This window comes from Oncorhynchus kisutch, linkage group LG5 (assembly GCF_002021735.2).
Source record: "Oncorhynchus kisutch isolate 150728-3 linkage group LG5, Okis_V2, whole genome shotgun sequence".
NCBI lineage: Eukaryota > Metazoa > Chordata > Actinopteri > Salmoniformes > Salmonidae > Oncorhynchus > Oncorhynchus kisutch.
The window spans coordinates 12,481,417-12,625,595 of NC_034178.2; the positions used below are offsets into that span (position 1 = coordinate 12,481,417).

General features: G+C 43.3%; 3 protein-coding genes across 8 annotated transcripts in view; all 3 read right to left on the reverse strand.

The window, feature by feature from the left end:
* The window catches only part of LOC109890657 (aryl hydrocarbon receptor), an 85,027-nt gene extending 58,642 nt beyond the window's left edge, over window positions 1-26,385 (reverse strand). The window contains exons 1-2 of the mRNA XM_031824500.1: window positions 25,961-26,385; window positions 16,873-17,060 (exon numbers count right to left, since the gene is read on the reverse strand). Coding sequence (XP_031680360.1) covers window positions 16,873-17,060; window positions 25,961-26,019 — 247 coding nt within the window. The 5' untranslated portion in view covers window positions 26,020-26,385. The remainder of the gene's footprint in view (window positions 1-16,872; window positions 17,061-25,960) is intronic.
* Window positions 26,386-54,916: 28,531 nt separating this feature from the next.
* Window positions 54,917-84,773, reverse strand: LOC109890658 (cell adhesion molecule 2). Of its 5 annotated transcripts, none has more exons than XM_031824505.1 (12): window positions 84,587-84,762; window positions 84,149-84,196; window positions 69,052-69,108; window positions 68,858-68,911; window positions 68,664-68,717; window positions 68,107-68,160; window positions 65,117-65,173; window positions 64,923-64,976; window positions 64,155-64,211; window positions 63,958-64,014; window positions 56,627-56,674; window positions 54,917-55,979 (listed from the first exon to the last, which is right to left on the reverse strand). In XM_031824505.1, the coding sequence occupies exons 4-12, from the start codon at window positions 68,886-68,888 to the stop codon at window positions 55,807-55,809; spliced, it is 585 nt and encodes a 194-aa protein (XP_031680365.1). In that variant the 5' UTR covers window positions 68,889-68,911; window positions 69,052-69,108; window positions 84,149-84,196; window positions 84,587-84,762; the 3' UTR covers window positions 54,917-55,806. The 5 variants fall into 5 exon arrangements, with proteins under 5 accessions (XP_031680365.1, XP_031680362.1, XP_031680361.1 ...); XM_031824502.1 differs by having other exon boundaries at window positions 68,858-68,869; window positions 84,106-84,196; XM_031824501.1 differs by having other exon boundaries at window positions 84,106-84,196.
* Window positions 84,774-92,968: 8,195 nt separating this feature from the next.
* On the reverse strand, window positions 92,969-117,100 carry LOC109890434 (contactin-associated protein-like 5). Of its 2 annotated transcripts, none has more exons than XM_020482376.2 (23): window positions 116,728-117,100; window positions 116,166-116,276; window positions 115,407-115,600; window positions 114,188-114,335; window positions 109,705-109,908; window positions 109,347-109,531; window positions 109,030-109,173; window positions 104,763-105,036; window positions 104,453-104,596; window positions 104,109-104,274; window positions 102,440-102,546; window positions 100,626-100,745; window positions 99,967-100,167; window positions 99,240-99,396; window positions 98,946-99,073; window positions 98,582-98,752; window positions 98,091-98,309; window positions 97,697-97,936; window positions 96,707-96,997; window positions 96,470-96,603; window positions 96,041-96,344; window positions 94,027-94,086; window positions 92,969-93,821 (listed from the first exon to the last, which is right to left on the reverse strand). In XM_020482376.2, the coding sequence occupies exons 1-23, from the start codon at window positions 116,849-116,851 to the stop codon at window positions 93,571-93,573; spliced, it is 4,077 nt and encodes a 1,358-aa protein (XP_020337965.2). In that variant the 5' UTR covers window positions 116,852-117,100; the 3' UTR covers window positions 92,969-93,570. The 2 variants fall into 2 exon arrangements, with proteins under 2 accessions (XP_020337965.2, XP_031680366.1); XM_031824506.1 differs by having other exon boundaries at window positions 114,188-114,338.
* Window positions 117,101-144,179: the final 27,079 nt, after the last annotated feature.

Below are 144,179 nucleotides of genomic sequence, written 5' to 3' on the forward strand. Positions count from 1 at the left end.
GGCATGATAATGGTCCATTCTAAATCAAAACAAATGCCACACATATTATTTAGTATATGTAAAGACAACATTAAATCAAGAACAGTCTGATGGGTAACAAAATTAGAATGTTACTTGTGAATGATATATTATCACTTGTGTATGATGCCCAGCCTTTTTTTGTGTGACTTTTTCTAATCATAGTCGCACATCTCATGTAGCCTAGCCCATAGGCCTATAGGTTTTGATAAGGTTTGCAATCACAACTAAAGTGGCCAAATAACTTCTTAAAATGAATCACATTATTCCACTCATATAAACATATTTTTCCTCCCAGAAACACTAGATCATTGCTGCTCTTATGAATCATCATGGCAGGTACGTACCCCGATGCACATTCTTATTCAACAGTCTTCTGCACAGGAACACACTCGGCTGTTTGTACAAGCTCAGGGAAGTGGACTGTTGGAAATGAATGAGTCTTGTTATCACCTGAGGGATTCAATTAGAACTGCAGCTAGCCGAACATCATAGCCCAGTCCTATCCAGACTTGTCCAGCCCAGCCCTGAACAACGATGACCATCCAACATCCTGTGTCTAATCCCCAGCAGCCGGAGGAGCAGGCAAAGAGCCAGCAGCTAGATCAGAGCCAGGGGTGAAGGGCTGGAGGTTAGCAGGCACCTTGCTGCTCTGAGACACCAAGCATCAGGCTACAGTGAGGCATTTCTTATTCAGCCTGACTTCCTATGATCCACTCAGTCTGAACAAAGAGAGCTTCCTGTTTACATAAAGGAGATCACTCAACATGCTCACCGGATTTCCCCTGAAATACATGTTTTAAAAAAACTAACTTTTACCCCTTTTTCTCCCCAACTGGTAGTTACGGCCTTTTCCCATCTCTGCAACTCCCCTACGGACTTGGGAGAGGTGAAGGTTGAGAGCCATGCATCCTCCAAAACACGAGCCTGCCAAGCCGCACTGCTCGCTTAACCCGGAAGCCAGCCGCACCGACGTGTCAGAGGAAACACTGTCCAACTGGTGACCGAAGTCAGCTTGCAGGCACCCGGCCCTCCACAAAGAGTTGCTAGAGCGCAATGGGACAAGGAAATCCCGGCCAGCCAAACCCTACCCTAACACGGACGATGCTGAGCCAATTGTGTGCCGCCTCATGGGTCTCCCGAGCACCGCCGGCAGTGACACAGCCTGGGATCAAACCCCGGGCTGTAGTGACACCTCAAGCACTGTAATGCAGTGCGTTAGACCACTGCGCCACTCGGGAGGCCCCATTATACTAATTCTAACCCTAAACCTAACCCCTGAGCTTAAAATGCTATAGTGTTCTTTGAAATAATACTTTTCCCGTATTCTAATGTTACCCAAGACATTCATAAACACAACCAAAGGAGCATTCTTCCGATAACATATAAGAAATGTATTTATTAGACTGTTAGACTTTTGAGTCAAAATGACTAGTTTTGGCATGAAGTAGGGGTCCCTCAAGATGTTTTGTAGTGTTAAGTCACACCGTTCTCATGACACAGTGTAGAAGGAGAACTCTATTATACATCCTGTATGTATTCTCTAGAAGACTCTAGAAGTTTCATTCAATGAAAATAAAGGAATCGTTCCCCCCCCTCCTTGACTATCTCTTTTGTTGTGGGGTTGTTAGTATCGGCGTGTGTGACTCAGTGGCAGCTGAACAACACTGGAGGTTTATAAAAAAGAGCGAAAACATAACAGCTGTCCTTCAGAGAGATGAAGTTTCTCTCCGTTTCCTCTCCTCTTGCCAAAAGTTGAACTCATGCATCAGAAATGAGAAGCAATGATTCCCCAAGCCCCTCCTCCCCCCTTATAAAACCCCACAACCCCTAAGTATCTCTGTTCCCATCAATCTCGATCTGATCTCTCAATAAGGAACTACAGAAAGAAACAGGAGAAGGCCTACAGAAAGAAACATGAGTAGGACTACAGAAAGAGGAGTAGGACCTACAGAAAGAAACATGAGTAGGACTACAGAAACATGAGTAGGACTACAGAAAGAGGAGTGGACCTACAGAAAGAAACAGGAGTAGGTCTACAGAAAGAAACAAGAGTAGGACTACAGAAAGAGGAGTAGGACCTACAGAAAGAAACATGAGTAGGACTACAGAAAGAAACATGAGTAGGGCTACAGAAAGAAGAGTAGGCCTACAGAAAGAAATATGAGTAGGTCTACAGAAAGAAACAGGAGTAGGTCTACAGAAAGAAACAGGAGTAGGTCTACAGAAAGAAACAGGAGTAGGTCTACAGAAAGAAACAAGAGTAGGACTACAGAAAGAAACAGGAGTAGGTCTACAGAAAGAAACAGGAGTAGGTCTACAGAAAGAAACAGGAGTAGGTCTACAGAAAGAAACAAGAGTAGGACTACAGAAAGAAACAAGAGTAGGACTACAGAAAGAAACAGGAGTAGGTCTACAGAAAGAAACAGGAGTAGGTCTACAGAAAGAAACAGGAGTAGGTCTACAGAAAGAAACAAGAGTAGGACTACAGAAAGAAACAGGAGTAGGTCTACAGAAAGAAACAGGAGTAGGTCTACAGAAAGAAACAGGAGTAGGTCTACAGAAAGTAACAAGAGTAGGACTACAGAAACAGGAGTAGGTCTACAGAAAGAAACAAGAGTAGGACTACAGAAAGAGGAGTAAGCCTACAGAAATAAACAGTAGTAGGTCTACAGAAAGAGGAGTAGGCCTACAGAAAGAAACAGGAGTAGGCCTACAGAAGGAAACATGAGTAGGACCTACAGAAAGAAACAGGAGTAGGACTACAGAAAGAAAAATTAGTAGGGCTACAGAAACATGAGTAGGACTACAGAAAGAAAAATTTGTAGGGCTACAGAAACATGAGTAGGCCTACAGAAAGAAACATGAGTAGGACTACAGGAAGAAACAGGAGTAGGACCTACAGAAAGAGGAGTAGGCCTACAGAAAGAAACAGGAGTAGGCCTACATTAAGAAACAGGAGTAGGTCTACAGAAAGAGGAGTAGGCCTACAGAAAGAAACATGAGTAGGTCTACAGAAAGAAACAGGAGTAGGCCTACAGAAAGAAAGAGGAGTAGGTCTACAGAAAGAAACAGAAGTAGGCCTACAGAAAGAAACAGGAGTAGGTCTACAGAAAGAAAGAGGAGTAGGTCTACAGAAAGAAACAGAAGTAGGCCTACAGAAAGAAACAGGAGTAGGTCTACAGAAAGAAACAAGAGTAGGACTACAGAAAGAGGAGTAGGACCTACAGAAAGAAACATGAGTAGGACTACAGAAAGAAACATGAGTAGGGCTACAGAAAGAAGAGTAGGCCTACAGAAAGAAATATGAGTAGGTCTACAGAAAGAAACAGGAGTAGGTCTACAGAAAGAAACAGGAGTAGGTCTACAGAAAGAAACAGGAGTAGGTCTACAGAAAGAAACAAGAGTAGGACTACAGAAAGAAACAGGAGTAGGTCTACAGAAAGAAACAGGAGTAGGTCTACAGAAAGAAACAGGAGTAGGTCTACAGAAAGAAACAAGAGTAGGACTACAGAAAGAAACAAGAGTAGGACTACAGAAAGAAACAGGAGTAGGACTACAGAAAGAGACAGGAGTAGAACCAACAGAAAGAAATAGGAGTAGGCCAACAGAAACAGGAGTAGGCCTACAGAAAGAAACAGGAGTAGGTCTACAGAAAGAAACAGGAGTAGGTCTACAGAAAGAAACAGGAGTAGGTCTACAGAAAGAAACAAGAGTAGGACTACAGAAAGAAACAGGAGTAGGTCTACAGAAAGAAACAGGAGTAGGTCTACAGAAAGAAACAGGAGTAGGTCTACAGAAAGTAACAAGAGTAGGACTACAGAAACAGGAGTAGGTCTACAGAAAGAAACAAGAGTAGGACTACAGAAAGAGGAGTAAGCCTACAGAAATAAACAGTAGTAGGTCTACAGAAAGAGGAGTAGGCCTACAGAAAGAAACAGGAGTAGGCCTACAGAAGGAAACATGAGTAGGACCTACAGAAAGAAACAGGAGTAGGACTACAGAAAGAAAAATTAGTAGGGCTACAGAAACATGAGTAGGACTACAGAAAGAAAAATTTGTAGGGCTACAGAAACATGAGTAGGCCTACAGAAAGAAACATGAGTAGGACTACAGGAAGAAACAGGAGTAGGACCTACAGAAAGAGGAGTAGGCCTAAAGAAACAAAAGTAGGCCTACAGAAAGAAAGAGGAGTAGGTCTACAGAAAGAAACAGGAGTAGGTCTACAGAAAGAGGAGTAGGCCTACAGAAAGAAACATGAGTAGGTCTACAGAAAGAAACAGGAGTAGGCCTACAGAAAGAAAGAGGAGTAGGCCTACAGAAAGAAACAGAAGTAGGCCTACAGAAAGAAACAGGAGTAGGTCTACAGAAAGAAAGAGGAGTAGGCCTACAGAAAGAAACAGAAGTAGGCCTACAGAAAGAAACAGGAGTAGGTCTACAGAAAGAAACAGGAGTAGGTCTACAGAAAGAGGAGTAGGCCTACAGAAAGAAACATGAGTAGGTCTACAGAAAGAAACAGGAGTAGAACCAACAGAAAGAAATAGGAGTAGGCCAACAGAAACAGGAGTAGGCCTACAGAAAGAAACCGGAGTAGGAACTACAGAAAGAAACAGGAACAGGCCTACAGAAAGAAACAGGAGTAGGACCAACAGAAATAAATAGGAGTAGGCCTACAGAAACAGGAGTAGGCCTACAGAAACATGAGTAGGTCTACAGAAAGAAACAGGAGTAGAACCAACAGAAATAAATAGGAGTAGGCCTACAGAAACAGGAGTAGGCCTACAGAAACATGAGTAGGTCTACAGAAAGAAACAGGAGTAGCCCAACAGAAACTTGAGTAGGTCGACAGAAATAAACAGGAGTAGACCTACAGAAAGAAACAGGAGTAGGCTTACAAAAAGAAACATGAGTAGGACTACAGAAACATGAGTATGTCTACAGAAAGAAACAGGAGTAGGCCTACAGAAAGAAACAGGAGTAGGTCTACAGAAAGAAACAGGAGTAGGTCTACAGAAAGAAACAGGAGTAGGCCTACAGAAAGAAACAGGAGTAGGCCTACAGAAAGAAACAGGAGTAGGCCTACAGAAAGAAACAGGAGTAGGTCTACAGAAAGAAACAGGAGTAGGCCTACAGAAAGAAACAGGAGTAGGCCTACAGAAAGAAACAGGAGTAGGACCTACCGAAAAAAACATGAGTAGGCCTACAGAAAGAAATAGAGTAGGTCTACAGAAAGAAACAGGAGTAGGTCTACAGAAAGAAATAGGAGTAGGCATACAGAAAGAAACATGAGTAGGTCTTCAGAAAAAAACAGGAGTAGTTCTACAGAAAGAAACAGGAGTAGGTCTACACAAAGAAACAGGAGTAGATCTACAGAAACATGAGTAGGACCTACAGAAAGAAACATGAGTAGGACCTACAGAAAGAAACAGGAGTAGGACCAAGAGAGAGATAACAGGAGTAGGACCAACAGAAAGAAACAGGAGTAGGACCAACAGAAAGAAACAGGAGTAGGCCTACAGAAAGAAACAGGAGTAGGTCTACAGAAAGAAACAGGAGTAGGTCTACAGAAAGTAACAAGAGTAGGACTACAGAAACAGGAGTAGGTCTACAGAAAGAAACAAGAGTAGGACTACAGAAAGAGGAGTAAGCCTACAGAAATAAACAGTAGTAGGTCTACAGAAAGAGGAGTAGGCCTACAGAAAGAAACAGGAGTAGGCCTACAGAAGGAAACATGAGTAGGACCTACAGAAAGAAACAGGAGTAGGACTACAGAAAGAAAAATTAGTAGGGCTACAGAAACATGAGTAGGACTACAGAAAGAAAAATTTGTAGGGCTACAGAAACATGAGTAGGCCTACAGAAAGAAACATGAGTAGGACTACAGGAAGAAACAGGAGTAGGACCTACAGAAAGAGGAGTAGGCCTAAAGAAACAAAAGTAGGCCTACAGAAAGAAAGAGGAGTAGGTCTACAGAAAGAAACAGGAGTAGGTCTACAGAAAGAAACAGGAGTAGGCCTACAGAAAGAAAGAGGAGTAGGCCTACAGAAAGAAACAGAAGTAGGCCTACAGAAAGAAACAGGAGTAGGTCTACAGAAAGAAAGAGGAGTAGGCCTACAGAAAGAAACAGAAGTAGGCCTACAGAAAGAAACAGGAGTAGGTCTACAGAAAGAAACAGGAGTAGGTCTACAGAAAGAGGAGTAGGCCTACAGAAAGAAACATGAGTAGGTCTACAGAAAGAAACAGGAGTAGAACCAACAGAAAGAAATAGGAGTAGGCCAACAGAAACAGGAGTAGGCCTACAGAAAGAAACCGGAGTAGGAACTACAGAAAGAAACAGGAACAGGCCTACAGAAAGAAACAGGAGTAGGACCAACAGAAATAAATAGGAGTAGGCCTACAGAAACAGGAGTAGGCCTACAGAAACATGAGTAGGTCTACAGAAAGAAACAGGAGTAGAACCAACAGAAATAAATAGGAGTAGGCCTACAGAAACAGGAGTAGGCCTACAGAAACATGAGTAGGTCTACAGAAAGAAACAGGAGTAGCCCAACAGAAACATGAGTATGGTCGACAGAAATAAACAGGAGTAGACCTACAGAAAGAGGAGTAGGCCTAAAGAAACAAAAGTAGGCCTACAGAAAGAAAGAGGAGTAGGTCTACAGAAAGAAACAGGAGTAGGTCTACAGAAAGAAACAGGAGTAGGCCTACAGAAAGAAAGAGGAGTAGGCCTACAGAAAGAAACAGAAGTAGGCCTACAGAAAGAAACAGGAGTAGGTCTACAGAAAGAAAGAGGAGTAGGCCTACAGAAAGAAACAGAAGTAGGCCTACAGAAAGAAACAGGAGTAGGTCTACAGAAAGAAACAGGAGTAGGTCTACAGAAAGAGGAGTAGGCCTACAGAAAGAAACATGAGTAGGTCTACAGAAAGAAACAGGAGTAGAACCAACAGAAAGAAATAGGAGTAGGCCAACAGAAACAGGAGTAGGCCTACAGAAAGAAACCGGAGTAGGAACTACAGAAAGAAACAGGAACAGGCCTACAGAAAGAAACAGGAGTAGGACCAACAGAAATAAATAGGAGTAGGCCTACAGAAACAGGAGTAGGCCTACAGAAACATGAGTAGGTCTACAGAAAGAAACAGGAGTAGAACCAACAGAAATAAATAGGAGTAGGCCTACAGAAACAGGAGTAGGCCTACAGAAACATGAGTAGGTCTACAGAAAGAAACAGGAGTAGCCCAACAGAAACATGAGTATGGTCGACAGAAATAAACAGGAGTAGACCTACAGAAAGAAACAGGAGTAGGCTTACAAAAGAAACATGAGTAGGACTACAGAAACAGGAGTAGGCCTACAGAAAGAAACAGGAGTAGGTCTACAGAAAGAAACAGAAGTAGGCCTACAGAAAGAAACAGGAGTAGGTCTACAGAAAGAAAGAGGAGTAGGCCTACAGAAAGAAACAGAAGTAGGCCTACAGAAAGAAACAGGAGTAGGCCTACAGAAAGAAACAGGAGTAGGTCTACAGAAAGAGGAGTAGGCCTACAGAAAGAAACATGAGTAGGTCTACAGAAAGAAACAGGAGTAGAACCAACAGAAAGAAATAGGAGTAGACCAACAGAAACAGGAGTAGGCCTACAGAAAGAAACCGGAGTAGGAACTACAGAAAGAAACAGGAACAGGCCTACAGAAAGAAACAGGAGTAGGACCAACAGAAATAAATAGGAGTAGGCCTACAGAAACAGGAGTAGGCCTACAGAAACATGAGTAGGTCTACAGAAAGAAACAGGAGTAGAACCAACAGAAATAAATAGGAGTAGGCCTACAGAAACAGGAGTAGGCCTACAGAAACATGAGTAGGTCTACAGAAAGAAACAGGAGTAGCCCAACAGAAACTTGAGTAGGTCGACAGAAATAAACAGGAGTAGACCTACAGAAAGAAACAGGAGTAGGCTTACAAAAAGAAACATGAGTAGGACTACAGAAACATGAGTATGTCTACAGAAAGAAACAGGAGTAGGCCTACAGAAAGAAACAGGAGTAGGTCTACAGAAAGAAACAGGAGTAGGTCTACAGAAAGAAACAGGAGTAGGCCTACAGAAAGAAACAGGAGTAGGCCTACAGAAAGAAACAGGAGTAGGCCTACAGAAAGAAACAGGAGTAGGTCTACAGAAAGAGGAGTAGGCCTACAGAAAGAAACATGAGTAGGTCTACAGAAAGAAACAGGAGTAGAACCAACAGAAAGAAATAGGAGTAGACCAACAGAAACAGGAGTAGGCCTACAGAAAGAAACCGGAGTAGGAACTACAGAAAGAAACAGGAACAGGCCTACAGAAAGAAAACAGGAGTAGGACCAACAGAAATAAATAGGAGTAGGCCTACAGAAACAGGAGTAGGCCTACAGAAACATGAGTAGGTCTACAGAAAGAAACAGGAGTAGAACCAACAGAAATAAATAGGAGTAGGCCTACAGAAACAGGAGTAGGCCTACAGAAACATGAGTAGGTCTACAGAAAGAAACAGGAGTAGCCCAACAGAAACTTGAGTAGGTCGACAGAAATAAACAGGAGTAGACCTACAGAAAGAAACAGGAGTAGGCTTACAAAAAGAAACATGAGTAGGACTACAGAAACATGAGTATGTCTACAGAAAGAAACAGGAGTAGGCCTACAGAAAGAAACAGGAGTAGGTCTACAGAAAGAAACAGGAGTAGGTCTACAGAAAGAAACAGGAGTAGGCCTACAGAAAGAAACAGGAGTAGGCCTACAGAAAGAAACAGGAGTAGGCCTACAGAAAGAAACAGGAGTAGGACTACAGAAAGAAACAGGAGTAGGTCTACAGAAAGAAACAGGAGTAGGCCTACAGAAAGAAACAGGAGTAGGACCTACCGAAAAAAACATGAGTAGGCCTACAGAAAGAAATAGAGTAGGTCTACAGAAAGAAACAGGAGTAGGTCTACAGAAAGAAATAGGAGTAGGCATACAGAAAGAAACATGAGTAGGTCTTCAGAAAAAAACAGGAGTAGTTCTACAGAAAGAAACAGGAGTAGGTCTACACAAAGAAACAGGAGTAGATCTACAGAAACATGAGTAGGACCTACAGAAAGAAACATGAGTAGGACCTACAGAAAGAAACAGGAGTAGGACCAAGAGAGAGATAACAGGAGTAGGACCAACAGAAAGAAACAGGAGTAGGACCAACAGAAAGAAACAGGAGTAGGACCAAGAGAGAGATAACAGGAGTAGGACCAACAGAAAGAAACAGGAGTAGGACCAACAGAAAGAAACAGGAGTAGGACCAACAGAAATGATAAGGAGTAGGTCTACAGAAAGAAATAGGAGTAGGTCTACAGAACGAAACAGGAGTAGATCTACAAGTCTCTTTGGGGACATTCATTCGTCTCTGTCGTCTCATCATGGCTCGCTCCATGAGAACCCCTTTCGACTTTCACTCTCAACTGACGACTGTTTTTCAACTAGTGTGGGAGCTATTACGAAAGACCCTTCTTCTTTTACTTACTTTTGAAATTACAATAGCAACTTGGACATTGTCTTCTCCAAGCATTGATTTTCCTGGTCCTATTTGTTTTCTATCCATTGTATTCTTCCATAGAGAGATATTTATACGGCTTCTCCATTGTTGATAGGAAAAAAAGAAGCAGTTTGTTTCAGAGGGAGGCAGAACATCAATATTTGTTTTGGCTGGAGTCATTCATTCTAACGTGTCCACAATGGCACCCTATTCCCTACACAGTGCACTACTTTTGATCAGAGCTGGTTCTAACAGTCATTTCTTAAGTGGAAAAAAAGGAAATTCCACTCTCTCACACACGCACACACACGCACGCACGCACACACACACACACACACACACACACACACACACACACACACACACACACACACACACACACACACACACACACACACACACACACACACACACACACACACACACACACACACACGAAAAGGGCTTGAGCTCTACGAGGAACATGAGATTGGAAGCTGTAGGTCATTAGGGCCCGTCTCAATCTGTCCTGCATGGTGACCATTAACCTGGCCTGATTGAGACAGCCTTACTCGACTGCTGCTGACCCCTGTCTGACCTTATGACCCCTGTGGTCATCCTGTGATTGGTTGTACGAACCACTCAACCTCTATGATTGGTTCAATGCACACCTTAACCCTAACAGTATCTCTTCCCTTACTTAAATCTGACCACCTTTTACTCCAAAAAATAATATGTGGAGATTGTAGCAATCAATGCCCCAGAGTGCATAACTCTTTTTTGGGGGCATTTTAAGATAGACATTTCTTGTCAAATCCAATCCCAAATATGGGTAGAGACCCCAGTGATATTTTAGTTCAAATACAGTGCAGGGCTAGTGTTTCAGTGCTAGCTAGCAGTTGGTATAACTGGAGGAATCTGCTGGGCTTGTGATACGGTTTAGTAGGCATGTGGCAGATTCCTCAGTCTTAGCACTTTGCCTGCAATGTAACATGATCATAACTCAAACACAGGACCTTGAAACCATCTGGAAAGTAGAGGAGCTCACGCTAACCAGACACAGATATTGTACATGTACCAACTGTTTGGCCTTGTGTTTGATAGCCATTACAGAGAGGGCGCTGCTCAATAAGTTGGAACTTAAAATTGTTTAAAAAAAGCTCGATTTTTCCAGGTCCACCCAACCCACCCAACGCAGGACTCCGTCTTAGCCCTCTCAGCTAGCACAGGGCCACGACTATTGGCTTGCCCTCTGAAGCACAACCCCAGTCAAAACACAGCAGCAAGCGGCTAGCCGCTCAAGTAGGAACACGCCCGAGCACCCGCTTAAAGACCCACCGAGCCCCAAGAAAACGGAAGTGAAGAAAACGGAGAAAAGAAAACGGCTATAGTAGAGAAAAATAGAAGGAAAGGAGCACGTCGTTAAAGTTGGGCTTTTATGTCTTGTTTTGTTTGGTTTCCTCAGTGTGCACTGATCTGTAAATCACAAGCCGGTCTTGACGTCGTTGTGTTAAGTGGGTGGAAGTCGGTAATATCACTGTGGTTAAATAATCACCATTGTTGTTATTCTTATTGCAGTGCCCCCGGTGTCATTTCTACGCTACTATAACTATGTGTCATAGTGAAAGGACTAATGTTGACTAGTCTGGTCCTTTAAAAAAATAAAAAAATAAAACGACTTCAACTGTGACAGAGTGACTGTTTTAGTCAGGTTGTGACATTAGAGGCTCAGAAACCACTATGCTAGTGTGATTCACACAACAGCTTTGATATTTGCTCACCTGAAAAAGAATGGTGCATCTTACTGTTGCCTGAATCGGTTAAATAAATCCCACTATAATGCTTCACGTATTGGTCTGCTTCTCATACTTTGCTCAGTAAAGAACGGGTCACGGGGGTGAGTGGAAGGAAAAAGGGTGAGAAAATGAATGAGAAAGAGAGAGGTAGGAGGGAGTGACAGAGACAGTACTAGTCATCTAAGGTAAAACTCAGCACAAAGACTCACCAAAACACACTGTCAGTCCTAAGACTGGGGTCTCATTCGGTAATATAGTTAGACTAGCAGTGACTGTTATCCCTCTCAAACAGGTTATCCCTCTCAAACAGGCACCCCCCATGGGAGCATGTTTTGGGCCCAGGACTGAGTTTGGGAAACCCTGGTGTCTAGGTAGTCAACAACAACATGTCAAAACCTTGAGCCTGCCAGAGCATGTGAGATTGTTCTGGGAGGACAGGGGTTAGAGGTCACTGCTAATGGTGACAGGGGACATTCCTCTCTGTCTCTGTGACTTCTTCTCCCTCCATTTTATCATGTTATGTCCTGGAGCAGTGTTTGTATTTGTGTGTGTGTGTGTGTGTGTCAATGTGTCTACAATGTCAAACATTACCCAGCTGAACATGTCCAGACACCATCCCGTTCACTAACCCCACTTACTCACTGTAGTTACAATGGTGTCACATAGACAGACTATAAGAATGGTAACAACAATGCAAATTGATCTGGTGTGTGATCATGCACTTTACAAATTGCATCCACCCTTCAGGCAGCTATTTATGACTGGATGACTTCAAAATCAACAAAGGGATTGACCTTAGAGAGCCTTTTTTATGTCACTTTTGGTTTGGTCAGGGTGTGATTTGGGTGGGCATTCTATGTCCTTTATTTCTATGATTTGTGTTTCTATGTGTTGGCCGGGTGTGTTTCTCAATCAGGGACAGCTGTCTATCGTTGTCTCTGATTGGGAATCATACTCAGGTAGCCCCTAAGTATGATAGTGATCTTTGCTAGTGGCACTATAGCCCTGTAAGCTTCACGGTTGTGGTTCGTTTCTTGTTTTGTTGGGAGACATTTGAAGTAAAAAGAGAAATGTACGCTCACCACACTTTGGTCGCCTTCCAATGACCGCCGTGACAGGGATACAAGGTCAATGTTGAGACGACACGTGCATTACGGTCATTTGAGTGTATGAACATGTAAACACATATTTCTCTAACCTGGGTCTGTGACGTAACTATGTGAATACTGAATCTGTGCCATGATTTCTCTCTGTACTGATTAATAAAAGCTGTATTATCCAAACATTGGTCAATGATGTTCTGTTTGGTTTTAGGATTAAGCGTTTAGTGCGTGTTTCGTCTCAGCGGAAGCATTTGGTTTCTCAGCAAAATGGCAGCCCTGTCACTCTACGTTTTGTTTGACCTGCACATGCACTAATGTTGAATCCAACCCTGTGTTGTATCTATGTCACCAACAGTAACACCCACAACACTCAAGTCTCACTCTGTCAACACTTCGTAACAAACAAGAGCAACTGAAAGAGATCCATTCAAAGAAGATTTCTGTTCGGAATAATAACAAATAAGACCAAATATATGTCACACAGGAAGTGAAATGAAGCACAGTTGCCATAGTCCAACCTTATTACAACCTCAGTATAACCTTACCATGACCCCAGGAGAATGTGAGATTGGTTAGCATGGAAGGGGTCAAAGGTGACTGTCTCAGTAGCTTGTTTATCATGTTTTACAGCCTGCGTCTGTTGGGGCATGCTAGCAACCCGACCTGCACTCCTCCCTATTCCCCAAAGAAAAATCCCAACGCTGGAAAAACATCTGGGAAAGCCATGGAAGGGGGTGGGGGGGGGGGGGGTAACGGCATCACTAGTGGAGATAAAGTTGGGAGGTGTACATAATGGAGGAGTGTTCTTCAATCCTGTTTCCTTGGAAACCCCCAAGGTGTGCAGGCTTTTGTTCAAGCCCAGCACCAACACAAATTCAACTGAAATACAAAATGATCAGGCTCTTCATTATGAGTTGAATCTGACATGTCAGTAGTGTTAGTACTATGCTCCACAGGAACATGAAGACGACACGACAGGTATATTTCAGTTCTAATGGGACACGGCCTATTCATCGTTTCTTTGAACACTGCTCTGATATGTAGAGCTAGAACGTGACAGGGGTTAGGCCTACCAATAATCTAGACGTCGGATCCGTCACTAGGCAAACACAGCGGACTCCGACAGCAGTCCCTCGTGTTGTGGTTGTGCAGCCAGCCAGCAATGTTCCAGAGCTCCCCTCCCCAGACCTGCCCCTCCAGCCCTCCGCGCCCAGCAGGCAGGCAGCCTCAGATCCCAGAGGCGATAAACAGGCTTCACAGAGACAAAGACCAGTGCTAAGCAGAGACAGGGAGGAGGTGGAAAGATGGATGTGTGCGTTGTGTGCGTGGGTGTTGTGGGGTGGTTGACCGATGGAGCTTCACACAAGCCTATCGTGACTGATGAAGGTAAAGCGGTGCTTCAGTATATTTTTTAGTCGACAATCAGGACGGTCTCTGAGTTATTTTCTGGATGAAATGTTGATCTTCATCAATGCAGACGACTGTTAGGAACCAAAGATCCGACTAGATATTTGGATGCCTTCTCCCTGTCTGCTGACAGTAACACAAGGACACGGACACGCACACAAACACGCGCACGCACACACACACACACACACACACACACACACACACACACACACACACACACACACACACACACACACACACACACACACACACACACACACACACACACACACACAGTGTTTATCTCCCTCGGGTTTCTGCACTCCGCATGGGTCCCACTGCTACAGAGTCTGTCTGTTGTCTCACCGCAGAGTCACATGGATTCAGGGTGGTGATCTTTCAACTTCACTGACCCCAGTTCAGAGTCGTACAGTGTCAAACCTCCGTTCCCACACTACCACTGACACTCGCTGACACTCACTTACTTCACAGTGTCGGCCAAGTCCAACACAGAGATAGGAACCACGTGGTACGAAGAAGGCCTTGAAAGACCACTGTTCATATTGCAGTAGTGAATGCATGGTGAGCTCAGCCACACAAATCTATTAACCTTCACTGCCATTCCCCATGTGTAGACTTTGTTCATACGGGAATAATATTGCAACTATTAGTGAGGTTTAGTGAGGTCATGCACCTTCTGATTCGTTCCCAATCAGAAGATACTTGAGAGATATCAAGTGTGGAAATGGTTGATTGACACTTCCACTCTGAACTGAGGTCACACACTAAAGATAACCAAATTGGTCAGACGACAGATATATTATGTAGCAGTGGGGCAGAGAGCCGACACCCAGGGGGGATTAAAACACAGTACTTTCAGCAGACAGGGAGAGAAAGCAAACTGGGGTCTGGTGGGCCAGTAGGTTGACGATCATGGGGAAGGCACAATGTGCTCCTTATGTGGAGCACCGCGTGGGAGGCGTGGGACCCAACCCTAGGGTTTTTCTCATCAACCGCCACGCCTTACGGCCCGAGGCCGGGCCTCCTTCCCGTCGTCCTTTAGTGGTCTATGATTGAGGCGAGGGGCAAGCAAGCTTGGAACCTCAGAGTACAGAGGTCTCTTTCTCCTGAGCCAAGCATCCAGCCACGTCAACCCACTCTGAGCTCTCCATACATCTACATAGCTCAGGCGTGACCAAAGCGTTTTATGGTCCGAAATTAAAAGCGGGCAAGAGGAGTTGACCGCCACAGCATGTTTGAGGTTAACCAAAATTACATAATTGAGAAAATGTGTGTATAAAATATATAAAGCCCACTTTAAGTAGAGTTGAACTAGTCCTAGTATCTTTAATAGCAACTAATAATGTAAAAATGCTAATATACTGTATATGACAATCAATTTCCGGACCATGCCGTGCAAGCACAGTACACCATTCTACTTGGATCCTGTTGCATTTGTTTGAGGAGGGGGAGTTTGTGAACTTCACACAGGCCGATGAGGAAGGAGTACAGGAGGGAACAGAAGAAGGAAAGAAGGGTAAGGGGTTGCACAGGAAGTAGAGTGTGGGTGGAGTTCAAGGCCTGACTTCCAACTCCCTCCACACACCCTCTATGTCCTTCTGACCCTCTCTGTTGCTCCATAAGAGAAAGAGAGAGGGGGGATAGAGAGAGAGGGGGGGAGAGAGAGAGAGAGAGAGAGAGAGAGAGAGGAGGGGGGAGTGAGAGAGAGAGAGAGAGAGAGAGAGAGAGAGAGAGAGAGAGAGAGAGAGAGAGAGAGAGAGGGAGGGAGAGAGAGAGAGAGAGAGAGAGAGAGAGAGAGAGAGAGGGAGGGAGAGAGGGAGAGAGAGAGAGAGAGGGGCAGAGAGAGAGAGGGGGGGGTGAGAGGGGGGACAGAGAGAGAGGGGCAGAGAGAGAGAGAGAGAGAGAGAGAGAGAGAGAGAGAGAGAGAGAGAGAGGGGGTGAGAGGGGGGGACAGAGAGAGAGGGGCAGAGAGAGAGAGAGAGAGGGGGGGGGAGTGAGTGAGAGAGAGAGAGAGAGAGAGAGAGAGAGGGAGGGAGGCTCTGCTGCTGCTCTTGCTGTTGTGTGTGTTGTTGTGGTGTCAAAAAAAGGATGGAAACAAAACGGGATCTCCTAACCGCTTTGGGGCTTGCAGCTCATGACTACTCACACTATGTATGGCCATCGCCCTGGCAACGTTTACTTAGTGACTCAATAAACGCATGTCTCCATTCATTACAATTAACACCTTTGGTTGCCAAGGAAGTTATGTCCAAAACATACAATATGCAAAGGACCTTGTCTGACTTGTCTTTGTTGTTGTTGCAGAGTGTTTATAGCTAACAACTATGTCGGTGGATGCCCCAGACTAAAAATAAAAGTGGTCTGTTCTTTCGGAGTGTCTGTTAGCTCCCGTCATGGCCTGGCTTGCGACGAAGCTGCAGTCTGCTTCAAATTGGTGCTATTTTGGACAGAGCGGGAACAATGTGAGGAAACGTTGTGTGGGGCAGAAACATTAGCAGGACAGTCAATCCTGCCTGGTGTGTGTATGTGTGTGCGTGGGCGTGTGTGTGCAATGCTAGCTAACATCTCTGCTGTTTTGAGAGTTAAGAGGGGCCGGAAAGTTAAGAGGGGCCAGGCGGTGGGGGACGGGGGTGTGTGATGATATTTACAACATGTGTTGCCGCTCGACAGGAAAAGGAAGCTTGCGTCTGGCCATGTGACACTCTGCGGTACCATATTTCTGTCTGTCCTCTACTCAACACTCGGCCTCAGACTCAAAGTGCAATTACCACGGCAACACAGATATGGACCGTTTTCTGAGAGAAATAGAGGAGAGAGAGAGAGAGAGAGAGAGAGAGAGATGCAGAAAGAGACAGCGAGTGGAAGACAAGTAGTCAGAGTTGAGAAGCGAGGCGAATAGAAGGGAGAAAAAGAAGCCTCAAACCAAAAACTACATCTCAATCTAACAGTCTTCACCTCTGCCGTAAGAGCTAGCCACGATGTGACCTATGAGGCGGCCAACGTTGTTGGTTTATCTATGAGTCAGAGTGTGGGACACTCACCGTTGAAGAAGCTCTTGACCTTGAGGTATCCCACACTGAGCCGGAGCACAGACAGCTTGTCCAGCCTCGCACGCACGTCCTCTGAGAACGGCAACAGCCCGGTCAACTTGTCCAGCTCTCCGTTCAGCCGGTCCCTGTGGCGCTTTGACGGGTTCGACTTGATGCCATCTGTAGGAGGGGGTTTAGGACTGAAAAAAAGAGAGGAAAATAAGTTAACGTTCGATGATGGTGGGGGGGGGGGGGGGTTGAAATTGATGCAGGGTTTTTTATGGTCCCCGTTTCAACCCAAAACCTTTGTCTTTCTATTATTGTTGAAAAGAGTCTGCTAAGACAGACTGGTGCTGAGAATTACACACGACAAGTGTGACAAGCAGCCCCGGTCTCTGCTACACAGCCTGGTTTCTCTGGTGATGATGAAACCACCTTGTAAGAAATATTTTGGTCAAGAAGAGAATGGAATAGTAGTGCATGTCTTACATGGAATCCAATTTCATTTGATTGTAATGTGAAAATGCCTGATCAATTTAGTCCTTAATGAGGTTGGATCTACTCTATGATTTTAGCTGTGTGCTAATCGGGTTAGGGTATTCCCCGGTCCACTGTTGGGTTGGTGTTGAAGTGAATTCTGGCGCTAAAGAAGATTCTCAGGCTGTTAAAAATCATACGTAGGGAAATTAAATGTGATCCACACCCAAAAACCTCCAAGAACAATTGTCTTTTAGAGTTGTCAAGTCTGCAAACGTGCAAAATGGCCCCCTTTTCCCTATAGCACGTGTCAAACTCAAGGCCAAAGGGCATTTTGAGTAAAGAAATATACTGTTGAAGTTGGAAGTTTACATACACTTAGGCTGGAGTCAGTCAAACTCATTTTCAGCAACTCCAATTGTATTGTCAACAAACATAGTTTGGCAAGTCGGTTAGGACGTCTACTTTGTGCATGACACAAGTAATTTTTCCAACAATTGTTAACAGACAGATTATTTCGCATTTAATTCACTGTATCACAATTCAAGTGGGTCAGAAGTTGACTGTGTCTTTAAACAGCTTGGAAAATTCCAGAAAATGATGTCATGGCTTTAGAAGCTTCTGATAGGCTAATTGACATAATTTGAGTCAATTAGAGGTGTACCTGTGGATGTATTTCAAGGCCTACCTTCAAACTCAGTGCCTCTATGCTTGACATTATGGAAAAATCTAAAGAAATAAGCCAAGACCTCAGAAAAGAAATTGTAGACCTCTTCAAGTCTGGTTCATCCTTGGGAGAAATTTCCAAATGCCTGAAGGTACCACGTTCATCTGTACAAACAATAGTACGCAAGTATAAACACTAGGACCACGCAGCCATCATACAAGGAGACGTGTTCTGTCTCCTAGAGATGAACATACTTCGGTGCAAAATGTGCAAATCAATCCCAGAACAACAGCAAAGGACCCTGTGAAGATGCTGGAGGAAACAGGTACAAAAGTATCTATATCCACAGTAAAACAAGTCCAATATCGACATAACCTGAAAGGCCGCTTAGCAAGGAAGAAGCCACTGTTCCAAAACCACCCTATAAAAGTCAGGCTTCGGTTTGCAACTGGTCTGATGAAACAAAAATAGAACTGTTTGGCCATAATTACCATCGTTATGTTTGGAGAAAAAAAGGGGGAGGCTTGCAAGCCGGAGAACACCATCCAAACCGTGAAGCATGGGGGTGGCAACATCATGTTGTGGGGGTGATTTACTGCAGGAGGGATTGGTGCACTTCACAAAATACATGGCAGCATGAGGAAGGAAAATCATTCTGGATATGTTGAAGCAAAATCTCAAGACATCAGTTAAAGCTTGGTCGCAAATGGGTCATCCAAATGGACAATGACCCCAAGCATACTTCCAAAGTTGTGGCAAGATGGCTTAAGGACAACAAAGCCAAGGTATTGGAGTGGCCATCACAAAGCCCTACCCCCAATCCTAGAGAAAATTTGTGGGAAGAACTGAAAAAACGTGTGTGAGCAAGGAAGCCTACAAACCTGACTCAGTTACACCAGCTCTGTCAGGAGGAATGGGACAAAATTCACCCAACTAATTGTGGGAAGCTTGTGGAAGGTTTCCCAGAACGTTTGACCCAAGTTAAACAATTTAAAGGCAGTGCTACCAAATACCAATTGAGTGTTTGTAAACGTCTGACCCACTGGGAATGTGATGAAAGAAATAAAAGCTGAAATAAATCATTCTCTCTACTATTATTCTGACACTTCACATTCTTAAAATAAAGTGCTGATCCTAACTGACCTAAGACAGGGAATTTGTACTGGGATTAAATGTCAGGAATTGTGAAAAACTGAGTTTAAATGTATTTGGCTAAGGTGTATGTAAACTTCCGACTTCAACTCTATATACTGAACAAAAATATAAATGCAACATGCAACAACTTTGACGATTTTACTGAGCTACAGTTCAGAAAAGGAAATCAGTCAATTTAAATAAATAAATTAGGCCCTAATCTATGGATTTCACATGACTGGACAGGAGCGCAGCCAATCATATTTTTTTTTTCCCACAAAAGGGCTTTATTACAGACATAAATACTCCTCAGTTTCATCAGCTGTCCTGGTGTCTGGTCTCAGACGATCCTGCAGGTGAAGAAGCCGGATATGGAGGTTCGGCGTTGGCGTGATTACATGTGGTCTGCGGTTGTAAGGCCATTTGGATATACTGCCAAATTTAAAAAAACGTTGGAGGCGACTTATGTTCGAGAAATTAACATTAAATGATCTGTTAACAGCTTTGGTGAACATTCCTGTAGTCAGCATGCCAACTGCACGCTCCCTCAAAACTTGAGACATTTGTGGCATTGTGGTGTTGTGTGACAAAACTGCACATTTAAGTGGCCTTTTATTGTCCCCTGCAACAAGGTGCACCTGTGTAATGATCATGTTGTTGAATCAGCTTCTTGATATGCCACACTTGTCAGGTGGATGGATTATCTTGGCAAAGGAGAAATCCTCACCAACAGGGATATAAACAAATTTGTGCTTTTTGTGCATATGGACAATTTCTGGGATCATTAATTTCAGCTCATGAAACATGGGACCAACACATTATATGTTGCGTTTATGTTTTTGCTCAGTATATACAGTATAGTCTCTTCACTCTGCCCAGCTAGCTAACAGTCATCGAAATGAAGCTTGACAGTCAATAAGCATCGAACATTCCAGAAAGCGATAGATAGAGGGACAAGTTAAAAATTTTAATGAAAAGTTACATTTGAACTGCGGCCCTCCGGACCTCGGTGAAGATCGAATGCGCCCCCGCGTGGTACATTTGTTTGACATCCCAGCCCTATAGCATCAAAAGTAGTGAACTATAAGGAATACGGTGTCATTTCAGATACAAACAGAGATAGTTGAAGAGTAGCTTAAACAGATGTGATTCTCAACTTCAAGTAAAGAACCAGGTCATTGGTGCAGTATGACATCATCCTGACTCCTCACAAATACAGGCCACTGTGTCCCAGGTGTTTGTCTTAGAGTAAGTCTCACCAAGCACCTTTGGGTCACAGCTACTATACTCTCTGGCATGTTCCTAGAAACGTACTTAACTCTCTTTGTAAACTGTCAAATAGCATAATTAATCCATTATAATGTTCAACTAACTACAAAATGTCACGCCTTGGTCTTAGTATTTTGTGTTTTCTTTAATTATTTGTTCAGGCCAGGGTGTGACATGGGTTTGTGTGTTGTGTTTCGTATTGGGGTTTGTAGTATTTGGGATCGCGGCTGATTAGGGGTGTTGTATAGGCTTGGCTGCCTGAGGCGGTTCTCAATCAGCAGTCAGGTGCTTCTCGTTGCCTCTGATTGGGAACCGTATTTAGGTAGCCTGAGTTCGCTTTGTCTTTCGTGGGTGATTGTTCCTGTCTCTGTGTAGTTTCACCAGATAGGCTGTAATTAGGTTTCACGTTCCGTTTGTTGTTTTTGTATTTATAAGTTATTTCATGTATCGTCATTCGTTTCATTAAAGACATGAGTAACCACCACGCTGCATTTCGGTCCTCTCTTTCAACAAATGAAGAACGCCGTTACACAAAAGGCCTTAAGTCCAAGAGATTATCAGAGTTGTTTTAGGCATTTGATAAGCAAGGCAATATTAGCGTTGTGTGTCAAGTATACTGTACATCATAATCATCTATTCCAAGAAAAACTAAGTGAAATATTTTCTTGAAAATGAACTGTCATAGACATATAAGAAAAAATGAAAAATGTATTATAAATGAATAGTCATAGACATAGATGATGATAATGTTGTTAACACAGTGTGTCATTGTCCACTCTTACCAATCCTTAAAACCAACAACCTCTCCCACTTCAGAATTTCCTGGTTCAATGTTCGGGAGAACCTTGTCTTGAGAAACCAAGCCATTGTTGTCAAATGGAGGTCTGTTGTAACCCGACGCTGTATTTTCACCACCAAGGGCTTACCCGAAGGAATTTCAACAGTAACTCAAGCCAGAGGTTTGGAACCAAATTACACAATCCTCGAAAACAAGGGAAAGTGACGACACCAGAGACTGGCCATGGGGACAATAGGCCCTTCATTCAGACCGTCTCTGTCCGTCCGCCGTCAGTTGGACTCCATCTTGGATTCCTCACGCAGACGGAGGTAACCTTCTTTGTTGTAGCACAGGTGTTATCACAAGTTAATGACAAATTCCAAGTGACATTTAGCATGTTTTGATACGGGTTGCACGTAGTTCAATGTTACAGTAGTGTATTCTTAATCACTGCAAGGACCACACGGTGATGTTTACATACTTATGTATTTATAATAACATAAGTGCTAGCTTATTGTAGCATTTTGGCTCACATCATTAAAATGGCCAACCTTTCCATAAACAGTTCAAACCAGACGGCCTAGATCTGAACCAAAATAGAAAACAGGCCAGTCTTCCAAAGGTCAACCTGATGGCTGAACAGAGGAGGCGCGATAGAGTAACCAGATCTGGGTAATCTGATTTTGAGTGTTGTAACCGACACATGACACGAGAGGCCTGTGCACGTTTGGAAACACCGGGGCCCAGGCCTGGATTCAAATAGTATTTGTTCCCGTCAAATACTTTCAACATTTGACTTGTATGGGGTGCCAGATGGGTCGTTTTTTTTCTCCCTTTTGGGCCTATTCTATTGGTTCTTTTGCGCCAGGCAAGCTCAACCAAGGGAAGCTAACATATTTGAAAGTGCACAAACGCTATTTGAGCCCGGCTCTGGTAAGGTCATTCCCACCCTGATAACCTCCAGTAGAACTCGATCTGTCTCTGGTCCACCTCAACAAAACAAGACTGGAGTTAAACTCAGATGGCTCAACCTGCAGCGTTCGTCTTGCCCAACTCGCCATTACTCATACTGTAGGTCCAATTCTTAAAACAATGGATGTGTAGTATTATCTATCTTGGCAGAGCTTTACCATCTTATTGCAAGACTGCTTTCCCAGACACCCAAACAAAGGTACTTTGTCTGAGTCAGTGTAACAACAACCCCTGAATAAGATTAGGTTCTATGTCGAAAATAACGAGTACATCAAAACTGTCTAACATTCTTTCATAATTGTTTAGGGGAAGAAGAAAAAAAGACAAGGAAAATACTGTCTAACATTCTTTCCAAACAGTCAGGACACTGTCTGTGAAGGAATGGTGAAGGTAGAAGCCACACAGGTGGATGGGGAATAAGGGTCCCTTAAAGTAAAACTTTAAAATGTGGGAATGCGAATGCATGCCCCCCTCCATGGTCATCACCATCAAAGTCATATTCATCCATTGACAAACTTGCTGCCAAAAATAGCACGAGTCACTTCTGGCTCATTGGGTCAAGTGTTCCCGTAATGAGCTTCTGGTGAGGTCTGTTACAGTTAACGTAGCCATGTGACGTCACTGACAAGTGGCAGGCCAGGAGAGGAGAGGTGGCCGAGGGTCTGGTGTGGACTGGAGATTCAGGGTCTAACATGTCTGTCTGTGTGTGTGTGTGTGTGTGTGTGTGTGTGTCTGTCTGTCTGTCTGTCTGTCTGTCTGTCTGTCTGTCTGTCTGTCTGTCTGTCTGTCTGTCTGTCTGTCTGTCTGTCTGTCTGTCTGTCTGTCTGTCTGTCTGTCTGTCTGTCTGTCTGTCTGTCTGTCTGTCTGTCTGTCTGTCTGTCTGTCTGTCTGTCTGTCTGTCTGTCTGTCTGTCTGTCTGTCTGTCTGTCTGTCTGTCTGTCTGTCTGTCTGTCTGTCTGTCTGTCTGTCTGTCTGTCTGTCTGTCTGTCTGTCTGTCTGTCTGTCTGTCTGTCTGTCTGTCTGTCTGTCTGTCTGTCTGTCTGTCTGTCTGTCTGTCTGTCTGTCTGTCTGTCTGTCTGTCTGTCTGTCTGTCTGTCTGTCTGTCTGTCTGTCTGTCTGTCTGTCTGTCTGTCTGTCTGTCTGTCTGTCTGTCTGTCTGTCTGTCTGTCTGTCTGTCTGTCTGTCTGTCTGTCTGTCTGTCTGTCTGTCTGTCTGTCTGTCTGTCTGTCTGTCTGTCTGTCTGTCTGTCTGTCTGTCTGTCTGTCTGTCTGTCTGTCTGTCTGTCTGTCTGTCTGTCTGTCTGTCTGTCTGTCTGTCTGTCTGTCTGTCTGTCTGTCTGTCTGTCTGTCTGTCTGTCTGTCTGTCTGTCTGTCTGTCTGTCTGTCTGTCTGTCTGTCTGTCTGTCTGTCTGTCTGTCTGTCTGTCTGTCTGTCTGTCTGTCTGTCTGTCTGTCTGTCTGTCTGTCTGTCTGTCTGTCTGTCTGTCTGTCTGTCTGTCTGTCTGTCTGTCTGTCTGTCTGTCTGTCTGTCTGTCTGTCTGTCTGTCTGTCTGTCTGTCTGTCTGTCTGTCTGTCTGTCTGTCTGTCTGTCTGTCTGTCTGTCTGTCTGTCTGTCTGTCTGTCTGTCTGTCTGTCTGTCTGTCTGTCTGTCTGTCTGTCTGTCTGTCTGTCTGTCTGTCTGTCTGTCTGTCTGTCTGTCTGTCTGTCTGTCTGTCTTTGTGTGTCTGTTTCCATGCCTGCCTGCCTATCTGTTTGTCTGTCTATAAGTCTCTTAGATAATGTGAAATGTTTGCTGAATTGTTGGATCACTCTCATTTGATTCACAAAGGAATGACAAAGAGTCATTATGTTCTAAAAGGGATTTTTCCTAGTGGAAAACTCACCAACTAAAAGTCAGTGACCTAGTAAGAGTGGCTGACTGAGTATGATACTCAAAGCAATATCTACTAAAACACTAGCGATGCGTCCCAAACGACATCCTATTCCGTATATAGTGCACTACATTTGACCAGAGAGCCCTATGAGTCCTGGTCAAAAGTAGTGCACTATATACGGAATAGAGTGCCATTTGAGAGGCAGCCTACGCCTGGTCTGCAACACAGCAGCCACACAATGATATCATTGTGGAGGTAGAAAAAAGCTCACTCTATTGGACATTATAGAACTGCAGACACTGTCTCCTGCTGTAGGTAATGTTATACCATCAATCGTCTCTTTTTAAAAGGCCAACAAGTTACCCTGTGCCATTGTTCCAACCTTCTGGAAATCTGATAGAGGGAGAGAGCAATGAAAAGAGAACGTTTCCATACAGGGCTGATATAGAAAGTGTGGAGATTGGAGGAAGAAAATGCTTTTTTTAAAGAAGTGGAGCAAAATACTTGCTGTTGCTAATCAGGTCGTAAGGTTATAAGTAGGTAATAATAAAGTCATTACTCGTACTTATTAACTCCTTGAGGCGAGTTTCGGACTTAAACATTGTGTGTCTGAGCTAGTCTTCCTGTACTATTGGAATCGTCTATATCTTCTGCATCCGTAAATACCAACCATTACTCTGTTTGATTAGGAGGGGGGGGGGGGGGGTGAACTAGAGCGGTGTTTGTGAGACAAGGGCGGAACCTGAAGGGGCCCGGGGGCGGGTCGTTTATACCAAAATGTCTGTAGAGTCCGAATGGTTTGAGCTACAAACTATTAAAAGCTTTCTATGAAACGCTAAGACTCTCACAAACACGCACATGTTTTTTTGCTCTATGATGCGTACAAGCCACACAAGGGTCATTAAAAGGTAAGGGGTTCTCCAGTATAGAAGATCATTGGAAATCCCTGGACATGTGTCTATAACACTGTATGCTCACGTAGTTGCTGACACAAACTCCAAACTAAACACAGTTGTCACTGACAAGTTGGATTTTTTTTTCTCAAGTGAGTAAACAATTGATGTACTTACAGCATTCAAATAAATTCTTTTTTTTTATCAGGTTTGTGCTTAGATGGAACTTATCTTTTTATTGACATCTCATGAATGCAACTGTTTATGTAAATATAAGGGCTGGACATGCAGATAAATGAAAGTCAGATAAACGAAAATATGATTGAAAAAAATTTCGGCCCAATTTCCAATTTTCAACTTGATTATGACTAATGCAAGACTCCCATTTCCATGCCAGACCATAACTACACACCAAAATGAAATCTTAAGCTAACCCTAAAGACTTGAGGAAGCATTTACAATAGGTTGCTGTGGAAAATACTGAGAACTTAAATACACATTGTATAGATAAAAAAATCAAATGAAGATGGTTTCGGAACGAGACAGCAGGCTAAATCAGTTTGGTATCGTTGCATCTGCAGAATCACTGCAGATACCCAGAGCTATACCAACTTTACGCACAACTTAAACACAAAACCAGTATCATAATATGCATATTATTCATATAATATGATCAATTATAGATTGATAGATAACAAGTCAAGCAATGTGTGTATCGTAAAAATGCCGTCATGCATTCACCCATAAAATTATGACAAAATGTGGTGAACATGCACATCGGTCTTATTTGCGTAACTTGATTTAGTGAAGCTCCGAACCCATAGCCTATAGTGAAAATAAGTGCCACACGATAGGCTACACAAAGTCTAATATTCACATAATAGTAGAATAAACTTCAAATTAAACATTTCGTTTATTGTTTTGTATCGTTAGAACCTGTATTAGTAGCATTGGTTGACCTGTAAGATAATGTAACCATTCCTTTTACACAAAGTAGCCGTATGTTTTAACTTGAAAATTATATTCAGAACTGCTTACATTTTCTGAACAGGCTTCTTCCGTTTCTTAGCTGCGTACTGCGCCGTACTCCCCAACATGATGTATCTCTCCCTAAGAAAGTCTATAGAATAAGACTATCCTATACGTGTCCCTCTTATTCTTGCAGGTCGTTTTCGAAGACCCACGACTAGATACAGCTCTGTATAATGTAAATATCCACAAGGAGTCCGCCGATGTACAGAACGTCTCATACGTCGACGCTCCAAATATGAACAGAAACTATTCCTCTTGGTTGACCAATCCAAAACTGTTTTTTGATATAAAAGTTTAGGGAAACCTTTCAAACTGCACAGCAGCTACAAATGGCTTGCGTGATCCGAATAAATTTGACTCCGGCAGTCCGTCCGTCCGTCGGTCCGTCCTTTTTTTTTTTAAGCTGTCATTCCTAATGCATTAACATACTGTACACTCCTCTAGTTGGGCGAAAGTAATGGCTGCGTTTTCTGCTACTCGAACCAATCCAGAGCGCTGGTTCGCCGCAGCTCACGCAGCAGGTATAGTGGGGCTACTCGCTATTGGTGCAAAGCGCTTTCAGGAAATGTAACACAGAAGAGAGAGAGCGAGAGAGAGAGAGAGAGAGAGAGAGCGCGACCCCGCCACTGTTTCGGTAAACATGCGAGGGACGGGGCTAGAGGAATGTATCCACTCTGAAATTCATAGGCAGAGGCACAGAGCTATGGCTGCAAGGACCTAGCATCCATCGTATCAAAATGATAGTTGTACTCATGTTTTGAGGCTATACAGTGATCGTTTCTAATGACATTGTTTACAACCAACATAGTAAAACAAGCTTATATTTTGGGTTCTGATGGGGTACGACAGATGAACTAAGCTCAAGAGGTAGTTAGAATGTACATTATTCAATAATCAATGGGTATTTACACTATCATTAATTTACATGTCAAAAATTGGTTTAGAATTCACAGATTTCCCCTTTAATGGTGGAGTTGTTTATGATATATACAACAAGGACAAACTGTACATATTGTACTTACATAATCGTTTGCAACCTTTGATATCATGGAGAACGCGCTCAGAGCTATGTGCAATAACCAATTTCAATGTAAATGCTGGCTATTGTCCTGGGCCTCTAACTTCATACTGGAATGCTAGATTAAAACATGTTTAATATACACAGTTTCAGATCATTTTATGTTAGTGCGTGAACTTTGGCAACCAGACATTTCCAAAGCCACTTTCTCCCATGCAGTAGTAGATAATAGATAGCTAGGTATTCCTGGGCTACAGGGCTCTACCATAACCCTGTTACACTGTGGTTGTAGCATGGTTCTATGATGCTGGGAGCTTTTCAGACACTCTTCCCATAAAGATGACTTATTGCTTCTGGTTCAAGTGATGAACTTATTGCTTCTGGTTCAAGTGATGAACGTGGTAATGGTTGCCTAGGGTTGTCTTGAAGAGTTTTTTTGTTGTTGATTTCAACAAAGATATCCTGTTATGTCCATGGGCTTTTGAAACTCCCCAAACCACAATCCATTAAATACACTTGCAAACTATGGAGAGTTCCTCTAAAATGCCTTGTTTTATTCCATCTCCTCTTTCCTCTGTGATCGCTTGGCCAATGGATCCTAGTAGTAGGACAGTATTTCCAGCACATGATATTGGATAATTCAATTCGGAGGGAAACTGAAGTGAATGATTAACACTGACAATAGAGACTTACTGGTAAATATTCAACAACTTCAATGAGACACAATAGACAGGATTGTAATCACATAGAATAGGATGGATTCAAAATAGAACCTCACTGATCAGGGAGGCCAATGTTTGCTAACACGTTGATCTGTTCTATACTCAGGCTGCAGTGGGGCTGACACCCCAGACTGTGATGGGTTTGGTTGGGTCGCCCAGGCGTTGCTGTCTGACAGGGAGTGCAAAACCTCTGACCGACCATATTCACCACAGAGCAGGAACTATCTGCAGCACACATATTGAAACAGTGTCAGTAAAAAACAAACAGCCACAGAAAGGACAGTAAAAGCACACCACAGAATAGCTGACAGCTTTGACTTGGCTGCCAGAGAGGAGTGATATGTCATGTGTAAAATCCACTCACTTGACACTCCACAAAGTAGGTTCCCATACGAGGCCATGGTTGCAAGTGAACTTCTTTGAAAAAGTAGGAGTTCAATCTATACCCTTTACTCTTACACCCGGTCAGTAAACACTGACTAGAGGATTGGGGTTGAAAAGGTCTCTCTGTTCTAGTTCTTGTTGATTAAATCAGTCGATCACAATGTATTTTGGCATTGACTTAGCGTTCCAACAGATTTCATAACCGCTGTTTACGTGTGGCTCCACGTATCGACTAAAGTATTTGCCCAATTGTCAACTGAAGCAATGTATTGGGGTCGACACTCTAATGGAAACGTTGAACACATGAAATCCGTCAACATTACTGGAGCCCTAAAGCTTAATTGAATATAAATCGTGACAAATGTATGTTGAGAAATACAGGGATAGAAACACAGAGGCTAAATTGAGTGCAAATCCAGAACTAACACCCGTTGGTTATTTTGTGCCTGTTTTTTTGTTGTTGCGTATGTTCCCCCCCCCCATTAACAACACTCACCAGAAATCACTTGGCATAGCTGCCTATTAAATGGTCCTATCCAAGCAAGTATTGGTCATAGCCACTGGAGGGAAAGGTCTCTGCCATAGTGAAGAACAAATGAACACATGGGGAAACCTATTTTGTTACCATAGAGCCACTGTTGTTGGAGCTTATAAACAAACCAGTGATAAGTAAGCAGCTATTTATGATATGCCACCATCTGGCACCATGAAATTACTTTTACGGTTGAAAATACATCCAGTTAAATCAGAGTTTTACTTGCAATAAAGAAAATTTGTCCGGATAACATACAGGAAACCGACACACAGACCTTAGTTGGTGAAGTTGTCTTGGTTGCACTGTAATTATGTAGATTGCAGAGGGAGTGTAAATTGTCTGATTTAAAAATGAAGAAACGACTGTTTGTCGCGAGAACAAATGGAGTTTATAGAAACCATCTCTGTTTTGACATTCATTGGAAGCACGGTGCCATTATTGTCACGATGGGGTTTAGATCTGAAATTCTGCTTCAATCTGAAATGGGATTTATTTCAACGCTGTTCAAATAGTTGTAGCATGATACAAATGAAATGGTTTTCATCGAGGTAGAATTATCACGGCAGTTTAAGCAACAAGAAGAGAAGCTTTATCTGTCAAGAAATAAAGATGCAACATTAACAAAATTGCACTCTTAACATGAGCTCATTAAAGAATTACACGTTTAGAGTTATACAATTCAGAGGAGTTTATATTGTTTGGCGGGGAACAGGGTGAAACTGTGGTTCGTTTCCAGTTCTAGATGGCAAATCAAAGATTGTTGCCATAGGTTTTAACAAGACACGCCAAGGTGATTTTAATACACTAGTAAATCTGTTGAAAACAGTTTTAAATGTTACCCATTGAACTTTTACTGGGTAGCATTTAGTTATATAACCAGCTTCATTAATTGAAATGAGTGCTGTGTCATTTTGCATTCTTCTCAATTACGACAACTTTCTGCACCTGCGTCCATGATATAGCGCTTCAGAAAGCTGATGTGCTTTAAGGAAAAACAAAAGAAAATGCCATTTATATGTCACCTGCCTTCGCAGAGGTTTTGTTGGCATGAAGGGACTAAGATATACTTGGTTGTGAGTGTCATAACCAAGGTCAGTTTAGGATGCACAACAGGAAGACAAATTAGCTGTGGGTGTCTAATACAATACTCTGATTTAATAGATTTGAGGCATGAAGTGGGCGGGAAATGTACTTTCACTGCCTGGTCTCTACCCTCAAGTAAAGCTACCCCCCTGGTCCCCTCTGCTCACCCTGCAGTTACTGATTGATAGTACAGGCGCATTAGAGCAAGGAATTCTGCCCCCTAGAGGTAAAAAACAGAACCTTTGTAGGATAGGTTGGCAATTTACAACAACAGAGGCAGAGGAATTTGGCACTCTGACCATTCTACACAATCCATTTATAAGTATACCTGAAAATCACTGACCCTGGTTATTCATATTCACAGCATTTCTGTTTTCCTGATACTGACGCCTTCTGACAGTGTTGGGGTCTAGCCTGACGAGTTGGTGTGGACGATGTTGTTTTGAATTGAGCATAATGTCTTACTTTGCCCTCGCCCTTCATTTTACGAAACACTGACTGAAGCACAGGATCTTCAAAAGACTCAACTGGCTCGAAGGTCAAAACTCAAGCTGTTGGATGACCTCCCTGTCCAGCAATCAACTTGTGCTCTACTTATAAGGGTGCAGCACTAGTGGAAAAACAACAACAACCTAGCTAAATCGGATACTATCCCATAGGTCTGGGAACAGTTACAGGAGTTTACCTCCAATCAAAATGGCTGACGAAGGTTGTGATTTGGCATCGCTTCATTGGCGACAAGTTGTTTGTGTTGACCTCTCTTTGAAGCAGAGAGGAGAAGTCCGGGGTTTGTCTGGTTCACAGAGAAAGGAAGGGATTAAATCCAGAAGTGGCCCTTACCCTTTACTCAGATCCGAGTAGCCATATCTAGCAAAGCACTTGATCTGTGGAAGAGGAAAATAAAGAGTCTACAAGGAAATACAAGTCTTCTCCTCAGTGAAGTTCTTTCATCTGCATTCTCATCATTATTTTCATTGGTACAGTAATGTATCACGGTACATAATATTGAATATATTACGAGTATATGCTTAGAGGATATCTGTCATCATGCTGATGCTGTAAATCATTAAGTATTGCACTCTCTCTGCCCGGTGGTGGACCTTGCAATGTTCCTCTCAACGAATAGCTTCTACGGTCTTGTATAGATGCATGAAACATGATGAAAATGAAGGACACACTATCTCCACCTTAAAGTACCAAACCTGAGAGAGGCTCATCCTTCAAACTCAGTCCAGGTTTGGACCCTGGACCAACACACACACACACACACACACACACACACACACACACACACACACACACACACACACACACACACACACACACACACACACACACACACACACACACACACACACACACACACACACACTTTCAGTCTTATAGTCATCGTCAATTTAATTTACTTCTGAGAGACCCGTGATTGCGGACAGATGTTGGCGTAGTGTGTGCAAAACAGGGTGGGGGGGGTTGGTTGGTCGGGTCATTGTTTAAACTTTACCTTACCGTCTAGTCATGGCTTTTTCCATGGCAGCTCTAACTCTCTCTCTCTCCAGCCCAATGAATCACAATTGGATTTATTGGAAGGGACTTAACCCTTGTGGTGGATAGGTTGGCCTTTTGAAAGACAAATTGGTCCCATTTCTCATCTTGTTTTTTATGAGAGATTATTAGCTGTGAACTTTTTAAAGGAGGCGAGGGTAGTGAGTTATGCTCGCTGTCATGCAGAGTACTGAGTGGGCTTTAGGACTGTAGTCTTGCCAGTGCATTCCTACTCAGGAAACGATTTGTTTGTATCAAACACTGAAGTCAGCCTTCACTTTAGCCTTGCCTCTATACTTTCAACAGAAACTGAAGACCACCTTTATTCAAACAGTGTGTGAGGCCGAGTACTCCTAAGTGCCTACCTAGATGACATGTTTGGAATAGTCAGGCCAGGGTGTGTTTTTGGCCTCTACAGTGTAGATGGAAGGGCTCTAAAGTACGTTTCTCTCCTGTGAGTAGATCATGGGTAAGCACACAATCATCTCAGATCTCTACAATTGCCAAGGAGGTAGGAGATAGGAGTTGGTTTGGGATTTAAGGGATATTGCTGCTGCCCAACCTACTGGGAAATGTTGGGCCAACTAAACTGTAAACTCCAGTCTGTACCCTACAGGTATAAGGGCAGGGGTAAGTTTGGCAGTGGTGAAAAAAGTACTTGATTGTCAAACTTGAGTAAAATAAGATACCTTAATAGAAAATGACTCACAGAGTAAAATACTGTTTGAGTAAAGGTCTAAAAGTATTTGGTTCTAAATATACTTAAGTATAAAAAGTAAATGTTATTGTTAAAATGTACTTAAGTATCAAAAGCAAAAGTACAAATTATTTCATATTCCTTATAAACCAGATGGCACAATTGGTATTTTTTATTGACAGATAGCCAGGAGTACACTCAAACTCTCAGACATAATTCACAAACAAAAAATGTGTGCTTAGTGAGTTTGCCAGATCAGAGACAGTAGGGATGACCAGGTTTTCTGTCTTTCTGTGCCAGTTTGTCTTGTTTGTTAAAGTCAACCAGTGGTTTGCCTCCGTGGCTGCGTTTCCCCAGTCTCTCTTTTTCTCGTCCTCCTGGTTTTGACCCTTGACGGTCCTGACTGAGCCTGCCTGCCATCCTGTACCTCTGCCTCTACTCTGGATTACCGACCTCTGCCTGACCTGACCCTGGGCCTGCCTGCTGTCCTGTACCTTGACCCCACTACTCTGGATTACCGACCTCTGCCTGACCTGACCCTGGTCCTGCCTGCTGTCCTGTACCTTGACCCCACTACTCTGGATTATTGACCCCTGTCTGTCTTGACCTGTTGTTTGCCTGCCCCATGTTGTTGCAATAAACATTGTTACTTCAACACAGTCTGCACTTGGGTCTTACCTGAAACCTGATAGTACTTTTGGGTGTCAGGGAAATGTATGGAGTAAAAAGTACGTTATTTTCTTTAGGAATGTAGTAAAGTAAAAGTTAGCAAAAATAGAAAATAGTAAAGTACAGACACCCCAAAAAACGACTTAAGTAGTACTTTAAAGTATTTTTACTTAAGTATTTTACACCACTTAAGTTTGGGTTTGAGTGTTGCTAACAGGTCTGACTGCTAACACCCAGGCTAGCGTTCTCCTACTGGGTCACACCACTCCTAATGCTCAATTTTCTCCAAGTGTGAGAAAATAAATATGTTAATGATGAGTGGAGCTGCGCGCTGAATGAGGCCAGCTTCCACATGTGCTTTGAGTTGGGAAGAGGGATTGGGAAGCTCAGGTCTGACAAAGCCCCATTGGTCACTGATATAAGGCTGCAGCACTTTCAGGCTCTTCCATGGGCCACCCCATAGACTCCCGCGCATGTTATAATCATTTAGGTGCAGGTTGTCATTGTTCAGCGAATTTGAATCAGAACATCTAATGAATCAGACTGATATATTGTCCGATTGTCTAGATCAGAGTAACCTACTCTTAATCAGCTTCCTAAATCGAACACTTGTTTTGACTTAAAAAAACAACAACACTTAACACAGTGAATAATGAATACGTGTAAAGGAGTAATCATCCAAGGCTGCCATCTCGGTGCTTTGGCAACCACGGAATTCCTACTGATGCTATGTAACATAACGCATGTGTGTAATCAACATCGAATCAAATGCTATTGGTCACATGCGCCGAACACAACAGGTGTAGACCTCACAGTAAAATGCTTACTTACGAGCCCCTAACCAACATCGCAGGTCAAAAATAAAATTAAATACAGATAAGAATAAGAAATAAAAGTGACAAGTAATTAAAGATTTCAATCATGCTTTTCAGATTGAAAAACATCACCGCCATTTTTTGTTGTTGTACCTGATGAAGTGCAAACTGGGCAGTAGACCTTATCTCCAGGCCATCAGACTTTTAAAGAGTCACCACTAGCCTCCACCCAGTACCCTGCCCTGAACTTTAGTCACTGCTACCACCGGGTACACAACCCTGAAACCTTAGAGACTGCTGCCCTATGAACTGTACATAGTCATTAAAAAACGGTCACTTTAATTATGATTGCATACTTTTTAACCCAATATTTATATACTGTATTCTAGTCGAGTCTCATCCTATAGAACTACTGCTGTACACACCTTTCCTATTCATATACTGTCCCAGCTGTCTATACACCTCATCCTGTACTATATATTTATATTCTGGACATGGACATTGCTCATTCTAATATTTCTATATTTGTTCATTCCTTTCTTTTTAATTTTGGGATTTGCGTGTATCGTTTTGTATTGTTAGGTATTACTGCACTGTTGGAGCTAGGGATGTAAGCATTTCACGACACCCGTGATAACATCTGCAAAATATGTGTACGTGACTCCCCCAAAAAACATTTTACTTCATTCGAAAGTCTCCTTTCTGCATTCACTCAACTCCATAAAAGTTCCGGTGGACTCCCACGATTTGTGAAGAAGCGATGCAAATGTTTTCATCACCATCAGAGTTTCACGGCAACAACATCCCACTGGGCACCTACTCCACGTGTGCTCAACGTAATTTCATGGAAAGAGAAATTGATTCAACCAGTGTGTGCCCATCTTCTTTTCCAAGTTCCCCAAAATAATAAACTACAATAATAAACCCCACTTGATCGCCAAGCTCCACTGTGCAATGTATCATTATATTGAATATCACGTCTACCTGGCTGGCGCAACACGGAGAGATTGGAGAACGGGATTTATGAGGAATGCACTTCTCTCGTGCTTATCTTCCTGGAAGTGTCTTCAAGATCGGAGTTGGAATTTTGGTAAAAATGTCAACATAAATAACAGAATAATATATCATCCCTGACAGCAGTCTTCATTCGTCTACTTTCCTCTACTTGACCGTCTGTCAACCGTGGCATCCCAGCAGGTGGGGCGCTACAGTGATCTTGGAGGGAGACAAACAGCTCACCTCGGGTCCGAGATAAACGCGAGTTTATCACACCTGGGTCTGGCCTAGATCCCCCAACCTTTGGGTTGTCCCAACTGATGACCACCACTCACTCTGGACAAGTAGCATAGGCACAGATACTGTATGTTGCGGTCCCACAAAAGACATGGACACCACCTTACAGAGTCATGTAAATGTTTCTAACGAAGAATGCAAATAAGGAGGCCCCTGAGGATCAACAGTAACTTACATAACATATATTTACAGAGAGAAAAAAATGTCAAACAACATCTGCAAATGTCACTTACAGTGTTTGTTCTATTAGCAGGCAGCAGCAGTGCCGATGAAGAGGAGGCCTACTGTTTTAACACTGGTAGCTACAGTAGCACCAATATCTTGTTTTCCAGTCATTCACATAAGCCCAGTAATCAGTATGGCTAATCAGATGTTGGAAAAGCCAGCACGAATAAATAGGTGTGAAGGAATTCTCTCCCCCTCAGCCCGACCAACAGATGGGAACACTCCAAAGTGGAACACTTGTTTTTGGGTGCTTTCCACACGCCACACTCTCCCTCCGACTACTTTAAGGATCTATTATGTGGGTTTGCCTTATGCCTTTTAATGGACGTGTGTGGTGTTTAAGTCTATTTAGTAACACATCTACAATAACTCAGATCAATACCCTTTTTGTACAGTAAGCATTCATGTTTTGATTTTGTGGGACCAATGTCTATACTTGTATATGTGGTATTGCAGGGTAATCTGAGGGATACTTGTATATGTGGTATTGCAGGGCAATCTGAGGGACATTAAGTCCTACGGTACTTATTTCTTATGGTGCTACTTGCATGTCAATATGACCTGTTTGAGAAAATTATCCGAATAACTCTCTTTTGGAGTTTGGATAGTAGTATACTAATCTGTACTGAGAACACAAACATTAGGTTGTATTATATGTGACCAGCACAAAGTCAAAGTTCCTAACCTCTCCGGCTTTGCCTTTTCATATAACAGTGTGCTGCAGTGCCTCACTGCATGGTGGCCTACTGTAGCCTGGACATGAGAGGAGAGGCGATTGCGTTGAGCCAACAGCAGTGTCTGTTGTTGAGGCTATCTCGGCTCGGGCTGCCTGACTCTAAGTGGGTAGAGTGATCCCCTTCTCTCTGAAAAACTGTGTTCGCACGCAAGGGGCTGTGGGGCCCCATGTCCCAGCATTCTCAGGTGGTGACTTCAGGAGAAGACTGTGAAGCTGGAGCTGAAGAACTGAGAGTGGGCCAGGCCTGTCTGGCCCATTGGGACCCGCCATCCACAGCCTCCCAGCTCCAGTCTGTTATTTCTAGTGTTATTGAAGAGTGGGGCCTCCTCTGCTCTTGGCCGGGCTCTGTCCCTCCACTCATCTGTAGTTGATTAGGGCCCCGGTCGGTCGGTTGGATTCTCCCTGGTTCCCCAGCGCTGACATGAGGTATGGGCCTAGCGAGGCCCAGGCTACACTCACAACGATAAACATGACGGCTTCCCATGAACTCATGCATCCCCTTGTAGTGAATGAAAAATGGAACATTTTAGACCTAACGGTTAACACTCACTTCAAGCAGAACAGAGAGCGATAAAAGATCCCCGTTAATGTTAATGTTGTTGTATAACGAGGCTGCCTGTCAAAATGTGTTGATGTATTTTGTCATTATTGGTGTTGATTTGATAGGGGATGGATTTGATAACTAAGGTTGTGTTACAGTAGCAGGCATGTGGTACTATGCCGTAGCCAGTCTACTATGCCGTAGCCAGTCTACTATGCCGTAGCCAGTCTACTATGCCGTAGCCAGTCTACTATGCCGTAGGCAGTCTACTATGCCGTGGCCAGTCTACTATGCCGTGGCCAGTCTACTATGCCGTGGCCAGTCTACTATGCCGTGGCCAGTCTACTATGCCGTAGCCAGTCTACTATGCCGTAGCCAGTCTACTATGCCGTAGCCAGTCTACTATGCCGTAGCCAGTCTACTATGCCGTGGCCAGTCTACTATGCCGTGGCCAGTCTACTATGCCGTGGCCAGTCTACTATGCCGTAGCCAGTCTACTATGCCGTGGCCAGTCTACTATGCCGTGGCCAGTCTACTATGCCGTGGCCAGTCTACTATGCCGTGGCCAGTCTACTATGCCGTGGCCAGTCTACTATGCCGTGGCCAGTCTACTATGCCGTAGCCAGTCTACTATGCCGTAGCCAGTCTACTATGCCGTAGCCAGTCTACTATGCCGTAGCCAGTCTACTATGCCGTAGCCAGTCTACTATGCCGTAGCCAGTCTACTATGCCGTGGCCAGTCTACTATGCCGTAGCCAGCTGCTACACTATACCATGTGGCTTTGAGTGCCTGTCAAAAAAACACAACAGGACAAGCAAGGAGATGACACTTCCTATTGCATCCAATAACAGCATCCTGGTAGAAAACATTTCACAGTAAATACATTATACCTACAGGATGTGGAAATAGAGCCTAGTCCTTCCATGTGTTTTTTGTTGTTGTTCCCTTTGAGCGTTTAACCTTGGTTGTCGTTACGTCACTGTCTGATGAAATATTTTGCCGTTTAACTTCAGAAGCGACTTTGAATGCATTTTACATATTGGTCTTAGTTATGAAATGTTCCGAGTACATTGAGGGGAGTTGATGCTTTTAGTAAATGTACAAAATGACAATTGGCCCAATTTTTTTTTTACGATGTTATCAGACAGCGACATTACGTAAAGTTCCATTCTCACTATTAGTCCCTGGATGCCAGTATTATTTTAGTTTGCTTAAATTGATCTGAAAAGACGTGTGAGTTAGTGCAAATTCCCCGCTACAGGCCTGCACTCTCTCGCTCTCTCTCCATGCCTATTGGCTGCATGGGATTATGGACGCTGACTGGGAGATGTTTTTCCTGGAAACACGATAGTTTCCTTTTCCATTGGCCCTTCCCTCCTCTGCATCACTGAACACTTGCTCATGTCCAAAACACATTTAAACTTTTAAACAGCGCATAGGACCGCTGTTCAACACACAGACTTTAAAAGCCAAACGTTGATCAACCATCACAATGTTCAAGGCACATGCAGAGGGTGAATTACGGTTAGGCCGTGCTATCCTTGGCAGTCTTTTCCTTATTTTCTCTTAGAGGGATGAAAGCCAGCTTGGTATGTGTAGAGAGGAATGGTGTGGGCCTAAATTACAAAACAAATTCTGCGGTCAATTTACAATTGGATTTTGGGATATCCCATATTCTATCACTACTCTTAATATATGGGAAATATGTCTTCTCGTGATTTAACTTGATATTTAAACATTTATTATCAATGTATTATTCAAATGTCCAAAGGGTTAAATACATTAGATTAATGAGGCAATATATACGGAATAATGGTTGCAATAAACTTAACCAAGAATGAGCATATTGAAACTATTTGGGCTGAAAAAGAGGAGGAAGAGGGAGCTACTAGATTAGATGCACAGCAGCTAAACAAAAACCTTCTCTCTCTTAAAAGGGCTGATGGTCATTTCATAATATTGATCATGTTAGAGAGGAAATACGTTTTCGCCCTCCATATACTGAGCCAAAAGCATACACTTTTGTGTACCGCGTTTCCAATAATTTCTTTGTGGGTTTAATGTTTATCTGTCCTTAACTTACTTTGCCGTTTTTTTGGTTTACTTTCTGTGTACGTCCATCAACACAGCTAGCAAGCTGAGCTAGCTACCCACTGGGCACATCAGTTCAACGTCTAGGAGACGGTCTTCAAGGTGAAGCCAAAGACGGTCATTACCGGATGTCGAGTGACGTCACTGAATTCAAATTTGAAATCGGCCAAAACCTAACTGGAGTTTTCAGGGAGAGTGGCAGCGAGCCAACCTCATACTGGTAAGACCCTATCCCAAAATATTGGTAAAATGGAGAAGATATATGAAATGCTGTATGTAACAACGTTTCATGAAATGGATGGCTTCTTATTTAACAAGCTATTATACACTCTTAGAAAAAAGGTGCTATCTAGAACCTAAAAGGGTTCTTCGGATGTCTCCATAGGAGAACCATTTGAAGAACCATTTTTGGTTCCAGGTAGAACCCTTTCCTGAAACCAAAAATGTTCTACCTGGTTCTGCTTGGAACCAAAAAGGCTTCTCCTATAGGGACAGTGCAGCTCGTTATTTGGGTTAGCCCAGTTGAACTTGGCATGTAGCCTACTGCTGACTATTTGACAAATTGAGGAAGACGTTTATTGAATTGTGCCTGTGTCTCTCTAGGTGGCCAGAGGTGCCTTTATAACCTCTGTCAGTTAACCAATCAGAGAGAGAGAGAGAGAGAAAGAAACACTTCTCAGTCAGTTTCTCTGGTGGTAGTCCAGGTGTGGATGCATTTTTCTTTGATGCATTCTCGGCTGTACAGCGTTTGCTCAGTTATACATTTAGCTCACTTTTTAACAGCTTTTGATTATGGATAATACTGTAAATCTAATTTGAATTCTTTCTGAAAGCATGTAGAGCTATGAAATGTTGGAGTGACATTTTTGAACTTCTGTATCTCATGACGTATCTTCTCGACCCAGAAAGGCTTGGAGAGAATCTCAATTGCATACCCCTCGCATCCTCTCTCTTTTCTTGTCAACTCCTTCTCACAACCCATGGGATGAGAAAGCCAGAGGCCCCTCCCCTAAGGAGGCGAGGAGAGATGAGAGAGGACTCAATTGAGATTCTCCCATAGAGAGACATCCAGGTAGAAATGACTGAGAGCGGCCTCAACTGTTGTGACCTGGAAGAACTTGGACATTTATCAATGGTCTGCTATGCTCCTTATAGGAGCCAAAGATTCCTAGTAGGTCAAGTAAGTCCTCTTCTGGGTCATCTTCAGAAGTCAAAGGCCTCCATGTTTCATTTTAGCTCTGTATCCTTTTAGTGTTAAATTTGTCAAAATGCTTTAAGTTTTATAAGCTTGCTGAAGGCAGTAAATTTGGTGGAGAACTTCACTAGCACCACACAAAAAGTAAAAAAGCCCTGCCCTGCCCCTAAGTGCAGAGCAGGCTATTGTTTGATTTGGCCCAGAGAAACCAACTGCCAGTCTGGGACCAACTTCAAAGTGAAATCACAAGTAATGTGTAAAATTGGGACAAGATGATCTGGGTGGAAAATGAGAGAGAAGTTGTTTGAACAGGAACAAGCGTTGGCAGACTTGATGAGTTTTCAATCCCAGGTGAGGTCCGGTCCTCTGATCAGGAGTCCAGTAGTAGTGTTTCACTTCATTTCACTCAGGACTTTGCTCTTACTGGTGAGTATGTGCGTGTGTGTGTGTGTGTGTATGTGTGTGTGTTTGTTACGCAAACCAGACATCATTATGTACTATTTTACTGCTTCAGACTCGTCATAAAAACAAGTGACCACACAGCCATTCAAAGGCAATGGCCTTAATTGCCTCTGGCACTTTTTCTCACAGTATCCAGAAATAACAATGAGCACTAAACGGCTTTCTGCATACTAAGCTACTTAGCGACTTTTCTTCTGATGGCATTCGTAAAGCTGGCATGTAGTGTTTCAGTTCACTCAAGACTTGATGGTGTGTGTGTGTGTGTGTGTGTGTGTGTGTGTGTGTGTGTGTGTGTGTGTGTGTGTGTGTGTGTGTGTGTGTGTGTGTGTGTGTGTGTGTGTGTGTGTGTGTATGGAGGTGTTCATAAAGCTGTTCTTTGCTCCTGTGGAGAGGGGATTGCAGGGATTGGAGCAGACAGAGTGAGGTCAGTAAACTCATTGGATGTTTTAATTAGCTCGTTTTTAATCCTCCTTTTTTAAAACTATTTAACACATCTGAATGATTCTGCCTCAGAGGTTGGGAGGCTCTGGTTGTATAGGGGTTTAATATGATTCTGTCTCAGAGGCTGGGAGGGCTCTGGTTGTATAGGGGTTTAATATGATTCTGTCTCAGAGGCTGGGAGGGCTCTGGTTGTATAGGGGTTTAATATGATTCTGTCTCAGAGGCTGGGAGGGCTCTGGTTGTATAGGGGTTTAATATGATTCTGTCTCAGTGGAGGATGGTGACTAGAAAATGTCGGAGGATGGGAGACCCACAGTATAGTCACAGACTGCATGGAGTCGACAAAGCATGTTTAAAAAAAAGAATAAAAGAAAAAATATTTTTGACCCTAAGATTGAATAAATACATTTTTTGTTAAATAGTATGGGGAATGGGAATGAAAGTTGATGTTGAACTGTTGATACTTACACAGTGTTGGGAAGGGATCGCAGCAGTGACTGAATGGGGTTATAAGACGTGAGTTGAGGTGTTCGAGAGGCCTGACTTCAGTGCAGGACAGGGGTTGAGGTGATCAGCGGGTTTCAGTGCAGGACATGTTCATCATGGATGGATGCGGTTGGAGAGCTCAACTCTTCCACTGAGGGTAGGACAGGATTTGACTGGGAAAAAACAATAACGGAACACAGTTAGACAGAAGGGCTAAGAATTTGTTAGTCCAAGCAAGGACTAATCCACCTCCTACTTCTCCTGTAGTTTGAAGAACTTCATTTGAATTGAATAATAACCTAAAAATGCTCATATATCACTATTCACTATCTCAATCTTTCAATATTTCCAATAATGTCACCAACTCACCAAGCTTCTAAATCAGACATGTGTAAGACTAGGTTAGTTCTCTGATCCTTTGATTGAGTGGTTTTTCGGATGACTGCCTTGCCTGGTTCACCAATTACTTTGCAGACAGAGTTCAGTGTGTCAAATCGGAGGGCATGCTGTCCGGTCCTCTGGCAGTCTCTATGGGGGTGCCACAGGGTTCAATTCTCGGGCCGACTCTTTTCTCTGTGTATATCGATGATGTTGCTCTTGCTGCGGGCGATTCCCTGATCCACCTCTACGCAGACGACAACATTCTATATACTTTCGGCCCGTCTTTGGACACTGTGCTATCTAACCTCCAAACAAGCTTCAATGCCATACAACACTCCTTCCGTGGCCTCCAACTGCTCTTAAACGCTAGTAAAACCAAATGCATGCTTTTCAACCGGTCGCTGCCTGCACCCGCATGCCCGACTAGCATCACCACCCTGGATGGTTCCGACCTAGAATATGTGGACGTCTATAAGTACCTAGGTGTCTGGCTAGACTGCAAACTCTCCTTCCAGACTCATATCAAACATCTCCAATCGAAAATCAAATCAAGAGTCGGCTTTCTATTCCGCAACAAAGCCTCCTTCACTCACGCTGCCAAGCTTACCCTAGTAAAACTGACTATCCTACCGATCCTCGACTTCGGCGATGTCATCTACAAAATGGCTTCCAACACTCTACTCAGCAAACTGGATGCAGTCTATCACAGTGCCATCCGTTTTGTCACTAAAGCACCTTATACCACCCACCACTGCGACTTGTATGCTCTAGTCGGCTGGCCCTCGCTACATATTCGTCGCCAGACCCACTGGCTCCAGGTCATCTACAAGTCCATGCTAGGTAAAGCTCCGCCTCCGTAACTCTTTGTTATCTGCTCACACTGCTATGCTTTATCTTGGCCAGGTCGCAGTTGCAAATGAGAACTTGTTCTCAACTAGCCTACCTGGTTAAATAAAGGTGAAATAAAAATTAAAAAAATATAAAAAAATTAAAGTGGACAACATGTTAGTTCGTACTTCAAAAGCTTTGATTGGTTGGAGGTCGTACTCTGGAAGGTCTATGAAAGCGGGTGAAAAGCACGAGCCTCCTAGGTTTTGTATTGAAGTCAATGTAGCCAGAGGATGATGGAAAATATCTGTCCTCCAGCTACACCATGGTGCCCTACAGAGTGCTGTTGAGGCTACTGTAGACCATTGCAAAACAGTGTATTTTAATGAGGTATTTGGTGACATTTGAATATATTTACTACAATTTTATCTAAAAAGGATTGCATTTTATTATTGTTTCACTACTTGTATTTTGATGAAATTCACTGAGAAGCATGGTCCTCCCCCTCCTCCTCTGAGGAGCTTCCATTGGTGTGTGTGTGTAATGTGTTAACAATAACTGTCTTATTAGGTCCAGACAGAGTGAGGGATTTTTTACCACATCCCAACACATCCAGTCCTCCACCCTGTCCTCACTCTTCCATCCAACGGATGTTACGCCCTCTGTCCTCACTCTTCCATCCAACGGATGTTACGCCCTCTGTCCTCACTCTTCCATCCAACGGATGTTACGCCCTCTGTCCTCACTCTTCCATCCAACGGATGTTACGCCCTCTGTCCTCACTCTTCCATCCAACGGATGTTACGCCCTATGTCCTCACTCTTCCATCCAACGGATGTTACGCCCTCTGTCCTCACTCTTCCATCCAACGGATGTTACGCCCTCTGTCCTCACTCTTCCATCCAACGGATGTTACGCCCTCTGTCCTCTTCTCTGAAATCATCCTTTGTCCTGGCTTGGACCACATAAAGTTGAAGTCGGAAGTTTACATACACCTTAGCCAACTACATTTAAACTCAGTTTTTCACAATTCTTGATATTTAATCATAGTAAAAAATGTGAAATGTCAGAATAATAGTAGAGAGAATTGTAACGTTCTTCGTCCTCCTCTGACGAGGAGTATGAGAGATCAGACCAATACGCAGCGTGGTAAGTGTTCATGATCATATTTATTTGTTTGGCCTGGTATGGTTCTCAATCAGAGGCAGCTGCCAATCGTTGTCTCTGACTGAGAACCTTAGGTAGCCTGTTTTTCCCACTTGATTTGTGGGTAGTTGTTTTCTGTTTTGTGTCTGCACCTTACAGGACTGTTTCGTTCACTCTCTTCATTGTTTTGTTATTCAGTGTTCAGTTGATTTATTAAATATTAACATGGACACATACCACGCTGCGCATTGGTCCGATCTTGACTACTCTTCCTCAGATGACGAGGAGAAACGTTACAGAACTACCCACCACAAAAAGACCAAGCAACGTGGTAACCAGGAGCAGCAGCGCTATCTGGAGAAATGGACATGGGAGGAGATACTGGAAGGCAAGGGACCCTGGGCACAGGCTGGGGAGTATCGCCATCCACAGGAGGAACTGGAGGCAGCTAAGGCTGAGCGGAGATACTACGAGGGGTTAGCACGGCAGCGCAACAGGCACGAGAGGCAGCCCCAAAAATGTCTTGGTGGGGGGCACACGGGGAGTGTGGCTAAGTCAGGTAGGAGACCTGAGCCAACTTCCTGTGCTTACCGTTGTGGGCGTCGTACTGGTCAGGCTCCGTGTTATGCGGTGGAGTGCACGGTGTCCCCAGTACGCGCGATTAGCCCGGTGCGCTACATCCCAGCTCCCCGCATCTTCCGGGCTAGGGTGAGGATCCAGCCAGGGTGGATGGTGCCAGCCCTGCTCTCCAGACTGCCAGTGTATCTCCTCAGACCAGGTTATCCCGCGCCGGCGCTGGGCACTGTCTCTCCCGTGTGTCTGCACAGCTCAGTGCTTCCTGTGCCTGCTCCCCGCACGTGCCGGGCTAGAGACAACATCCAGCCAGGACGGGATGTGCAGGCCATTAGTTCGAGACCTCCAGTGCGCCTCCACGGCCCTGTGTATCCGGTGCCTCCTCCATGCACCAGGCCTCCTGTGGCAGCCCCACACACCAGGCTGTCTCTCTGTCTCCCCCCTCCAGGTTCTCCTGCCTGTCCAGCGCTTCCAGAGTCTCCCTCCAGTCCGGAGCTGCCAGAGTCTCCCTCCAGCCCGGAGCTGCCAGAGTCTCCCTCCAGCCCGGAGCTGCCAGAGTCTCCCTCCAGCCCGGAGTCTCCCTCCAGCCCGGAGCTGCCAGAGTCTCCCTCCAGCCTGGAGCTGCCAAAGCCAGAAGCTGCCAGAGCCCTTCACTCCGGCGCTGCCAGAGTCTCCCGCCTGTCCGGCGCTGCCAGAGTCTCCCGTCGATTCGGGGCCCGCTGCAAGGGTCGGACTGGGAGTGGTATGATGGCTGCGTGGTACCATGGTGTTTATACTTGCATACTATTGTTTGTACAGATGAATGTGGTACCTTCAGGCATTTGGAAATTGATCCTTAGGAGGAACCAGACTTGTAGAGGTCTACAATTTTTTTTTCTGAGGTCTTGGCTGATTTCTTTTGATTTTCCCATGATGTCAAGCAAAGAGGCACTGAGTTTGAAGGTTGGCCTTGAAATACATCCACAGGTACAGGTCCAATTAACTCAAATGATGTCAATTATTCTACCAGAACCTTCTAAATCCATTATATAATTTTCTGGAATTTTCCAAGCTTTTTAAAGGCAAAGTCAACTTAGTGTGTGTAAACTTCTGACCCACTGGAATTGTGAAACAGTGAATTATAAGTGAAATAATCTGTCTGTAAACAATTGTTGGAAAAATTACTTGTGTCATGCACAACGTAGATGTCCTAATCAACTTGCCAAAACTATAGTTTGTTAACAAGAAATTTGTGGCGAGGTTGAAAAACGAGTTTTAATGTATCTGTTTTGAGACAGAGGAAGATATGTCACAATGGCCTCTGACTCAGCACATCTGCATCTGCACCCCACTTCGTCCATCCTTCCTTCATCGATACATTTTCCTCGTGACTGATGGGATTGAACTAACTGTGTGGTCCTCTAATTCCCATTCTAACGGGAAGTTATGCCCTTGGCGGCCCAGACCCCTCTTCTTCTTCACATAATCATTTGTCTCTAGCAAGCCAGAGAATTTCACTGGCGTCCCTCCAACAGAACGGTCTGAGCGTCTGGGCCTGAGCTAACTCAAACCCCTGGCTGTCTCTCTGGCCCTGCCCACACCAGCCGCCTGCCAACAGCTCTGCTTATCATTACTAGCAGAATGTGCCCATCCAAAACACCCTTATTTCTAGAAACAAACACTCCGTCTCTGCCAGTCTAGCCCACTCTGTTATTGACAGAGTATACCTTTGAATTATTTCAATTAGACTGGTCAGCTGCGTATTGCTTAATGGTAAAGACCAACTTAAAGCATCCTTTATATTTTGCTTCCAACACTTTTCTCTGAGCCTACAACAGCCTTTTGCTTTTGCTTGTTTGGCATGGTATCCATTATACATTCCTTACTTGAGGTACTCGGTACTGTCATACTTGGACTTTTCAAGCACTTCACCCAGTATACAACCTTCACAACAAGTCAGCTGTCCTGATGGCAAGTAAGTCAGTCTATCGCCTCGTAATTTCTCCATCAGTATTGCCACCCCTGTTTTATAAAAGTAATCAAACAGATGTCCTGACCACTTTTATTACATGATAATAAAATACATCCATATCATAAATCTCTCACGGTGGAGGCCCTCACTTCCCCAGGCACTTTGGTCCGGGAGTGATATTCAACACAGTCATATACGGTCATAACAGGACAACTTACAGTTCAAATGCACAAAGATGTTCCCGAGCCAGTCTGTGTTGACCTCCTTAACCCTAACCTTAACACATTCCCTCCACCTCAACTCTAAACCTAACCTCTGTACAGTACATCAAAATACAACTTGAACGTTAAGGTTGACTGAAAAGGATGCTTTTCACTATTCATTTCACCACTCTATCACCAACTGTCACGTCTCTGTTGAACACGTTACTTTCATAAGGAGGGGTTGTTGTTTCACCAGTGTTCCGGTATTCTCGTTGCAATACTTAGAATTTACCACAGGGTGGCGCAGTCAGAACATTTGACTTCCATGCAACTACTGTATCCATTTCACCACAAGAGGGAAGTGTCACACTATCACAGAAAATCTAATACCACAGATAGAACAATGAGCCATGTATTAAACCGGATGTATAATTGTGAAGCATCCGGTTGGCATTCCCACTCACTAGTGGCCGGCAGTGGGAGAATATCGAGCGAGATGGACTTTGGCCGACATTCTTGCTAATTTTCTCATCGATGAAACAGTTTGATCTCCATACAGGTTTCTGTTACCAAACTAAAATCTGTAACAAACAAATCAAATCAAATCAAATGTATTTGTCACATACACATGCTTAGCAGATGTCAATGCGACTGTAGCGAAATGCTTGTACTTCTAGTTCCAACAATGCAGTAATAACCAACGAGTAATCTAACTAACAATTCCAAAACTACTACCTTATACACACAAGTGTAAAGGGATAAAGAATATGTACATAAAGATATATGAATGAGTGATGGTACAGAGCGGCATAGGCAAGATGCAGTAGATGGTATTGAGTACAGTATATACATATGAGATGAGTATGTAAACAAAGTGGCATAGTTTAAAGTGGCTAGTGATACATGTATTACATAAGGATGCAGTAGATGATATAGAGTACAGTATAAACATATACCAATGAGATGAGTAATGTAGGCTATGTAAACATTATATTAAGTAGCATTGTTTAAAGTGGCTAGTGATATATTTTACATCAATTCCCATCAATTCCCGTTATTAAAGTGGCTGGAGTTGAGTCAGTGTGTTGGCAGCATCCACTCAATGTTAGTGGTGGCTGTTTAACAGTCTGATGGCCTTGAGATAGAAGCTGTTTTTCAGTCTCTCGGTCCCAGCTTTGATGCACCTGTACTGACCTCGCCTTCTGGATGATAGCGGGGTGAACAGGCAGTGGCTCGTGTGGTTGTTGTCCTTGATGATCTTAATGGCCTTCCTGTGACATCGGGTGGTGTAGGTGTCCTGGAGGGCAGGTAGTTTGACCCCGGTGATGCGTTGTGCAGACCTCACTACCCTCTGGAGAGCCTTGTGTGGCACGGTTGTGGGCGGAGCAGTTGCCGTACCAGGCGGTGATACAGCCCGACAGGATGCTCTCGATTGTGCATCTGTAGAAGTTTGTGAGTGCTTTTGGTGACAAGCCGAATTTCTTCAGCCTCCTGAGGTTGAAGAGGCGCTGCTGCGCCTTCTTCACAATGCTGTCTGTGTGGGTGAACCAATTCAGTTTGTCTGTGATGTGTACGCCGAGGAACTTAAAACTTACTACCCTCTCCACTACTGTCCCATCGATGCGGATAGGGGGGTGTTCCCTCTGCTGTTTCCTGAAGTCCACAATCATCTCCTTAGTTTTGTTGACGTTGAGTGTGAGGTTATTTTCCTGACACCACACTCCGAGGGCCCTCACCTCCTCCCTGTAGGCCGTCTCGTCGTTGTTGATAATCAAGCCTACCACTGTTGTGTCGTCCGCAAACTTGATGATTGAGTTGGAGGCGTGCGTGGCCACGCAGTCGTGGGTGAACAGGGAGTACAGGAGAGGGCTCAGAACACACCCTTGTGGGGCCCAAGTGTTGAGGATCAGCGGGGTGGAGATGTTGTTACCTACCCTCACCACCTGGGGGCGGCCCGTCAGGAAGTCCAGTACCCAGTTGCACAGGGCGGGGTTGAGACCCAGGGTCTCGAGCTTGATGACGAGTTTGGAGGGTACTATGGTGTAAATGCAGAGCTGTAGTCGATGAACAGCATTCTCACATAGGTATTCCTCTTGTCCAGATGGGTTAGGGCATTGTGCAGTGTGGTTGAGATTGCATCGTCTGTGGACTTATTTGGTGGGTTTAGGGTGTCAGGTAGAGTGGAGGTGATATAGTCCTTGACTAGTCTCTCAAAGCACTTCATGATGACGTAAGTGAGTGCTACGGGGCGGTAGTCGTTTAGCTCAGTTACCTTAGCTTTCTTGGGAACAGGAACAATGGTTGCCCTCTTGAAGCATGTGGGAACAGCAGACTGGGATAAGGATTGATTGAATATGTCCGTAAACACACCAGCCAGCTGGTCTGCGCATGCTCTGAGGACGCGGCTGGGGATGCCGTCTGGGCCTGCAGCCTTGCGAGGGTTAACACGTTTAAATGTTTTACTCACCACCTTCACCTACAGTGAAGGAGAGTCCACATGTTTTGGTTGCGGGCGTGTCGGTGGCACTGTATTGTCCTCAAAGCGGGCAAAAAAGTTATTTAGTCTGTCTGGGAGCAAGACATCCTGGTCTGTGACGGGGCTGGTTTTCTTTTTGTAATCCGTGATTGACTGTAGACCCTGCCACATACCTCTTGTGTCTGAGCTGCGCTTCTACTTTGTCTCTATACTGACGCTTAGCTTGTTTGATTGCCTTGCGGAGGGAATAGCTACACTGTTTGTATTCTGTCATGTTTCCGGTCACCTTGCCCTGATTAAAAGCAGTGGTTTGGCTTTCAGTTTCACAAAACGGAGTGGGCTGCGTTTTGTAGACTTTTACCCTTTGCCAAAGTTTCGAAAAAAGTGCATTGTTTCGAGTGCACACGCGCACGTCACAGAGTAGGCGTTCCCTAACTGAAATATGCAAATAACGAGCCAATAAGATCTCACTAGCTCGTGCTCGGCTCTGCCCACCTCCTTGCTTGTTCTGCCCACTATGATTAATTTGCTCCCATTGGAAATGACAGGCTCTGGTCTATCTTGGGTTGGTTATAAAACTCCTTGCTAATACTGTAGTGGAGGTGGACCAATGGATTGAGTCAAAGTAAAAATAGATGTACTTTTATGAATGGACTTACACTTCAAGAGCTTATCCAGGAGAGTGCAAGGCTTTCAGCACTGCTTGGTGCTAACCATTAAATAAAATAACAAATTCTCCTAGCTTATAAGGATGTCTCGTGATTAACATGACAGCTTTTAGTCCATTGTTAAATCTTATGGAATGAATGTTAATCACTCTTAGGTTTTAGGATTAAGAGGTTTTAACAATAAAACTTCAACTATAAACTGTATTTGCCTTGTCTGTGTGCAATTCTGTTTTTTTTCTTTTCTCATCTAATAGCGAATGTGCACAAAGGGAGAAATCCCTATGATATGTAATGATGGATAAATAGGCATCATTCATCCACCCTTCCAACGTGATAATGGGGCTCACTGTTCCTAAGAAGTTTGTGCAGAGGCTTGAACCATTTGTTCGATTTAAAAAAAAAAAGCATTGTGTGACAAGTAGGTGAGTCATTTCTAGGTGAGAAAATTGCTTTCCTTGTTCGCCCACTTTCCAATTAGTCACACTCATGCCGGAGACGAAGCTCTGTAATAAAATGGGGTTTAATTGAGTTGAAATGTGAGATCTGACACAAAGGAGAACTAGAGCCAATTAATTGTTATGTTTAGGGCCTCCGGTAGACCTGCATACCAAACAGGGCTATTAGTCCAGTCAGTGGCCTAACTCTCTTAGTCCACAATAAAATAGTGTTCATTAAAAGGCAGATCACACATCAAGGCGCTGTGTTTACCATTAAGCACTGGGATGTACTCGATATTAGGAATAGTTACTTCAGCGCTATCTTTGTTCATTTGTATTAATTGCTGTTGAATAGACTGTATGTTGTCTCTGGCTATTTCCCTGAAGAGTTGTAGCTATCTGCTCGAAAGAATTCAATTTCATTTTGACAATCCCGTAACACTGAGTCAGTCCACAGCGGAAATGACAGTGGAAATGTATCTGGCCTTCTAAGAGAGTGTAGAATAGATGCTGAAGATGCCTCTGCCTTTCAAGCAAAGGCCATGTAAGGTGAGCAAGATGTTTTGTGAGATCTATTTTTCCTGTTTCATCTAATTAGAGACAAAGCTTTATAGCAGATGTCTCACATCAGTCACCCCACACACTGTGTGTGTGTGATGTAGTTGGTCTGTTTACTGAATTTCCGGAGTGATAATTGGCAGTGCAAAGACACAGCCATGCTCCTACCGTGTTGTGACTGTGGGGAACCTGGAAGGCCTCTGCCAACACACACACTCTCCTCCGTTTGTTACTTTCATAACCTAAGGATGTACAATTTGCTCCACTATATTTTGTCTGGTAGGATTATGCTGTAAATAAGATACAACTTTAGGAGACGACTGCCCGCTCTAATGAATGCAAAGCTGCAAAGTTAACGCCAGGGTGTCAGGTGCAATGACAAGTGATATTGGGCTCCCACTTTTAATTAAATCTACATGGGCCTGCAGTCAACTGAGTAATTACACCCAGGGAACTGAATTATCTGGTTGAAAGTTTGGACAACAACTAAGTCTGGAAAGACAATTGTAATGGAACTTGGGAACTAGCTTCTCACACTGAGAGAGAAAAATACAAAGTACAGAGACCTTTCAATGGTCTGCCTGCATTCAAAAAGCAGTAATTTAAAAGAAAACTACAAATAGGATGGAACTACAGTATATGAACAAAGTGAGCATACTCTAGGACCCAGAGTAACCCATCCATATACACACAAACACAATTCCAGTAGTTTGTTAATGACAACACAGCCTAGCAGAACACCTGCAGGAGATTCCGTGCTGGCTGAATTGTTTTGCTGATGGGGTTTCTGCAGGTGCAATGCGGTTACACATGAAATAGCAAAAGCCAATTTCCCCTAGTGACCATTCATATGAGGATGATTTATCAGTTATCATAGAGTAATAATGATTAGGCCTATATCACCTCTTACTGCTGAGCGCACCAGGCAGGCAGGCAGGCGGGCAGGCAGGCAGGCAGGCAGAGAGGCAGGCAGGCAGGCAGGCAGGCAGGCAGGCAGGCAGGCAGGCAGGCAGGCAGGCAGGCAGGCAGGCAGGCAGGCAGGCAGAGAGGCAGGCAGAGAGGCAGGCAGGCAGGCAGGCAGGCAGGCAGGCAGGCAGGCAGGCAGGCAGGCAGGCAGGCAGGCAGAGAGGCAGGCAGAGAGGCAGGCAGGCAGAGAACCAAGCAGCCAGGCAGGCAAAGAGGCAGGCAGAGAGGCAAGCAAGCTATTTCCACAGGGCTATCTGTACAGGCAGCAAGGCAAGAAGGCAGGTATACAGTCAGGCAAACAGGCAGGCAGCCTCCTTATGGACAGTAAATGCATGTTGGATAGTGGGAGTGAGACACAGGGTTATTATGATCTCTGGGACCAGAGGGCAATGTACTGTTCTTGTGTTGTATGGATCTTTCAACACCAAACTACAGGTATATACATGAGCAACAGTTGTTAATGGGGATGATGTCCCCTTTAGTTTGATAGGGAAAAAAGGATTCATCAAAGTAGACATATAGGAACAGACTTAATTAAACGCAGTTCAAAGCATATCACCATCTGTTCCCTCTTTTCTGAATCACTTTTCTTCGTCATTTCTGCCAAGTTTTGCTGTTACAAGCTTGTGAATTATTCTGAAAAAAGTGTTTTACCACGGCATTTTGGTTGAACCCCCCCCGCTGACATCATTGCACGATGCTGAATGCTCCTCTCCTCCGTTTCATCAAACTAGAGAAAAATCATGACTCTGAATGACCGGCTATGAAAAGCCAACCGACATTTACTTCTGAGGTGCTGACCTGTTGCACCCTCGACAACCACTGTGATTATTATTATCTGACCCTGCTGGTCATCTATGAACGAACGTTTGAACATCTTGGCCATGTTCTGTTGTAGTCTCCAACCGGCACAGTCGGAAGAGGACTGGCCACCCCTCAGAGCCTGGTTCCTCTCTAGGTTTCTCCCTAACCACCGTGCTTCTACATCTGCATAGCTTGCTGTTTGTGGTTTTAGGCTGGGTTTCTTTACAGCCCTTTGTGACGTCGGCTGATGTAAAAAAAAAAAGGCTTAATAAATACATTTGATTGATTGATGACAAATGTGCTGGGGGGGGCGAACGATGACGCCGTTTCACCTTATGCGGATTTCAGATTTAACACGGAGTTGGTTGAACATTTCTCTAACGTTGCTCTGTTGGGGATCCCCTCTCCTCTGCGGGTTTGACATTCACAACTCTTTGGGGAAGTGCTGAGTGCGGGAACTATTCCTGGCTGCAACAATGTAGCATCCGTCTTCACAGGCAGATACTGTATTATTTATTCTGGTAACCCTGGCCCCCCCCCCAGAAAATGTAACCTTCCCAATGCACCTCTGAACAGAAGCGTCAAAAGCCTGAGCACAAACCCCGGAGCAGACTTTGTGCTCGCAATCTTGCGAGAACTGCTTATCTTGCAATATTCAATATCCATGGCGGAAACGTATTGAAATAGTAATTGAGTCTGGAATGGAAGTCCTTTCTCCTAGGAAGCTGGCCATGTCAGGGGCTAAGTCACATATCTTCATTATAGCTTATAGGATATTCGCTGAAGAATAGAATAGAGCAACACTTGGATGAGCTGGAGTTCTTGTTTTATTGTGGCTGTATTATGCAAAACTCTCCTTTCTCAAGAGCCCCAGAACCTTAAAAGTGCGTCCCGAAATGGCACCCTAATCCCTACGCAGTGCACTGCTTTTGACCAGGGACCATAGGGAATAGGGTTGCATTTGGGACAGAGCCTAAGCCATGGGGATATTCTAACAAGATGATTCAATGAGTTCCCTGTTCCCGTTCTTCTTCCATTTGGTCTGAACACGTCCAGGTTCTCCGTCCCAAATGGCAGCCTATTTCCTGTACATACCGTCGTGCACTGTTTCTGACTAGAGCCCTATGGGTGCTGTTCGGGACGCACGCAAGATTTAGCCTATTGTCTAACAAGGGAGATAATCCACACAACTCAGACTACAGGACCATGGGCTTCCAAGTCAAGTTATTCATTCATTCATGTACTGTTTCCTCTTTTACTGGAATTAGCTACAACTCAAAGAGAGTGAGGTAGCTACATTGCTCAAAAGAAATTCTGTGTGTTTTCATCGTCGATGTCTTTAGGTAAATAAAGCCGCATGCCGCATTCATCCATGGAGAATACTAGCATTTCTTTGTTATTTTATGCCATTTCATAGACAGTAGGAGAAGAGATGGAAAAGTCACCAGCTTTGGCTTTACCATTGTTCAAGCTTCACAGAGCAGTCGAGATGAAATGAATTTATGTTGATGCCTTCAGGGCCATATCAAAGTATGGCTTATTGTCACAATAAAAAAGTATGTTCTCTGCACACTAAGGCCAGGAGGAAAGCTGGGATACAATTGTAAGAGAACACAATGGGTGCCTTTTGAACGGTTATTTGATTTCTCATAAAAAAAATACATTGAATGGGAAGTGCGGCTGGTTGCTGGTTGCAAGGCTGACTTCCTGATTATTGCCTTTCACGCGCCTGGTGCTTGTGTATAGCTGTCTAGGCCAAGCTATAGCTTCAGTGACCCTGGAATGACTCCTGTAGAAGAAGTTTTTCCATCTCCTTGAGAGGTGTCAGTGGCCCTGCTGAAGTCACGGCCGAGTCCCAAGTGGCAACCTATTCCCCCATAGGACCCTGGTCAAAAGTACCCTAGTGCACAAAATAAGAAATAGGGTGCTATTTTTGGGACACACCTTATGTAAGCGTTTTCCTCTCTGATGGTTGGTCCCCTGACCAATAGGACTTGATATGATGTCAGTGAGGACGGCAGTTGGATAGATGTCTCAATGGCGTTATTGTCTTTACCTCAATCAGACAGAGCACTCTAGCTAATGCACTCAAACACACACTGAGTCACTGGCTTTGAAGTTAGACTTGATTAGAGAATTGAAAGAAAAATCTGTTTGGAGAAAGGTTAGCAATTGTCCCATACTTTGATTAGGAAGACAAATGGAAATAAATACTTTCAACTTGCAATCAAATGGCCAAAAGTAAGTGCTCTTTACCAGCCTGTAGATCAGGTGATGTATGATCTTGAGATTGCCTTGTATTGTCTTGTATCCCGACCAAGAATAATGCGCAATTAGAGTAAAACGATTTCCCAGAGGCACCATGGTTTTTTGAAAAGTGTGCTGGCTCAGCTCTGCAGGAACGTTTCTGGGGTTGTTTGAATTGCATTAAACCCACATAGCGCTGCCTGGCACTACTCAAGGATTCAGAACTTCCCTTCAGCAGCCTCGGGCACAGCATTGCTCTCTTCTAGCTTGATGAAAATAGAAAACGCACACTATTAACACACACTATTAACACACACTATTGAAGTGCAAACTTTTGCTCCTATATCTTGGTTTTCTGAACCCAGATGTTGTGTTGGATAATCCGATTTTTCGACTGGGTATACAAGTAAACTCTTAATTTGAAAAAAAACAAAAAAACAATTTAGTCCATGACTGTGCAAATTTATCAAATGTGTAGCTTGATACATACGCAACGCTAATCGAATGGGACTTTCACGTGATAGAACAACAGACATGCATTATCGTCAACAGAAACTGGACCACATTTAGTCACCGATACAGTATTTTGGGATGTTAATACTTTGAGCATTTATCAGGGCGTTCCTGTTGATATGCCCTCTCTGAACTACATGGAAGCCTTTCCACCTAGCTGGGGCAGTGTGATTCGGCTGTCTTCAGTTTCCTTTTGAAACTTCCCTGTTGTTGCCTTGTTGATACAAAAAGTCCTTCCTCTCTGGAACGAGTGTTTTACTGCTAATTAGACACTGTTTTCATCAGGCAAAACAAGGTCGCTTCTCTTTAATCACATGGTAATATATTAGTTACAGAGACTTGCATGAGAAGAAGGGGAATTTACATTTTTTTTTACTGTTTTGTTCCCAGTATTGTCATAGGTGAAATGTCTCAAGTTTCATGAAAGTATTTTTGTGTGTTCTTATGGTCCTTGCCGTAGCATTTCCTTTTCTCAGTTATTGGTACCTTCAGGCCAAAAAAAATAAAAACATCCAGTTTGGCGTTAGGAAAGATGCCTGTGCCTTGATTTCATTTTACAAGCTCAGATTACTACTGGACGTCAATTTAGAAAAAATTTGAAAACAGATATTACATTCAGCAATACTATACATTATTATACATTAAGCTCGCTCAACACCCTCATAATAGAAATTCAAACAAGGTACTATCTTTTGAGTATACATTTTTTTTTTGAAGGAAAACCAAAATTTCTCTAGTTTTTACATATTTTCAAAACCTCAACAATCTAATATTGGTTTAACTACTGTACTAATTGTAAGCTTGAAGTTAGTCACATGTTATGAATATTAATTGTTTATTAAAGTGCTTCTGTATATTGATTGATGAAGGAAATAAAGCTGTAATGTGGCTGAAATAGCCAAATCCACTAATGGGTGTCCACATAATTTTGTATATATAGTGTATCTCTGGGCAATACGAAAATAAGTGATCTAACGATTCTGTCTCTTCGTGGCAAAATCTGCAGAGCTGAGATGGTCGTATGCCCCATATAAATGTTGCCTTGAAATTAGATGACCATCATAGGCTTTGCCAATTCCGTAGAAAATATTTGGCATCTTGAGTTGACAACTGGCCCCGGTTTAGAATCGGAAAAAGTCCTGTTTCAAATGAAGTGTACTTCTTTCTATTCTTCCTCGTTCAAAATCTCTAGTTCGCTTTGAGAGGCAACACCATACGTGTCGACAGAATCAGAATCACCGCACTCGGCCTCGTTGGTGTGGTAAGTGCCCTTATGCTTGCCGTTGTAACACAGTACCAGCACCAGTACCACCACCAGTACCACCACAATAATGACTCCTGGGAAGGGAGAGAGATGGACATAAATTAGACTGACAGAGGGGAGAATGGTCTCTGAAAATATAGAATACTCTTTTAAAGAGTAATATGTTTTTTCATAAGACACGTTATCATAGGGGTAATCGTGATCTAGAACATCAAAGAAACATTACATTTTTACGTGTTAGTTCATTGATTTTTAGGTCGGTGGATCGGCAGGTAGCCTAGTGTTTTAAGATTGTTGGGCCAGTAACCGAAAGGTCACTGGTTCAAATCCCTAAGGTGAAAAATCTGTCGACGTGCCCTTGAGCGAGGCACCTCTACACGTTTCTCTGGATAAGAGCACCTGCAAATTGACTTCAAATGTAAGCAAAATAAATGACATTTCTTTGATAGATTAAAAAAAAAAGATGCCATGCTGAGGCAGCAACGTTCTGACGAGGGAAACGATAACAATTATATAGGTGAAACCAGAAACAATGAATGGAGGACTTTCCATTTACGTGTACTCATGGAATTAGTTCCATTTTCAGACTATAGAGAGAACAATAATGCTTCCACATCTGGATAACCACATCTAAAGCTTAGGAGTTAATGTAAAGCACCTTGTGACAACTGCTCATATAAAAACATCTTTATAAATACATTGTGATTGATATATTTCTCACCTACGAAAAGGACTTCAAAGGATACAGGTTTTACGATGGCGGCTCCCACTGCAAATGACACCAGAACAGAGAACAAGATAATGACATTAGAGAGACAGAGCCTCGTAGTCAACACACAGACATGTACGGTACCTACTGATTTACATCATTACACTTCCCTTCAGATTTCACCGTACATTCATTACACTAGCTTGTTTGACGCTTGCTTGCGTTGCTGTCTCCGTAGTTTGACTCTGGTTTAGACTATACAGTAGTGACAGATTCATGTGTGCAGTATATGATGTGGCTTTGAGTACAGCTACACTGTCGACAGTAAGTAGCCTATCTCCTGATTCCCCTGTGTCGGAAGCATGAAGACAGCTTGATGTACAAGTACACCCCCTGGTTTGGACGCTAGTCTAGCGCAGGGCCCTGTTGACTGAATGTTATTCTCACGCTTCAAAAGTGACAGGTAGAAGGTGCCTTTCTGCCTGTCAAAAGAGGAAGGGAGACTAAATAAAGAGTGATGAAGGAGATGCTAAGTATAAGTTATTGCAATGGAACAGCTGTCCAATCCACCTTGACTTTAATCTAGCCGGGGGGGGGGGGGGGGGGGGGCACAAACACTCCAATCAGCTCAATGTGTGTCATCCCCTCCCCCCAACCAATCTTATAGTGCATCACGCACACACACACACACACACACACACACACACTTCCAGGTGTGTAGGGAAAAAAAGTCACACATTTCAAAAGTGCCAAGCAACAAAAAAAAACAAGAAGTGTGCTGGGACGCGTCGGTGTGCAATACCTCATTAACTCTTAATTACCTGCTTCATCAGAGGAGTTCAGCCTATCATTAATGATTCATTAATCACTATCGCAAAATGTGCAACCCCTTCCAAGGATGCCTCCCAAATGGCACCCGATTTTCTTCATAGTGCACTACTTTTGACCAGGGCCCCTGGTGCTCTGGTCAAAAAGTAGCACACTCTATAGTGTATGTTGCGCACACCAAGTCGTTATCAGGATACATGCGATGATAACCACCCTCCCTGAGCAAGGGGGCACAAGTGTAGTGGATGACATGGTCGGAGGTTGAACTGAGAGCGTGAGGTTGCTGCATTCAGAAGACTAGCTACCCCGGGGGTGAAAGAGGGTACGAGGTGTTAGTAGTGTGTGTGTCAGTACTGAAAGAATACATGTTTGAGCAGGGAGAGGAGAGTTCACAGGCCTTATTAACTCTCACTGTTTGAGGTCAGAGACAGGATGGTAATTGAGACTGAGGCATGTAGGCTTCAGGGAAAGACTGCTCTCTCTGTCTGCTCACACACACACACACAGTGAGAGACTTCAGGGAGAGATTGCTCGTGTTCGTTCTCTGTCTCCTCACACCCAGCCTGTTCATACAACATTTGCATATATCTCCCTTTTTATATTCATACATACACTACATGGCCAAAAGTATGTGGACACCTGCTTGTCGAACATCTCATTCCAAAATCACAGGCATTAATATGGAGTTGGTCCATATGAGTGAAAAGACCTAAGCCTTTTTTATAGGTAAATATTACGGGTTTTCAGAAATCACACATAGATACAGTGGCTTGCGAAAGTATTCACCCCCCTTTGCATTTTCCTGATTAATGCCCTCCTTGCCTGGTCTGTGAGTTTTGGTGGGCGGCCCTCTCTTGGCAGGTTTGTTGTGGTGCCATATTTTTTCAATGTTTTAATAATGTATTTAATGGTGCTCCTTGGGATGTTCAAAGTTTCAGTTTTTTTTTTATAACCCAACCCTGATCTGTACTTCTCCACAACTTTGTCCCTGACCTGTTTGAAGCACTCATTGGTCTTGGTGGTGCCGCTTGCTTAGTGGTGTTGCAGACCGTGGGGCCTTTCAGAACAGGTGTATATTTACTGAGATCATGTGACAGATCATGTGACACTTAGATTGCACACAGGTGGACTTTATTTAACTAATTATGTGACTTCTGAAGGTAATTGGTTGCACCAGATCTTATTTAGGGGCTTCATAGCAAAGGGGGGAATACATTTTTGAAACAACATTTTTGAAACAAGTTATCTTTTCCATTTGGACTATTTTGTGTATGTCCATTACATGACATCCTAATAAAAATCTATTTAAATTACAGGTTGTAATGCAGCAAAATAGGAAACACCCCAAGGGGAATTAATACTTTTGCATGGCACTGTACAGATAGAAGGGTGAGAGAGAACTGCAAACATGTTGTCTACTCCAAAGTGAAAAATACACTATATATACAAAGTTGTATGTGGACACCCTGCAAATTAGTGGATTCGGATGTTTCAGCCACATTACTGACAGGTGTATAAAATCGAGCACACAGCCATGCAATCACCATAGACAAACATTGGCAGTAGAATGGCCTTACTGAAGAGCTCAGAGACTTGTGGCACCATCACAGGATACTACCTTTCAAGTCAGTTGGTCAAAATTCTGCCCTGCTACAGCTGCCCCGGTCAACTGTCAGGGATTTAATTGTGAAGTGGAAACGTCTAGGAGCAACAACGGCTCAGCCGCGAAGTGGTAGGCCACACAAGCTCACAGAACGGGATCGCCGAGTTCTGAAGCGGGACGCACATAAAATGTGTCTGTCCTTGGTTGCAACACACACTACCGAGTTCCAGACTGCCTCTAGAAGCAACGTAAGCACAAGAACTGTTCATCTGGAGCTTCATGAAATGGGTTTCCATGGCCAAGCAGCCACACACAAACCTAAGATCACCATGCGCAATGCCAAGCGTTGGCTGTAGTGGTGTAAAGCTTGCCGCCATTGGACTCTGGAGTGATGAATCATGCTTCATCTGGCAGTCCGGCAGATCTCAATTTCCTAGTGCCAACTGGAAAGTTTGGTGGAGGAGGAATAATTGTCTGGGGCTGGACTTTTCATGGTTCGGGCTGGACTCCTTTGTTCCAGTGAAGGGAAATGTTATAGCTACAGCATACAATGGCATTCTAGACGATTCTGTGCTTCCAGCTTTATGACAACAGTTTGGGGAAGGCCCTTTTCTGTCTCAGCATGACAATGCCCCCGTGCAAAGCGAGGTCTATGCAGAAATGGTTTGTCAAGATCGGTGTGGAAGAACTTGACTGGTTTGCACAGACCCCGGACTTCAACTCCATCGAACACCTTTGGGATGAATTGGAACGCTGACTGCAAGCCAGGCCTAATCACCCCATAATCAGAGCCCAGCCTCACCAATGCTCTTGTGGCTGAATGGAAGCAAGTCCCTGCAGCAATGTTCAAACATCTAGTAGAAACCCTTCCCAGAAGAGTGGAGGCTACTATATCAGCAAAGGGGGGACAAACTCAATATTTCTGCCCATGATTTTGGAATGAGATGTTCGACGTGCACGTGTCCACATACTTTTGGTCATGTAGTGTATCTTTGCCAAATGCTGTATAACCAAAGTATTCTCCTGGGTGCCAATACTTATATTTGTTCATACCATTTATTTTAATTTCCTTTCTTAATTTTTTTTGTGGGTATTAAAATGATAGTTAGGATGATGTCCCCCTATCCCCTTAGTAATCCCACCTCCCGAATCCAAGTGTTTGACATGGGGGAGGGGCCCAGTAACTTTATGTTCAAACTTTATCAACGTCTCATCCAAATATAATCAAATGTCGTGCAAAACATGATTTTGACCATCCACAACCTTTAAAAACACAAGCAGAAGTGACGATTTCATTCAACGCAAAAAAGGACATGTTAAAAGACCATCTTAACGGTAATGGAGTTGATAATGGAATGGGTTTTGAGATGAGCAGCCAATCCAGCCACGACGCACAGTGCCCAGGGTTCTACCTGGAACCAAAAAGCCTTCTCCTATGGGGACAGCCGAAGAACCCTTTGGGACCCCTTTTTCTAAGAGTGTATAATGTCATATCAATGGCAGATTTGTTTTGAGAATCTGCCTTGCACATCGGCAACAATACAATCGACAGGAGAGGCGTGGATAGAGGTGTGAATGTTATGCGGAAAGACATTAAGGCCTACGTGTGCACACAGTGCCATGGAACGAGAGAAGCGATTTATGACATCACACCTCAGACCCGATCCTATTTAGAACCCCCCCCCCCCCTTCTCTTTATATTGGATCCTGTGAAAAGTTTGGATGTGCACAAAACCGGCTGTATTATACGTCCTCGGGGAGCAATTATGGTGCAACTGTATTCAGACTTAGCCTATTTAAAACAGGTTGTTTTTTAAATTGATATTAGAATTCGATTAGAGTTAGACACGGTCTTTTCAGGTCTCATCAATAGCCAAGTGAATTGAATCTTGCTTATTGACCATGTTTGGCATGTCCCTGTCCAAATCCTACCGCCTATGTTTAACCATGTATTTCCACATTGAAGCAATGCAATTACAACAATGTGGACTGCAAGCATGTTCAACACATTTAACGAACTCGGGCTATAACGGATGAGCATTCCAATTGGAGTTGATGACAAGACCGTAAACTTCAAGCAACCACATATTTTGCCATGGAGCACGCTGTTTAAAGGCACAGAATCAAATGATGTCAATTAGCCTCTCAGAAGCTTCTAAAGCCATGACATAATTTTCTGGAATTTTCCAAGCTGTTTAAATGCACAGTCAATTTAGTGTATGTAAACATCTGACCCACTGGAATTGTGATACAGTGAATGATATGTGAAATAATCGGTCTGTAAACAATTGTTGGAAAAATGACTTGTGTCATGCACAAAGTAGATGTAACCGATTTGCCAAAACTACAGTTTGTTAACAAGAAATGTGTGGAGTGGTTTAAAAACGAGTTTAAATGACTCCAACCTAAGTGTATGTAAACTTCCGACTTCAACTGTGTATTGCCAACATTGCTCTTTTCAGTAATAATTCCCTATTTCTGTCCCTGGTGGGGCTTGTTGATCGCCTCTGTGTCCAGTCTGCCAAAAGTACTTTCCTGACACTCACCTCCCTGCATTCTGGTCTTGTCCCATCCTTGAGAATTACTGGGAAAAAAGTTCTGAGCATTCCCTCAGTCATCCTCCATATTACCATTCTTGCATCCCCAAAACTCTGCATCCTCCACTACTTTGATGATGACGTCCACCTGTGTTTCCTCTATGTCCAAGGACAAACAGCACTTCCTATTGATTTCATTAACAGTCGCCCAAAAGGGGATATTTCTAAACTGGATAAGCAGATCCAATGTTTCAACCATACACTGGCTTCATTTATTGTCTGACCTGGCCTCCCTGGAGAGATCCTACAAAATAACAAACTGAAGGACACAATCTAGGAACCATTCCTATCCTACATTGCCCGCAGGCCACCTCAGACAACATTCAAATGGTACCTCCTACCTACAGCCCTATGGTAACGGGCAACTTTTCCACAAGTCATGCTTTGTCTTGTCCGGTCCTGTCCAGTGTGGCCGTCTCTTGTTTTATCCTGTTTTGGTATGTCCCAATTTTCTACTTTCCTCATTTGATTCTGACCTTCTTCACTATAATAAACAGTTGTATGTCCACAGCACATTTTAGATCAGTAACATGCACAGTGTTCAATTTAACACTTTCTTAGAAATGATATGTGATCCACCGAAATAGTGTTCACAAACTGACACCCCTAGAGTGTTGGTCCCTAAGACCATGGGTGTTGCCAATTCAGACTTAAATTAACACTTTATTACAGTTGATGCTATTGCACTTTTTTTTGTGTTATGTAATAACACATGTGGAGGGGGCAGAAATATTTGAGCTATTTTCACAACCACAATTATGGGTGCAATTGCTGGCGGTAGCGGGAAAGTTGTGGGTGTGTCAAGGCTTGGCCAATAGCCATTCAGAAAGTGCTAGCTTGGAAAATTCCAGAAAATGTCGACATGGCTTCAGATGCTTATGATAGGCTAATTAACATCATATGAGTCAATTGGAGGTGTACCTGTGGATGTATTTCAAGGCCCACCTTGAAACACAGGGTGGGCCATGACATCATGGGAAAATCAAAAGAAATCAGCCAAGACCTCAGAAAAAACATTAAAGACCTCCACAAGTCTGGTTCCTCCTTAGGAGAAATTTCCAAACGCCTGAAGGTACCACATTCATCTGTACAAACAATAGTACGCAAGTATAAACACCATGGTATCACGCAGATGTCATAACGCTCCGGAAGGAGACGCATTCTGTCTCCTAGAGATGAACGTACTTTGGTGCGAAAAGTGCAAATCAATCCAGAACAACAACAAAGGACCCTGTGAAGATGCTGGAGGAAACAAGCACAAAAGTGTCTATATCCACAGTAAAAACAAGTCCTATATTGACATAACCTGAAAGGTCACTGAGCAAGGAAGAAGCCACTGCTCCAAAACCGCCATAAAAAAGCCAGACTACGGTTTGCAACTGCACATGGGGACAAAGATCGTACTTTTTGGAGAAATGTCCTCTGGTCTGATGAAACGAAAATAGAACTGTTTGGCCATAATGACCATCATTCTGTTTGGAGGAAAAAGGTAGAGGCTTGCAAGCCGAAGAACACCATCCCAACTGTGAAGCACGGGGGTGGGCAGCATGTTGTGGGGGTGCTTTGCTGCAGGATGGTCTGGTGCACTTCACAAAATCGATGGCATCATGAGGAAAGGAAAGTATGTGGATATATTGAAGCAACATCTCAAGACATCAGTCAGGAAGTTAAAGCTTGGTCCCAAATGGGTCTTCCAAATGGACAATGACCCCAAGCATATTTCCAAAGTTGTGGAAAAATGGCTTAAGGACAACAATATCAAGGTATTGGAGTGGCCATCACAAAGCTCTGACCTCAATCCTTTAGAAAATTTGTGGGAAAACTGAAAAAGTGTGTGCGAGCAAGGAGGCCTACAAACCTGACTCAGTTACACCAGCTCTGTCAGGACGAATGGGCCGAAATTCACCCAACTTATTGTGGGAAGCTTGTGGAAGGCTACTAAAAACGTTTGACCCAAGTTAAACAATTAAAGGCAATGCTACCAAATACTACTGAGTGTATGTAAACTTCTGACCCACTGGGAATGTGATGAAAGAAAATAAAGCTGAAATACTTCACTCTACACTATTATTCTGACATTTCACCTTCTTAAAATAAAGTGATGACAGGGAATTACTAGGATTAAATGTCAGGAATTGTGAAAAACTGAGTTTAAATGTATTTGGCTAAGGTGTATGTAAACCTCCGACTTCAATAGAATTTCTCCACCGCTATAGGTATCTTCACACTTTGGTGTAGACAACATGTTGGAATTTCTCTCTCTCCCCCTTCAGCCTTCATCAATGTGTGATTTCTGAAGACAGTAATGTAGTTACCTAAAAAAGCATCTGAGGTTGTTTCAGTCATATGTGCAGAAGTTGTTGTCAGAACTCCTGCGAAAGCAAGCACATAGTAAAACGATACATTAGATACAAACACAAAATACCATATTGCTGAAAGAGACAAAAGAAAGCCCCATTGCTCTTTGCACAAGTGCAATGGGGCTTTCTTTTGAAGACAGTAATGTACTTACCCACAGAAGCGTCTGAGATTGTTTCAGTTATATGTGCAGAAGTTGTTGTCAGAACTCCTGCGAAAGCAAGCACATAGTAAAACGATACATTAGATACAAACACAAAATACCATATTGCTGAAAGAGACAAAAGAAAGTCCCATTGCACTTTGCACAAGTTCAATGGCGCTGTCACGCCCTGGCCATAGAGGCTTTTATTCTCTATTTTGGTTAGGACAGGGTGTGACTAGGGTGGGCATTCTATGTTATTTTTTCTATGTTTTTGTATTTCTTTGTTTTTGGCCGGGTATGGTTCTCAATCAGGGACAGCTGACTATTGTTGTCTCTGATTGGGAACCATACTTAGGTAGCTCTTGCCCACATGGGTTTTGTGGGTAGTTGTTTTCTGTATTGTTAGTTTCCTTACAGAACTGTTCGCTTTCCTCTTTGTTATTTTTTGTTCTAGTGTTCTGATTTTAATCAAATATCATGAACACGTTTCACACTGCACCTTGGTCCAGTCATTCACAGGAAGAGGATCGTTACAGAACTACCCACCACCAAAGGACCAAGCAGTGTGGCCAGGAGAGGCAGCCCCAATCATTTTTGGGGGGAGGGGGCACACGGGACGGTTGGCGGAGCCGAGGATGGAACCAGAGCCAGTCAGGGTGAAATTGGAGGTGAGGTACAACCACAAAATACCATATTGCTGAAAGAGACAAAAGAAAGCCCCATTGCTCTTTTCACAAGTGCAATGGGGCTTTCTTTTGAAGACAGTAATGTACTTACCCACAGAAGCGTCTGAGATTGTTTCAATCATATGTGCAGAAGTTGTCAGAACTCCTGCGAAAGCAAGCACATAGTAAAAAGATACATTAGGTACAAAAACAAAATACCATATTGCTGAAAGAGACAAAAGAAAGCCCCATTGCACTTTACACAAGTGCAATGGGGCTTTCTTTTGAAGACAGTAATGTACTTACCCACAGAAGCTTCTGAGATTGTGTCAGTTATATGTGCAGAAGTTGTTGTCAGAACTCCTGCGAAATCAAGCACATAGTAAAACGATACATTAGATACAAACACAAAATACCATATTGCTGAAAGAGACAAATGAAAGCCCCATTACAATTTGTACAAGTGCAATGGCGGTGTCACACCCTGGCCATAGAGAGGCTTTTATTCTCCATTTTAGTTATGCCAGCGTGTGACTAGGGTGGGCATTCTATGTTCTTTGTTCTATGTTTTTGTATTTCTTTGTTTTTGGCCGGGTATGGTTCTCAAAATCAGGGACAGCTGTCTATCGTTGTCTCTGATTAGGAACCATACTTAGGTAGCTCTTGCCCACATGGGTTTTGTGGGTAGTTGTTTTCTGTATTGTTAGATTTCTTACAGAACTGTTCGCTTTCCTCTTTGTTATTTTTTGTTCTAGTGTTCTGATTTTAATAAAATATCATGAACACGTCTCACACTGCACCTTGGTCCAGTCATTCACAGGAAGAGGATCATTACAGAACTACCCACCACCAAAGGACGAAGCAGTGTGGCCAGGAGAGGCAGCCCCAATCATTTTCAGGGGGAGGGGGCACACGGGACGGTCGGCGGAACCGAGGATGGAACCAGAGCCAGTCAGGGTGAAATTGGAGGTGAGCGAAGGAAGCAAAGCAGAGACAGTGAAGGAGTTGATGGGGAGATTGGAGGAGAGAGTAATGAGAGAGTTGCTGTGTTGGTGCATGAGGCACGACATCCGCCCAACGGAGCGTGTCCTCGATTTGATGTCACCTGAGTCAGCTCTCCATACTCGTCCTGAGGTGCGTGCTAGCCGTCTGGTGAAGACTGTGCCAGCCCCACGCATCAGGCCTTCTGTGCGCCTCCCCAGCCCTGCACGTCTTGTGCCAGCTTGGCGCTACAGATCTCCAATACGCGTTCTTAGCCCGGTGCGCTACATTCCAGCTCCCCGCATCTGCCGGGCTAGGGTGAGGATCCAGCCAGGACGGATGGTGCCAGCTCTGCTCTCCAGACCTCCAGTGCATCTCCTCGGGCCAGGATATCCCGCGCCGGCTCTAGGCACGTTTTCCCCAGTTCTCCAGGAGATCCCAGTGCGGCCTGTTCCAGCTCCCCACACGTGCCGGGCTAGAGTGGACATTCAGCCTGGAAGAGTGGTGTCAAGGCTACTCACCAGATCTCCAGTGCTCCCCCACAGCCCGGTCTATCCTGCGCCTCCTCCACAGACCAAGCCTCCAGTAGGTCTCCCCAGCCTGGTGAGTCCTCTGCCTGTGTCCTGTCCGGCGCCGCCAGAGTCGCCCTCCTGTCCGGCGCCGCCATTGTCGCCCTCCTGTCCGGCGCCGCAAGGGGCCCCGCTCCAGAGGCACCACCTAAGTAGGCCAAGCCTGAGGTGGAGCGTGGTCTCTGTCCCGCACCAGAGCCGCCGCCATAAAGAGAGCCCACCCGGACCCTCCCCTTGAAAGTCAGGTTTTGCTGCCGGGTTCCGCACCTTTTTTTGGGAGGGGGGGGGGGGGTACTGTCACGCCCTGGCCATAGAGAGGCTTCAATTCTCTATTTTGGTTAGGCAAGGGTGTGACTAGGGTGGGCATTCTATGTTCTTTTTTCTATGTTTTTGTATTTCTTTGTTTTTGGCCGGGTATGTTTCTCAATCAGGGACAGTTGTCTATCGTTGTCTCTGATTGGGAACCATACTTAGGTAGCTCTTGCCCACATGGGTTTTGTGGGTAGTTGTTTTCTGTATTGTTAGTTTCCTTACAGAACTGTTCGCTTTCCTCTTTGTTATTTTTTGTTCTAGTGTTCTGATTTTAATAAAATATCATGAACACGTCTCACACTGCACCTTGGTCCAGTCATTCACAGGAAGAGGATCGTTACAGAACTACCCACCACCAAAGGACCAAGCAGTGTGGCCAGGAGAGGCAGCCCCAATCATTGTTTTGGGGGGGCACACGGGACGGTTGGCGGAGCCGAGGATGAAACCAGAGCCAGTCAGGGTGAAATTGGAGGTGAGCGAAGGAAGCAAAGCAGAGACATTGAAGGAGTTGATGGGAAGATTGGAGGAGAGAGTAATGAGAGAGTTGCTGTGTTGGTGCATGAGGCACGACATCCGCCCGACGGAGCGTGTCCTCGATTTGATGTCACCTGAGTCAGCTCCCCGCATCTGCCGGGCTAGGGTGAGGATCCAGCCAGGACGGATGGTGCCATCCCTGCTCTCCAGACCTCCAGTGCGTCTCCTCGGGACAGGATATCCCGCGCCGGCTCTAGGTACGGTTTCCCCAGTTCTCCAGGAGATGCCAGTGCGGCCTGTTCCAGCTCCCCGCACGTGCCGGGCTAGAGTGGGCATTCAGCCTGGAAGAGTGGTGTCAAGGCTATGCACCAGATCTCCAGTGCTCCCCCACAGCCCGGTCTATCCTGCGCCTCCTCCACGGACCAAGCCTCCAGTAGGTCTCCAGAGGTGGAGCGTGGTCTCTGTCCCGCACCAGAGCCGCCGCCATAAAGAAAGCCCACCCGGACCCTCCCCTTGAAAGTCAGGTTTTGCTGCCGGGGTCCGCACCTTTTTTTGGGAGGGGGGGTACTGTCACGCCCTGGCCATAGAGAGGCTTCAATTCTCTATTTTGGTTAGTCAAGGGTGTGACTAGGGTGGGCATTCTTTGTTCTTTTTTCTATGTTTTTGTATTTCTTTGTTTTTGGCCGGGTATGGTTCTCAATCAGGGACAGCTGACTATCGTTATCTCTGATTGGGAACCATACTTAGGTAGCTCTTGCCCACATGGGTTTTGTGGGTAGTTGTTTTCTGTATTGTTAGTTTCCTTACAGAACTGTTCGCTTTCCTCTTTGTTATTTTTTGTTCTAGTGTTCTGATTTGAATCAAATATCATGAACACGTCTCACACTGCACCTTGGTCCAGTCATTCACAGGAAGAGGATCGTTACAGACGCTTTCTTTTGAAGACAGTAATGTACTTACCAACAAAAGCATCTGGAATTTCAGTCTTCTGTAGAAAAGTTGTTGTTAGAGCTCCTGCGAAAGCAAGCACATAGTAAAAAGGTACATTTGATACAACCACAAAATACCATATTGCTGAAAGAGACAAAAGAAAGCCCCGTTACAATTTACACAAGTGCAATGAAGGTGTCACGCCCTGGCCATAGAGATGCTTTTATCATCTATTTTGGTTAGACCACGGTGTGACTAGGGTGGGCATTCTATGTTCTTTTTTCTATGTTTTGTATTTCTTTGTTTTTGGCCGGGTATGTTTCTCAATCAGGGACAGCTGACTATTGTTGTCTCTGATTGGGAACCATACTTAGGTAGCTCTTGCCCACATGGGTTTTGTGGGTAGTTGTTTTCTGTATTGTTAGTTTCCTTACAGAACTGTTCGCTTTCCTCTTTGTTATTTTTTGTTCTAGTGTTCTGATTTTAATAAAATATCATGAACACGTCTCACACTGCACCTTGGTCCAGTCATTCACAGGAAGAGGATCGTTACAGACGCTTTCTTTTGAAGACAGTAATGTACTTACCATCAAAAGCATCTGGAATTTCAGTCTTCTGATGAAAAGTTGTTGTTAGAGCTCCTGCGAAAGCAAGCACATAGTAAAAAGGTACATTTGGTACAACCACAAAATACCATATTGCTGAAAGAGACAAAAGAAAGCCCCATTGCTCTTTTCACAAGTGCAATGGGGCTTTCTTTTGAAGACAGTAATGTACTTACCCACAGAAGCGTCTGAGATTGTTTCAATCATATGTGCAGAAGTTGTCAGAACTCCTGCGAAAGCAAGCACATAGTAAAAAGATACATTAGGTACAAAAACTAAATACCATATTGCTGAAAGAGACAAAAGAAAGCCCCATTGCACTTTACACAAGTGCAATGGGGCTTTCTTTTGAAGACAGTAATGTACTTACCCACAGAAGCTTCTGAGATTGTGTCAGTTATATGTGCAGAAGTTGTTGTCAGAACTCCTGCGAAATCAAGCACATAGTAAAACGATACATTAGATACAAACACAAAATACCATATTGCTGAAAGAGACAAATGAAAGCCCCATTACAATTTGTACAAGTGCAATGGCGGTGTCACACCCTGGCCATAGAGAGGCTTTTATTCTCCATTTTAGTTATGCCAGCGTGTGACTAGGGTGGGCATTCTATGTTCTTTGTTCTATGTTTTTGTATTTCTTTGTTTTTGGCCGGGTATGGTTCTCAAAATCAGGGACAGCTGTCTATCGTTGTCTCTGATTAGGAACCATACTTAGGTAGCTCTTGCCCACATGGGTTTTGTGGGTAGTTGTTTTCTGTATTGTTAGATTTCTTACAGAACTGTTCGCTTTCCTCTTTGTTATTTTTTGTTCTAGTGTTCTGATTTTAATAAAATATCATGAACACGTCTCACACTGCACCTTGGTCCAGTCATTCACAGGAAGAGGATCATTACAGAACTACCCACCACCAAAGGACGAAGCAGTGTGGCCAGGAGAGGCAGCCCCAATCATTTTCAGGGGGAGGGGGCACACGGGACGGTCGGCGGAACCGAGGATGGAACCAGAGCCAGTCAGGGTGAAATTGGAGGTGAGCGAAGGAAGCAAAGCAGAGACAGTGAAGGAGTTGATGGGGAGATTGGAGGAGAGAGTAATGAGAGAGTTGCTGTGTTGGTGCATGAGGCACGACATCCGCCCAACGGAGCGTGTCCTCGATTTGATGAGATGCTTTTATTCTCTATTCACACACACACACACAACAGTGGTAGGCTTGATTACCAACAACGACGAGACGGCCTACAGGGAGGAGGTGAGGAACCTCGGAGTGTGGTGTCAGGAAAATAACCTCACACTCAACGTCAACAAAACTAAGGAGATGATTGTGGACGTCAGGAAACAGCAGAGGGAACACCCCCCCATCCACATCGATGGAACAGTAGTGGAGAGGGTAGCAAGTTTTATGTTCCTCGGCATACACATCACAGACAAACTGAATTGGTCCACTCACACAGACAGCATCGTGAGGAAGGCGCAGCAGCGCCTCTTCAACCTCAGGAGGCTGAAGAAATTTGGCTTGTCACCAAAAGCACTCACAAACTTCTACAGATGCACAATCGAGAGCATCCTGGCGGGCTGTATCACCGCCTGGTATGGCAACTGCACCGCCCTCAACCGTAAGGCTCTCCAGAGGGTAGTGAGGTCTGCACAACGCATCACCGGGGGCAAACTACCTGCCCTCCAGGACACCTACACCACCCGATGCTACAGGAAGGCCATAAAGATCATCAAGGACATCAACCACCCGAGCCACTGCCTGTTCACCCCGCTGTCATCCAGAAGGCGAGGTCAGTACAGGTGCATCAAAGCTGGGACCGAGAGACTGAAAAACAGCTTCTATCTCAAGGCCATCAGACTGTTAAACAGCCACCACTAACATTGAGTGGCTACTGCCAACACACTGTCAATGACACTGACTCTACTCCAGCCACTTTAATAATGGGAATTGATGGGAAATGATGTAAATATATCACTAGCCACTTTAAACAATGCTACCTTATATAATGTTACTTACCCTACATTATTAATCTCATATGCATACGTAGATACTGTACTCTATATCATCGACTGCATCCTTATGTAATACATGTATCACTAGCCACTTTAACTATGCCACTTGGTTTACATACTCATCTCATATGTATATACTGTACTCGATATCATCTACTGTATCTTGCCTATGCTGCTCTGTACCATCACTCATTAATATATCCTTATGTACATATTCTTTATCCCCTTACACTGTGTATAAGACAGTAGTTTTTGGAATTGTTAGTTAGATTACTTGTTCGTTATTACTGCATTGTCGGAACTAGAAGCACAAGCATTTCGCTACACTCACATTAACATCTGCTAACCATGTGTATGTGACAAATAAATTTGATTTGATTTGATTTTGATTTGGTTAGGGCAGGGTGTGACTAGGGTGGGCATTCTATGTTCTTTTTTCTATGTTTTAATATTTCTTTGTTTTTGGCTCTCGAACAACAGTGCAGAAAGTGTGGTTTCACATAAAACAATTGTCTAAATAATCAAATCAGTTTATTTGTTAAGTTTGTCACGTGCGCCGAACCATTTGGTTACCTGTTCAGGAGTCTTATGGCTTAGGGGTAAAATCTGTTGAGAAGTCTTATTGTCCTAGACTTGGCACTCCGGTACCACTTGCCATGTGGTAGTAGAGAGAACAGTCTATGACTGGGGTGGCTGGGGTCTTTGACGATTTTTAGGGCCTTCATCTGACACCGCCTGGTGTAGAGGCCCTGGATGTCAACAGGATTTGACTTCATAACAAAGTGTCCCATAGTTCCCTACTCTACCTGCGGAGCTACCAGTCAAGTGAAACTACATGTGCAAAATCCTAACTATGTTCGTAAGTACGGTGTCCAGTAGAGGTCAGTGACTGAAAGCAGCTTGGAATTGAATAAAGCACCGAAGCCACAATGAAATAAGTGGGATCTCACATTTTGCAACACATGGTTTGAAAAAAGCACGTGATGAAACGTAGCCTTGGACGTAATTGAAGACGTACTTCTGATAGTGCTACACGTATCGACACACTTCTTCGAAGTTAGCTGCTTAGAGATGAACGCATGCCTCGGAGCCCCGGTATTAAACGTAACATCACTACTAATCACTTCACAAACCAGCTTATTGTGATTTTGCAGGTTGGATGTGACCCATGATCTGATATTTTCAGACCACAACTTTGAGGACAACTTGGCCATAACTAAAGGCCTTATGACAAGTACAGTATAAGGTCATGAAGGGTTTACTTCAAAATTTAAACACATTCACTTACTGTAGGTAGTCACTTGGTGAAGGTTTCCGGACCTGAAGTTATTGAATGCAACAACCATTTCTCTGTCACTAACAAACACAGTCATGGGTGGGTACCTCTCACATTCACTTGAAAGGCATCCTGGGAGAAATGCAAATAAGGCTTACAACCTACAATGTAAAAACCAAAATACCATAACTCTACTGGTTCTATTTTTGGTTAGCGGTAAGGAGGCGCATGTGTCAAGCCCACGTTAGTTTGCAATTTCGTCATGTGAAAACTGGCGCAATGGCATTTTCCATCCCTAACTCCAGGTTCAGCAATTTACCTGTCTAACATCAGATCACTTGCGCTGAGGTGGGAGGGGTGGCAATATTTGAGGTGTGTCCTTAAACGTCACGAACAGTCATTCTGACTCCCATGTAAAATAGCCTTTTGAGTGACTAAAAACTAAATCACCCATAATATTTTGTGTGGATAGAAATGCTCAATATTTGAGAAAAAGTACTCTTTCTCTCAAAGCTAACTACCTGGAAGTTTGAAAAGACAGGCTGAGTGGGCAGGGAGTTAATATTCATGAGCTTGCATTGACTGACAGCTCTTTGAAACGCCTATGTCAAGAAATGTGGCTGTAGTGAGCAGTGTTGCTCACTACAAGCTAATTTGGTGATTGATACACAAAGCAACTCAAACAACATTGGAATTGCATTAATGATGGCAATTCGTTTTTTTTAAATCACATTTTGTCACCAGTAGAGTAGCTATCTAGCTATATAAACCACGCCCCTCTGCAAACACCCCTTCTCCAATGTTGGTTGCAAGGTGGTACTTATTTAAAGAAGGGTAATTTGACTCATATCTGCAGAAGATAGGTACATTAGTTACAAACGCAACACAGTACAGTTCTTGCTCAGAGACTGAACAAGTGCCACTGCAAGCTACAGTACACTAGAGCTTAGGGCTAAGAAGATTAATCAGTAGAACAAACAAGGAAGTGTCTCTCTCTGCCCCTAAGGGTGGGACTCTGCTGGTTCCCCTTGCTGTTGAGTATCAGCATCCCAAACGGCTCGCTATTCCCTATATAGTGCCCTACTTTTGACCAGGTCACATAGAGCTCTGGTCTCAAGTAGTGCACTAAACAGGTAACAGGGGGCCATTTGGGACTTAACCACAGTATGCTGTGTGCATGCCTCTTCTGCTGTTTCTGTATCCAGAACATTTGTTTCCCCAAGACAGAGCAGAACCCCATCCATAGGATGTCCCCCCCTGGAAGGAAACAAGCTGCACTGGTGCCCAACCTTGGGGACTGAACCGGTAGTTGGTGGCATGGCACAAAATAGACTCCACAGCCCCACTGACTGACTGAGACAAATATTTGTATGAGGACTAAATGTGTCTGAGAACAGAATACATTCCCAAAAGGAGAGCTAATCGATCATCTGAATGCTGCCTGCGCAGCTTAGGCCTCTGCTGGTATATATTTTCCACGAGACCAGGGCAGGGGCATCATATCTCCTATCTCCTCTGGTCCACAGCTTAATAGTAGGCTACATGATGATAGTGCTTTAGAAACAAGCATTGTTGCTGCTCTGGCTTTATTTGGAATTAACATACAACCTGGAACCGAACACGATATTTTAGTTTGGGGCAATAGTTTCCTGTTCATCGCTGGTAACAACATTGTCTCCTACTTCCACTTTCCATTACCTTATACAAAGTAAGCTCAAAACAGTGGGGAGACTAAATACAGTGGGGAGACTAAATACAGTGGGGAGACTAAATACAGTGGGGAGTTGTACGTGGCAATTGTAGTTCAATTCTAGTACAGCACACACAGTTGGAGCGCTTGTTGTTCTCGATTCAAACCTTGACCCAGTTTGTGTCCGATTGTTATATTGAACATTTTCAAGACAATGCTGATGCAAATGTGACATATAGGGGAGAATATTCTCTAGTATCACTGCAATGGAAAGGTAGAGTACGAGCTTAGCTTTGATATTAGCTGGGCTCTTTTCATGAGGGCGTCCCAGATTCCCAAGTTAACTCCAGGCAGTCGCTTGGTCCTTTGATAAAGGGATGATGGCTGACTGTAACATTCCCCCATATATCCCTCTGATGTTTCCCCTCTCTCTGACCTCTCCTCAGCTGCCCAGGGGTATAGAGTGGTTGATAGGCCAGGCAGGGGCCAAAATGACAGTCATTTACATTTATTTTGTTTTGAAGCAGAAGTCCTTGGAGAGGAGGGTGAGATGAGATGGCTTTGTAGTGAGATCATTTGGGGCTCTGGCCCAGCGCTCTGTAGTTAATGAGGTACAGACAGACAGCCTCATATGAAGGAGAGCGGTGTAATGTACTGTAAGTATGGGCTTCCTGGATGCTGCAGGGGCCATTCACTTATTGTTATGGCTTTAAGAGGTTGGACAAGTATATTATTGCCTGGGGGGATATGGGCTAGAGGGCATCTGAGGGGGTTGTTCAGCGAAGAAAATGTTCAACTGATTAAAACAAGGACATCTATGCATTCATGTGGGTGTCAGAGAGAGGGAAAGAGCAAGAGAGATTTGCTGAAACAACAATGGTTGCCATTTGTATAGTTCCTACAGATACATCTACTATATTCACACTTAAGGGAGTACTTCTCTATTAAGGTTAACGACACTATCTTAGACCCTTTCCCTAAACCGTTTCCTACATCATATTTAACTATTCTAAAGCAAATGTTCTCCCCACACCCAGTCCACTATATAACGGCCTCCTGGGCTTCGTCTTCACGCTAGATGCTCTGGAGGAGGATTAGTGTAGAACTGGTCTCAACACACATCCCCATTCTTTCCTCCTCAATGACATCATCCATGATGCAATAGTACAGTCAGAGCCCAGCGCAGTAAGTGGGCTATGCTGTAGTATGCTGTATGGCCTATGTATCTGTATATATGTATCACTTATGCTATTGTTACTCAATAGTATCTGCCCTTCTGCTCTGGTGACTGTCCCTATAGTGACTGCTCCAAGGACAGCAACATCAATAGTATCTGCCCTTCTGCTCCGGTGACTGTCCCTATAGTGACTCCCCCAAGGGCAGCAACATCAATAGTATCTGCTCTTCTGCTATGGTGACTGTCCCTATAGTGTGCCCCAAGGGTGACTGTCCCTATAGTGACTGCTTCAAGCGTGACTGTCCATATAGTGACAGACCCAAGGGCAGCAATGTCAATAGTATCTGCCCTTCTACTATGGTGACTGTCCCTATATTGACTGTCCCAAGGGCAGCAACATCAATAGTATCTGCCCTTCTTCTCCGGTGACTGTCCCTATAGTGTGCCCCAAGGGTGACTGTCCCTATAGTGACTGCCCCAAGGACAGCAACATCAAAAGTATCTGCTCTTCTGCTTTGGTGACTGTCCCTATAGTGTGCCCCAAGGGTGACTGTCCCTATAGTGACTGCTTCAAGCGTGACTGTCCATATAGTGACAGACCAAAGGGCAGCAATGTCAATAGTATCTGCCCTTCTGCTATGGTGACTGTCCCTATAGTGACTGTCCCAAGGGCAGCAACATCAATAGTATCTGCCCTTCTGCTATGGTGACTGTCCCTATAGTGACTGCCCCAAGGGCAGCAACATCAATAGTATCTGCCCTTCTGCTCCGGTGACTGTCCCTATAGTGACTCCCCCAAGGGTGACTGTCCCTATAGTGACTCCCCCAAGGGTGACTATCCCTATAGTGATTGCCCCAAAGGCAGCAACATCAGTCGTATCTGCCCTTCCCATGAGAGAAGGTTGTTCAAACGTTAAAGCATTTAAAAGCATCACAGTGGTCTTTTCCAGTGAATGGAGGATGTACCATATAATTTGGATCTGGCTATTGAATTTGGATCAACATAATACTTTTGTGAAGGAGCTACCTATAGGTGTGTGGCTGTTCCTTTAACAAGATTAAGATAGAAGGAGCTGCTGCTATCTCCCACCTTCTCCTCTTGCTTTTTTAAATGTATTTCTACTGTGATTTCCCAGCTGTCAAAGCAGCAGTTTGAGGCGAAGGCCGTGGCGCAGGCACTCTCCCAGGACCTGACTACGGTGCTGCTCTGAGCCAATGACGTGACCTTGAGTTCCCTGCCTGGTCTACTGGGCACAGGCCGTTTGACATGCTTGACAGATGCTTTCTTTCCTCTCATTAACTTGTGAGAGGTGTGAAGAGAGAAAGAGAGGTGGGGGAGAGAGAGAAGCCCCGTTTATACCTGGTTCTAGCTTGCATCCTTTGTCCTGATATTGTCCACATTCTGATTGTGCCCACATTTTTAGACAGGTGTGGATGACTTAAAGATGCTTTGGGATCTGAAGGCGATCGGATGTCCTGACCACCTCCGGAGGTAGTCAGACACGCATTATGTCTGAATATCCTACCTGTGTAGAACGATCTGGACAGTGAAACCAATTCATTCATCATCATCCCTCCCTCTAGAATCGTTGGCAGGTAACGCCATTGACGTATTGCATTAATATATGTCTTTAAATAAATAAATATTGAAAGGATAACTGTCAAATAATTTTGCATACAGGGAGGGGCCAGGATATCTGGTCACAATGCAGACACAGTGTACATGGATAAGAGACACATCTTACTACCATCTGTAGATGCAACAGATACAGTGTGGGCATAGTCAGAATGTAGATAAGATCAGGACAAAGGACGCATGCTAGAACCAGGTATAAACGGGGCTAGAGAGAGAGTAGAGAGAGAGAGGGGGAGGGGGGGGGGGGGGTGGAGAGGGAGAGGGAGAGAAAGGAAACAGGTCTCATTTGAGGCAGTGGACCCAGACTTGACTCCTCAGGTCATTGAGCTGGAGCAAGAATACAGGCAGGAAAGATACTAATGAGACTGAATGATCATACTGAGTGAGATGCTTGAGTAGCCCTTTACACTTGTACATGTGTACAGGTTGAAAATGGCAGATTTGGGCACTGATAGCGCATAAATTGGAACACAGTGTCTGTACAATAACATTCTAAACATGACGTCAGTGCTCAGTGCTTCACAATGCTGTATGGGTTTTGACTGACAGTCATTTTGAACTTGAGCACCGCACTCAACAAGAAGTTGCCTCCATCCCTCCCGCTATTCTTTTGAGGTCCGGGTGAGTGAAATGTAAATTAAGATGACTTGATGTATTTCAAAATAAATACCGCTTTGATGTCGTACAAGCAAGACGAACACCTGTGAGTCCGAATGTGCACTTCACATTTCCCATATCATAAAACTCATGTCATATACAGTGTCAACGTTTATGATCCGTATGTTTGATGTTGTAACGGCTCTCTTCTATCTCCTCCTCTGACGAAGAGGTATAGCAAGGATCGGACCAAAATGCAGCGTGATGATGATTCATGATATTTTAATGAAGGGAAAAACTATACATGAAGAAACTACAAAATAATGAAATGTGAAAACCGAAACAGCCCTATCTGGTGCAAACACAAAGACAGGAACAATCACCCACAAAACACTCAAAGAATATGGCTGCCTAAATATGGTTCCCAATCAGAGACAACGATAAACACCTGCCTCTGATTGAGAACCACTCCAGACAGCCATAGACTTTGCTAGATACCCCCACTAAGCCACACACCCAATACCTAACAAAACCCCAAGACAAAACACACCACAATAAACCCATGTCACACCCCGGCCTGACCAAATAAATAAAGACAAACACAATATACTTCGACCAGGGCGTGACAGAACCCCCCCCTAAGGTGCGGACTCCCGGACGCACATCAAAACATTAGGGAGGGTCCAGGTGGGCGTCTGTCCATGGTGGCGGCTCCGGCGCGGGACATGGACCCCACTCAATCAATGTCTTAGTCCCTCCTCCTCGCGTCCTAGGATAGTCCACCCTCGCCGCCAACCATGGCCTAGTAGTCCTCACCCAGAACCCCACTGGACTGAGGGGCAGCTCGGGACTGAGGGGCAGCTCGGGACTGAGGGGCAGCTCGGGACTGAGGGGAAGCTCGGGACTGAGGGGAAGCTCGGGACTGAGGGGAAGCTCGGGACTGAGGGGAAGCTCTGCACTGAGAGGAAGCTCTGCACTGAGAAGAAGCTCAGCACTGAGAAGAAGCTCAGCACTGAGAAGAAGCTCAGCACTGAGAAGAAGCTCAGCACTGAGAGGAAGCTCAGGCAGGTAGTTGGATCTGGCAGATCCTGGCTGGCTGGCGGTTCTGGCAGATCCTGGCTAACTGGCGGATCTGGAAGCGTCTGGCTGACTGGCGGATCTGGAAGAGTCTGGCTGACTGGCGGATCTGGAAGAGTCCTGCTGACTGGCGGATCTGGAAGAGTCTGGCTGACTGGCGGATCTGGAAGAGTCTGGCTGACTGGCGGATCTGGAAGAGTCTGGCTGACTGGCGGATCTGGAAGAGTCTGGCTGACTGGCGGATCTGGAAGAGTCTGGCTGACTGGCGGATCTGGAAGAGTATGGCTGACTGGCAGATCCTGGCAGACTGATGGATCTGGCTGCTCCACGCTGACTGGCGGCTCTGGCTGCTCCACGCTGACTGGCGGCTCTGGCGGCTCCATGTAGGTTGACAGCTCTGGCGGCTTCTTACAGACTGGCAGCTCTGGCTGCTCCATGCAGACTGGCAGCTCTGGCTGCTCTATGCAGACTGGCAGCTCTGGCTGCTCCATGCAGACTGGCAGCTCCATGCAGACTGGCAGCTCTGGCTGCTCCATGTAGACTGGCAGCTCTGGCTGCTTCATGCAGACTGGCAGCTCTGGCTGCTCCATGCAGACTGACAGCTCTGGCTGCTCCATGCAGGCGGGCAGCTCTGGCTGCTCCATGCAGGCGGGCAGCTCTGGCTGCTCCATGCAGGCTGGCAGCTCTGGCTGCGCTGAACAGGCAGGAGACTCCAGCAGCGCTGTAGAGGAGGAAGGCTCTGGCAGCACTGAACAGGCGGGAGACTCCAGCAGCGCTGTAGAGGAGGAAGGCTCTGGCTGCGCTGAACAGGCGGGAGACTCCGGCAGCGCAGGAGAGGCGAGGCGCACTGTAGGCCTGATGCGTGGTGCTGGCACTGGTGGTAGGCCTGATGCGTGGTGCTGGCACTGGTGGTACTGGGCCGAGAACACGCACAGGAAGCCTGGTGCGGGGAGCTGCCACCGGAGGGCTGGTGCGTGAAGGTGGTACTGGATAGACCGGACCGTGCAGGCGCACTGGAGCTCTTGAGCACCGAGCCTGCCCAACCTTACCTGGCTCGATGCCCACTCTAGCCCGGCCGATACGAGGAGCTGGAATGTACCGCACCGGGCTATGCACCCGCACTGGGGACACCGTGCGCTCCAAAGCATAACACGGTGCCTGCCCGGTCTCACTAGCCCCCCGGTAAGCACAGGGAGTTTGCGCAGGTCTCCTGGCGTAGCCCTACTCCCTGTGACCCCCCCCCCCCAAGACATTTTTGGGGCTGACTCTCGGGCTTCCGTCCGCGCCGCCGTGCTTGCTTCGCCAACTCCATTATCCGATAACCTTCCGCGCACTGCTCCATCGAATCCCAGGCGGGCTCCAGCACTCTCCCTGGATCGACCACCCACCTGTCTATCTCCTCCCAAGAAGTATAGTCCATACTCTTGTAGTCCAAACCGTACTCCTCTTTGGGCTGCTCCTGTTGCCTCTTCTCCTGCTGCACCTTGGGGCGGCTACACTCCCCTGGTTTAGCCCAGGGTCCTCTCCCGTCGAGGATTTCCTCCCATGTCCAGAATTCCTTATTACGTATCTCCTGCTGCCGCTGTTGCTTCTCCTGCTGCTCCTGCCTGTTGACACGCTGCTTGGTCCTGTTGTGGTGGGTGATTCTGTAACGGCTTTCTTCTATCTCCTCCTCTGACAAAGAGGTATAGCAAGGATCGGACCAAAATGCAGCGTGATGATGATTCATGATATTTTAATGAAGGGAAAAACTATACATGAAGAAACTACAAAATAATGCAATGTGAAAACCAAAACAGCCCTATCTGGTGCAAACACAAAGACAGGAACAATCACCCACAAAACACTCAAAGAATATGGCTGCCTAAATATGGTTCCCAATCAGAGACAACGATAAACACCTGCCTCTGATTGAGAACCACTCCAGACAGCCATAGACTTTGCTAGATACCCCCACTAAGCCACACACCCAATACCTAACAAAACCCCAAGACAAAACACACCACAATGGTGTCATAGCCTGGGTTCTCCTGAACAGAATGAGTCTATGTTTGTCTATTGTGATGAAAAATTGCAGTTGGACACGCACCTGAATGCATTCGTTACCAAAAATACCGATTTCTCTGACTTGCCCTGTGAAAGAGTAACACTGTACGATCATATTTTATAACTTGACAATAGAACAAGCTTTCAAATGATTCCCACCTGACCCAGAATGCAATGTATAAGTGGGCCTTTCTTGGATTGCGTAAACAACAACGGTAATTGTGTGATGGTGGGGATGCAGGGCTGAGTTCCAAACAAAACAAACATCTACATGCTCTAGGCCACTTGGAGACACCAGTTAGTTCTCCCACTCAAACTCTTGTCATTTTTTGTTGTTGTCTTATGTTGCACCTACTCCACATTTTCAAGGAGTATTCTTATCCTGTTACTGAATGTATCCAGAGTATTTTCACATTTCGTTATCAACAAATGCAGTGAAAAGTACAGTGAAATGTAAAATGCACATAAAATCAACAGTGTAATGTTTGGATTCACTCTTGTCAGGTGAACTGTTGTGTCCTCATTTTTGGTCTAATCATTTCCCCATAGTTTCCAAACGGTTCCCTTTCAATTGTTACCATGCGTATGCTTTCTTCTGTAAGAAACATTTCAAATTAGACCAATCCATATAGGCCAATTCCTATGAGTGTAAAGGGAGAATTAACGCAGAATGGTAACATAAAATCGTGAGATTTTTGACAGGAAGGCAAGTTAAGATCCGCATACCAGGGTGGTAGTGGATTTGGAATTGATCATGTATTTTAAGGTGAGGAACTGCTACTAGCGTCCATATGATTTGAATCCTGTTGTGCTTCTTTCTTTTTACTTTAGTTTGAACACAATTGGTAGCAAAAAGTTATGTTTGTCTTCAGTCCATAAGCTTGATCAATGTAAACTATGTTTTAATAGCTGACGTTCTGTACTGCTCTCTTGGGAACAACACTACTTCGTTTTAGACACATTTGTAGCATCTAAGTCAACAGGAAACATAAGCATAAAGAAATAGCAGATAGTCACACACCTGCTAATCAACATCTGATTGTCTCACCTCAATGAACTCTCCCTCACAAAAAAATACAAAATTACTGCCTTACAATTCTACTCTAACCAGTGAGTGCATTCTAGAATGATCTCTTTGCTTCTTCACTGTCTCCCAAGGCTGTTCTGACAGTACAACGCATGCCGTGTCCCTTTGTTATTCAGGTGGCATTGCCTTCCTCTCAGACAGCATCACGCTGAGCCTGTCGTACAACTACAGTACGGAGTCACTTTGATGCAGGCATACATGGTTCCCGTCACTGAAGAGGGGGGGAGAGCTAAGGGTTTAATTCGGTCACTTTGACTGGTGAGACAAGCTGTGTGGGATGGCACTGTGATAGCTGTTCGCTGTCGAACAAACCCGAGGGGGATTGTGAGCGGAGAAGATTCTCACAGGAATGTTTTCATGTAGATAGCCCACATGATTGTATGCCAGTGAGAGAAAGTGACTCTCTCCTTGTTGTAAGATTATCTCGTCATAACACCGCGTTGAACAATGACGAAGCTTTGTCAGTGAACAGTTCAAGTTCAGTTCAAATGTGGTCTAATATTGTTCCAAAGATTTAACAAGAGAGAAACAGAAAGACACATTTGTTTCTTTTCAAAACTGTCTCACGATATGTTCCCCTACCATTTATAAAAGCAATGGGAGCACAATTATCTCTGTTCCTTAAGTATCCCTTACCGGTACATATTTTTTGTTATGGCCCCTGGACAAGCACACCTGATTCTACTTGTCAACTAATCATCAAGCCCATGACAAGTTGAATCAGGGGCTACAACAAAAATCTGTGCTGTTAGGGGTACTGGAGGACCGGAGTTGGGAAACACTGGTTTAATTGGGAGACTGTTACTCTCTTGTGAAATCTTTGGAACAATTTTAGACCACATTTGAATTTAATTGGTAGGGTGGCAGATAGCCTAGCTGTTAAGAGCATTGGGTCAGTAACTTGAATAGATGGAGGGAAAAAAAGTATATCATGCAAGTTTTGCGCCAATACACATGTAGGATCTTAATTTGAATCAGTTTGCTACAGCAGGAAAATAATCCTGCATGAAAAGTGGATTATAATTAATGGAGGAGATGGAGGCCCGCACACTGCCTGAAAAAATAAATAAAATCCAAAACTGAGGCTTGAATGCAAAATAAAGATTTTATGTCATTTAGATTTCCAGGAGCAATTATGGCTAAGTGCCTTGCTCAAGGGGACATTGTCAGATTGTTCACCTAGTCGGCTCAGGGATTCAAACCAGCAACCTTTCAATTACTGGCCCAATGCTTTTAACCGCTAGGCTACATGCCACGCGGAAAGCTGTTGTTCATTTGAACATCATGGTGGCCAAAAAAATCATAGTACCAATCATTTATGATATTTCTCTGTCCGCTTTTATATACTGTATAATGCAGATCATGCATTCTTTTGTACTAGGTACCAATTATAGATTTTCTGATGTATATTCTTGCTTGATCATGTGACATGCAATTATCCTTGAAATAGAAACAGGTGTGTGTGCCGACCATTTATACTGAGAATGGCCCGAGGCTGAAACTTTTGTTAGATTTTTTTGGGCACCATGATGTTCAAATTAGCATCTTTATTGCATTCAGTTTTGGATCTCCATTTCCTCCAGTATTCTTATTTGGACTCCCATGCACCTGGAACCAACACTATAGAGTAGTAACCTTTAAAGAGCGCAGACGGCCTCCTATCATTTAAATAACATCATTAATTCATGGACATTTTGTAGGGGTTGATACATTTTTCGTAAGGGAAAACTTCAGAAGACTTTTTAAACGTTCTATAAGAAACTATCCATATAGGCCAATTCCCACAAGAATAACATTTCAAGTTAAGTATAATTAACAGTACAAGTTTTACATTTCCTGCATTGCAAGAAAGTACTCCTGCAAAAGGGTGATCAAATTAAGGTCTGTATTCATCCACATGGTATTCAGATGCTAATTTGAGTATTTTCAGAGTATGTGAGAGCTCCCGTGTGTGTGTGTGTGTGTGTGTGTGTGTGTGTGTGTGTGTGTGTGTGTGTGTGTGTGTGTGTGTGTGTGTGTGTGTGTGTGTGTGTGTGTGTGTGTGTGTGTGTGTGTGTGTGTGAGAGATAGATGGTGAATTTGAGCTGTCTGTCCTTATCACTAGAGCAGAACTTGTGGTGCTGGAGGCTTTCCTACCCAGACTTGGCTGGCTGATTAACAAACACTCCCCATAATCTGCAGGTCCATAGTGTGACACACCCTTCTAACCCTCTCTGGGGACTCTCTCGCTCTCTCTCTACTCTCTACCTTCTTCACTCTTTCAAAGTAATCTTTTCTTCCTGAGGAGGAACTAACAACGAAGAGGTTCATTCTGTTGTCTAAAGCTCTCTTCTACCGGACCATCTCTAGGGCAACCTCCAACCTCCTCAGTCACCTGCTCTGGGCTCTGACACTCTAGGAATGTTGGCGTAGATTCTTGGTGCATCCCAAATGGTACCTAAATCCCTTTGCTCCATATAGGGAATAGGGTGCCATTTGGAATGAGGCCATTGTCTGAGAGCCTGTTTTAGAACAGTGTGGGATTGAATTAATATACTTGTATTTCCTAATGAGTTTGCATAGAACATGAATAAAACATGACTTAGGAGGATAGTAGTAGGATTGTGGGCGATCCTTTTGGCCTAAGAATATCTTATAGCCTGAATATTTCCCCCTACATAAAGGTTTTAGGTTTTGTCCAACAGGATACAAATCCTTTGCTTTGTCTTCACAGCTGGTCCAAGCAAAGTTTGTCCTCTCTTGTCTTGTCCAACACCTCCCTAAATACCCCTAGAGTAGTACCTAGTAGGTCTATGGTTGTATCGTGTGGAAGAATGTGGTACACTCACCAGCTACGGAGGGCTGTGTGAAGAGTTCTATGATGTGACTGACCATTATTGTACCTGCTGTTGTTGGTGCCTCCATGATGAACAGTCAATACTGGACATACAGAACACAGAGAAATAGTGAATGGGTTATTTGGAGAGATTCATTTCATAAATGAAACATAGCCCCTTGCTCCTTTTACATATATAGAATTTCATAACAGTTAAGAGTGGATTTTTCTCATACAGTCAAAGTGGGGCATGTCGCCATTCAAAACCACCCACATTACGCCAATGGCTACACGCATTATCAGGATTATTCCTCATTCTTAGAAATCACCGACATGACAGAATTAATACAGCTCATTAAGGACGTTGGCTTGAAGCTCTCTTCACTTTCTCTCTCTGTCCTTCTCACAGGGCAACTTGTCTACAAGGTCGATCATAGAACGACAATACAAACTCCTTAATAGAAACAATAACAGGCAAGAAATGCAGAACTCACCAAGTCCAAGTCAAGCAATACGTTTTCCTTCAACTCCCTTTCCGTGATGAATTTGTGCAACTGTTATGCTGTTAAGTTGACAGGAGTGTTAAGTTGGAGACCTATGCGCAATGTGTTTTTTTTCACTCTTTGAATGGGTGTGGGCCACATTTGTTGCTCTGTGAGCTGATCTGCTAATTCTCCTGGTAGACAAGGTCTCTTACGTAGCCACGAGTTAAGCATGCAGGCCCCTCCCTTTTACAAATGGGCCACAGCTACTGGGTGATTGTCTCACACAATGGAACTGGCTGGGATAGGGAGGAGTGGAGGCACACACAGGAAGCCTGGGACCTACTGTAGTGTAGAGTGATAGTGTCACACGGATAGGGTCCTGGGACAGGGTGAGGGCTAGGGTTATGGGGGGGGGGGAGAGAGACGTACACAGGAAGACTGAAACCTATAGGGTGGACTGGCGGAAGTTAGCCTAGGCGGCAGGTAGCCTAGCAGTTGAGAGAGTTGGGGCAGTAGCCAAAACGTGGCTGGTTTGAATCCCAGAGCCAACTAGGTGAAAAATTGGTCAACTGGCCCTTGAGCAAGGCTCTTAAACCTAGTTGCTCTGGATAAGAGCATCTGCTAAATGACTCAAATGTTTAAAAAAATGGAACCAGTCCTGGTCTGGACAGCTAGGCAGTGTCAAGACAGAAAAGAGTTACAGACTCTTAGAACAAAGCTGAATCTCTCCCTCTAAACTAGATATAACAACTACATGTTACTACACATTGTCTCCCTCTGTGACTGCTAGTTGAGTGTCGTTATAGCAGTCAAGGTAGGTGATCTGTAAACATAATGACTTTTTAATCGCCACCCTTTTTCCAGTGATACTGAAACTAATGTTTGTTGTCATGTCTGCGGATGCTAAACGGTTTCAAAGCAGGGCCAGATGGTGCTCAGTTGTACAGGCAATTACACAAATTACAAAGACAAACATTTACCTGTGAAATAGGCCTACAGACTTAACAAATATGAAAATGCCCACTTGGCAGGTTTAATCACAAGTTTGTTAGGTCATTTAAATTGTAATTTTAAGTCCATTACCTACATAATAAGTAGCCTACGGACTAGAACTAAAATCCTGGTCCATATTTGACAGGCAGAAAATAGGTGGCATGATCACATCAACGTATTGATTGGCTGACTATGCAGTTCAGGCCGGATGGGACAGTGTCGTGGGTTGTGTTGCGTTGTGTTGTGTGTGTGTGTGTGTGTGTGTGCATACATGCGTGCGTGCGTGGATGTTTGTGTTGTGTGGAATTCCCCTGGTTGTTTCTTGCCTTTCTGACATTCAACCACAACACTCAGCCTGCCATTTCACATGACCTGTGCTTGATGAGAGCCTGCCTACCGCTAGGCTGCCAGAGCATTGAGGTCCTGAGGGTAAACGTCACAGCTGAGGAAATACTGAGGAGGATCACTCCCTCCATGGGAGAGTGGCTTCCTACGTTCTTCACCAGAATTGATTACACAGTAAGTATTGCCGACTTTGAAGAGCGTCTGTTATCGTGCTGAAAATGACAAGATGCTCTGATTACTGATGACGGCACAGAGAAGAGGCTGTGATGTGGTAGATACAGTTGAAGTCGGAAGTTTTACATACACCTTGGTAGCATTGCCTTTAAATTGTTTAACTTGGGTCAAACATTTCGGGTAGCCTTCCTCAAGCTTCCCACAATAAGTTGGGTGAATTTTGGCCCATTCCTCCTGACAGAGCAGGTGTAACTGAGTCAGGTTTGTAGGCCTCCTTGCTCGCACACGCTTTTTCAGGTCTGCCCACAAGTTTTCTATAGGATTGAGGTCAGGAATTTGTGATGGCCACTCCAATACCTTGACTTTGCTTTCCTTAAGCCATTTTGCCACAACTTTAGAAGTATACTTGGGGTCATTGTCCATTTGGAAGACCCATTTGCGACCAAGCTTTAACTTCCTGACTGATGTCTTGAGATGTTGCTTCAATATATGCACATACTTTCCTTTCCTCATGATGGCATCTATTTTGTGAAGTGCACCACCCCTCCTGCAGCAAAGCATCCCCACAACATGATGCTGCCACCCCCGTGCTTCACGGTTGGGATGGTGTTCTTCGGCTTGCAAGCCTCCCTCTTTTTCCTCCAAACATAACGATAGTCATTATGGCCAAACAGTTCTATTTTTGTTTCATCAGATCAGAGGACTTTTCTCCAAAAAGTATGATCGGCGGTTTTGGATCAGTGGCTTCTTCCTTGCTGAGCGGCCTTTCAGGTTAAATCGATATGATGTCACTTAGCCTATCAGAAGCTTCTAACGCCATGACATCATTTTCTGGAATTTTCCAAGCTGTTTAAAGGCACAGTCAACTTAGTGTATGTGTAAACTTCTGACCCACTGGAATTTTGATACAGTGAATTATAAGTGAAATAATCTGTCTATAAACAATTGTTGGAAAAATGACTTGTGTCATGCACAAAGTAGACGTCCTAACCGACTTGCCAAAACTATAGTTTTTTAACAAGAAATGTGTGGAGTGGTTGAAAAAATAGTTTTAATGACTCCAACCTAAGTGTATGTAAACTTCCAACTTCAACTGTAAGTGTTAGAAAAACATCTATCCCACTTTGTACCTGAGCATGTCACGTTCTGACCTTTATTTCCTTTGTTTTGTCGTTCTTTAGTATGGTCAGGGCGTGAGTTGGGGTGGGCAGTCTGTTTGTTTTTCTATGATTTTGTGATTTTTATATTTTGGCCTAGTATGGTTCTCAATCAGAGGCAGGTGTCATTAGTTGTCTCTGATTGAGAATCATACATAGGTAGCCTGGGTTTCACTGTTTGTTTGTGGGTGATTGTCTATGTTAGTTGCTTGTGTCAGCACAGTTCTCATTATAGCTTCACGGTCGTTATTCGTTTATTGTTTTGTATAGTTTGTATTCAGTGTTCAGTGCTTTCTTTAATTTAAAAAATCATTATGAACACATACCACGCTGCATTTTGGTCCACTCCTTACGACGATCATGACAGAGCAATTTCAAGACTGGTAATCAACATACTGTACGAGATGTGCCTCTACACAGTCAATTTCTCTTGATTACCACCTTCAAAAGAGTCTTATTCTGAGGTCATTATTCTTTGCTAGATTTACTTTGTTGTCAAAAACACTATACAGCTATAATGAAGAGGTATATTCATGATCTCTCCTGGATCTTCACACCCATGCACAGCCACACACTAGGTTGAGATGCACTTGCCTCTCCTAATGTTGTGGCTGGCTGGAAGTGCAAATATGCCATGACAAGCAATTTACTGTATGGAAGTGGTGAGCGACAGAACAGAATATTATAATCCTCCCACACAGAGACTCAACTTCCTAGCCTACCATACAAATAAAGGTTTTCTTGTGTTTCCCTGTAGCAAGTAGTCTTTGGTTCAAACAGCTACACCCATTGAAGCTCAAAGTACTTCCTTATCAATCTCTGTTCTCCGTGAGCTATTTCAGTTTAGAGTTAGCCCTTCAGTCCTTGGAAGGACTCTCAAACCCTCACTCAGGAGTCTGAAAGGTCCCACTGATCACTGTTACAGTCATTTTTATTTGACAAGTCTTAAATAAATTAGCCACTCGCTAGGAAATTGCTGTCATGTGGCTCTGGTGTTAAAGGAGTGCTAGTGGCACTGCTACGGTAGCTGAGTCTTGGGGATATTTTTCACGAGTGTCCCTGGACAAAGATCTGAGAGTCCATGTTTCACTATAGGCTGTGAGTGACAGCTGGTCATTTTGTTGGCCAAGTTGTTTATTCCTCTGACATGGCTGTCCGCTGCCCTCACCTTGACTTAAATGCTTTTAGACATGTCTTATTTGTTTTCTAGTTATTTTTAGGTTTCATATCCTATCTACAAGGTTGGCACATTCACCGAAGCCCTTTTCTCTCCTATGTTCTGTCAGTTTTTTTTTTCTTGACCCGTTACGGTCCACGTTAGACATTTCCTCATTCCCTAATATAACTCAAAGAGGCCAATGTATTCCGTTAGTTTGCAAATGGAAGTAGAATTGAAGTAGTCACATTTGCACTTACCCTCATCAGTCAGAGGAAAGGTAGATGGATAGATTGGAAGCTTATGGGAAAGGTTAACCTGGTGTAATGAGGGAGCGGAGGAAAGCAGGACAGAGATGGCGGGATGCTTGGAAAGGTCAGGGAGACACTGTCGGAGCGGCGCTCTCAATCTGTCTCTCTCTCTCTCTTTATCTGTTCCACTATCTCTCTCTCTGCATAATGGATGCTGGTTACTGCATTATTACAGTCAAAGACTAAGCACCATGCTGCTCTCCTCTTTCACTCAGTCTAGCAACGGACTGAAAATGGCCTACTAATGAACTATTCATTCATAACTTTTACTGTGAAAAACACAATAAGTTCCTGACTGTAATAAATGTAATAAACAAATCAATCCAGGTGAAGTAGTTTTTTTTTTCTTTAGATTGTACCTTATCTAGTACCTAGCATCCCGCAGGTTGAGAGCTTCAAGTTCTTTGGTGTCTACATCACCAACAAACTATCATGGTCCAAACACATATGTGCTTTGCCGTGAAGAGGGCACGGCAAAGCCTATTCCCTCTCAGGAGACTGAAAAGATTAGATAATTGAAAAGTTCTACAGCTGCACCATTGAGAGCATCCTGACTGGGTGCATCACTGCCTGGTATGGCAACTGCTCGGCCTCTGACCGCAAGGCACTATAGAGGGTAGTGCATTCGGCAGAGTACATCACTGGGGCCAAGCTTCCGGCCACTAGGGAACTCTATACCAGGTGGTGTCGGTGGAAGTCCCTAAAAATGGGCAAAGACTCCAGCCACCCTAGTCATAGACTGTTCTCTCTGCTACCGCACGGCAGGCAGTGCCGGAACATCAAGTCTAGGTCCAAAAGGTCTCTAAACAGCTTCTACCCCAAGCCATAAGACTCCTGAACAGCTAATAAAATGGCTACCCAGATTATTTGCATTGCCCCACCCCTCTTTTACGCTGCTGCTACTCTCTGTTTATCTATGCATAGTCGCTTTAACTCTTACCTCCATTACCTCGACTAACCGGTGCCCCTGCACATTGACTCTGTACCGGTACCCACTGTATATACAGTGGCAAGAAAAAGTATGTGAACCATTTGGAAATACCTGGATTTCTGCATAAATTGGTCATAACATTTTATCTGATCTTCATCTAGGTCGGAACAATAGACAAACACCGTCTGCTTAAACTAATAATACACAAACAATTATACTTTTTCATGTCTTTATTGAACCCACCCTGTAAACATTCACAGTGCAGGGTGGGAAAAGTATGTGAACCCTTGGATTTAATAACTGGTTGACCCTCCTTTGGCAGCAATAACCTCAACCAAACGTTTTCTGTAGTTGCAGATCAGACCTGCACAACGGTCAGGAGGAATTTTGGACCATTCCTCTTTACAAAACTGTTTCAGTTCAGCAGTTCTTGGGATGCTTGGGATGTCTGGTGTGTACTGCTCTCTTAAGGTCAAGCCACAGCATCTCAAATCGGGTTGAGGTCAGGACTCTGACTGGTTTGCTCCAGAAGGGGTATTTTCTTCCGTTGAAGCCATTCTGTTGTTAATTTACTTCTGTGTTTTGGGTCATTGTCTTGTTGCATCACCTTAAATTGAAGTACAGATAGCCTAACATTCTCCTGCAAAATGACTTGGAAATTAATTTTTCCTTTGAAGATAGCAAGCTGTCCAGGCCCTGAGGCAGCAAAGCAGCCCCAAACCATGATGCTCCCTCCACCATAATTTACAGCTGGGATGAGGTTTTGATGTTGGTGTGCTGTGCATTTTTTTCCCCACACATAGTGTTGTGTGTTCCTTCCAAACAACTCAACTGTAGTTTCATCTGACCACATAATATTTTGCCGGTAGGCTGTGGAACATCCAGGTGCACTTTTGCAAACTTCAGACGTGCAGCAATGTTATTTTTTGGACAGCAGTGGCTGCGCTGTGCTCTTGCAGTAATCTTTGCAGGATGGCCACTCCTAGGGAGAGTAGCAACAGTGCTGAACTTTCTCCATGTATAGAAAATTGGTCTTACTGTGGACTGATGATCATCAAGGCTTTTAGAGATACTTTTGTAACCCTTTCCAACTTTATGCAAGTCAACAATTCTTAATCTTAGGTCTTCTGAGATCTCTTTTGTTCGAGGCATGGTTCACATCAGGCAATAATTCTTGTGAATAGCAAACTCAAATTTTGTGAGTTTTTTTATAGGGCAAGGCAGCTCTAACCAATATCTCCAATCTTGCCTCAATGATTGGACTCCAGGTAGCTGACTCCTGACTCCAATTAGCTTTTGGAGAAGTCATTAGCCTAGGGGTTCACATACTTTTTCCAACCTACACTGAATGTTTAAATGATGTATTCACTATAGACAAGAAAAATACAATACTTTGCGTGTTATTAGTTTAAGCACACTGTTTGCCTATTGTTGATGCCCAATTTATGCAGAACTCCAGGTAATTCTAAAGGGTTCACATACTTTTTCTTGCCACTGTAGCCTCGCTACTGTTATTGTACTGCTGCTCTTCCATGATTTGTTTTACTTTTCTTTTACGTATCTTTTTTTTAACACATTTTTCTTAACTGCATTGTTGGTTAAGGGCTTGTAAAGGAAGCATTTCACCGCATTCACCCGTTGTATTCGGCGCACGTGACAAATACAATTTGACTTGATAATCATACACGGGTGAAGAACTAGGGAAGACAAAGCTCTCGGGTAATGTGGCATCATCCTCCTCCTCACCATGTATATATCTGTAGCTGTCACAGCAGCTAGAGGAAGACACATCGTCTCATTACCGGCATGTGTCCCAAAAGGACTCAGTCAACTGTTCTATTATTTGCTCCCTCTGTAACCAACCGGAGGCCAATGTTGCTGGCTTTGTTGTTTCTCCACATCCAGACTAGATTTCTTTGAATGTTTCCCTTTTGCTTGATAATGAGTTGAACTAGTAGGAGGTGCACAACTTTTCTGATGTGCAAATGCTTAGTACCACTTTTTGAATGTTGAACGAGCCTTCTTCCACTGCATGCCATTTTATGTTGATAGGAGGAAGGAGAGGAGAACAACAGCAGTGGTGTGGACCAGAGTATAACAGCACGGTTTTGGTTTTTAGGATCAGCCCCCAGCTTGTAATTGTATTATTAACTAGCTGAGGGCAGGGGAGAGGGTAATGGTCTACTTCATCACTCTGGGCCTCTAGAACCGCTTCTTCCCAAGTGATCTATGATATCACAAGTCATCTCAATCATCCAACCACCCCGCTTTTCCCTAGTCTCCTAAAACTAAAGCTTGCCTTGGAGGCAAAAAAAAAAGAAACAAATGGCCGCATAAGAGCATTACTCATAAATATGCTCTTCCCGCACTTTTTAGGAGTTTTCTTTTCCTGGTTGGTGAAAGTGTGGGGTAAATTATATTGCGGATAAATCACAATGCCAAACTTTGATCATATATGTTTAAGACATTATGACAGATAACAGTGTGCAACTTTGTACTGACCCAAGCTCAGCTGGAAGAGGCAAAAGAGATTTGGGATAGCGAGATAAGAATAAGACATATAAAATCACGACATATACTGTTATTCACGTAAAGCTGTAAAAATGTATTTATTAAATATACATTTGTTTACAATATACCTGAATAATTCTGAAACAAATTCAAAATAAATATAATATTTAAATTCATTGTATCAGTGAGGTACATCTTTTACAATAACATCCTGTAGATAAATTACCTAATGCACTTGAAATAATATAAACAGCCAATAACAATCCTTTATCGTGGGTCTTTCATGACAGAAAATCGTCCCCCGAATACATGTTCCGTTTGTATAGCAAGCTTGCCACACAGATTTGTTGTACAATTGACTCGTTCTGTTTGACGTTTCACCAACGTAAGAGCAAGTAACATGGTTTCTGGAGGAGACCGTAGCAAATGTGTACAACACTGTACATCTGTTTAACAAAACTCACAACGACGACAACCAGGACACGCGCTCTCCTGAGAATGAAACGACCTTTATACCCTAAACTCCCTCTGATTATCTTCTTAAGGTCTATGAGAATTCATTTCAAAAGTTACTAGCACATAACGTTGTACTGTACTACACTTTGACTTTCAGACATCTAGTATCTGTTTACTGTACCACTCTTTGGTGATTCATAAAATCATAACATGTCGCAGGATGTCAGTGATGGTGGATGCAAAAAAAAATTAAATGAAAGGGTTATTGACAGTGAGGGCCCAACAAAACAACGTACTGGGAACAGAAAACCGATGTGTTCAGAGAACAAAAGGGGCCAGCCACAAGGTCCTTGGCACACAGTCACAATGCTTCTCAGTGGGATTTGATCAGTGGTTTAGCCAAGGGAGCAAGAGCAGGTGCATTGCTTGCCCAGAACTTGCCTTGGCAGATGGGCGAACATCATTAATCAGTCATTATCACATTCACAATCCACAAGTGAATACAAGTAAGTGAGTTAGAGTACCGGTGCCCAACCAACCCCAAACGGATAAATCCCTTTAATTGTACATTCAGAATGGAAGGCTATATAAAGCGCGCTTATAAAGTCACTGGGGTGGATCTGATTCTTTGAGGCTTTTTGTCTCCCGACGTCAGGGCAATATAATATAAAGTAGATATATAATAAATGTTCTCCAATTGTCATTGCACATAAAAAGTGGTACAGCTCCCATGCCCCAATAAACAGCCTTTGAGATATAAAACTGCAGAATGACCATCCTCTATGGGGTCATTCTTGGAGCCACACAGGGAATGGATCACCAATGATCATTGCTCCTAGAAAGCCCAGGGACAGGCAGGTGACTAACCTACCCAGGGGGGCCTGTTCTGTATTTGAGGCCAGGCAGAACAGTGTGCGGAACAGGACGCAGGAGATTGGGCAAAGAAGGCTATGGTGGCATCAGATGTAGTACTCCTTTCTGCTGTGACTCACAGAACTGAGCAGGTCCAGGTTTAGATCCAAGACCAAGTCTACAGGATAGCTGTTCTCCAGGCCTGCAGGGTAGCTGTGTTCCGGGCTGTGTCTGGGATCCTTCTTCTGTGAGATGGAGGACTTCTCCTGGGGGTGGGTGTGGCTGCAGCGGCGGTACAGGATGCACGACGTCACGGCCACGGCACAGAGGGTGATGAGGAACGCAGCTGTGATAAGACCTGGGAAGAGAGAGCCAGAGAGAGAGAACATTGCTTTTACTTTAAAATGAATAATTCTGGGGGTTACTTGGTAAATTTGAATATCTCTAAAGTCAAGAGTATTTGTTTCAGGGAGAATGGCTGTACACTGACAGAAATTAAATAATTTGCTACATCATTTGCAATTATGAAGAAACAGATAACTGGGGATGATCTTCTGGCTAACCTCCAATTACTGCTGAATCACTTCTTGTCTTCAGTCGATCTATGCCCCTATCGACGCCCTCTGAATGATTTATTCCAGAAGAAAGGAAGCAAGCAAACAAAGGAGATGTCAGACATGACCTTCAGTTATATTCGGTGGACGATGAAAGGCTACGTGGAATTTATAAAGGCATTTCAATCAATGAGTCATTTAATTGAGTAATTATGCCTACTCATGTCAAAATCTAAAAGAGATGGGTCAAGTTAATGAGTCATTAAAGACCCACTCTGTGGTACTTACAGTCGTTACAATCCTTTGCATAATTTGGATTTACAGTGCATTCGGAAAGTATTCAGACCCTTCCCTTTTTCCACATTTTGTTACGTTACAGCTTCATTCTAACATGGATTAAATTAATGTTTTCCCCCATCAATCTAAGTACAATACCCCATAATGACATCACAATACCCCATAATGACATCACAATACCCCATAATGACATCACAATACCCCATAATGACAAAGCAAAAACAGGTTTAGAATTTTTTTTGCAAATGTATTACAAATAAAAAACAGAAATATCTTATTTACATAAGTATTCAGACCCTTTGCTATCAGACCCAAAATTGAGCTCAGGTGCATCCTGCTTCCATTGATCATCCTTGAGATGTTTCAACAAATGGATTGGAGTCCACCTGTAGTAAATTCAGTTGATTGGACATGATTTGGAAAGGCACACGTCTATTATGTTTTATTCTTTTTATTTATCCATCATTTTACCAGGTAAGTTGACTGAACACATTCTCATTTACAGCAACAACCTGGGGAATAGTTACAGGGGAGAGGAGGGGGATGAATGAGCCAACCGTAAACTCAGGATTGTTAGGTGACTGTGATGGTTCGAGGGCCAGATTGGGAATTTAGCAAGGACACCAGGGTTAACACCCCTACTCTTACGATAAGTGCCATGGGATCTTTAATGACCTCAGAGTCAGGACACCCGTTTAACGTCCCATCCGGAAGACAGCACCCTACACAGGGCAGTGTCCTGGGGTATTGGGATATTTTTTTTTAGACCAGAGGAAAGAGTGCCTCCTACTGGCCCTCCAACATCACTTCCAGCAGCATCATGTCTCCCATCCAGGGACTGTCCAGGACCAACCCTGCTGAGCTTCAGAAGCAAGCCAGCAGTGGTATGCAGGGTGGTATGACAGCCCACTTGGAGTTTGCCAAAAGTCACCTAAAGGACTCAGACCATGAGAAACAAGATTCTCTGGTCTGATGAAACCAAGATTGAACACTTTGGTCTGAAGGCCAAGTGTCACGTCTGGAGGAAACCTGGCAGCATCCCCACGGTGAAGCATGGTGGTGGCAGCATCATGCTGTGGGGATGTTGTACAGGGGCAGGGACTGGGAGACTAGTCAGGATCGAAGGAAAGATGAACGGGGAAAGTACAGAGAACCTTGATGAAAACCTGCTCCAGAGTGCTCAGGACCTCAGACTGGGGTGAAGGTTCACCTTCCAACAGGACAACGACCCTAAGCACACAGCAAAGACAACGCAGGAGTGGCTTCGGTACAAGTCTCTAAATGTCCTTGAGTGGCCCAGCCAGAGCCCAGACTTGAACCCGATCAAACATCTCTTGAGAGACCTGAAAATAGCTGTGCGGTGAAGCTTATCATCCTACCTAACAGAGCTTGAGAGGATCTGCAGAGAAGAATGGGAGAAACTACCAAATACAGGTGTGCCAAGCTTGTAGCGTCATACCCAAAAAGACTTCAGGCTGTAATCGCTGCCAAAGGTGTTTCAACAAAGTACTGAGTAAAAAATAAAAAATAAACGGTTTTTACTTTGTCATTATGGGGTATTGTGTGTCGACTTATGAGGGGGAAAAATGGTCGAATCAAGGCTGTAATGTAACAAAATGTGGGAAAACTCAATACTTTCCGAATGCACTGTATGCTAATAGAATTACATAAATAAAATCCATATTGTGAAGCCAAACATGATTGACATCAATGCTATTAAACTCACCAGATGTTGATTGTGAAGTTGTACTATCAGCTAAGGCTCCACAGTTTGATTCAACTAGATTGCCAAGAACATGGACTAATGAGCTTCCATGATTCAGAATGGCTGTCTTCAGCGGTGTCAAATGATTGAAAAGGACAGACGACAGGCAGCCAATGAAACCCTTGGATCCTGCCCTAAGCACCTCCTCAGCCAAACCAGCATGTCCTGCTGATGTAGCTGTGACTTTACCCAAAGTCAGAGATCGTAGTGTGTTCATCTTCAGGTCAGAAGAAAGGTTGTATTTCTGGTCGATGTCTTTGTCAATCTGGTTGAAGGAAAAAGCAAACATTTCCAAATACACTTGAACATGCCATCAAGGTGGGCTGACTGTCTATGCTGTAAGCATAATGCTTTGCTATGTTGAAATAGATTCAGATAGATACCACTGACCTGGACATAAAGGTCTTTGCCTTCCCGGTGTACTTGGACACGGTGGAGCTGCCCATCGGCTAGGCTGGAGGCTTTGGGAGTAAAGATCTCGGCTCTCTCCTCTCTGTTCAGATGGAACCAGATCTGCAGACTCCCTACAAAAGTTTAAGAAAATCATAAAAAGCGTCTCCTCTTACGGTGTTGTTATGAGATAAACACAGAGAGAACAATGGACGGAGATAGCGAAAAGATAGCTACCGTTGTTAGCGAGGATGATAGCCAGGTACTGTTGATGGTAGGTGCTGACACAGAGTAACATGGCAGGGGTGCGAGTCGTCAGAAAGCTGAGGGCAACGTTTTCTCTGGACTCGCCGTCGTGGGCATAGATGCCTGAGGACTGGCTATGGATTGGCTGACGGCTAGACGACTGGCTATGGATTGGCTGACGGCTAGACGACTGGCTACCTCGGTCTCTGTTGTGCATGACTGGGAAAGGCATCTGGAAGGTAAGGGTCACCGAGGAGCCACTCTCGAAGGACATTGACACTTCTGTCACAGGGATACAAACACGGACGCCGTTATTAGTGTTAGAAGGCTCCTCATTCAGTTATGCTGTGTTGTGCTGTTGATCTCAGACACGGATTCAGACAGCATTTGCAAGAACCGGCTTATCTGAATGTTGAATGGGTCAGAACAAAAGGGATGCTTTGAAAGAGTAAAACTCAAAGAAACATGGCTAGATCATCAATGGATCAAACAGAAGTCACACATTCTCTGAGGTACCAAGAGCCCCTAAAGCACGCCCCTGTCCATTCAAAACGCTGTGAATAGGTGATATCTGAATATCTGAAGTGATAAAACCTGCTTTGATGCCAGTGGATGAATACAGGATTCATCCATAATGGGTGGCGTGGTCTCAGCAGGAGTCCTGTTGTGTGTCAGGCCAGCATGAACACAGCTTTTGAATGGAATTCAGTCCAACAGAAAATATGTCCTGGCCTGTCCTATTAGTTTCGGATTAATGGAAATGAAAGAGCCCAAGGGATTGAAAAGAAAGCATCTCTGATCTTTTTAATACATGCTTTGATCACCCCTTTGATCAAATACACTTCCAAAATCTTTTGAAATAATACTTTTCTAAATCTAATTTCATACATTCATACATTTTCCTAACCACAAAGAGAGTCATTAACTCAGCTTCTCGCAATCTTTTTTTTTAGCTTATTGCTGTTTGTTGGGGTTACTCACCTTTCTTGCATTGTGGTCCATTGTAGGCAGAGTGTGTACAGTCACAGACATATCCACTGTTTTTCTCCATACACCGCCCTCTGTTATGACAGACACTAGCAGAGCCGCTGCAGTGGCCAGGGCAGCCTGGGGTCACTCCTGGGGTCAACTTGGCCTGCTCCTCCAGGTCAAGGTTCACGCCGTTCAGGGTCAATGCACGGATGCAGCCCAGGAAACTGCTCTCTTTGAAGGTGGATCCTCCTGGCAGGAAGTAGGCGGTAGGAAACACAGGAAGTATAAACAGTACGTTTATACTGCTCTTGAAATAGAAGAATACTACTTCCAATGTGGAAGGAAACAGTATCTAATATGCAAAGAAAGTGTTGTTATGGTTTGACCTGAGTCTAGTGCCTACCTATGAACAGTAGGCTTTTGAGCTGCAGGCGGTAGTGCCCTTCAGAGGGGGCCTCCAGAGTGTGTAGGGGCAGCTGGTCCACTTGCAGGGAAGCCTCCTTCAGGTTGCGTTCAGCCCTAACATAGTGCCACTGCTTATCATTCAAGGGGACAGGGGACGTCACCGTCAAGTCCACCGGGCCATTCCCCACGTCAAAGATGAATGTTATAGCTGAGGGAGCTGAGGAGGACAGACAGAAATTCAAGTTCAAAATGTGGCCCACTTTTGTTTAAGATGGATTTGTCTTTGCCTTGGAGTCTTTGGCTCCTGGGCCAATGTATTCTCCCGACTAAACCACAGTTGTCCATAATGTTATCAGAACTATCTAATCAAGTCCAAGTCATCCTTCATCTAGAACAGAAAAGGTTTCAACTTGAGGTGATCATTTACACAAGTGACTAGAGAGGAGTTAGGGTTTGGTTGATTTGAGATTCAGGGAGAGACAGACTCACTGGTCAACTTCAGGGTGATGAAGTCAGCGGTCCCCAGGTTCTCCAGGAGAACACCAGAGGAAGCTGTGGTCTTGAAATACAGGGAGATGTCCGCACTGAGCTCAGCCTGGAACTTAGGGAAGTGGAGGGACGACGACCCAGGATAGAAAGAGGCTGAATTCCACAGGAACCCTGCAAATACAGGTATGTACAGTTCAAAAATAAAGTAACTGAAAATGTAATAACTCAGACAATTTACCTGACCACCCCCTACTGTTACAAAAATACAGAACTTTTTGGTTGGCATAGTCTGTATGAACAAAAAATATAATTGTTATTGGCACACTCGCTTTTGGGATAATTATATGAACTGAACTAAACTTACTGTCACCGTTGCAGTGAAGGGAGCCGACTCTGTATACAGCTGCTGAGCCTGTCCTGTTGGTGTCTCCTATTACAATCTCAGTCAGTGGTAGGTGATCTTTGTAGGACAGCAATCCTGTGTCGTTTACCCTGTTGGAAAAAGGCAAGATAAATTTAGACACGACCTCAGTTTACTCAATTTAAAGATGTACTCAGAGCTCTGAGAAATGATCCATTTAGAGAAGGAAAGACAGATTGGTTAAAACACATGAATGTTGTTAATGCAGGTCATAAAACACATTGGCATCCACTGTACCATAAGTGTGTGTCTGCATCACAGTTGCAGAAGTAGTTCATGTCGATGCAGTTCTCCTCCAGGCTGCAGGAGCACTGTTGGACCCCAGGTACAGAGCCTCCCCAGTAGGTCTGTTTCTCTCCACTCCGGTCCAGCCACCACGACAGGGGCCTCCCGTCTACAACCAAGGCACATTTATTTCCATCATGCAAACTCTATGAAAAGAAAACGATGCATTACATGTTCAACTCTCCTCTTTGACTGGCCAATGTGATCTGCTTGGCACATAGAACATGTTCACCTGCTACACACAAAAGGTTCATATTCTGCCATCATAGAAAACACATGATTGATTTTTTAGTCCTGTACACCCGGCCCTACGACGCACGCCGTGGGAGGCAAACGTCTGCCTCGGGAGACTAATTGATTTTGTAGGCAATTCCACCGCCAGTTGGTGAAATACCTCGTCTTGACATATTGTCTTGCCTGTATCTAAAACAAGACCGCCTGCATCAATATTTCATATGAGAAACAAAAAAATCCCCAGGCGAGACAGCAGAAGAACTCAGTGAGGCTTTTCTTCACAGTGGGAGTTGGATTCAAAGGGAGCAGAGGGTTCGGCAATACTTAGAACTCACTGAATATTTTCGCACAACTTTTTTTTGCAGAAATCCATTATGTAATTTGAATTAAACTTGAGCTCTTGAGTATACTGTTTGCACTTATCAGGCTTCCAATTAAGACTCACCCCAAGTATTGAAGAGACGGGACTTCCTGCAGCTGTAGACCACTTCCTGTTGACAGTGCTCAGACCGTCCAATCAGAGTGCGGAGCTGCTCCAGGGAGGCTGTGTAGTTGAATCGCATCACATACGGCTTCTTTGTTGTGGCTCCAGTCACATTCACAAACCCACTGTTGTTGTGGTCCACCACTGTCCATACCTTGTCCTCTATAGGGAAGACAGAGCAGGCATTCTACTTTATATACAGGATATTCGGGTTAACAGCACAGTGGATCATCCAGATTATCATATTAGCATGAGAAAGACTTCTAGAATGTAATTTTGTTTTCCAAGATAGGTGTCCTTCACATTTCTAATTGTTAATTTAATTCAGGTTAGTCAACTGTATGGAAAGTACACCAGAGAAACAAAGATGTGTACAGTGGTGGACACACTTTTTACATTTTTTTATTTTACCTTTATTTATACAGGTTTTTCTCATTGAGATAACATCTCTTTTCCAAGAGAGCCCTTAATCGCATTAGCCTCATATTATCTAATTGAGAATATCCAAAAACTGCACCAGTAGCTTCCCTGGCCTAGCCTGGTTACCAAACGCTGTGCTCACCATTGATTCACTAGAATTCAGTCTGGTTTAACCAGGCTATGCCAAGCCATGAGCTCACCAGTCATGTTGCAGTAGACCAGTGTTGCCTTTAGAGGACCACTCCCATCTGGATCAATGTAGAAGTAGCCAGACGTACTCCCCATTTGTCGGTGTGCCTCACACGACGCTTCATAAATAGCTGTGGGAAGCAAGATGAGTACTTATATCAATAGCCCATACGCATGTTTCAGTGAATGTATGAACGTATGCCAAGAGCACTCAATTACATTTTCTTGTCACACGCAAAATGTGTGAAAGGTAATGGTTTGAAGAAGAAATCCACGGCAGCTTTTAACCAGGGGTTGAGGTACATTATAATTCAGCAGTCAGTAAAGTGCCCTCCACTTCACAATTTATGACACCCTGATGGGAATATCAATGAGAGTTCAGTGATGGGAAATAGTGGAAACACTAATGTAACTTTAGTCACTCTATACAGTATATTAAACATAAATATACACTCAGTGGCCATTTTAGTAGGTACACCCGTCTAGTAGCGGGTCAGACCCCCTTTGCCCCCAGAACAGCCTGAATTCTTTGGGCATGGAAATGTTGCTCAATTGGTATCAAGGTACCTAATGTGTTCCAGGAAAACATTTCCCACCCCAATACCACACCAGCCTGTACCGGGTGGACACCAGGTAGGATGAGCCATGGACTCATGCTGTTTACACCAAATCCTGACTCTGCCATCAGCATGACGCAATAGGAACTGGGACTCGTCGGACCAGGCAAAGTTTTTCCACTCCTCAATTGTCCAGTGTTGGTGATCGCGTGACGACTGGAGGCTCTTCTTTCTGTTTTTAGCTGATTGGAGTGGAACCTGGTGTGGTCGTTTGCTGAAATAGCCCATCCGTGACAAGGACCGACGAGTTGTTCGTTCCGAGATGCCGTTCTGCACATTACTGTTGTACTGCGTCGTTATTCGCCTGTTTGTGGCCCTCCTGTTAGCTTGCATGATTCTTGCCATTCTCCTTCGACCTCTCATCAATGAGCTGTTTTTGCCCACAGGACTGCCGCTGACTGGATGTTTTTTTATTCATCACACCATTCTCGGTTATCCCTAGACAATGTTGTGCGTGACAAGCCTAGGAGGCCGTCAATTTCTGAGATACTGGAACCGGTGCGCCTGGCTCACACCATGCTCACTCGTTTTTGTCCATTCTAAAGTTCAATCCAACAGTAACTGAATGCCTCGATGCCTGTCTGCTTGCTTTATGTAGCAAGCCATGGCAACGCGACTCAGTCTGTCGAAGCAAACCATTTTCTCGAGCAGGGTTGTGTACCTAATAAACTGTCCACTGAGTGTATTTGTAAAGTATCTTTCACAGGTAAATATTTTCATTATCATGACGGAGACAGGGCGACTGAGTTGGTTTAAAGGGCGACTGAGTTGGTTTTGGGGTGTAGTTTGATGTGGGTCTCGTGTGTCTTCGCCGGTGGGAAGAGTTAACCAAATAATTTAGCCAATTAGCTTCAGCCAGCTGGTGTGCGAGCATGGCAAAATTGGTTTGACTTTAGATAGCCTATCCCTGTGGCTAGTTAGGGACCATCTATAAATTACACAATGTAAATGAGACAATATTTTCATATTACACACCTTTTAGTTCTCATTAAATGCTTTCAATATTTGTATAGGAATTTCTCAAATGTTTAGTTGGTTTGAGGTTTTTAAGCATTTGAAATTTGGAGCTATTGGAATTTGAACACATTGTCCCATGTACCTTGGGTAATTTACCGATGGTCTCTAACTAACGCAAAGGGATATCCAAAGTCAGCCCAAATTTATCACGGGCATTACAATTGGGCCGCAGTTGTGACAGGTTGACTTACAGTTGTGACAGGTTTCTCCAGTGTAGCCTGTCCCTGAGCAGTCACAGTAGAAAGTATCCCATGATTGGGTGCATCGTCCGTCATGCTCACAAAAATTAGGCAGACATCTACGGAGAGAGAGACATGTTCACACTCCGAACATAACTCATGACTGCAGAGCGGCATACAGTAGCATGAAAATACATTAATAGAAGATAAAAGAGATATATAAGGCAGTTCCTCTAACATAGTGTTGTGTCTTTGCATATCCACTGTCTATAACCCTCGATATAGCCACTGTCTGTGCTGTCTCCTCTGCCTGTTCCCTCCACCCCTCCGTCTCTCCATTCCTCAATAGAGCAGGCTTAGGGAGGAAACAGAGTGTGACTCCTGGAGCGCGTAAACCTAATCACTGCTGCCTGCTCTGGCACAGCCACAACATATTTCTCACTCAGCCTAATGGTCAGAGCTGGCACACGGGCAAATCAATACTGGCAGGGAAAGATGCCCAGGGAGGGATGGGACGCACACACACACACACAAATTAATTATTCAGAGGATGTTTCTGGCTTTGGCAGTGTGACAGTACAGGCATACAGTCCAGGGGTATGCGTCCCAAATGGCTCCCTATTCCCTATATAGTACACAACTTTTGGTCAAAAGTAGAGCACTATGGTGCCATTTAGGATCCAGCCCAGGAAAAAGCTCTCTGTTGTAATGGGAGTCCTTCCATCTCATCTCAGGTCATACACATGTCATACTGTCTGTTGTAATGGGAGTCCTTCCATCTGATTTCAGGTCATACACATGTCATACTGTCTGTTGTAATGGGAATCCTTCCATCTGATCTCAGGTCATACACATGTTATAGTGTCTGTTGTAATGGGAGACCTTCCATCTGATCTCAGGTCATACTGTCTGTTGTAATGGGAGTCCTTCCATCTCATCTCAGGTCATACACATGTCATACTGTCTGTTGTAATGGGAGTCCTTCCATCTCATCTCAGGTCATACACATGTCATACTGTCTGTTGTAATGGGAGTCCTTCCATCTCATCTCAGGTCATACACATGTCATACTGTCTGTTGTAATGGGAGTCCTTCCATCTCATCTCAGGTCATACACATGTCATACTGTCTGTTGTAATGGGAGACCTTCCATCTGATCTCAGGTCATACACATGTCATACTGTCTGTTGTAATGGGAGTCCTTCCATCTGATCTCAGGTCATACACATGTTATAGTGTCTGTTGTAATGGGAGTCCTTCCATCTGATCTCAGGTCATACACATGTTATAGTGTCTGTTGTAATGGGAGACCTTCCATCTGATCTCAGGTCATACACATGTCATACTGTCTGTTGTAATGGGAGTCCTTCCATCTGATCTCAGGTCATACACATGTCATACTGTCTGTTGTAATGGGAGTCCTTCCATCTGATCTCAGGTCATACACGTCATACTGTCTGTTGTAATGGGAGTCCTTCCATCTCATCTCAGGTCATACACATGTCATACTGTCTGTTGTAATGGGAGTCCTTCCATCTCATCTCAGGTCATACACATGTCATACTGATAGATTGAAGAGACAGAAACAGAGATACTTTCCCTTATATGGAATAGAAAAGTGTCACCTACAGTAACTAAAGAAACAAGATATAAAAACATGAATTGTTGAGATTGAGCATACCTGTTGCGGATCCCACAGATGTCGAACTGAAGCTTGCTGTAATTACCCAAAAGCCCTTGCTGCACACGGGGTAGATCCATAAGTTGGTTGTTTAGGAGGATCTGACGCATGCACCCCTGGAAGGCCACAGTAGGGTTCTTACAGCCACCACTGTATTGGGGACAACCTGTTGGAAATCCTGACAATATTTGTATTGCTAAATCATTCCAGAAATAGTAATAACACATTTTGATGAAGCACTTATCTAATTAAAACACACACCTAAGAAATTCAAGCATAATTTAAGACAGTCGTTACCAAGTTTCCACCAATAATAAGCAATAGTTAAAAGACTGCCATCTTACCTCCAAAAAATACACTATTGCCTGAGTCTGCATGACTTTGTACGTCCATGGTAGATGTTGGCTCATTGTCCAAGACCAGGGAAACCATCAAATCTCTGTAGCTCAGACTAACAGAATGCCACAGGCCATCAGTTACACTGCCTTCTAGTAAAACAGAACACAGAAAAACACAGCATGGGTTAGGCTACATTTACTGCAGTCCCATAATGCTGCCAGTTCATTGTTATTAGCAAACGTAGCAAACATTAGCCACCGTAAAGTCACTCTGACATGCCATTAGGTGCCTTTTTCTAGCTAGCTAGCTGCTAACCTATGGAAATGTTTGTTTTCTGCTCAGCAGCTCCATGGACCATTAGGTGCAGTTGGCCTCTGCTGATTTGCAAAACCAGGTGCTGTGATCCCTGTGCCAGGCCGGTGGAGAACAGAAGTCCTTCCTGGTTCCAGGTCCTGAAGTGGAAGTGTACGTCCAGCCCCCACACCCCAAGAGGCTCCAGGGGTAGAGACAGGTAGCTACTGCTGGAGGACAGGAAGGTGGTGGACACCATCTGGGGCTGGGGCTCAGAGCACGAGAAGGTCACGTTGCCCTGGGGAACAGGGGAAAGGACAAGTAGGGATCAATACTATACCCATTCAGTGGTAGCCTACTAATGTCTTTTATTTAGTTAGTTTAGTTGCTAAATAGCAACTGTTCAAAGAGATGGACATTGTATACAGTATGGAAAGTCATTCCTTTTGTGTGCCTGTTCTGCTGTCCTTTCCTGTGACATATACAGAAGGAATGTGCATGTGTCACTGACAATACTGTACGTCACACACACACACACACACACACTAGCAGACACAATGTTATTCATGGTCATCTGAGTGGAAAGGCCATGGAAATGTCAAATGTTATCACTAATTCAGCTTTTATGTCCCAGGGAGAATGAAGGACCAGTGAGAGTGAATGCAGAGTTCAGTATTTGTCCGATACAAATGCTCAGCTTAGCTGTGAAGACATCCACGATCCTGCTGCCTGCCATAGACGAGAACAGAACTTAGGCGCTGGCTGTCTATCTGCACTTGACACATTTTTTTAATGACATTTCTTATCCCAGTTACTAATAAGCATGCACCCATTAAGAAAACGACTGTAAAACGGTTAAATTGTTGTGGATTGATGAGGAATGGAACATTTGTATAGTTGAGAGGGATGAGACAAAAGGAATGGCAAATAAGTCTGGCTGCACAACCGATTGGCAAACATACTGAAAATTGAGAAATTGTGTGACTAAACTGAATAAAAGAATAAGAAACTACACTATGAAACAAAGATAAATGACATAAAGAATGATAGTAAAAAGCTTTGGAGCACCATCAATAACATTTTGGGAAAAAATGCAAACTCATCTCCATCGTTCATTGAATCAGATGGCTCATTCATCACAAAACCGACTGATATTGCCAACTACTTTCATGTTTTTTTTCACTTGCAAGATTAGCAAACTTAGGCATGACATGCCAGCAACAAACGCTGACACTACACATCCAAGTATATCTGACCAAATTATGAAAGACAAAAATGGTACTTTTGAATTTCCTAATGTCAGTGTGGAAGAGGTGAAAAACTATTGTTGTCTATCAGCAATGACAAGCCACCGGGGTCTGACAACTTGGATGATAAATGACTGAGGATAATAGCGGACGATATTGCCACTCCTATTTGCCATATCTTCCATTTAAACCTACTAGATATTGTGTGCCCTCAGGCCTGGAGGGAAGCAAAAGTCATTCCGCTACCTAAGAATAGTAAAGCCCCCTTTACTGGCTCAAATAGCCAACCAATCAGCCTGTTACCAACCCTTAAATATGTGTTTAACCAGATACAATGCTATTTTACAGTAAACAAATTGACAATGGACTTGCAGCACGCTTATAGGGAAGAACATTCAACAAGCACAGCACTTACATTCACTTATATTCTGGTAATCCGACCAATTGAACATGGGATGGGATGAAATGTGATTTTAGCTTCTAAAATGTGAGAATTGGGTTTTCATGAGTGAATTAGGCCTGACTAAGTGGCCCGCCCACATGAGGAGACATACATGTAGGTTGTAAACTATGAAACACACCCCTTTTCTCCCTTCCTAATTAAAGCCTTGACGACCATATAACCTCCTGTTCCGAGGATGTGAGGACGACGGTCCGATGTCAGAATGGTTCAGATAATAACTACAGAACGAAGCCAACATCAGCGTGAGCTTTGGTTGTGAATGGTATGAACTTTGAACTCTTATTCACTACAGAAGTGATACCTCCTAGCCGTTAAGTTAGCAACAGCAGCTGGTTAGGAAGGAACAGACAGAGTATCCCATCTACCACACAACGACATTACTACAACGTATTCAATTTACCAGCAGATACATTCTTCAAAGGACAAAGGACTCGGTTGGGCAACACGGCCTTCCATCTACCACCAACCTACCGAAGCGCAGCTCAGAGTAAATATTTATTGCATTTTCCTTTTCCAAATGAGTGGTAATTTAGAATGCATAAAATACTGTATTTACGATAGCACAGCTTCTCCCTGTGTCCCTCAGTCTTCCTGCTCTTTCACTCAAACCCAGTCCCTTTTCTTTTGTGTAACCAGCTGTCATATCTGTTCCGCCCGCTAGGGACGTTTTCCTTTATGAAGTCATTTGTAATCAAGTTATGATTAATTATGTGTATATGTAATTCTGTGTGATTAGTTAGGTATTTAGTAAATAAATAAACCCAATTTTGTATTGCTGATTCAACTTGTTAGCCAGGGTTCGTGCAGATAACCAAGAATTTACAACTTTCAGATGAGACTGAATTAAGGTGACGATTAATATTGACTGCTATTGATGTAAAATATTACTAGGTCTTTAAGAGTTTATTCGGAAGATAACAGCTCTATAAATATTATTTTGTGGTGCCCCGACTTTCTAGTTAATTACATTTACATGATTAGCTCAATCAGGTAATATTAATTACGGAGAAATTATTTTATAGAATAGGATGTCATATCACTTAATACGGCATAACCAAAGACACGACAGGGCTTTGGTGACAAAACGGATGGCACTGTGATAGACTGCATCCAATTTTTTGAGCAGAGTGTTGGAGGCAATTTTGTAAATGACCGGCGAAATCGAGGATCGGTAGGATGATCAGTTTTACGAGGGTATGTTTAGCAGCATGAGTGAAGGATACAATTTTGGATTGGAGAAGCTTAATGTGAGTCTGGAAGGAGAGTATACAGTCTAACGAGACACCTAGGTATTTGTAGTTGTCCACATATTCTAAGTCAGAGCCGTCCAGAGTAGTGATGCTAGACGGGCGAGCAGGTGCGGGCAGTAATCGATTGAATAGCATGCATTTAGTTTAACTTGCATATAAGAGCAGTTGGAGGCCACGGAAGGAGAGTTGTATGGAATTGAAGATCGTCTGGAGGTTAGTTATCACAGTGTCCAAAGAAGGGCCAGAAGTATACAGAATGGTGTCGTCTGCGTAGAGGTGGATCAGAGAGTCACCAGCAGCAAGAATGATAAATGATAAGAATGATAAGCTGAATGATAAATGATAAGAATGATAAGCTGAATGATAAAGAGGGCCAATAATGGGCAAGTATTGTCCAAAAACAAAAGTGGCTTCTATGCAATGTGCCAGGTACGCCTTCTGCACAGTTGCCCAGGTGGGCTGAAAAGAATGACAACAGTGGCTTCCTTTCATTTCTCATTACTGCCGCCTCCTCAACTTGTCTATCGACCACATATTCACGTTGGCTTGCACCTCAAATGACACCCTATTCCCTTTACAGTGCACTACTTTTGTCGACCACTATATGGGGAATAGGATGCCATTTGGGACATACACATTACCTCCACAGACAGTGCTCACCGTTGGCTGGGAGGGAGTGGGTGTCCATGGCTCAGCGCCCGCCTGTAATTGGTCACCAAAGGGTTCTAGAGATAGCTGTACATTATTATATTAAAATAGACTGAGCAGAGGCGTTCTGTAATGGACTGAGACAACTTCATCTACTTTGCCTCCTCCTAACCACCATTCAATTGTATATATGCATTGTCTTCCAGCATTGTAGTTTTCTAAATGTATTTTGAGAGGTGTGAACCTTCATGACACAAAACTAATTTATAATTAAGCAATACGGCCCGAGGAGATGTGGTATATAGCCAATATTCCACGGCTAAGGGCTGTTTTTATGCACGACACAAAGCGGGGTGTCTTGATACAGCCCTTAGCCATGATATATTGGCTATATACCACAAACCCCCGAGGTGCCTTATTGCTATTATAAACTGGTTACCAACGTAATTAAACCAGTAAAAAATATATGTTTTTGTCATACCAATGCTATATGGTCTGATATAACACGGCTTTCAGACTATCAGCATTCAGGGCTCGAACCGCCTGTTTTTTTTATACAAAACACCCCACATTCATCCATACTGGTTCATTTAGGCGTCATTTATTTCATTATTTTAATGAATGGTCATTCTTGTTGGAGTGCAGCGTGTGCATACAGTATGCTTTATCTAAAGTATACCTACCACACTGTGGATCTGGAGCTTGCGTCGCTTGGCCAGGTTGATAATGTTGACTCCATTATAGTAGAGGTTCTCTATGCAGCCATGGAAGTTCTTCCTAAGGAAGCTTCCTGGTTTACCGGGTATAGGAATCCCTCCAAAGCTGAGCTTTGAGACACAAAGAGAGTGGGTTGAAAACAAAATATTACTGATTTGATCACACCCCTAAAAAAACATCTAAATATATTTAATTCAGTAATGTACGGATGAATTAATGATTTATGGCGCATAGTTTGCAATGGCTCTAATGAAATACAGTACATTAATGAGTGATGACGCACCTCATAGTCCACCTCCAGTGAGTCTTCCACACCTGTGGTGCTGAGGTGACGTGTGTGCCCGTCCACGGTGAGGTTGACCTGCTTGTTGGAGCGTTTAACTAGGACGTAGTGCCAGAGCTGGTCATCCAGGAGACAGCCCAGAAACACTGACACATTCGCACTGCTGGGGTAGAGCTTAGCGTCGTCTAGAGAGAGGGAGGAGGAGGAGGAAGAGCAGGAGGGAAGAAGAAGAGTACAACACACAGAGGTTCAATGAGGAGTCTTCAGAATCAGCATGTCATACTGTACATTTGATTTTGTCCTAATGATAGAACTACTATAAGGGAATAGTGCTTTGGGACCATTGGACTGTGCTTACCCAGGTTGAGGTGCAGAGCCAGGGTCCCGTGGTGCAGCTCCAATGTCAGGTAGTCTCCTCTGTGTCCCTCCCCGTGCACCAGCACCCCGTCTGCCCCATAGCTCTTAAACCTGAGGGAGATCACATCCTTCACCGTTCTCTGGGACTTCTGGTTAAACCGGTACAACAGAGCACTCCTGCCGTTGAAGTCTGCCACATCTGACTCTGTGAACCAATAGTGGATGAAGATAAACATGAAGAAAGCACGGTCAGATTACCCATCTACTGAATATCAGCATAACGTTAAAATTTGTGCTAATGCTTTATAGTGCATTAGTGTATAATCAGACACACACACAAATATTGTGTGGAGGAAGGACAGGTGCACTGTAAAAATAACCATGAAAAGTAGTATACCTAATCTGAGATCTGGTGTTTAGGGGGTGTTTGAATGTAAACCCAATGCGAGTGTTTTAATACACAGAATGTGTTGTAAAACAGAAACAAAATAGTCTGAAACACCCCCCAAAGTGGTTCTTCAACTTGAATAACGGTATTTTTAAGAGAGTGTTGTGAAATGTTTTTGGGGGGGTTCAGTGCATGTTTCTCATACAATTAATGGTTTAATTGATTGACGACAAGGGCCTATGGATAATTTTTTGTTGTTGAATTCCACCTTCATTTTTTCAATGCTTTATTGGGACAGATTAGAAACAGGAGGGGCAATAACATAGTACATTTCGTTGGAATTTCACCCGCTCAACCATACAGCAACACTAAGAAATTATTCTGGGGTCAATAGAAATTGACTCCACAAAACAACCAACATACAGTGCATTCCGAAAGTATTCAGATCTCTTCCCTTTTTCCACATTTTGTTACGTTACAGCCTTATTCTAAAATTGATTTTAAAAAATCATTATTATCAATCTAAACACGATACCCCATAATGACAAAGTGAAAACAGCTTTTTAGAAATGTTTGCAAGTGGATTACAAATTAAAAACAGAAATACCCTATTTACATAAGTATTCAGACCCTTTCCTATGAGACTCAAAACTGAGCTCAGGTGCATCCTGTTTCCATTGATCATCCTTGAGACTTCTCTACAACTTGATTGGAGTCCACCTGTTGTAAATATAATTGAATGAACATGATTTGGAAAGTTTATATAAGGTCCCACAGTTGACAGTGCATGTCAGAGCAAAAGCCAAGCCATGAGGTTGAAGGAATTGTCAGTAGCGCTCCAAGACAGGATTGTGTCGAGGGAGAGATCTGGGGAAAGGTATCAAAAAATGTATCCAGAGTTGTAGGTCCCCAAGATCACATTGGCCTTCATCAGTAGTAAATGGAAGAAGTTTGGAACCACCAAGACTCTTCCTAGAGCTGTCCGCCCGGCAAAACAATCGGGGGAGAAGGACTTTGGTCAGGGAGGTGACCAAGAACCCGATGGTCACTCTGAAAGAGCTCCAGAGTTCCTCTGTGGAGATGGGAGAACCTTCCAGAAGGACAACCATTTCTGCAGCACTCCACCAATCAGGCCTTTATGATAGAGTGGCCAGACAGAAGCCACTCCTCAGTAAAAGGTACATGATAGCCCACTTGGAGTTTGCCAAAAGGCACTTAAGGACTCAGACCATAAGAAACAAAATTCTCTGGTCTGATGAAACCAAGATTGAACTCTTTGGCCTAAATACCATGCTCCGTCACGTCTGGAGGAAACCTGGCTCCATCCCTAACGTGAAGCATGGTGGTGGCAGCCTCATGCTGTGGGGATGTTTTTCAGCAGCAGGGACTGAGAGACTAGTCAGGATCTAAGAAGAGATGAACGGAGCAAAGTACAGATAGATCCTTGATGAAAACCTGTTCCAGAGCGCTCAGGACCTCAGACTGGGGTGAAGATTTACCTTCCAACAGGACAACGACCCTAAGCACACAGCCAAGACAACACAGGAGTGGCTTCGGGACAAGTCTCTGAATGTCTTTGAGTGGCCCAGCCAGAGCCTGGACTTGAACCCGATCAAACATCTCTGGAGAGACCTGAAAATAGCTGTGCAGTGACGCTCCCCATCCAACCTGAGAGAGCTTGAGAGGATCTGTAGAGAAGAATGGGAGAAACTCTTCAAATACAGGTGTGCCAAGCTTGTAGCGTCATACCCAAGAAGACGCAAGGCTGTAATTGCTTCCAAAGGTGCTTCAATAAAGTACTGCGTAAAGGGTCTGAATACTTCTGTAAATGTGATATTTCATTTTTTCATTTGCTAAAATGTCAAAAAATCTATTTTGCTCTGTCATTATGGGGTATTGTGTGTAGATTGATGAGGAAAACAATATATATTCCATTTTAGAATAAGGCTGTAATGCAACATAATGTGGAAATGGGTCTGAATACTTCCCGAATGCACTATATACACAGTACTTAATAAAAATGAATGCAAGTCGTGCAGAGCACGTGGTATAGCGGTAGGCCTAACGCAGCTGACTCAGACACATTACTCCTCACCCCAGAAGACCGGGGTTAACTTCCACGCTCCCTTCAATCTGTTTCTCCCACATCTGTATCCCCCCTCAATACATTGTCAAAGTCATTTCAATGATTTGTTCATTTCATTTCACCAAAAATAATGTTAGAATAAATCCAAATGAACATGTTGCTCAAAATTTAAGTACAGTATCTTTCATGAGAATAACCAGAGAGAAAATGTAGTGATTGAACTCATTTAATTTACCTAGGCAAGTCAGTTATGAACAAATTCTTATTTGCAATGACAGCCTAGGAACAGTGGGTTAACTGACTTGTTCAGGGGCAAAATGAGAGATTTTTCACCTTGTCAGCTGGGGGATTTGATCTAGCAACCTTTCAGTTACTGGCCCACCTCTCTAACCACTAGGCTACCTACCATCCCTCATTAGAAGCGCTTAGTTTGAATCACCTTACATTTTCTATCTTGCCACATGACTCTGTTTTTAGAAGATTGTGGGCCATTCAAAATGTTGTCTTTCTGTATGCATGTTTGAAGAAAGAAAAGTATATTTCTATATTAGTATCAAAACAGCTTGTTGTGGCCATGAGATGTAATAGATCATGATGAATGGATATCAAAACCGTCAGGAAAATTGACATTCATTGAGGACAGCACTCATTCCCACATTCAATGTTGTCAACTGTACCGCAGGACTGGAACGTAAATCACAGAGGATAGATGTTGTGGTGGCAGTTGCAGAGAAGTACTTGAGTGTATGAGATTTTACTGCAGAAGAGTTACAAGGTGTTTTGAACAATAGTGTCCCGTCCTCCCAGGCTGCTGGCCTGGTGTAGGATCGGATAGTACCAAGTAGTGGAATAGTTTTAGGTTTCAATGGGTGTAGGGTTAGTTGGTAGGGCATTTTTTTCACAAAGTGTAATGAATTTATACTACCAAAATAGTAGACTGATACACAGCCAATACTGTAGGTGGCGCCAGGCACATTTAACATTTATTTGTGGACCGCCATAATACCAAAGAATAATACGAAGAACGTGGTTGAATCCTCAATTCTTTCAGGACAATCTACAGCTACTGCTGGTGATTTGAACACTACGCCTGACGATGTCTGCTAAAATGGTATAAAATGGCAAATGTATAACACAACGTGAAACATTAAGAGACTTCAGAAATATGGATTTAATTCTGCACTAGACAGGATTTAAAGCATTATAATGGTGTTAAGAAGCTTTAGAGCAGGGCTGCCCAACCCTCTTCCTGGAGAGCTCCCATCCTGTGGGTTTTCAGTCCAACCCTAATTAACACACCTGATTCTACGAATTAGCTGCTCAACAAGACCTTAACTAGCTGAATCAGATATTCTAAATTAGGGTTGGACTGAAAACCTACGGGACAGTAGATCTACAGGAAGAGGGTTGGGCAGCCCTGCTTTAGAAGGAGGAAATGGCACCGAAAGAGAAGGTATCTAATTCTGCACCTAACTGGACTCAACACACCAAAATAGTGTTCTTAATCTTTTCTGTTAGTGCTCCCAGACCCTGGCAAGTTTTTTTTTCATTATTGCATTTTCTCTTCGGTCCCTAAACGTCTTTGCTGCGCGAGAGAAGCAGAGATTAAAGAGGAAAGCGAAAACAAACTTTAGTGATGTCAACTAGATTGAAGCATTAATTCTGTCAATTTATGACATTATTCTGGTGAGCAAGGGTTTATTTGGTCTTCGAGAGCAACAAGCGATGACAGAAGAGAAGCTGCATGTACCTAATTATAGACAAGTTGAGTAACGAATAACATACAAAACAAATCTGAAATTATAAGCAGAAACATAAAAAGGCCTGTCAAAAATGTTTTTGCCATCTCTGATATAGAAAATGTGCCGTACAGTCAGAGTACAGCACATTTTCTATATTTGCAGGCCTCCGATTTTCACTATCACATGTAGTCGGGCGGTTGCGGGTGATCAAACAACTGACACAAACAATATCCTGACTAGAGACAGCCTGATGTGATGACCCACTCACTGTATACACAGCCATAGACCTCCACTCTGAGGCCGATCCATCCTGTAGTGCTCCAGTCCAGTGGGACGAAGCGTAGGAACCTCGCTGCAATGGAATGGACCAGCTTGTGTTGGACCACACCCTCTGAGTTAGTGTTCCCTGTGTACGTCTGCTGGGTAGAGGAGTGGGAGAATAGATATTTTCTAGATTGGTCAAAACACATTCATATCAATTAACAATTGGTAACAGATCATGAAAAGTCATCATTCATTGAAAGATTGTGTGAAAAAAAGCCACGAATAGTAACCAGACGGGGGGCAAATGAGGGCTTTGCTTTTGCGTCAAGATGCAGTTTTTCTATTTCTTCCCCAAAACGTTTGAGAAGAATGAGGAACATGAGATTTAAGGGGAGGATGAAGCTCTTTTATGACTTGTATTGGTTCTTCTGTGGAGGCCTAAGCCCATCTGAGCCCATTTGTTTCGCTTTTCAGCATGAGAAGAAGCAATAGCGACCTCTGTCTCTGGTGGGCCCAGTGGCCACACAAATCAATTTAGAAGTTGTTCAAATAAAACAAACCCCCCCAAAATAAAGTTATTCAAGTCAAGCAAAACGGAAGGCAGCAGAGCTTGGACCCTAGAGGGCAGAAGACTGTGTTGACTGTGTTTTATGCTCTGTGTAACTCTCAAGCGGCCACCCAAAGCTTCTGGGGGGGAGAGTACAGAGAGCAGAAAATAGCTGGGGGTAGATGAGGTGAACAAAAATGTACATTTAGTATTTTCAGAAGTGTGATTTTCATTCTTTCTGATTTTCTTCCTATTTTCTTCCATCAATTACAGAAAAACATTTCATTTTCGCATTCTACTTTTCTGTGATGTACTTAACCAAAATCTCTAATTTACAGCTTTAAAATGTCTTATAATATCTGCCACGGAAGGATTCCCTTTAAAACCTGAAATGAATCCCTACTTCTTACACAAATCTTGTTTTTCTCATTATGCTTTTTGAAGTGACGTGTCAACTTCAAATGCCCTCTATTCTGAGGAACAGAATTTCATATTATTTTCACCCAACTTTGAACCTAAATCCAGTGACATGGTAACATTTTAGTGTTCATGAATTTATACGACATAGCCAATTTTGACTTTGCAGCTGGCCCATCTAGCGGGAAAAGCCGCTTTCTTGCCTCCAGGGCATTTTCATGACAATAAACATCAACCTGCCAGACAGGCAGAGCCTCACCCCAGTGTCTTCGCTCTGTCCGTACTGCTTCCAAGCCAGGCCAGAGTCACCGAACAGCAGCATAAAGCTGGTCACCCAGTCAGAGCTCCCTGAGCGGCCCTGTGTAGCGATGGCCGTGACCTCCATCTTCTGCCTGAGGTCCAGCTGGAGCCACGGCTGTCTGTCTGACCGCTCCGGGGCCCAGCCACCCTCTCCTGGTGCAGGAAAGGGTACAATGGGTGTGTGTCTCTCAGTGTTTGTGTATGCGTGTGTGTGTGTGCGTCTGTGTCTCTGTGACAATTAACAACGACATTCATCACTGTTGCAGCTGTTAATGTGTATATTATTTATGTCTTTTGTTTGAGCATAATTGTTATTGTTTTTATTTCACTTGGTTCTCACACCCACTCAATGGTCATGCAGCTCCCCCTATGGTCATCCCCCCCTCTCAACACTCAACAGTCCCCCCCTCCCTCTCAACAGCCTCCACCCCAATGGACACTTATTTTTTTAATCACTGCTAGAGTTATGATGTATATAGTGCTATTTCTTCTGCTGTTTTTTTTTAATCACCATTTTCATGATTTTATTTCCCTTAGTCCTGTATGTCGGAGCTCGGAGCCTACGATTTTCACTTTACCCCACAGTCACACCTGCAACCATGTACATGTGACTATTAAACACTCTGAATCTTCATATTCTAATGATGCCGGCCAATACAGCCAAATCCCTCACTAGAACTGACAATATTTTGCTTCCAGTGAACAGGGCAACACTTACCCTCTCTTCTGTTCAGCTTAGCAGAGTGAGGCAGCTGACTGCTGGAGGATGTTGAAGAGCTTTCGAAGGAGGACTCAGGCAAAACAGATAGCAATGGACCATTGCAATTATCTGAAAGAGGATCTTGGTTATTTTATACCTTACAGTGAACAACAGTGTGAAACACTACCACCAGGAGGGAAAGAGGGAATGTCCCAGCAAACCACCTGAGACAGTAGCCTACTTCCTCTGACTCCTCCAAAACAGTTACATTGAGTAGCCTAATGAGCATTTAACACCTGTCAACTTGAAGTCGACATAGACTCCATGCAATTGTATATAAGACAATTGAATATTCGTCCAAAGCCCACCAAATGCATTTTCTTAGCCTAACATAAGTGTCCCAATGTGTTAAAACAATATCCTACCAGAGTTAGTGTGGGAAAATGTTATATATAGACCTCTCAAATATCACAACGAAACTTGAGTTGGATGAGTGTCAGAGTGACAGACATATTTGCCAACCTTAAACAACGATATCGAATAGGTTAGCCTGCTGTAAACAGACTTGCAATTGACTTACTTGCTGCATGTATGGATCCAAAAATACTTAAAACAAAGTAACTGACTATATAGAACCACGAGGCGCTTCTCGAGCTCATGTTCGCCAACACAGCAGGCATAATATCCAAGTTGCGGTACAGCATCTGCCCGTGGTCTCCAGAATATAGATCCTGTGTGTGCCCCAGGACTCAGAATGTTCCTGTCGCTTTCCAGCTCTACCCTCGAAATATTTTTGTAAAAGCCATGTGATTAAATCGTAGAGACCCTCTCACAAATATAATCTTAAAGACGTTGTTTCCAAGGCAACAAAAGTCGCTATTTATAAGGACAATAGCTTTACGTTCTTCATCAAGGATTGGTGGTTACTTCTGGTGCGTTCCGACGCACAAGCATCGTCGTGACTCCAATTTGAAATCAATCAGAATTTTGAGCACGCAGTGAGCATCTCACCTGCTTCATTTGCAAGCGCGCGCGCGCGCGTGTGTGTGTGTGAGAGAGAAAGTAAGTGTCAAATAGACAGAAAGAGAAAGAGAGCGAGAGAGAGATTCAGCACCACAGACAGCTCCCCGGACGCCCAAGCGTTTGCCAGGACTTGCATATCCCGCTGTGCTTTCACACTATAGCATCAACACATGAGACCAACAATTTGGACGCATATAGATGGTTCAGTTCAGATGCCATAATGAACTCATCAGCCCTATATTTAATTAGACGCTGCTTGGCATTTGATTGTGATTGCCTAGCACAGATTATTGCATTGTAACGTGTTAGTCATCATATACTAAACCTAATCCTAATCTATCTCATATCATCTCTGCACCATTAATCCAGCAAGGTCATTCGGACTGAAAGTGGTGTTATTCATGTTATAACAGTATCCATTTGAAATTGGACGGTCAGATGCTCTAAACCAATTAATAAATCATGTCATTTTATTTATTAATCACTTATTTGCGATAATATTTCAGATCTTGCTGCTCTCTCTGTACTTTTATACTTTTGGTTTCTTCTCTCATTAAATGTCTAATTCAATTTAAAAATTGCGTCCAATAATGTTGCGCTGCTGCCATGTTGTGTTGCTACCATGCTGTGTTGTCATGTATTGCTGCTCTGCTGTGTTGTTGTCTTAGATCTCTCTTTATGTAGTGTTGTCTCTCTTGTTGTGATGTGTGTTTTGTCCTACATTTTTATTTTTAAACACACACATACACACACACACACACACACACACACACACACACACACACACACACACACACACACACACACACACACACACACACACACACGCTTAAGTGCATCCTGGATGATATAAGAGCATTGTTCCATAGATAACATAATGCAGTGCTCAGTTGGGTTGGCTGGCAAGGCACTGGCAAGGCCAGTCAACATCTGTTTTCTGTGGGTACACAAGCAGCCATAACCCTATTAGGCCAGATGGAAGGTTTAGAACAGCTTTAAATAAGCCCTGAGTTTTCACCAACTCAGGTTGGACACGACAAATACGCCATCCAAAATCAGCGTTTTGTTTTTGTGCGTTTTCATGTAATTGAAAGGCAATTTTGAAGGACTAGTTTCAGGTTTCATACAAAGATAACTGGATCCAATTAAATCATGGTAAAGATAGATTATATGTGAAATACAACATTTATTGCCATGCCAATGAAGTTGTTAGGAATTTGATAACTAAACGTACATCTGATAATGGAATGTTGTTGTGCTGTATTGGAGATCTGTACATATCCTGTGCCATTCTTATTAGACTTACTAGAGTGTGCATAATAACTTTTTAATGACATTACCTGGTCTGCTACACAACAGTAGATACGTGGTCTTATTGTTACCCAAATTCCAATTAAAAGTACACAGATCTGAAAAATATAATATTTTTTGGGACAGCAAAAATGGTAGCATCTATAAAACCTCTAGAAACATCTAGAAACTCACTATCCCAAAAGACTGTAGAGTAGATGAGTAAATGTACAGAAAATATACAATGCATACACAAACAGAAGATGGTCTTCTTTCCAATGAGACAGGTTTTAAGATATTCAAAGGCTAATTTAATCCCCTGGCGTCATGATGTCAGAGAAATCCAGGTCTAATTTGATTCTGCATGCAGCGTAGAATGAGTAGTATACATGGGTTTATACTATCAGTCTGAATATACTATTCAGTCTGAATAAGCACTCCTACCCAGCACATTTAACACTTTCTTAGTAACTAGATATGAACCCACCAAAATAGGGTTAATAAACAAACACCCCTAGATTGTTGCGTCACTAACACCTTGGGTTTTGCAAATTCAGACAATTGAATACTTTATTAGACTTGATACTATTACACTTTCTCAGTGTTAACATCTATTATGTTAAAGTAACAAGTTTAGGGATGTTGGATTAACACTGTACGATGTAGAGCCTTATTTGCATATATATTTCCCAGGGTGCTTTTTGAGCGACTTTTTTTTTAGGTACCAGTACCACCCATGACTGTGTTTTCTAGTGACAGAGACATGGCTGTTGCATTCGATAGCTTTCAGTTCCAAAGCCTTCACCAGGTTAATATTTTATAATAAAAATTACATTATTTATTACATGACAAAATATAACTTTTTTTGAAATACCATACTTTGACAGCCTTGTTCTACCATAACACAGTGGCCTGAAACTCCTGGTTTGCAGGCCACATCGGCAAATCATGTTATGCTGGTTTGCAAAGTGTTATATAATTCCTATTGGAATCCAGCCAGAGTTATGTAGTGATGTTATGTTTGATACAGAGCTCAGAGGCATGTGTCGAAATCGCTAAGCAGCTAGCTTCGAAGCAGTGTGCCGATGCGTGTATCACTTTATCAGAAGTACGTCATCACTGACGTCCGAAGCTTCATTTGATCACGTTCTTTTTAAACTGTGTGTCGAAAAATGCGAGATTCCACTGATTTTGCCGAGGTTCCGGTGCTTCTTTCAATTCTGCTTTCAAACACCGACAAAAAGTTTCACCTGACTAGTAGCTTAGTAAAATTGGAATTCCAACTTATAGGCTACCACTGCCAACGACTTACCGGTGCACCACAAAGTTTTTATGAAAACAGTGGAGAAAAAAAAGTATATCTGATAATCACACGCTGCTATTTATTGCTGACCTGCAGATGTCACTAATGTGCATTGTGAACAGATAATGAAGCTCTGAAAAACAAACAATTTTTCGCCACAATGTGGTGAAAGCGCTGAAGCCTTCAGAAAGCCTCAGTTTCCCATCACCAGAGTTAGGAAATCCAAATAATTTGAACTTTTAATCACAGTTAGAATGACTGCCAAGGTAGGGAAGATTTATAAATGGGACTACCTAACCCGTCTAAACTGACAACCATCTCAATAACGAGTGAAATAAGTCCAACCAATTACAGATTGGATTAGTTAAGAATGTTTTTATTTATCTTTGTGTAGTATAAGATCAATTAATCAATCAATGTGCATGCAAAAACATACAGTAGATATTAAAACAAACTATTCTGAAAAGCAACCTGCAACAAAGAAATGTGAAATATTTTGTGGATTATAGTTCATGGATATTTTTGTAGGGTATGTTAATTTTTTTGTTCTGGAAAATCAAGTCTGAAATTTCAAAGTGGAAATTACAAACTTCAGAAACCTTTTAAAATGTCAAATCCACCACAAGTTTGAATTCCTGCAACAGGGTGATACAATTATGATCCTTCTGAGGCTGGTGAATGAGCATTCAATAAATGCATTCAGTATGTTAAATTCATACTTTATCCTGATCTGCCCTTGACATATCTGTCACGCCCTGACCTTGGAGATCCTTTTTATGTCTCTGTTTTGGTTTGGTCAGGGCGTGAGTTGGGAACCATACTTAGGTACCCTTTTTCCCACCTGTGTTTGTGGGAAGTTGACTTTCTTTATGGCACTTAGCCTTAAGCTTCACGGTTTTGTTTTGTAGTGTGTATTGTTTTGTTCTGCGTCTTTTCTTAATTAAAGAACATGTACGCTCACAACGCTGCACTTTGGTTCCTTTCCTTTCATCAGCCGTGACAATATCTCACTGGTTGAATCAGATCAGGTGCGAATATAAGGAGAAAATAAGTAGCATTTTATATAAAGGTCACAGTGGCATTGTTTTTAGTTGCTTTGAGGCAGTCTGTCCACAGCAACCAATTATTATTATTTTTTAAAGTCTTGTAGAGATTGTGTTCACTTTCACCTGATGGCCTACAATTGGGCAAGGACAATCTCACAGCTGTGTGATTCTCTCCAAAGGTTGGCCAGGTCACAAGAAGCTCACAAAGGAGGAAAAACTGAACATGTCCTCTCCTGCCTATTCGTGACTTTTGCTGTCCTTACATACTGTCTATTCCTGCTTGCTCCTGCTTCAGGCTGGCCTCAGATCCTTATGAAGGATATTATACGTATTTGTGTGCACCTCCAACATGTATGATATTTACTAATGGTCTGGTTACTTTAGACAGAAACCAAAGTAGGGAGGTTGGTAGGGGAGGATGGGTGTGCGTATGCCGCAACCATTTAGCAATCCAACGGCTGAGTGTTCAAGTTGTGTCGTGGACAACTGTAGAATTTATGCTAACCCTTTCTAACCCTTCCGAACCTTAACCCCCATTCTCATTGACGGGGCTGTAGTGGAGCAGGTTGAGAGCTTCAAGTCCCTTGGTGTCCATATCACCAAAAAACTAACATGGTCCATGCACACCAAGACACAGTCGTGAAGAGGGCACGACAAAACCTATTCCCCCTCAGGAGACTGAAAAGATTTGGCATGTGTCCTCAGATCCTCAAAAGGTTCTACAGCTGCACCATTGAGAACATCCTAACTGGTTGCATCACTGCCTGGTATGGCTGCTCGGCCTGGTATGGCTGCATTGTTGGTTAAGGGCTGGTTAAGTAAGCATTTCACTGTAAGGTGAAATGTTGTATTCGGCGCATGTGTCAAATAATTTGATTTGATTTAACTTAAATTATCCTAACCTTTGTCATTACCTCTCAAAAAGCAGCCTGGTCTCAAAGAAAGTCATATTCTTGTATATGTCCACATAGATGAATGATAGGTAACGTTATCCAATTCGTATGATATTGTACTGCTTATAAGATGTTTGATAGTATACGTCCTCTAATATGTATGATATTCTATGACCGCTATTCCATTCTTATTGTAACCTGATGTAATGTATCGTACTAAATGGAATAATTATTTTCCCGTACCAGGTTCTACGAATTGCCTTGAGGTTGCCTGCTTGTGCCCCAGCACATATTTTTATGCCATAAGATATTGCCTCCATGATTTAGGTGGCAAACATCCTATTCCTTGTGCCAGGATGCTCTACAGATGTGTACTAGATAGTGTGAATAGATAAACTCTGGTTTAGATTCTGGAAAGATTTACAGACCAGTACACTCTTACAAAAAAGGTGCTGGTGCAACCAATTACCTTCAAAAGTCATATAATTAGTTAAATAAAGTCCACCTGTGTGCAATCTAAGTGTCACATGATCTGTCACATGAGCTCAGTGTATATATACACCTGTTCTGAAAGGCCCCAGAGTCTGTGGCACCACCAAGCAAGCGACACTATGAAGACCAAGGAGCTCTCCAAACAGGTCAGGGACAATGTTGTGGAGAAGTATAGGTCAGGGTTGGGTTATAAAAAAATATCAAAAACTTTGAACACCCCAGGGAGCACCATTAAATCCATTATTTAAAAATGGAAAGAATATGGCATCACACCAAAACTGCCAAGAGAGGGCCGCTCACAGACCAGGCAAGGCATTAATCACAGAGGCAACAAAGAGACCAAAGATAACCCTGAAGGAGCTGCAAAGCTCCACAGCGGAGATTGGAGTATCTGTCCATAGGACCACTTTAAGCCGTACACTTCACAGAGCTTGGCTTTATGGAAGAGTGGCCAGAAGAAAATAAGCAAACATGTTTGGTGTTCACCAAAAGGAATGTGGGAGACTTCCCAACATATGGAAGAAGGTACTCTGGTCAGATGAGACTAAAATTAAGCTTTTTGGCCATCAAGGAAAACGCTATGTCTGGCGCAAACCCAACACCTCTCATTACCCCAAGAACACAGTGAATCATGGTGGTGGGGATGTTTTTCTGTGGAGATGATTTTCATCAGCGGGGACTGGGAAACTGGTCAGAATTGAAGTAATGATGGATGGCACTAAATACAGGGAAATTCTTGAGGGAAACCTGTTTCAGTCTTCCAGAGATTTGAAACTGGACGGAGGTTCACCTTCCAGCAGGACAATGACCCTAATCATTCTGCTAAAGCAACACTTGAGTGGTTTAAGGGGAAACATTTAAATGTCTTGGAATGGCCTAGTCAAAGCCCAGACCTCAATCCAATTGAGAATCTGTGAATCTGTGGTATGACATAAAGATTGCTGTACACCAGCGGAACCCATCCAACTTGAAGGAGCTGGAGCAGTTATGCCTTGAAGAATGGGCAAAAATCCCAGTGGCTAGATGTGCCCAAGTGGGACAACTTCCAGTGAAACTGGAGGGCGCGCAATTCAAATAAATAATAATTCATTATTAATAATAATTATGGATATTAAACATTTAGGTACATATAAGTGTCTTATATCGGTAGAAAGCTTAAATTCGCACTCTCCAATTTACAGTAGCTATTACAGTGAAAACATGCCATGCGATTGTTTGAGGACGGCACCCCACATCAAAATATTTTTCCACCGGCGCAGGTTTCATAAATTCACAAATAGCGATTAAATATTCACTTACCTTATGAAAATATTTATCTGATTTGTCATCCAAAGGGTTCCAGCTATAACATGTAATGTTGCTTTGTTAGATAAAATCCTTCTTTATATCCCAAAAAGTCTGTCTAGATGGCGCCATCAATTTGAGTAATCCACTCGTTCAACATGCAGAGAAAGAATCCGAAAATATACCCCTAAACTTTGTCTCAACAAGTCAAAGTAAGTTTCTATTTACTACTCCGATACGCTAAAATGTCATCAAATTCTAATATTTCTTACGGAATGTAGTATGTTCAATAGGAAACCAATTTTAGCAGGTGCATCCTGGAAATTCGCGCAAACACGAATTTCCAAGACTGTGTCCCTGTACTAAAACTGATATTTCTTATTCGTTTTGGAAGTTACAAGCCTGAAACCTTGAACATATACTGCTGACAGCCTGTGAAAGCCATAGGAATTGCATCATGGGAGCTAATTTTCAGTATGCCCTTATACTTGCCATTGTAAGAGGATGGTCTCGCTCTCAAAACAATTCTGGTATATCAGACTATATCTATTGTGTTATATTCTCCTAACATTTCTACAAACCACAATATGTTTTCTTCCCAATGGTACCAATTATATGCATATCCTGGCTTCAGGGCCTGAGCAACAGGCAATTTACTTTGGTCACGTCATTCAGGCGGAAATTGAGAAAAAAAGGGGCCTAACCCTAAGATAAATTATAGAGACATACCCCAAGAGACTTGCAGTGGTAATTGCTGCAAAAGGTGGCTCTACAAAGTATTGACTTTGGGGGGGGGGGGGGGGAATAATTATGCACACTGAAGTTCTGTTTTTTGTCTTATTTCTTGTTTGTTTCACAATAAAAAATATATAGCATCTTCAAAGTGGTAGACAGGTTGTGTAAATCAAATGATACAAACCCTTAAATCCAGGGTGTAAGGCAACAAAATAGAAAAAAGCCAAGGGAGGTGAATACTTTCGCAAGTCAAAAGTGTTTATGGTTCAGAAAAAAACTTTTGACCAGGGCTAATAGGGCTATCATCAAAAGTACTGTAGTGCACTATATAGGGCATAGGGTGCCATTTGGCACGTATCCTCTGTCGCTCTCTGTTCATTTTCTTTGTCATTAAAAATGTAGCTAGCCATCATCAGCCAGACTTGTACCCTTGTGGCGCCTGATTGCTCAAGATTGAGGCAATTGAGAGACAAGATTGCTCAGTAATAGCTTAGAGAAATGTGAACTGGGCTGAAGCGGAAAGCCATTCCACATTACATCTTATCTATATGGTCATGTTTCGTCAGCTGATGGCTGGTCTTATGGCTGTTATCTTTGATGCTTTGAAGGATTAAGGGGTAGGTTATCATAAATCATGTATGATGAACATGTAGTAATTCTACTTATATCCTGGATGTAATGCATTGTGAGGCAGTTATTATGCATTATAAGACATGCCATGAACACGTTCATACCCCAATTTCTTTTAAATTTTTTAAACCCCCTGTACAAAACACCAATAACTCTCAAAATGACAAACATTACATTTTTAAACTCCATTTTAGGTTAGGTTTCAATGTTAAAATTCAGTAAGCCAGTAAATGGAACATGAAACGCAAGAATGCCTTGGACAGAATTTGTGCTGAGCTCAGGCATCCTGTAAATGCTTCGTTTTTAGATCTCATTATTCTCTCTGATGTTCTTCTGGTAAGGCCACGGCACAATTAGAGTGAGGTGCTGTTGCTTTAATGGACACGAAGGCGGTCAGGCTAACTATGGGGAGCAAATACTGTCTGTGGTTTCACAGCAGCCAAACATAGAGTCGCATTCAATACATCAATACTGCGATGAGGCCGAGACGCCATCAGATCTGAACAATTAGACAACCTTACAAAGAGGCCACAGTCAGACGGTACTTTGTTGGCGGCGCTGGATAAATGTTGAACAATAATTCCGGCTTAAAGGACCCGATCCTGAAAAATATTAGAATTAGGGGAATAAACCGATGTTTCTGTCTCCGGACTGTCTTCGAATGCCTTGCAATGTAGTCAAATCAACACAGTCACACTATTGAGGTGATTACTAAGTGATTACTGACACTGTTAGCCAAGCTTGTATAAAAATAGTACTAAACCCACTTGTTTAAAACTTTCCCAGCTCCACTGACCCGACACATTCTCTCTGCTATGTTCACCCGTGTCTGAGGGCCACGGCATTTCTCATTTCAAACCTTTCACCTGGGTCTTCTAACACGTCAAAACGTACCTGCCTAAGAGACAGAGGGAGTTGTCCAGCTGCAATCTGAAAAGATATCGGATGTCTGAAAAGTATACCTCTGCGGCCCCGACATTCATTATTGACTATTGTTGTACTGTTATGCACGTGAAGATGAAGAGCTTGTATCACATTCCGTGAGCTTAGTTTGAGTTGGATTCATCATTTAATAATGTTTGATCATGAAATATGATGCCCTATTTAAGAATTTACTGAAACAGTGTTCAATAATCACTTGCAAGAAATGGGAGGATAGCATTGAAACTTGACTCTCCAAGAATGAATCCATTTTCCAGTAAGGTGGTCTGTTCCGTAATGCATCTTCATTGGTTCTGTTTTGAAGAATGCATTTTGTCCCAGAGGGCCCATAGTGCATGTAGATCCAAATCTCTGAGGATGATACAAATAAGTTTCAAATGTCGTGAGAGACCAGTGGTGCGGACATGGCGACAGTAGGACTGTGACCCTGGCCACTAAATCCCTTTCCGAGGACAGACATTGTGTCTCAGTGTGCTCCAGCCATTACAAGATCATGTTCCTCCTCTGCAGATCAGGCTTCTTAAATGAAAAAGCAATTTGTACAGTATATACAGTAAGAATGTTTGGAAGTGCCTCTACTAAATAACACCAACAGCAATTCACTGTTTTTGGAAATTGCCATACTCTTTGCCAAAATTGCCAAAATTGCCAAAACCAAATACACTATTCTTGTAAAAAATATTTTTGGGACTGAGAGTTGCAATCGAATGCAAAAAGTACTGGAATGTAATTGTTTTAAGGTTAATGTCTATCAATCAGATTGTTTATTTGAATCAAAACGTTACATTCCCCATTTGCATTAAGTTTAGAGTTTAATCTTGTATATAACTAGGGATGACTGTGCATGAAGTTAGGTAAGGTCCCCGCTTAATATTCATGTTAAACATTGGTGCACAGAAGCAATTATTGCTTACGTCTTATGCTGCCTCAACAAATGACGTTCATTTAGATATGTGTCCTGGATTTCATTTGCCATTTGGATGTGCTCATTTATCAATGTGTCAATGTGTCGCTGACTGTCATTTAAACAATGGTTTGGGATAAAAGATCAACCAAGCACCTCACTTCCCGATTAGCACATTGTCCTACACTCTGAGTGTCTCCACAATCTCCAGGCTATTTTGAAAATGAAACCCATAAAAGGGGTACAATGACCTGTAGGTCCCTTTTCAGGACACAGCACGTTGAAGTCATGCTCAGATGAGAGTGACTTTTGGTTGCAGTAAGAAAGCCATCGCCATCTGCTCCCGTATGTTTTGATTACAAAATATATTTTGGGGGTTCACATATGCTTACAATAAGAAAATATATTTTGTTGTGGTGTTTGCAAAGTAACTATTTTGGATTCAGCAGTTGTTAGCTAGAATGCTAACATTCATTGACATGGGCTGACAACATTTCCTGTAACAACATTTAATGTAGCAAAAGCAAGCCACAGAGCCATTAAGTGTAATGCAGTTGATTTTCGATGATGACATAAACATTATATTAAGCAGGACATTCACACAAGCCTTAATATCCAATTATAACCTAAAAATAGTGTGAAATGCACTCATAAACAACATGTAAATAGAGGCTTTTTTGCTGTCGTTCTAGAAGAACTCTCCCATGTTCTGCCACCAACTTGCGCACATCGCCCTCATGCAGCAATGTTTGCAAACATAGAAAGGGGTCTATACAACCAACTTTTTCAACCTTGACAAAGGTCTGGAATTACTTAATTAAGAAAGGCAAAGAGTACTTAGACCCTGCACAGATATCTGCCTCCGTCTCCCTCCACTCAGACAGACAGTGTCCGGGGGGGTATCTGTTACACCCTGATCTGTTTCACCTGTCTTTGTGCTTGTCTCCACCCCCCTCGAGGTGTTGCCAATCTTCCCCATGATCCCCAGGGTATTTCTACCTGTGTTCTCTGTTTGTCTGTTGCCAGTTTGTTTTGTTTTGTGAAACCTGCCAGTGGTTTACCCCTTGCTAGTTCCTATTCTTTTTGTTTTTCACGGTTTTGAACATTCTGCCTGCTTTGACCCTGAGCCTGCCTGCCGTTCTGTAACTTGCCACACCACACTCATTATTGACCCCCTGCCTGCTCTGACCCTCTGCCCCTGACCTGTCGTTTTGCCTCGACCTGTACTAGTAACAAACTTTTGTTACTTCGACACTGTCTGCATCTGGGTCTCACATGAAACATGATAGGTATCTATCGGTTTGGAAGAGTGATGAATTGCCATCTTTGTGATCTCACCCTCAATGTCATCTCATCTCTCAGCCCCAACTGCGACAGGCACCTGTCCCCTCCCTTCGAGCCCCCAACACTGTTGACATCTGGGTATCAGGAAAGCTGAAGGCAAGACAGAAGAGTGGAAGGAGGGTAGAGGGGGCAGGAAAGATTAATGAATTCATCTATTGTGTCATTCCCTTTCAGTCAAGGTTCAGAAACTATCTCGGGTGGTGACCCCCCCTCACTAGAACGTATAATTACTGCAGCAGTAATGTGCATCTAGCCACTCTGAAGTAACACTCTCCGAACTTCTAAACCTGCAGTACTGTAGACTTTAACTTTGAAATATACAGGATATTTGAAAGGTTTATCAGTGTAGCGTCAACAGCAGGGCTTTACAGTTAGGTTACAGATGCATGTTTGTTGGAGCCAAGTCTCTCGTGACTGACTGTTTGATTCAGGGATCCAAAGACTACTTGGAGCATGACGAGGCATAAAAAAAAAATACATTTTTATATTATAATTTTTGTTGTCACTTTAAATAAAGAAATTTAGGGGGTAGATCAACTTTAATATTGCAGATAGTGTCACGATTTACTAGGAGTGGTGGGTGGAATCAGGCGCAGAGAGCAGGGTTCAGTAGATTGTCAATTTATTCTCAGGCGCACAAAAACGGTCACGCCAACACACAGGGTGCATACAATTGACCAGCCCAAACACAGGACCAAAATAGTCCGGAGAACCACACGAAAACCACCATACAACAGAGTAACAAAAACAATCCCGCACAAAACAAGGGCGGGACAACCTACTATATATAAGGACGCTAATTAAACTAAAATACACACAGGTGAAACTAATAAGACAAAACCAACAGACAAACGAAAAAGGGATCGGTAGTGGCTAGTAGGACGGTGACGACGACCGCCGAGCACCACCCGAACAGGCAGGGGAGCCAACCTCGGCGGAAGTCGTGACAGATAGATTGTAGCTTCCATCATGTAACTGTCTGCATCACTTCCAATTCCCCATAACTTTTTTGCAAATATATATATATACATGTATGTGTACACAGAATATACAGGTGACGTCAGAAGTTTACATACACTTATAGTTGGAGTAATTAAAATTCATTTTTCAACCACTTTTCTTGTGAACAAACTATAGTTTTGGCAAGACTGTTAGGACATCTACTTTGTGCTTGACACAACTAATTTTTCCAACAATTGTTTACAGACAGATTATTTGACTCATAATTCACTGTATCACAATTCCAATGGGTCAGAAGTTTACTTACACTAAGTTGACTGTGCCTTTAAACAGCTTGGACAATTTCAGAAATGTGGTCATGGCTTTAGAAGCTTCTGAAAGGCTAATTGACATGATTTGAGTCAATTGGAGGTGTACCTGTGGATGTATATCAAGGCCTACCTTCAAACTCATTGCCTCTTTGCTTGACATCATGGGAAAATCAAAAGAAATCAACCAGGACCTCAGAAAAAATTTGTAGACCTCCACAAGTCTGGTTCATCCTTGGGAGAAATTTCCAAATGCCTGAAGGTACCACGTTCCACTGTATAAACATGGGACCGTGCATCCATCATACCCCTCAGGCAGGAGACGCTTTCTGTCTCCTAGTGATGAACGTACTTTGGTGCAAAAAGTGCAAATCAATCCCAAAACAATAACAAAGGACCTCTATATCCACGGTAAAACAAGTCCTATATCGACATAACCTGAAAGGCCGCAAGAAAGAAGCCAATGCTCCATAACCACCATAAGAAAAGCCAGACTGTGTTTTGCAATGGCATATGGGGACAAAGATTGTACTATTTTCCTCAGGTTTGATGAAGCAAAAATAGAACTGTTTGGCCATAATGACCATCATTATGTTTGGAGGAAAAAGGGGGAGGCTTGCAAGCCAAAGAACACCATCCCAACTGTGAAGCACGGGGGTGGCAGCATCATGTTGTGGGGGTGCTTTGCTGCAAGAGGGATTGGTGCATTTCACAAAACAGATGGCATCACGAGGTAGGAAAATGATGTGCATATGTTGAAGCAACATCTCAAGACATCAGTCAGGAAGTTAAAGCTTGGTCCCAAATGGGTCTTCCAAATGGACAATGACCCCAAGCATATTTCCAAAGTTGTGGCAAAATGGCTTAAGGACAACAAAGTCAAGGTATTGGAGTGACCTTCACAAAGCCAAGACCACAATCCTATAGAAAATCTGTGGGCAGAACTGAAAAAGCGTGTGCGAGCAAGAAGGCCTACAAACCTGACTCTGTCAGGAGGAATGTGCCAAAATTCCCCCAACTTATTGTGGGAAGCTTGTGGAAGGTTACCCGAAACGTTTTACCCAATACACTCAATTAGTATTTGGTAGCACTTCTGACCCACTGGGAATGTGATGAAATAAATAAAAGCTGAAATTAAAAATTATCCTGGCATTTTACATTCTTAAAATAAACTAGTGATCCTAACTGACCTAAGACAGGGAATTTTGAAAAACTGAGTTTAAATGTATTTGGTTAAGGTGTACGTAAACTTCCGACTTCAACTGTATATAACATTCTGTTGGTTGCAAGAATTCTGTATAATAATTTAAATTGTAAAATTTTAAGTTTTGCGTACCAGTTCATAAACCATGTGCCATGGAATCGATACGTCAAAAATATTGCAATCTATATTGAACGGCTGTCAAGTTTTTGGTCTTTTAATGGAACTGGTATACTTTTTTATTCATCACAATTTTCTTTAACCAATGATGGTCATTAATGCAGGGCCGATAGACAAGTTCCTTACTTTTTTCCCCTTCCACTTTCCTCTTCCATTTTTGCAGTGAGGCTGCAATTAGTTGGTTGTAATTTTGGGTAGAACAGACATTTCCTTAAGTTTTAATTAGCTGCATGTGTGACAAAACTCCACTAGTCGTATTTATGAAGACTATACCTTTTCTAAACATTTAAATAAATAAAAAATATAATTTTATCAATTAGTATATTTGAGTTTAACCACACTATTTGTTGTATTATTTGTTGTCTTTTCTGGTGGATTAAATTGAAATTGCAACCAACTTTCTATGGCATGTTTTAAAAATAGCAATATTTGGGAGATTATTTCCTTTTCAAATAGTTGAAAGTGAGAGGATGTAATCTGAATAAAGGGGAAAAGGCCTTTCTTGAACATAGGGTGAGACATTCTTACAAATTTGTTAGAGAACCAGTTTGGATTTAAGTATAACTTCTGTATGACTGAAGCCACGGTATTTATTGTAACACAGGGAGATACGGAGTGCAGATCCGGGGAAGCTTGGATGAGTTGTAGGAAACCAGATGTGGAGGCTGGAGTGTACTGGGTTGGGACAGGGGAAACAGGTCCGGAGGGGAATCCAAGGGAGTGGTGGTGTGGTGAGTCCAGAACAGGGTAGCAGGGTGGTGAGATGTGGAACAGAGTCAGGGCGGCAAAATGAGCAGAGATTACGATCTGGCAGAGTGGAAGTGGCAGAACTGAGTATTTGTAGAGGTCTTGATAATGGAACGAGTTGCAGCTGGTAGGGATCTGCTCTGACTCCAGCACACCTGTCTCCAACCACAAACAGAGAGAGAGACAGAGACAGAGACAGAGAGAGAGAGAGAGAGTGTGTACTGGAGGAATGGCTGCAGGTCAAGCAGACACCGGATGACCACTAGGGTGTGTGGCAGGAGCATATGTGACAGAAGCCTTTAGTGAGAGGTCTAATGCTTTAATATTGAATCATTTCTGCCCATCAAATTCACATTCATTGTATAGATAGTCCCATTTATTTTTGTCTGGCTTGCCTTTCCAAATAAAATTGATGATTTTTTTCTCATGTAATTTAAAAAACTGTTCACTAGGTGTAGGCAAGACCATAAACAAATAGCTGGGATATGACAAAAGTGTTCATCTGGGTGATTTTTCCCACAAATAGAAAGGTATTTACCTTTCCATGGTAGCAAGATCTTTCTATTTTATAAGAGATTCTCCAAAATTGAAATGTTCCAGGCATTTATATATAAAATCAGGTCATACTTTATCAAAAGCCTTTTCTAAAGTCTGCTATGAATATGAATACCAGGCCTGTTTTCCCAGATTTTTCATAGTGTTCTATTGTTTCCAGTACTTGCTTTATATTATCTCCAACATATCATCCATGTAAAAAAACCTGTCTGATTAGAATGAATCATGTCCGACAACACCTTTTTAATTCTATGCCCTATATATGTTTGCTATCAGTGTTGCATCACAACTCTGAAGTGTAAGGGGCCTCCAATTTTTTTTTAAATGGACTGGATCATTATATTTCCCACTTGTATCCTGTTTCAGTAATAATGGAATCCGACCTTGCTGCGTGTCTGATAACCTACCATTTACATAGGAGTGGTTAAAACATGCTTATAACGGTCCTCTGAGTATATCAAGATAGGTTTGATACACCTCAACTGGTATGCCATCCAGCCCTGGAGTTTTCCCGAACTTAAAGGCTTTAACTGTATCAAGAAGTTCCTCCTCTGTAATTTGTCTAATTAGTCTGTATGGCTGTTCATTTTACATTATTAATAGAAAAAACAACAACATACAATTAGCTTCGGTTAGAGGAGATGGGGGAGACTGAAATGAAAACCATTAAAGTACTTTGCTTTATATTTCAAAATATCATTGGCCCTGTGGAAGTCAGTAGTCACTCAGTAAATTGTCTCAGCCCGCTGAACAAGAGGAGAGCCTCCCATCCTCCACTCCTCCATTCTCCCAAGGCCTCTAATGTCAGCTTGAGTTCCTCACCTTCTTCCTCACGTCAGCTGTGTTCTGCCCTTTCCTTCAGGGCCCTGGATCCTGCCCACGCTTCATACGTGATGATCAGAGAAATTAATCCTTCCACAACGTCTCATTCCTTCTCTCCTTACACAGATCTCAAGGAGAGCAGAACAAAGCTACGTGAAGCATTTAGTGCAAGCCCAGGTCCAACATTACAGGTGACTAAAGAAAGACTCCCCCGAAAAGAATGATTTGTTATTCTTATAGCAGTAACCGTCTATAGAGGTCCATGTATGGTTCAACATATCAATACATGAAACCATTGACTATTGGCCTAATTGATTTGTCTGTCCATAAAATGTATTTAATGGGAGTCTGTCAGAAATAGTTCATCAACACATAGTTCCACATCTTCATTTCCAATCTACGTCTATTTGGTTACTGATATAACATGACTTTGCTGAGTGAATTAGATTCGACACTTGACGGCATAGTCTCAGTAGAGCCACAGCATGTGTTTCTCTGACTAAGAATTGCTTTAGTCCAAAGCATTCATTTCTAATGTTCCCTAGTGACAAAAGCTGAACCCACACTGTAAAGGGATTGACATGTCATTTACAGGCAGCTTGGAGGCAAGTAAAATTCTGTATTTCATATTACAGTACATCTTCTGTAATATAAATACGGTACCAAAGAAAGTACTGTGTACACACAGTACAGAGTACACACTCTGCATAACTGTAAAATTGACTTTATTATACCGTAAAAAAAGTAAATGCTACCGTAATATTTCACAGTATTTTACTGTAATTTCAAGGGATTGGTGCAAGCAGGATGGCTACTAGGTATATTTTAATGCATATTTGGTGTTTTATGTCACTTGCAATTCTAGAGGCCTTAAAAAAGGCTTCCAAACTGGCAGTGGCCACTGGGCAAAACAGACCAAAAAGGACATGGCAAAATGCTTGTCTAAACGTGACAAGCATTTTGCCATGTCAAATTGATCTGTTTGCCATGTAGCTGCTGCCAGTTTGGAAGCCTTCTCCGGCGCTCAACGTCGCCAGTTGTCTCATCATTACACGACACCTGCCACCATCGTTACACGCACTTACGCCTCATGACACCGGGACTCCATCACCTTCCTGATTACCTCCACCATATCTGTCACTTGGTTCTTCCCTGAGGTGTTAATGACTGTTTCTCTTTCATGTCTGTACCCTTTTTGTGTTTCTCGTTTTGTACTATGTTCTATGTATTATTACATTTCCACTCCCTGTACTTGCTTCCCGACTCCCAACGTTAGAGAATAAAGCCTCACCAAGGGGAAGCAAAAGGGATAGTTTTTTTTACTGGTGACGTCGGGTCCAAGTGCTTCTGACCAAGCCGCGAATGCCTCGGCTGGCTCGTCAGGCTCCCATGCCTCAGCCGGCTCTCCTGTGCCTCAGCAGAAGCTACTGGCCCGCTCCTGGTCCTCGGGACCCGTCCCTCTGGTCGGAGTCGTCCGGCGGCCGGAGCCGCGTGTCAGGAAAGGGGTACTGTCACGTTTCCTCCCGATACCCCTCTCCGGCACTTGTTGTCGCCCGTTGTCTCATCATTACGCACACCTACCAGGCACACTTACCCATCATTACGCACACCTGTACCTCATGAGACTCACCTGGACTCCATCTCCTTCCTGATTACCTCCACTATATCAGTCACTCCCTTTGGTTGTTTCCTGAGGCGTTATCAACTCTGTTTCTCTTTCGTGTCTGCACCCTTTTCGTGTTTCTCATTTTGTACTATGTTCTATTTATTATAACATTTGCACACCCCGTACTTGCTTCCCAACTCCCAGCGTACACATTGCAATGCTCAACCATTTAATGACTTGCTGCCACTCCTATCTGTCCACTATACATTTTAAATTGATGGGGCACTATAACCACATTAGTTAAATTGGTACAGCATTCTCGCTCAAATCAAATCAAAGAAAATAAAATGTATTTATATAGCCCTTCGTACATCAGCTGATATCTCAAAGTGCTGTACAGAAACCCAGCCTAAAACCCCAAACAGCAAGCAATGCAGGTGTAGAAGCACGGTGGCTAGGAAAAACTCCCTAGAAAGGCCAATACCTAGGAAGAAACCTAGAGGAACCAGGCTATGTGGGGTGGCCAGTCCACGGGTGCAACTCTCACGGGTGCAACAAATATAGCCTCTTACAAGGCACACCTCAAAATATATTAATGAGACAGACACAACAATACCATGCACCCACTAGTGGTCAAAAGGTTTTTGGCCCTCTACAGCTACCGTACTGTTATCTGTAGGGTGGAATTACAATACCATTTGAAATACAGCAATTTCCCTACAATGCAACATAATTGGCAGTATGCCGCAGTAAAACATTTAAGAGTTTTTTTTTACCGTTGATAATACCTTAAACTACCATGTTCTGTTACAGTGCATGTTCATGCTTCACTTCATTTCATTACCATTTCTCAACAGCCCCCCCACATCTTGTTCCCAGGCAGCACTTTAATCTCAGCAAACGCACCATCAATTTCAGGCGGTCCTGGCGGGATGTCTGTTTATCCAAGGACTGAGAGAGCATGATGGACGGGGGTGCCCAGGGGAGTGCAGGATACAGCGTTCCAGAGACACCAAGAGTGTGTACTCAAACAAATGTGTGTGTGTGTGTGGGTAATAGCTTTAGGTGTGTGTTTGTGTGCTTCCCGTACATGTCTACATGTCTATGTCAGATTATAATTTCTATTTCACTCTTTCATTGCTGTAATGTGAAATATGTCTGGGTTCCTAAAAATCTGTCTGTTGAGGCGAGGGGGGGAAATTATCTGGAGCTGGCCATGAGTGATCATCTGCTCTGGACATGAGACAGCTCCAGTGCCCAGCTGCCTACTACCCTGCCCAGCAGCAGCAGACAGTATTATCCCATTTGGACGGTTGATCAATCCGTTTGGTTGCCTTCGTTTAAACACAGCCAGACTTGATGTGCCAATGGGTTGGTTATACATGAGATGGTACAACCAATAACTAGGACCTCTAACAGTTTCTCCAAATACTGGAGATGTGCAGGGAACCTGTTGATGGACTTGTGGCAAAGACATTCACTGCCCAAGTGTTCAATTCGTTCTGAATATAGAGAAACCTTTATAGAGGTCAAATAGCCTGATTCCATGTATGGATATCATATAATGACAGGTCGTATCCCCCATATTATCATTACACATGCCATTCAATAGACAATCTATTAATAATGCGTAATACGACCCTTTGTAAGACCTGCTATCTGATTAAAGTCTGAACACCCAACCTTGGATAAATCATACTGTCATTAATGTTTTATTCATTTGACATTTCAGTCCCAAATAACTTTAGCCTACTTTTAGTCAAGTAAATGGACTTTATTTGCCTCAGGCTGGTACCTGCAGATTGGATGTGAAAACCCAGGGGACGCCAGGCACATTAGCGAATGTCACAGAGAAGCCAAGCTATCCCCATAACTCTCAACATTCCACCTCACCAGCTCTGCACCTTCGCAGGAACATGTTGAGCAGATTGCATTGTGTACGGGTAAAACGTCTACCTAGTTTGTCTACGTAGTTCATGTTAGAATACCAAGGGCACAACTGTGCTCTCTGTGTCTACAGAGTTTGAACTTTAAAGCCAAGTGTTTGTGGGGCGAAAACACAGACTTCGGAAGCTTTCCAGCGCACACTTCAAATTCAAGATCTCCGATGATAGATCGGTATTTGTTAAAGGATAACATACAATCTTGGGTTGAACAAGTAGAATATAGGTCCTCTTGCCTGTACAAAAAAAACAGTCAATGATCTGTAGATGTGTATGCCTGTAATGGCATCATGATAGTGATATTATCTTAATGATCCCCAGCTAGAACAATGACCCGTGTTGCTGCAGCTGTCGTCAAAAGGTCATTACAAAAATGTTGTTAAAGGTAGATTATTCCAGAAGCCAAGAGTCATCTGGCCATGCCAACATAATGACCATGAAACCATGAAGACTCCTTTAAGCAAAAGGTTTATCGCCATAAAAAAAGTGCTTTACAGTAAATGTAGCGATAACTTGATGATTAGACTTCATAGTCCCCAGATGACAACCCTGACCCACATGCACGATTTTATGGTATTAATATAATGACATAAATGTAGCTCTCCTGTCAGGGGCTGTCATCATTCTCAAAACAGCCCAAATAACCAGAAACACCAGGAAAATAATGTTGGTTAGGAGTTTACCAGTCCCAGATTAAGCATATAAAAAAAATGCTTAATCTGAAAAAACATTTTCACCCCAGTAGTCGTCTTATCTGTTGCAGATCGGCCTTATGTATGTTTATAGCACGCTTATCCTTGTACCTCGACCAGGCTAAGTCTTTTTTTATTATCCTTGGAAACAGAATAAGACAGATCATGCTTGAGTCCCACCCTGCTGTGGAAGTCACTCCCTATAGAGGGATTTAGAGGATTTGGGATTTACATGTCCATGTGGCTTACATACCTGGGGCTGTCGCTGTCCTCTGGCCTGCATCTGTATCTGCTGCCCTGTTTACAAGGCCACTGCAGATCACTGGAGATCTATCTGCATGGCTGATAGATGATACAGGCAATTTATTGTTACGGCTTTCTTCCGTTGAAGGAGAGTCGGACCAAAATGCAGCGTGGTTAATTCGATACATCTTTAATGAATGATAATGAAACGAACAATACAAAAACAACAAACGGAAATGTGAAAACCTATACAGTCTGTCTGGTGACAACTAACACAGCGACAGCGACAGGAACAATCACAATCACAATCACAATCACTTTTCTCAGTGTGGCAGCATCATGTTGTAGGGGTGCTTTGCTGCAGGAGGGACTGGTGCACTTCACAAAATAGATGACATCCTGAGGCAGGAAAATTATGTGGATATATTGAAGCAACATCTCAAGACATCAGTTAAAGTTAAAGCTTGGTTGCAAATGGGTCTTCCAAGTGGACAATGACCCCAAGCATATTTCCAAAGTTGCGGCAAAATGGCTTAAGGACAACAAAGTCAAGTTATTGGAGTGGCCATCAAAAAGCCTTGACCTCAATCCTATAGACAATTTGTGGGCAGAACTGAAAAAGCGTGTGCGAGCAAGGAGGCCTACAAACCTGACTCAGTTACACCAGCTCTGTCGGGAGAAATGGGCCAAAATTCACCCAACTTTTTGTGGAAAGCTTGTGGAAGGCTACCCAAAACGTTTGACCCAAGTTAAACAATTTAAAGGCAATGCTACCAAATACTAATTGGGTGTATATAAACTTCTGACCCACTGGGAATGTAATGATTGAAATAAAAGCTGAAATAAATCATTCTCTCTGTTATTATTCTGACATTTCACATTCTTAAAATAAAGTGGTGATCCTAAATGACCTAAGACAGGAAATTTTTACAAGGATTAAATGTAAGCAATTGTGAAAAACTGAGTTTAAATGTATTTGGCTAAGGTGTATGTAAACTTCCGACTTCAACTCTATCTTTTAATGAGCTGGAATGAAATGTTCTCTGTCTCATCTAGCTATCGTAAAATGAATGCACTGACTGTAAGTGTTACATCTGCTCCTGCCACGCCCCCTGCTTCTCATCCTGTGTCTCCCTAACCTGCCGCCACTCCCCCAGTGCTCTCTCTCTCCCCCTCTCTCTCTGTGTGGGTGTATGTGATTGTGTGAGTGGAGACAGGTGTGCTAGAGACAGAGCTGATCCCCATCAGCTGTAACCTGTTCCATAATCAAGACCTCTACGAATACTCAGCCTTGCCACTTCCACTCTGCCAGATCGTAGCCTCTGCTCAGTCAGTCTGTGGTTCAAGCTGTTTGTTCCGACATGGAGCTTGTTATTCTTTTGTGCCTGTTTTTCACTCAGCTACAGTTCCGTCCACTCTGGTCCCTGTCTCCGGTCCCTCGTCCTGTTACCCTGCCCTCTACTGCTTCCTTGGATTCGGCTCTGGACCTGATTACCCTGCCCTTATTGTCCTTGCCTCAGCCTCAGTTTCTGGTTTCCTGCTACCCGCCCAAACTTCCCCTGGCCTGCCCCATCTCCCCTTGATTTTCAATAAATACCTTAGTTACCTTATCCCTGTCTCCTCGTCTGAGTCTGCACTTGGGTTCACCTGCTCCACCGCGCGTAACAGTACGATCTGGCCATAGATATCAACCCAGCATATCAAACATGTATTTATTTGTTACTTTTGACTGTGTAAAAACTAGCAGACTGAAATGAAACCATCAAGTCTGCCACTGAACATCCCCATGCCATGATTAGATAGTGAAAAAATGCACTTCTTTCAGAATTCCATTAAACGACAAAAGCTCATTTACCAACATTTCTGAAAATGGATATATAGCGTTTTGGAATGAAACTTAATTTTCTCCTCTGCTAGAAAACAGATACCAATTGTGGCTGAAAGGGAAATATTTCCTCCCAACCAGTGTGAAAAACTATTCAGTGTCATTAAAACCAGAAAGTTGTTGATGCGTTTCAAACGAGTATCGATGTTGATGCTCTGTACATTGAATGCAATTGATTAGGTGTCATTTGCTGTGATTCTTAACTTTTCACAAAAGCTTCACTTTTTTTTGTGGGTTAAAAACTAATACCAGCCTGGTTGAACTGGTGTCATTCCAACCGAGTTCATGTTCACTTGATATAATAGATTTAGATTTGTATTCTTTTCCCTGTAGGACAGATCTTAAAGATAATTGAAACTTGATTATATTGATGTTGTCTCAGGGGTGGGACAGACTGGAACATACTGTTATGCTTGCCCAGGGGCGATGTTTTCTCAATCTCTCAGTCACTCATGAATTCAATTAATCAGTCGGCTTACCTGCAACACTCACCGAACAAAAATCTTTACCTTTGTAGTGATAAAGTGTGGAACTTGTCCAGAGTTAAAAAAAAGTTACAAGTTGTCACTGACAGTTTCCTAATCCTCAAGGGCCGGACCCACAGGCAGGTTGACGTTTATTGTCATGAATCTTTCCTGGAGGTAGACCTGCACTAGATGGGCAAGCTGCATGACCAAAATTGGCTATGTCGTAAAAATTGATGAAAACAAAAATGTGCTTTTTGTTCTTTATTTTCTTTATCTGCAGAACTGCCTCCAAGTCAAGATTCATGACAATAAATGCCAATCTGTGACTCACAGGTGCTACAGTCAGCCAAAAACCATTCGTGGCTGACAATACCATCGGCTAATGATTCCTTAGGGCCGCTGTTACCATTTCTCGCATTAGAGAGTGTAACGGTTTTCTTTAGGTGAAGTAGAGGCGGACCAAAATGCAGCGTGGATGTTATTCATTGTACTTTAATAAAGACACTGTACACGAATAAACTAACAAAACAACAAACGTGCGAAAACCTAAAACAGTCCTATCTGGTGCAAAACACAGAGACAGGAACAATCACCCACAAACGCACAGTGAAACCCAGGCTACCTAAATATGGTTCCCAATAAGAGACAATGACTAACACCTGCCTCTGATTGAGAACCATATCAGGCCAGACATAGAAATAGACAAACAAGACATCCAACATAGAATGCCCACTCAGATCACACCCTGACCAACCAAAACATAGAAACATACAAAGCAAACTATGGTCAGGGTGTGACAGAGAGGTTAATAAAAAAAAAAGGTTTACATACACTACCAGTCAAAAGTTTTAGAACACCTACTATTCAAAGGGTTTTCTTTATTTTTTAAACTATTTTCTACATTGTAGAATAATAGTGAAAACATCAAAACGATGAAAGAACACATGGAATTATGTAGTAACCAAAAAAGTGATAAACAAATCCAAATATATTTTATATTTGAAATTCTTCAAAGTATTCACCATTTCCCTTGATGACAGCCTTTAAGGAGTTCCCACATATGCTGAGCACTTGTTGGCTGCTTTTCCTTTACTCTCCGGGTCCAATTCATCCCAAACCATCTCAATTTGGTTGAGGTCGGGGGATTGTGGAGGCCAGGTCATCTGATGCTCACACTCCTTTTTGGTAAAATAGTCCTTACGCAGCCTGGAGGTGTGTTGGGTCATTGTCCTGTTGAAAAAACAAATGATAGTCCCACTAAGCCCAAACCAGATGGGATGGCATGTCGCTGCAGAATGCTGTGGTAGCCATGGTGATTATTTGTGCCTTGAATTCTAAATACATCACAGTGTCACCAGCAAAGCACCCCCACCCACACCATAACACCTCTTCCTCCTTGTTTTACAGTGGAAAATTCACATGCAGAGATCATCCGTTCACCCACACCTCGTCTCACAAAGACACAGTGATTGGAACCAATAATCTCCAATTTGGACTACAGACCAAAGGTCAAATTTTCACCGGTCTAATGTCCATTGCTCGTGTTTCTTGGCCCAAGCAAGTCTCTTCTCCTTATTGGTGTCCTTTAGTAGTGGTTTCTTTGCAGCAAATTCAACCATGAAGGCCTGATTCATGCAGTCTCCTCTGAACAGTTGATGTTGAGATGTGTCTGTTACTTGAACTCTGAAGCATTTATTTGGGCTGCAATTTCTGAGGCTGGTAACTCTAATGAACTTATCCTCTGCAGCAGAGGTAACTCTGGGTCTTCCTTTCCTGTGGCTGTCCTCATTAGAGCAAGTTTCATCATAGCGCTTGATGGTTTTTGCGACTGCACTTGAAGGAGAGAATGCCAAGAGTGTGCAAAGCTGTCATCAAGGCAAAGGGTGGCTATTTGAATTTGAATCTCAAATATAAATTATATTTTGATTTGTTTCACTTTTTTGGTTACTATATTATTGCATATGTGTTATTTCATAGTTTTGATGTCTTCACTATTATTCTACCATGTAGAAAATAGTACAAATAAAGAAAAACCCTTGAATGAGTAGGTGTTCTCAAACTTTTGACTGGTAGTGTACACTGTACATCATGAAAGGAAAGTCCCCATTGGTGTCTGAATGTCATTAATAAAAGTCCCACAGTCAGTCAGCCAGTCTATGTCAGTAATTGCCATTGAGTCCCATTGTCGTAACCAATCTAATTCAATGAAACAGATGGTTCCTCTGTTGGTGACTATGGGAAAAGGAACAAGCAATCGACCCACCAGAGTGACAATGCTCCCCATTTCCACTTTAGACCTTGCTCGTCCCAGCAGGGGAGATGCATTGTCATGCCACGGCAATGTTTTGCAGAGACACAATGGGCATGTCCCAAATGGTACCTTATTCCCTACATAGTGCACTTCTTTTGTGCACTACCCTATGGGCCCTGGTCACAATCAGTGCACTAAATAGGGAATATGGTGCCATTTGGGACGCAGGTAATGAGAGAAGACTGTGATACTGCGACATGCTGATAGCCCATTAACAACCTATTAACACAGGGAATATTGTCATTGCATCATTTGATCCCACATCATGTCATATTCACAGGTAGCCTCTACAGAGTTGGGTTTTCCAGAGTGTTTCAGCTTTGAAATGTCACATCCAATGTCCAAACTTCAACAGGGGGTAATAAACAGAACAGATGGGTTGATGGGAATTTAAGTGGCATACAATTTAGCCCACAGAGTCCCCATCACAGCTTTCCTAGATCAACTCCCAGAATGAATTGCAGTGGAACTCAATACAATGTCCGGCTAGGCGTATTGTTGGATCAGGAACAGTAGTGCTCAACGCAAACACACAACGCACCAGCAGTTCATATATCGTAAACAAACCAAAAATCTCTCTGCAAAGTCATTTGTTATGCTTTGTCATCTTTGAACAGAACAGGGATTGAAGACGTACAGTGATCCTTTCCAGCGCAAAAACACCCGTACAGTTACTAATCCCTTTGTTTAGAGTAGCATTATGAGTAGCATAAGAGTAGCATAATGAGTAGCATAATGAGTAGCATAAGAGTAGCATAATGAGTAGCATAAGAGTAGCATAATGTAATCTAGACTGCAAATAATTATGGAAAGATTCAAAGGAGGTCCCATCTCTACTTTCCAGCTAATGTCTAAGTGGATGGATACGAGATCCATCTCTATGTAACGAGGTGTGTATGGAGATCGAGCCAATATATATATGACCGAATTACAGTTGGAATGTCCCACGTGAATAAGGTCTATTACAGTCCACTCAAGTAATGAAACAGCTGGAGCTATTTCTGGACCATCTGTCGGTGTCTCAACAAGCCATTTCCACAACACGTCTACTATACAAAATTCAAGCCCACCTGTCACCTGCAGCTCCTTGGAAGGTGTTAAAGGGTCTGATGGGATTGATGAGAATAACGTCTTTTAATTGGCATTTATATTGAACAATATGTTCCAAATTGGACTGAGTCATTAGACAGCGTGGCCAAGCAGACGTTTCTTTGGTGCGACCACCACAGGCATATCTGAACAACGTAGGCGCACACATACGGTTACATTCCTGGTTAAAAGGTTATTTTCCTCTTGAATAAGGAACACGAGAGTGTGCACAGGAGATCATCTCGAATTGGCAGTGTATTAAGCCCTTGACAGAGGAGACGACGTGACCACATCCGTAGATCTCTCCATCTGGGCCCACTCAAAGGGTAGCAGGGATATACCACAGGCCATTATCCAATGAGGCCCTGCCAATTAAGATGGTTGCGACCGATAAGAAGGATGCATTTTGGGAACACGCGCTCACTCAACAAGTGCATGCACGTTTTAACAGATGCACCGTGTGCACAGTAACATTCTTCTGCCTCTTCTCATACTCAACACGTGCCTAGTCGTGTCAAAATGACCAGGAATCCACCAAATAAGTGCGTCAGAGATTTATAGTCCAATTCAACTTTTCCCAAATGCCATTAATGTCTGTCTCTACTGAGGAGTAAAAACAAGCTATTTGCCAACTCACAATGTTCCCTCAGAGTTTCGGAGCACTGCCTATCCACTTCATTTCGTGGTCTCACACTGGGGCTGAGGCAGCTCTCTATACCATTACATTATGTTCTACCACCAGACGCAGCAGCCTGTGTTGAATGGTGTTTAAATGAGGCTTTTATGTCCCGCTTGCATAAATACTTTTTACATTTTATATCCACAACAAGTATACTGTACCCAGCGCTGTCATGTCCATAGGAAAAAGCCATTTCAGACTAGCACGTTAGATTAGCTAGCTCGTCTAACTCTCTTAGCTGGCAATGTTGGTAGACTTTAGAAAAGCAAGCAATAACTAAATGCACTGACTAAGACTCACATTCCTTTCAATCTTCTACTCCGCTTTTAGCGGAGATGCACATTTTGTTTCTTTGAAAAAAGAACCACCATTTAGAGGGACACAGACAGTTCAAGAGGTATGCGTAGATGTGCATTAAAATAAATGTTTTTATTTTTAATTTTTTACATAGAATCAAG

Coding starts and splice junctions, on each gene's coding strand:
- LOC109890658 (XM_031824501.1), bottom strand. CDS start 84,181: ATGGAGGCACCAACAACAGCAGGTACAATAATGGTCAGTCACATCATA. Junction 68,718..68,857: donor AATCTCAGACGCTTCTGTGG/GTAAGTACATTA, acceptor TTGCTTTCGCAG/GAGCTCTAACAACAACTTTT. Junction 64,212..64,922: donor AATCTCAGACGCTTCTGTGG/GTAAGTACATTA, acceptor TTGCTTTCGCAG/GAGTTCTGACAACAACTTCT.
- LOC109890434 (XM_031824506.1), bottom strand. CDS start 116,851: ATGCTGTACCGCAACTTGGATATTATGCCTGCTGTGTTGGCGAACATG. Junction 105,037..109,029: donor AGCTCCAGATCCACAGTGTG/GTAGGTATACTT, acceptor CCTGTTCCCCAG/GGCAACGTGACCTTCTCGTG. Junction 93,822..94,026: donor TGATTCAGCAGTAATTGGAG/GTTAGCCAGAAG, acceptor CTCTCTTCCCAG/GTCTTATCACAGCTGCGTTC.